General features: G+C 38.6%; 2 protein-coding genes across 2 annotated transcripts; one reads left to right on the forward strand and one right to left on the reverse strand.

The window, feature by feature from the left end:
- The first annotated feature begins 906 nt into the window (after positions 1 to 906).
- On the forward strand, positions 907 to 100,223 carry Atp13a5 (ATPase 13A5). Its single transcript, XM_042670324.1, has 30 exons — positions 907 to 966; positions 20,926 to 21,099; positions 22,184 to 22,330; positions 22,802 to 22,872; positions 22,966 to 23,046; positions 29,116 to 29,185; positions 33,520 to 33,654; positions 39,108 to 39,180; positions 40,901 to 41,029; positions 46,565 to 46,735; positions 50,103 to 50,260; positions 52,391 to 52,579; positions 55,797 to 55,858; positions 57,949 to 58,099; positions 60,100 to 60,186; positions 60,758 to 60,914; positions 64,090 to 64,207; positions 68,657 to 68,781; positions 69,507 to 69,670; positions 71,936 to 72,061; positions 74,042 to 74,121; positions 76,334 to 76,376; positions 78,779 to 78,888; positions 83,017 to 83,113; positions 84,981 to 85,053; positions 88,897 to 89,071; positions 91,791 to 91,993; positions 95,441 to 95,529; positions 97,892 to 97,972; positions 99,966 to 100,223. Exons 1-30 carry the CDS (start codon positions 907 to 909, stop codon positions 100,221 to 100,223), a joined length of 3,657 nt encoding a protein of 1,218 aa, XP_042526258.1.
- A 4,475-nt stretch (positions 100,224 to 104,698) lies between these two features.
- Plaat1 (phospholipase A and acyltransferase 1) lies at positions 104,699 to 111,941 on the reverse strand. Its single transcript, XM_042670154.1, has 3 exons — positions 111,803 to 111,941; positions 109,136 to 109,401; positions 104,699 to 104,797 (listed from the first exon to the last, which is right to left on the reverse strand). The coding sequence occupies exons 1-3, from the start codon at positions 111,939 to 111,941 to the stop codon at positions 104,699 to 104,701; spliced, it is 504 nt and encodes a 167-aa protein (XP_042526088.1).
- Positions 111,942 to 123,606: the final 11,665 nt, after the last annotated feature.

Genomic DNA, 123,606 nt, shown 5'->3' on the forward strand with positions numbered 1-123,606 from the left:
TCCTTCCCATCCCTTCCCATCCTCCCCCCCCCACCAAAGTTGTAAAGTTCGTTTTCGACATAATGACAATGCTCTTATTTTTCTAGCACCTCCTCCCACTGTATATTTGTTATTTGAAAACTTTTCATAAACTGTAAAGCAAAAATGAAAGAAATAAAATTATTATAGCTTACTTTTAAAAAGCATCTCTCTTCTTGATTAAACATTATGATTATGATTATGGTTATGATGATGACTACTTGTCTCTTACTGAGTATGGCAGGTATGACAGTTGGCCTTTTACAAATATCATCTTAAGTCCTAATATCAAGCGTATAATCATCATCGACATTTCACACACTAGAAACATCAATTTCAGTTTTCCTAAGTGGCTTTTCTAGGGTCATCAGTAAAGAGCAGGAATTAGAACTCAGGATTTTCTGATCCCAAAGATGCCTACATTTTCCCATCATGAGTCAAACTCCCTCCTTTCAATTCTCCTTGCTGCCTTTAATATTCTCATATGTAAATTCCATTTGGTAAAGGCTTTTGTCTTAGACTTTGAGCAAAGTGGATATTCTCATTCATTGACTGAGATTTTTATAGAGAGCCTGTGAAATTATTTATCTTTCTAGTTCAATAACTATTTTTCCCCCTCATCATTTTTAACTCACATCTAGCTCAGTAAATAAACAGTAGGAAGAAAAAAAACCAACACCCAGACATCAAACAGATAGATTAGCAGACCAATCCTGTGGTTGAGGAAAGGAATTTTTTTCTCTCTCTCCTTTGTTGGTCTAATAGGCAAGGTATGTGCCAACAGATTTTATAAGCACCTGAGAGCAGCAATGACAAGTACAGACTGAACTCTCAGAAGTCCAGGTGGCTTTGACATTTTCTTCAAGGACCCTAACCAGTCTGCTTTAGATGGACACGAACAATAAGGACCACCGGGCTTTGCTCAACCAAGGAGAGGAGAATGAATTGGTGAGTTCTCCTTTCTTTTTTATAGCTTTTTTTTCCTCCCAAAGTGCCCAAGGCTGTGATCAGGAGTTCTTTTTAACTACATTAAAGATAAACCACAACACTAGCAGTACTGGTTCTAGACTGAAAAGGTTTTGGTCTGGTAGAGCTCTCTGAAAGCTGCAAGGCACAATTGGAAAGTAGGAGGTTTACAAGGGCTGAGCCAGTTGTGCCTCTGGATATTAAGAGTTTTTGTCATCTGCACGTGTGATGAATCATGTGAAGCTTCCTAGACATGTTGCAGAGTGGCCTGGATACATCCCCACATGGTTATAATCGAGAAATGAGCCCCTTCTCATTTGTGTCACATAGGATTGGAAAAACAGGTGAAAATGGAAACAATTTGTTTTTTTTTTTTCTTTCTCCTGTTTCCTATGTCTGCCTGACCTGGGCTCAGAGTACCTTAGGCTGAATCAATGTTTTTTTTGCTAAACTCAGGAGGGGTTTTCAGCACCAAGTGTTGAAGAAGAAATTATGTACAGCTTGGTGGGTTTTTTTTAGCACATATTTTAAAAATCTCATGTTTATAACTTTTTTTCCCTACTATCTCTTCCACCAAATATGCACAAATCTTGAAAATGGATCATTATAAATGTGATAACTCTTCTATAGTATCTACTTGCTCCTTGGGAGTTTATATTTTATAATGTCATTGAATTTTCAGAACAAAGAAGGAAAGAATCCTACTTCATAGAAAAGAAATCAGACCAGGGAGGTTAAGTAACTTGCCAAGGTCATTAGGCAGCAGCAGACAGCCTGGGAATGCAGTCCATTTCTTGTCTCTCTATACTGTAACTGGTCCACACTACAATAGTGACCCTAGTTAGGCAATGAGAAAAGTAGAGAGAAAGGGAAAGGTAGAGTCGGGGGAGGGGGGGTCACTGATCCCACTGGGGGCAGAAAAGAACCTAGAGTATGGGTTTCATATTTCAGGAAGGTATTACTTTCCTGCATGGCCTCCCAGTTCCTTATAAGCTATGGGAAATCCATACCCACTTTGTTTCCACCTGATCTTATTTGTTAATCTAAAGAAAATAAGTGGCTCTGTCTACATCTGGGCTATCCAACAAGGAAGCCAGGGGCCATCTGTGGTTCTGGAGTACTTGAAAAGAAATAGATCCAAACCGAAAGGTGCTATACATGCCAGACTTTGAAGAATGTAACAAAAAGGCCCATAAATAATACTTAGATTAATTGCACACTGAAATGACAATATTGTGGATAAAGTGAGTTGAACAGAATTGATTAGAAACATTAATTCCTCCTGCTTCTTTTCCCTTCTTTAATGTGGTGCCAAGAAAATTTAGAATTGCAAATGTAGCCTTTATTTGTACATTATTGTACCCTGTGAGGCTTGTGAAGATGCTACAATGTTTTAACATCTTCAGACTAAAAGGATTTGAAGAATTAAAATCTACTCACCTGTGTTCACTGCTGAATGATTCTGTCCTGGGTCTGAAGTTTATGACCAAGTAGATGAGTGTTCATGAAAACCTTATGAGTCTTCATTTTTTCTAAAAGTTTATGATCAAGTAGATGAATGTTCATGAAAACCTTATGAGTCTTTATTTTTTCTAAAAGTTTATGACCAAGTAGATGTGTGTTCATGAAAACCTTATGAGTCTTTATTTTTTCTAGCTAGGTATTGTGTTTGATAGGTATTGAATGGATAGACCAGAAATTTTAATTCTCCCAGTCCCAGGACAAGTATGTGTATCAAAGAATTAAATAGTGGTGCCCGGTTTCTTTATTTCCTGTGTGTGATCAGACATTTCTAGAGATATCCACGGGAAACCCCTATTCAGAATTATGCAGTGTTGGCTTCACATTGACAGCGTGCTCTGGGGAAAGGAAGCTGGAGGAGGAATTCTTTTTCACAAATCTCACTCTCAGAGAGAGCAGAGAGTTTAATCTGACTCTAGGCCACAGGTAACCTGGTGGTTCAGATGGGCCTGGGGGCTCCCGCGTGCATAAACTAAAGAGGAAGCTGTGACTTAGTGCCAGACAATTGCTGTCCAGATAATCAACAATCCAATGCTGTTAGATTTACAGTGTTTTAGACGGAAAGCCAAACAATGTGAAGTTTTGTGTGAAATAACCTGATGATAATGCTTTGGAAGTGAATCCAAACAAAAAAGACTGAGCAGGTTAACAGAAGTGTTGGCATGGCTGAATACCATCACTGAGGGCCAACCAATTGCAGATACAGTCCCTCCGCACTTGGCTCTCCCTTTCCTGGGGGTTTATCATGGCCCACTCTGACTTGTACTTGTGTTAATCAGAACAATCCATTGTCATCGTATGAGAGGATTTGAGGTGAAAACTAGACAACTGTTGGAGCAAATAATACATTCTTTCAATCAAACACTCAGGAAGAACCTAACTGAACGGGGGCTGTCCTGTGAATTATTCAGGCTGTCATAGATTATTTTGCTGAGCTCAGCATGGATATATATCATCACATTAGTTTCAAAAGTTAAATTCTGTCTCATTTCTGTCTATAGTTCTCAGGCCCTAACTCCTCTGCCTTGTGGAAAAGCTAATGCTTGCTGTTCTGGGCAGGTGCTGGGTGTTTGACAGGCAGTTTCTCATTTCACCCACACTACAGCCTCAGGGGAGAAGAGACATCCTCACTCTCTCAATCTTCTTCCCACTCCCCAATTTCCTCACTATACCACAGAGCTAAATAGACCCCTTTTCCTTCACTTTTCTTTTTCCTAAAATTTTATCCTGCCTAAGAGCTTCCTTTGACCTTTCCAGTTGCAGTTTTCTTGTTTTGCTTTTTTTTCCCCCTTGAAGTTCACTCAGGATGCACAACAATCCTTCACACAGAGATCCTCGATGAGCCAAGAACCTTGAGACCTTCGTGCAATACAGGACTCGGTGGAATAGAGTTTGGCCTCATGGTGGCCTGGATTAGAATTTTGGCTCTATAAGGCCAAGTTATGGAATCCAAGTCATTTGTAAAATAGAGACACTACTTAAAAAGCTGTTCCCTATCACTTAAGGAAATGCTAGAAGAAATATCACATCCTAAATGTAAATGGTGGGGAGGTCACAACTGGGCCTCTCAGGTTTTGGAACATCAAGCTTGGAGGCAGCATGACAGTGTGCTGCTTTTCCCACATGTGTGGGGCCATGAGATCTGAGAGAGAGAGAGACAGACAGACAGACAGACAGACAGACAGACAGCGACAGAGACAGAGACAGAGGCAGAGACAGAGAAGAGAGGGAAGGAGGAAGAGAGAGAGAATATGCGATTTTTTTCCTGACTACTTTCCATGCAATATTCCATGTCCATAGCAAAAAGAAGTTCTCAATGAGCCAGTGAGAAGGGTGTATTATTTTATTATTGTTACCCTTCTGGGAGGAATAATCATCCTGTCTCTTCTCAGCTAGGCAGTCTGGAGGCATACATGCACCCCTTAGTCTCTGTTTCAGAATTCTCTGGCCATGTATATTTTCTCAAGATAGTGTTGATTCTGGCTCCTTTCTTAGTCACAAGTGATACTTTCTCATCTAGGCTTTACAGCCTAACTAGTCCCTTTCTGTTCCCTTCTGTGCAGACATTCACTGCCTGGGTGTCAAAAACCTAATGAGAGAGCTCCAGAAGGAAAAAATAGCTGCTTGGTATTGGAAGAGACAAAACAGATAAGAGAGCATTTCACATGGCAATTTTTTTTCTGCCAGTGGAGGAGTTCTGATATCTTAGACAGCAACCTGGACTTTACTGGAGACTAAACCATATGTTAGCTACATAGTTGTTTCTGGACCTTGCCCGCTGCCTCCTGACTTACCCTCCTGACTCAGAAGAGTCATGTATAAATTATGGAAAGTACTATGAAATATAAGGGGTTCATTCATATTTCATTTATTAAGTGCAAATGGATGATGCAGGCAAATTGTATTAGGTAAAACTGATGTGGAGCACATTTCCCCTTTCTTTGATTAAAACTTGGGGAATGATAATTGCTTGAACTCTACCATTACAAAAACAAATAACATGTAAAGAGTTGGTACAAAAAAGATCATAATATTGGAGTATCTTGATTATTTCATACAAGGTTGTGCATTCCTTAATTCTCATTATAGGACTCGCAGCTCAGTTTTACTCTCCCACAAACACTCAAAGGATGATTATTGAAAAGTGAAATGTTAAAATTTAAAAGCTTTCTCCTACATTCTGCCAACACTTAAATTAACATGTTGTATGAAGGTAAGCACGTCAATCTTCTACTGACACCTTGCTGTGAGGGGGAGATAATAATATAAGCAACATAATCAACATTAAAATTTCTCTCATGTAGATTGTTGGAGAGAACTTGGCAAGATGCATTATATAACATGCCTCACCGTTGACTTTTTGATTTAAATTATGATGAACATACAAGGTGAGAACATTGGCAACATGCTCTTATTAGCCATGCATGAAGTTGCAATTGAAACACTTGATTTCATCTTGGCTGGGTTTCAGACTGATATAGCTATAAAAAAAATCTCATCTTAGAATGTTTTAATAGAAGTCTGTTGGACAGAATTGAAGAAATAAAAATAGTTTGGCTATCATCTCTACTTTTTAGAGACTCTCTAGGAAGTTATATTTAATTTCTGAACCTGTATTTCCAGAGAAATGTCAAGAATTATAGCCTACTTGGAGGGAATTCTATGTATCACAATCCAGAACTGTTTTCAAGACATTGGCAGAAATTCCCAAGAGAGCAGTCATGGTGGTTGCCTTCCCAAAGTCGAGTGGCTGATGTGGGGTACTAAAAAGAGGCTCTTCCTTAGGGAAGAACTTCCCAACTACTATGGAGGAAGTCTTTTTTTTATTTTTATTTTTTGTGAACACATTGTACAGGGGGGCTACAATTACATGGGCAGGTTAATGCGTACATTTCTTATCAAGCATTGCAGCCTCCTCCTTTGTTTACCCTTCACATCCCTTCCCAGCCTCCCCCCCCCTCCACCCAATCCTCCCCGCCTCCCCCCCTACCTCCCCCCGCACCAACATTGTAAAGCTTGTTTTCGACATGACAACTTGTACTTCTCATTGTTGCACAGGTCCACCTGTATCCTTAAACGACTTGTTTTTCCCCATCTCCTCTACAAGTTATACTGACATCAAATATAGTGAAAGCAGGGGTTATATTGTGGGGGAGGGACATACAAAGCTACAAAGAGATAATCTTACAAATGCGTTAGAAACAAATGCATGAAAGGAAAAAAAAACATTAAAATACATATCTAAAGGTTCATTTTCCTAACATCACATTATCTGACCTTTTCTGCTTGACTCATACATATACTAGATATTGCAAATAAGGGAAACTATGGGACCTATGCTTCTTTGGGCCTGGCTTACTTCACTTAATATAATTTTTTCCAAGTTTTTCCATTTCCTAACAAATGGGGCAATGTCATTCTTTCTGATGGAGGCATAGAATTCCATTGTGTATATATACCACATTTTCTTGATCCATTCATCTACTGAGGGGCTTCTGGGCTGATTCCATATCTTAGCTATGGTAAATAATGCTGAAATAAACATAGTTGTGCTGGTAGCTTTAGTGTGGTCTTGTTTGTAAACATTTGGGTAAATGCCCAAAAGTGGGATTGCTGGGTCATAGGGGAGCTCTATGTGGAGTCTTTTGAGGAACCTTATGGAGGAAGTCTTAATACGACATCCTGCAAGTGAGTTTTGACTTTGATAACAAGATTAACTTGTCACATTGAGTATAAATGTAATGAGCATAGCTTCTATCATTATGTTATGTCATATAGCAAATGGGATTTCATAGGTGTAATCAGTGTTTCTCAGTTGAGCCAATTAAAAAAGACACTGGGTAAACCTCACTCAACCTTTTAAAGAGGATGTGCCTTTTCTGATGTATTTAACGCTCAAACAGGATTTAGAATGCAGTTGGGTTCATCACTCCACCGCTAAAACACATGCATATGTAAGAGGGGCTAAATGGTAGGAAAGTTCTTCTTGGCCCATTTGAAGATGGAAGGTACAGTGTGGCAAGGAACTTTGAGTTATCTCTAAGAATTGACAGAAGCTACCAGATGCTAGCCAATAAGGTAATAGAGGCCACAATTTTCAAAAAAAATACATGACTTAAATCATGCTTTAAAAATACAAACTTGAAAGAAAGAGGTTTCAGAGCTTCTGAAGGTATACACCCTTGATAACATCTTGAATTCAGTCTTGATAACTGGCGTGCTGAGAATCAGCTAAATGGATTCCCAATGCATATAAGATAATATTTTGTATTGTTTTAAGTTGCCAAGTTTGCTATATAGCAAAAGAAAACTCCTATTCTATCACATCAGACCAACAAGAGAGCATGCAGCCTGTCTTAATTAGATAATAGATATTCTTCTGCCCAAAATGGTATAGAGCTATTTTTCCTAGCAGAAAATTTGAACCAAATAATCTGTGAGGTCTGTTTCTGATCAGTGATGCTCTTATTCCTCAAATAGCCATTAAGAGCACATGCTACTTTGTCCCAAGGACTTTATATATGGTAAATTCTGGTTATAGAAACTGTCTTCGGTAATCAGCCTAGGTGTCAGAATACCTTGTTGCCCACACTTCCTGCTCTGTCATTATTTTCCCACCAAACAAGAGCCCTTCATGGGACTTTAGCTTGCAGGAAGACCACATGCAGGACAAGCTGACATTCTGAGCATTATGAGAGTGTTCTTAGCATAGAGTGACAGTGTGCTCATCTCTGCAGTAAGTACTAGGTTTGGAGTCACACTGCTGGCATCTAAAATATCTCTTCTGGAAAGCAAGCACAAGGGGGAAACATAACAGACTGAATTATCCAATAATTGTTTTGAATATCTCCAAGATTGGGTTCCTTCGACCTACAAATAATGAAAACTTAGAAACATAAGTAACAGTACTTATATAATAAAGTTGATTTTATAGGTTACCATGAGGATTAAATGACAACTAAGATAGTCCTCAAGAAAAATTTACATTGTTGTTCAACATAGAAAATGATCATGAAAGTTAAATGTAAGACATTTTTGCTCTAAAAAAAGAGTGATGTGTGACACCAGTGTTTGTTAGTGATTAGTGACAACCATTTAAATGGCCATGGATGGCAATACCAAGAACAGAAGGTTAAAGAATAATAACTATATGAATATGGTTCCTTAACTAGGGACAGTATTATCATACCACTAAAGAGAGGAACTTTCATGTATTGGCAGAAGAGATAAGAAAATAGAATATTAAGAATATTTTTTCATGTAATATGTAAAAAAATAAGGTTTATAATGTCAGTGTAGAGAAAACAAGGGGTAGATTATTAATAATGATAGAAACGTGGTGATGTGATTCTTGCTTTAATAAAAAGCAACCAACAACAAGATAACAAGGTAAAATAGGTTGAACATGGTAGTCCGTCACATCTGTAATTTCGGCTATGTAGGAAGCTAAGGCAGAAGGATGGTCTGAGGCCATCCCAGAAAAGGAAAAAACAAAAACCACCACCACTACTACCACCACTACTACTACCACTACTACCACCACTACCAAAAACTTGAGACCTTATCTGAAAAAATTACTAAAAGGAAAAAGGACTTGCTCAGTGGCTCAAGTGGTAGAGCACTTTGCCTAGAAGTGCCTAGGTTCCGAGTTCAAATCCCAGTACAAAACAAAATGCCTAACAAATCTTAGCATCATTGAATAAAGCTAAACTGTAAAATGAGATCTCCTTGGCCAGTGCCTAAAAGTTAAGGCCCACCCAGAAAAAGTTAACTTTCTATAAGATTATTGGAATGTTCCTAACCATGGAAACACCTAACATACCATTGCAAAGAAAAAACCCAAACAAGAGGAGCAGACAAATGAAGAGAAGAAGCCAGGGCCAGGGTGGAGTCAGGGGAGGGAAGTGACAGCGACGAATGCAGTAAAAATGTCAATGTGTATTATACAAAATTAAGAAAAGTGAGGTTTGAGGGATGGGCGAGACTGAGGGATGGGCGACATTGTTAGTCATAAACTACTTCATTGAATATCAACTTCTTTGTTCAACTACTTAAAGATCATTTTAAAAATATAAAAATGCTTTATACTGAAGAGAAAAAAAAGAGAAACCTGAACAACACAACAGAATTCAGACCACAATCACAACAGGCACAACTGTGTACAGAAGGCAATCGGTGTAGTTTGCATTACTTTCATTATGTTTTGGTTGAGTTAAAAAAAATGTGCAGCTTTGTGCTGTGGGATTACTGGATTGAGTGTTCTGAACTCTGGAACAGAAACACCCATTCCAAGGCATTTGGTTCACCCACTGATTCACTCATTTGCCTGTGTAGGGGGCACGCAATAGAACAGTTTAGGTGACTGAACCTAAGAACAGGAAGTGACAGGCACAAGATCACACTGCAGAAGCAGTAGAGGTAGCACACTGTCAATTCTGACCAGGAGATTCGAACAGGAAGTGACAGGCACAAGATCCTACTGCAGAAGCAGCAGCGGTAGCACACTGTCAATTCTGACCAGCAGATTCTTGGGCGACAGATAGAGCATATCCATACAGTGAATTATAATTCTTATTTCATCCGTGGGGCAAGGAGTGAGGTTAACCAACAGAGATGGTAAACCCAAACTTGTGTCCCCCACAAACTCTGCTTTCTAAGTTCAGATAGGCCCTGGGCTATCTTATGGAAGCTATGGGTAAAACCAAAAGGGCACATTCCAAAAGGTAGATAACAAGAAGAAAGACTGAGGTAGGTAATTTGGGTAACAGGGCCAGGATAGCAGGAATCACTGAGATGAGTAAATACAGGTACTCCTCCTGTCTTTTGACAAGATAACAGCAGAAGGTCAAATGCCCATGCGCACCGCCAGGGTTTTCTACTGGCACCATTTAAACACAAGTCAGATCTGCAGCCAATCACCCCACAGGGCTCTAGAGTTCCCAGGGTGTTTTGTTACAGTGCTTTCCCCTTGAATGGGGTATGCATGCATTGGTGTGAGTGTGCATACTTTGACATAAAGCTCCTGCTTTCAGCTAATCCTTGAATTAACCAGGCATTTATCCTAAAGCCCTTCTCTCCAGCTTCATACACTACAAAGGTGAGTGGTTTTCTTTTTGGTCTCCTACTTGATGTCAGTTTTGACAACTTGTGCCCTTTTGGGGAAAGTAAAAACTCCATTTAAGCCATTGGATCAATCACTTTGGGAAATAACATTTGTTCTCCATGTTGCCTGTGGTCAAATCATTTCACAATGAGTCCAATGAGATTAGCCACTATCAACTTACTGACATTTTGTTAAATTGTGTAGTACCCAAGATAATATGAACTCTTCACACATACTGAGTGTTCAAAATGTGCTATGTGCATTGGATGCATTCTCTCTCTCTCTCTGTCTCTCTCTCTCTGTCTCTCTCTGTCTCTCTATCTCTCTCTCTGTATTTCTGTTTGGTAGTGGATACTACATCCAGAACCTCACACTTTCTAGGCAAATGCTCTACCACTTGACATTTGACTTTCAGATAAGATCTCATGCTAACTTTCCCTAAGCTGGTTTTAAACTGTGATCCTCTTATATGTGCCTCTAGCAAAGCTGGACATATAGGCATGTACTACCGCACCTGGCCTATATGCATCATCTTATTCATTTCTCACAACACATTTAGAAGACAGTTATTGTCATTAGTGTTATTTAGGTAGGAAGAAGTTGAGGCATCAGAAGATGGCTGTCCCCAAAGTCCCATGTCCCAAAGTCATGTGTCTCATTAAAGGAGGCGGAAGTATGTTTCTAGCTTGGTTTTCGCATGTGGACATGTCCACAGCTTTTAGCTACAATGCAAAATGACTGCTATTGCATTTTATAACCAGCCACAGTGTTAAAACCAGCTGCTTAAAGCTGTTCTTTTTATGTGAAAAACATGGTCTGGTAAGTTTAAATCATGGATGATAGTGATTGAGCACAAAGCCTATGTGAAAGCTTCTGGAAGGCAAAAAAAAAAAAAAAAAAGGAAGTCTAATGAGCAGAGGTTATGGTGTTGGGCCTAGATAGGGAGCTCAGCTGTAATGTTAGACAACACTTCTGTGAAAAACATGTTGTATTTTATTGTCATTCCTAATTAACTTTCTCTCTCTGTACTTTGGACTTAGGCTGTGTTATTTCTGGCATCTGGAATTCAGATCCTAGCTCCGAACAAAAAAAAAGTGAAGGTTACAGTGCCGCTTAGAAAGAAAACTAAAGGGTCGATATGACATCTTCCGTGCTCTTCAGCTCTACTAATAGGTGGCAGATCTCAGTTCTTGGTCTGACAAACACAGCCTGTTTCCATTACCAACTCTGACCCAGAATATTTCACCCAAAAACTGCAATAGGCACCTTGCCTCTCCTTTGACTGAAACTATTATCACTGCTGGACTATCCTTTTCACTTAACACCTTACTTACCATGCCTCTCTGTAATCTTCACAGCTACGCTTCCAGCCCTGTGCTAGTAATATTTTCCTAAGGAGAGACAAGGAAACTGAGAGTTAGGGAAATTGAAGTGTGAGGTAGATGGATAGGAGGAGGTAAAAGTTATTTTAACCCAAAGAGCCATGTACACTGGGTTTGTCCTTATGACCTCATTCATTTCCCACTATCTGTACATTTTCAACATGCCTAGGTTCTATTTACTTTTCTCTTCTGATGAGACAAATTGTTGCTTCTCTCTCTTCGCCACCCTGAGTTCGTTAGTAGATTTGATTACAACTGATTACATTAGAGACCAATAATCATTAAAACATTAAAATTGAAATTAAATGGTCAGAATAGAAACATATGTGATACACTGAGAAAAAAAAGACCTGGCAATCTACATGAGAATTTTGCTAAAAGAATACAGAGTGGTGATGTTAAGCCCCAAATCTCAAATCCCATACTAGCCAGATACTTTGAGAAAAACTGAGATCCGATTTAGAAAGGAGTTTCAGCAATGTTTATGAGAACAATTTATCAAGGAAGTGAAAACATTGCTTCTATTCATCTTTGCTCAAGGAACCATACGTTTCACAAAATTGCTTTTTGATGTTTACAAGCTTCTTTGTCCCTTTATTTCTCTTGCTTCCTCTATGTTTTCAGCTGAATTCCTCTCTTGCCCTGCTCCCCTCTTTCTTTGGAACAGATAAGGGAAAATCATCTGCTGGCATTTTGATAATAAGGTATCCTCAGACCTGAGAACTGTCTTTTACAGAATCCTCTTTTCTTGTCTTGGTGGAGCTCTGTATTAGGGGTGCAATTTCACCACAGCTTTGGTGAGAGTTGCTTGTACAGATCACTCAAAAAAGGGTATGGCTACCAGCTCCCCAGGTCGCCAGACCTCCTGCTTCCACAGAAATCGCTTCTTTTACACTCTTCCACAAGAAATGTACTCATTACCTTACTTATGTAAGGTAATGTGCATCACCTTTACAATTAACTTAAATTAAAAAAAGAAAAAAGAAATCTCTTCTCTGGCCCTTCTCTATTTATTAACTTTGCAAAAAAGCTGTAATTTTTTCCTTTCCCAATCTAACTCTTTTAAGTAATTATTTTCCATATGATCATGTTCCAAATAAACTCACAAACAAAATTTATTATCATTCTAGCTGAGCCCAGTGTCTCATACCTGTAATCCTAGCTACCCATGAAGCTGAGTTCTGAGGATCATGGTTCACAGCTAACCCTGGCAGGAAATTAGGAAATTCCATGAGATTCTTATCTCTTATTAATCACCAAAAAGTGCGAAGTGGAGCTGTGGCTCAAATGGTGGAGAGGTAGTCTTGAACAAAAAGCTTAGAAACAGTGTCCAGGCCCTGTCCCATGACTGGCACTCACACACACACACACACACACACACACACACACACACACATTATTATTATTATTGTTCTGTTGAGGGACTTTTAGATTGTTACCAGTTGGAAGGCTTGATGAATACAGCTGATCTGAATATTCTTGTAAAAGAATATTCTTATACAAGAATACATTAGTTGTCATACCTTAGCAATAGAGTTTGATGAAATGTTTCTACCAATTCACACTTCCATCAACAACGTGTAACAACAGTTCTAGTTACTTTATGCTGTTATCATTACTGTATATAATCTGTATTTTTAAATTAGCCATTCTGTGATTATATCATTAAGCCACTGTGTGACTTCAGAGGAAATACTCAAATTTGGTTGTATCAGTACTTTGGCTTCATTTCTTCTTAGTTTTCTTGGCTATTTTAGGCTGTAACATTGCACCTTTATTTTGTATTTCCTTAATGATATGATACAAAAAATCTTTTTAGATAGTATAGACAATTTTGAAGTCCTCTTTTGAAAGATTCCTATTCAGAATTTTGTTTCTCTTTATTGTGTTTTAAATGAATCAATTTGTAGTATGTTTTCATTCATTCCAAATATGAATCCTTTTTCATATATAGAGATAATAGGGCTTAGAAATCAATGGATTTTCTCCAAAGATCTTTGAATAGAAAGAAACTTTTAATTTTAATGATGTCCAATACACATATGTATATTTCTATTTAAGAAATATCTACTTGAGCTGGGAACTGTGTATTAGACATGATTAAAATTAAAGGTTTCTTTCCAAATATGAACAAAAATGCTCAAGGACAACACCCAGGTCCTGACTGCAAGCCTCAGGACTGGCACAAAAGTAAAAAATAAAAAATAAACTGGGGCTGGGAAGGTGACTCAGTGGTAGATTGCTTGCCTTGCATGCATGAGGCCTTGGGTTTGATTCCTTATCACCACATAAGCAGGAAAAGCCATAAGTGGCACTGTGGCTCAAGTGGTAGAGCATTCACCTTGAGCTGAAGAGCTGAGAGACAGCACCCAGAGTTCAGACCCCACAACCACCACAACTACCACCACCACCACCACCAACAACAACAAAAAGCTAAAGAAGTTCATGAAATGTTCCTCTAGGATTTTTCAAATTATTTATTGTTTCATTTCATATGAAATTTTGAATTTGGTTTAACTTTCTGAATTTTCTTTGTTGCTCTTTTTTTTCTGTATTGTATATGGCTTATTTACCTAATGGCTGTGCTTTTGTAGTATGTCTTTATTTCTGGTGGTATGAGCTCACCACACTTCCTTTGTGAATTATTGTCTTGACTTTCCTAAGTTCTTTACATTTTTATACCAATTGTACAATCATTTAACTAATGGCCACACAAAATGTTTGATGAAACTTTAAATAAGATTGTAAGAGTCTATACAACATAATATGCTGCTACATTTATTTAGATCTTTACTATCTCTCACTAATAATACAAAGTTCTTACACATTTTTGTTAGGTTTATTACAAGGTAATTGAATGCTTTTTCTTGATAGTTTTAAAATTTTTATTTAATTGTCATATAGTTGTTAGCGTAAACAAATACAACTTATTTTCTATACCCACCTAGTATTCAGCAATGCTAATAAATTCATGTATGGATATTTAAAAATATATAACTGAATTATCCAAGCATAGAGAGTTTTACTTAATTTTTTTGCAGTTGTTAGAACTATTTTTTTCTTTTCTTTGACATTGCATGAATATTAGTGATGATCCTTGAGGATCTTACTTCACGTGGAGCTCAGAAGGAAAAATTTACTATTTCATCAGTAAATATGATCTTGGCTTTCCATCTAGACATGGTTTCCTGACTTATGTTTCTTTACAGTGCTAGAGATTGAACCTCAGACCCTAAACATGCTAGGAAGAAGACACCTCCCAGGATTCCTGAGACTGTTTAAAAAATCATGTAGTGGTATTGGATTGTACCTGTATTTTTCTAAATCTGTTGATATGCCCTTCTGAATTCCCCCCAAATATTAACACTGCAAAATGCTAGTTTCACATTATTATATCCCTAGAACAAATACCATTTTTGCAAAATGGATTACTCTTTTGTTATATCACTGCTTTGGTTAGATAAACGATTTCATCTGTATTTATAATAGATCATAGTCTATCATTTTCCTTTCTTACAACATGCCTGTTGGATTCAGGTACCTGAAAATACCTTTTTAACAAGTTAGGAATATCTTCTCATATCCTCTACTTGCAAGATGCAGGAATAAGAATGGTACTGCTCCAGCCTTAAATATTAGAAAGAATTCACAAGCAATCTGGACTTAAAGATTCCTTGCAGAAAAGATTTTTAAAATTTTCTTTTATTGTAAGATGCTATGTAGAGGGTTTACAGTTATATGAGTAAGGCAATGAGTTCATTTCTTGTCAAGCACTGTTACCCCTTGGTTTTTTGTTTTTGTTTCTTTTGCCAGTTCTAGAACTTAAGCCACACAGCTCTACTCCCCAATTTTTGGAGATAGAAGTCTTCTGGACTTTCCTACCTAGAATGATTTTGAACCACATTTCTCAGATCTTAGCCTCGTAAGTAGCTAGGATCACAGGCATGAGCCAACAGCATCTGGTCAGGAAGGATTTTTAATTAAAGTATCCTCTCTCCCTCTCCTTCTCCCCCTCTCTCCCACCCCTCTCCCCCTTTCTTTCTTTTTTCTTTTTTGGGTCCGGTCGTGGGGCCTGAACTCTGGGCCTGGACACTGTCCCTCAGCTCTTCAGCTCAAGGCTAGCACTTGAGCCACAGCGACACTTCCGGCTTTTTCTCCTTTCTGTTTATGTGGTGCTCAGGAATTGAACCCAGGGCCTCATGCATACAAGGCAAGTGTTCTACCACTGAGCCACCTTCCCAGCACCTTCCCCTTTCTTTCTCTCTCCCTTTCTCCTTCCCTAATTCCCTCCTCCCTTCCTTCCTTCCCTCCCTCCCTCCATCCCTCTCTCTCTCTTTCCCCCTCTGATTCTACCACCCCCCTCTTTCTTATTTGCAGATCATAGGATTGAACCCAGGGCTTAATGTGCACTATAAAAGCACTCTAACACAGAGCTACATCTTCTGCCCTTTATTTCTGTGTAAATTTCATTTTGAGATAGAGGTTCACTGAGTTCCCCACTTGAGAACTGAAACCAACTATATGTCTCAGATTGGCTTTGAACTAGTGATTGTCTTTCCCAGTCTCCCAGTTGGCTAAGATTGAATGTATGCTAACAACCACAAAACCATTTGGATTTATATTTATGAGTTCATCCATTTTCTACGTCTCCCAGAAGTGCCAATTTGGCTGTTGATTTTCTCTATTGTATGTCTGATTTCTATTTTATTCATTTCTGCACTCATCTTTAAAATTTCCTTCTTCATATATTATATAAGATTTAATTTGCAATTCTTTCCATGACTTCTTGAATTGGAAGAAGCTTGCTTTATTGATTTTAAACTTCCTTTTCTTTTTCTTCTATGCTTTTAAAACTATAGATGTCCCTTCACCATATCCCATGAGGTCTGACATCTTAGTTTTCATTTGCATTCAGTTCAAAATCTTCCCCAATGTCCCTGTAATTTCTTTCTTTATTTTTTTTTTTGTCAGTTGTGGGACTGGAACTCTGGGCCTGGACACTGCCCCTGAGTTCTTCAGCTCAAGGCTAACACTCTACCACTAGAGCCACGGTACCACTTCCAGTTTTCTGAGTGATTTATTGGAGATAAGAGTCTCATGGTCTTTCCTGCCTGGGCTGGCTTTGAACCGTGATCTTCAGATCTCAGCCTCCTGAGTAGTTGGAATTACAGGTGTGAGCCACCGGAGCCTGGCTTCCCCTGTAATTTCTTATTTGACTTTCACATGTTATTTAGAATGTGTTGCTAAACATTTGAGAAGTTATATTTTTTGTTAATTTCTAGTTTAATTGCAATGTATTTTGTCTGAGAATATGATCAATTTAGGCAACTATTTTATGACTACTTAAAAAAATTGAACTCTGGGGGCTGAGAAGGTGGCTCAGTGGTAGAATGCTTCTTGCCTTGCATGCCTGAGGCCCTGGGTTTGATTCCTCAGCACCACATAGCAAGAAGAAAAAGCCGGAAGTGGTGCTGTGGCTCAAGTGGTAGAGCGCTACCCTTGAGCTGGACAGTGCCCAGGCCCAGAGTTCAGGCCCCACGACTGGACCACCCCCCCCAAAAAAAAATTGAACTCTGTTACATGTATTTGGGGCTTGGATTTTTCTCTGGTGCTAAATAGTTCTTTCTCCTCTGGAGAGAACTCTTGTCCTTCAACCTCCTTTGACTCCCTTCTACACATGCTCTAGTGCTTTGCTCTTGTGCTGGAATTTTCTCTTGATATATGTTTACCTTGTGAGTCTTCTCTTGAGCAAGGACTCAATCCAATTTTTTTTTGTTTTCCTTTGCGCCTTCCTTCTTTCCCTCCTTCCCTCCCTTCCTCCCTTCCTTCCTTCTTTCCCTCTCTTTGATCAAAGATAGCACTTTACCACTTGAGCCACAGCTTCACTTTTGTTTTTTTGTGGTGGTTAATTGGAGTTAAGAGTCTCATGGACTTTTCTTCCTGATCTGGCTTTGGAATTGCAATCCTCAGATCTTAGCCTTCTGAGTAGCTAACATTAACAAGCATTACCTGCACCAGCAGCCAGCAATGCCCCTAGATGCTAGTTTATATTGGTTGAGTTGAATAGAGTTGATGTAATCTAAGTCAGTTTTTCTCTTCAGCCTTTAAATGCACAGGGAGAGGTAGCCATACCAAACTGTGCACCCATTCTGGTGACCTTTGCCAAGCCATTGCCTATGGCAGATCTCATTAGTGTATAAAAGTTTCCATCTGGTTCAGTGGAAGCAGCAAAAAAATTGAAATTTACAGTTATTGTCTATACACTTCTGTATTTGTTTACTTCACCATGTTATCTAAATGGTGTTGTTTGAAGTTCTGTATTTTTAATGATTTTTGTGTTTATTAGTTAGCAAGAGGGAGTGGATCAAAATCTCTAGTGCTGAGTGGATTTAAATTCTACTAATTTTACTTTATAAACTGTAAAGCTATATTTTGTGCACACAGAAATTTATACAATCATGCTTCCTTTCTATTAAGTTTACCTGTTAGCTTATGAAGTCTTTCCTTTTCTCTGATAGTTTCCCCTTAATATCCTTAAAGAAATGTGTTTTGTCTAATATTAATATAGCTGAATTTACTTTTCTTCCTCAGTGTTGCGTGGTACGTTCTTACCTTCTTTTAACTTTTCTGCTTCTTGATATTTAAAGTATGTATCTTGTAAACAACACAGTCTACCTTTATTTTCCAGCCCAGTCATTGTTGTGTTTCGGTATCAAGAACATTCACATTTAATGTAACTCTTGATACAGTTGGTTTAAATTTCCTGAGGTTGCTATTTGTGTATGTCAGTCATTCTGTGTATTCTTTTCTTCTTTTGTCATTGTAATACAGAAAGTTCCAGGTTTGTACATTCATGCCACACACGTGGATATGATCACTTAACAAAAGGCCCTTGTCTTCACAACCCCCTGAACCTTTGCTCACGTTCCATTCTCCCAATCATTTTGTTGTTATAGACTGCGCATAGATCCTTTGCTTTGCCTGGCATGCATTTTTTCATTAAGGTATATTTCCAAGTGAGGGATTATGGATTGAAAGATGAAATCATTTGTTTAATTCTCGGTACAGTTCAAATTCTTAAAAAACTATTTTAGTTTTTTTATGATATTAGAAGTATATGTCTGCAATGGTTTCATTGCAATCTTTCTGGAATTCTGAATTAATCTTTAGCTTAAAAAGCAACTATGTAGGAAGTAACAGAATTATGATTCCCAATGTCATTGTTGGGTATAAATAAACAGAAAAAAGAGGATGTGTTTAAGAATAAGCTCATTTCAGCTTAAAGCTGAACTACCTTTTCAAATTATTCTCCACATAACTGGGCTTTGGCAATAGCCCCCTAGAAAATAACCCCCAAAATGGGTGTTTATCATATAATATGTGAACTGGCATATATATTTTATATGGTTCTAAGAAAGCTATAATTCAGTAATGAAAATCAAGGTTTTTAGAAACTGAAGGAACGTGGGTAGAGAAAGTAGAAATTCAATTGAAAATATGCTTAAAATCAGAGTTAATGAATGTTTGTGTATTATAATTTAAACATTTTCATGAATAATCTTAAAAGAGTGCATCTAGGGGCTGGGAAGGTAGCTCAGAGGTAGAGCACTTGCCTTGCATGCATGAGGCCCTGAGTTCGATTCCTCAGCACCACATAAGCAGAAAAAGCCAGAAGTGGTGCTGTGGCTCAAGTGGTAGAGCGCTAGCCTTGAGCTGAGGGACAGCGCCCAGGCTCAGAGTTCAGGCCCCATGACCAGACCAAAAAAAAAAAAAAAAGAGAGTACATCTATAAATTTAATGAATTCTTTCTCCCACATGAGTTACCTTGTTTAGGAGCTCTCCACATTGTAATTACTTTAAAGAGCAAGTTTATGGACATGGTTTTATCTGAGCACAGCTAATTTGTAAGTTTCATATTTCTAATTAGTTTGTACAGATTAGTTCCTTCACAGTGAAATGAAGTACCTGAGATCACATAGCTAGAGATAGGCAGAACACTTATTATTGTCTTTAGAATAACTTTCAACAACTCTTACTATAATCATCTACCACTGAGTTATTAGAAAAATCAATGAAAGCAACATGTTCCCAAAATTAATAAGATGACAATGTTTCCAAAGAATCATGCCAAGAGATTTGTTCTATGATACCATGATCTGAACTGGTCTGAGCTCCAAAAGTTCTATGGAAATTCAGCTAAAACCAATTTTCTTACTATTACAAGTCTACTATCTTGGAATTCAGACTCATAGGAAAGAAGAACACAACCAAGTTCAGCAAAGCCTTAAATAGTAATACAATAAGCATCGTTCATTTTCAGTGTGTTAGTAGCTGTTATAAAAATATCTCAAGAAAGAAAGAAACACAGACCCGAAGGAAACAAAACTTAAATGAGGAGAAGTTGATTTGGGCTCAGGGGTTTTAGCCCATGGCTAACAGGCTCCATTGCTATTGAGTGTGACAAGGCAGAAATATGGCAGAAGGACTTGGCAAAGCAAAGCTACTCACTGAATGGAAGTCAGGGGAGGGAGAGAACGATGGGAGGAATGCCTTCAGTCAGAATTTACCAGTGACCCACTTCTTCCAATGAAGCCTCTCCTCTTAATAGCCTGTCAGCTAGGAACTCATCAGTGAATTAATCCATAGATAGGATTCATGTCTTCATGGTCCAGTCCCCTCTCAACAAGGCCACCAAGAACCAGCACCTCATATCCCAACCACAAGGATCAGCATCTCTTGGAACTTCAATTTTTACTTTTTAAAATTCATAAAGTGAACACGTATTGTAGAAGCTAGAAGTGAGAAATTGACTTTGAATAACCAAAACTATGTCTCACCTAAAACTGTATTCAAGTCTATTCAGTTTATGACAAATGTTGAGTAACCTACTACCTAGCTGCCTTTTGAAAGCCTTTCATGGACAGTCCCTTAAAACAGAGTATTTATTTACACTTCCAAATATTATTATAAAACAAATTTGAATGTGGCAAAAGCTGGAAGAATATGTAGATTATAACTGTCATAATTTTATCATCTTTCTCCAACAAACTCATATCAATGTTTTAAAATATACCTAAAGAAAACAAATCTGGGTCAAAACATGAGGCACTTTCAAAAAATATTTAAAAAATTATGAAAAATGAAAATAAAAATAAATAATAAAAAATCTGAGGTGATGCTTATGAATAAGTAGAAGCAAATAAATATGTCTTTTCTTTCTATTCCTGAGCAATGTTTTAAAATGATAGGGTAGTTCTTGCTTTTGTTCTCATTATCATTGTATATCAGCTGAGAGATTCAGTCAACCTGGCCTAATTGTCTGGCTCAGGATTTTTCTCACACAATGCCCCTATGTCTAAAGTTTGTGTCTTTTGAAATAAAATCATATATTCATATGAAACCTAAAAATAAATTGTTCTTCTATTTATTCTCTAGGAGGTGTTTGGTTACCATACCCAGAATCTCCGAAGAGCTCTGTGCCTGGTTACATCCATGCTGACCTGCGGCGTCCTTCAACTGGTGTTCTACTGGAGGCCTGAGTGGAGGGTGTGGAGCAACTGTGTCCCATGTACTTTGCAAGAAGCAGACACTGTCTTGTTGAGGACAACAGTATGTGCCTCCGTGTTATCTATTTCAGATGCCATGATCATCACAGACAAACAAGCATTGCATGTTCTCATTTATAGATGGGAGCGGAAAAAGTTAATATCATCAAGCCAAGGGGAAGGAAGGATAAAGAAGTATGGGCACAACAGTACAGTTGTACAAGAAATAAATTCAAATGTTCTATAGCACAGTAGGATAATATAGTTGACACACTTAATTGAATACCTCAGAATAGCTAATAGAGAAGATGTTGAATGTTCCCAACACGCAGATACAATAAATGAAGGAGGTGATTGGTAGGCCAATTACCATGGTATGATGATTATAGCGTGTATATATGTGCTAAAATATCACACTGTTCCCCCTAAAATATACAGTTTGTGAATGTCATATAGCAATAAAGGATAGATCTAAGAAAAGAAAGAAATGCCGTGATGATGTCTGAGGTCTAAATAGTGACTAGCCAATATTTCAAAAGGACATTGTTTTTCCTCCCTGTCAAGAGTTTTCCCAGACTGGAACAGGAGAAGAAACAGTGGTCTCTGCAATCTGGTGATCTTTCTGAACACAGCAATGAAAGACATTCTCTTCCCTTCAGCTCTGGGGAAATGTCTGGCATGGCAGGCTGACAGCAGTGGGTCATTACCTTAGGAGACTCTTCAGTAGCAGCTTGGACACTGTAACATTGGAATGATCATTCACTGTTTGAAAAAATACGTGTTTTAGAGGGTAATAGACATCTTAAACACCTAGATGTCATCTAAAAATTGAGAAAAAAAGACTTTTTCTAGACTAAAAATTATCCTACAAAGTACCTACTCCCTTTATGTTCTAACCTAGTGGCTTGCAAATCTTGTGCATACTGGGATCTTCTGGAGAGCTCCTTAATGCTTAGATTATTGGCTTCACCACCACAGTTTCTAATTCATTAGGACTGGGGTGAGGCTGATAATAAATACTGATACACTTCTTTAGAAACACAATTTTTTCCCAAGCTTTGGGAACTGCTGGTCTTGTGCATTGGGTTAATTGAGCAGCTTATTTAATAATATGTTTGAGAAATTCTGAGTGAGATTGTATTTCTTAGGATGAATTTCAAAGATATATGAGGAAGAAGGTGTTCTGTCTCTACTTAGCCACACTGAAGTTTCCCATAAGCAAGAACTCAAAAGAACCTCTGGTGGCAGACCGCCACTCTGTCATAAACCAAGCTGTAATGAAGCCAGAATTAAAAGTAAGTGGTTCTTTATTTTTGTCAGCTGTGTGGGGCTCGAACTCAAGGCCCAGGCACTGTTTCTGAGCTTTTTTTTTACTTAAGGCTAGTGCTCTACCACTTTGAGCCACAGCACCACTTCTGGTTTTCCAGTGGTTATTTGGAGATAAGAATGTCATGGACTTTCCTGCCCAGGATGGCTTTGAACCACAATTCTCAGATCTCAGCCTCCTTAGTAGCTAGGATTATAGGCATGAGCTGCCAGTGCCTGTCTGGTAAGTGACTTATTTTAGAACACAATGGTATGTTGTGTTTGTAGAAAAAAGGATAAAAATGTGTTTATTGATGAAAAGTTCTGACTGTCACACCGTTGGGCTGGGAATGGCAGCTATGTGTCAAAGAAAGTGAGATCCCATGGGGATCTTGAATAACTTTCCTTTCATGAGCTTCACCTCATAAATGACACTTGTCCCATCACATTTGTAATTACAGTTGCGATGTATCCAAGTGCAGAAAATCAGGTACGTTTGGGATTACTCGGAGAAGCGGTTTCGGAAAGTTGGGTAAGTATGACTTTTTCTTTCTGGCACATCAGGGGTATAGTACTGGCGTATTGAGTTTTATGAACTGAAGTTCCTGTTCCGGACACATCCTAGGTTGTTAGAGGACAGCAACTCCTGTTATGACATCCACCACACATTTGGATTGGGTCTGACCAGTGAGGAGCAAGAAGTCAGGTAGGATCTTTAGTGCTCCTGGGAGATGAACTCTGCAGGTAGGAAAATAAAGTCTTAAAAAGGCCATTTAATTACATTGTTGTCGAAATGCTTTACCAGCTTGATATCATTGGCTGGCATCAGGCAGATATTCTATATGCTTCTCTGAAGCAAACTTATTAAAAAGACTTCAAAGAGCAAAGCAATCAAGTAAAAATATGATCTTTTCTCTCAGGCATGTAGAGTACTTTTCTTTTATGTAGTTCTTCTCATTCTTTCTTCAAAAGATCTTGACTTGCCAGGCACTGGTGGATCACCCCTATAATCCTAGCTACTCAGGGCGGGGTGAGATCTGAGGATCACTGTTTGAAGCTGGCCTAGGTAGGGAAGTCCTTGAGATTCTTGTTTCCAATTAACCACAAAAAGTTGGAAGTGGAGCTCAAGTGATAAGAGTGCTGGCCTTGAGCACAAAAGCTCAGGGACTGAGCCAAGGCCCTAGAGTTCAAGCCTCAGGGGCAGCCCAAATAAAATGAAAAGTCTTGACTCACTCCATGAAATTAACTTTTTAGTTCTCCAGATCCTCTGGGAGCTAGAAAGAGAATTCAGATTGCATTTTTCCCTATGAACAAGCAACCCTAGAAATGAGGATTTGTTGTGTTGTTTATTGCTGTACCTGCAGCACCCAGAATAGTCCCTGACTAAGGATAGAATGTTTGTGGAGGAAATGAATGAATGAATGTGTCAGTGTTTGTCAACAACAGGCTTCTGATGTGCTAGGAAGTTTTCAAGGAACCAGTAATTTGAAGAGAAAGTAGTAGTCATTGTTTCAGAGACATTCACTGGCTAGTGAGATAAATACAATCGTAGTGATACCATCATGAAATGTGTACATACACACTGATTAAGACAAAGTTACAATGTATTATCTCACAGTGCAGGAGTTCCCTGCTTCCATCAAGTATTGTTTGAAATGGCCAATCTTGGTGAGTCTGAACAGGAATAATGCTAGTCTTCCCCAGAATCTTAATAATTCTCTTCACCTCTCAGCCATTTTCAGCTCCATAGCTTGCCTAGTGTTCTTTGTAGTAACCCAGAAACACTAATTCTCAAGTTAAGAAGAAATATGCTACCTAAAATAGTAGTTTGAGCTGCTGTTTTTATAATCTGATAGTAGCAGTGAGGAGTACTTTGAAGCAAAGTTCTGCATTTTAGCAAGTATTCCCCCATGATTCTTAAACAAACCAAGTCTAAAATTTTCTATATTGTTACAATGCCAGACAAGTATGAAAAATGAGTCAGGTATCTAGACCAGGACAAGACTTCAAATTGTCTTTGAAATGGTATCATTATATAAGATGTGAGATGACTGCTTAACACATTGAAATACAAAAGAGTTTTCAAAGTCATTAGAAACATATTGGTTTAATAACACTAAGTGCAGATATTTAAAGGATTGATTTCGAGCATTTATGAAATCACATTGATGGATATAGATAGATTTTGCGTAGGAAACCATTTCCACAGGAAAGATTTCCCATTAGTGTAGCTAGCTCACATTCGTTCTTATTTATCAAGTGCCAAGCTTTATCAAACATCATACATAATTAAATTTAAATCTGGTCCACACAATAAAGAACTTGACAATCTAATAAGCAAGACAGAGTAGAGTATCCCTAATATGAAAAATAGAGGAGATAATAATCTTATAAACATAGGCATATTTTGTTTTATAGGCATGTCTAAGGAGAAAAATTAGAATGTGGAACATTTTCTCTTTCATTTCTTAAGGTAAAACTGAGGACATTAAAAAAATTAAATATGATTGACTATGTAGCTTGCCAGTTTCCCAAATGAATTTAGACTGACTTGCATTAATAAACAAGATACTTAAAAAAATAAGAGTACCATGAAGAAGAAGGAAAAGAAGCATGTAAGAATCTCTAATGGTAAAAAAAACAAACAAAAAAACACAAAAAAAAACCCCTAAAATCTATAGGCATTCTAGCATTTGGGCACACAATGCACAGATCTACCTAGTTTTCACCTTTCAGTGGTAAAAGCATATCAAGATATCAGGACAGTTGATTTTACCTTGGAAAGAAATTGCCAGAAGCTATCAAGAAGAGAGCAAGTAAGTTGTCTGGTATGTTCTTTGTTCCAATTTTTTACCCAGATGAGCTGAATTTTACAGCCTCATACCTGTGTCAGACAAAGAGTTTGTAGACATTTGAGGTAATTCCTTTATTTATTTTTAATTTTTTAAATTGAGATTAAGTGATTACATAAATTTCACAGTATTGTGGGATACTTAGTTAAAGTTACGAACACATTTTAACCTTAACAAGGTGCATTGTCATTATCGTGGTCTATAAAACTTATGGACTCTACAAACTTTGACACTACAGCTATTTTTTCCAAATCAGGTGATGTGTACATTTCTTTCCTTTTGCTTAGTGTAAGCTGTTCCCTCTTTCTCTCTCATTCCTTCCCTTTATTTCTTGAGGAGGAGCCCTATAGGGGAAGAGGGGCAACTCTGATTCTCATTTAGCCAGGTTGTCTTCCTGTTAGGACAGTGTGAAACTATTATTCAGCCCACCTTCCATCTTCGTTTAGGCTTCTGAAAAATGCAAATGCAGGCCTGGTACAGGTTGGGTGGCTCACACCTGTAATCCTAGCTACTCAAGAGGCTGAAATCTGATGATCACAGTTCAAAGCCAGCCTAGGCAGGAAAGTCTGTGAGACTCTCATCTACAATTAAAACAACAACAACAATAAACCTACTCAAAAAAGCCGAAAGTGGGGGCTGGGAAGGTGGCTCAGTGGTGGAGCACTTGCCTTGCATGCATCAGGCCCTGGGTTCAATTCCTCAGCACCACATAAGCAGAAAAAGCCCAAAGTGGCACTGAAGCTTAAGTGGTAGAGCGCTAGCCTTGAGCTGAAGAGCTGAGGGACAACGCCCAGGCCCAGAGTTCAAGCCCCATGACCGACAAAAAAACAAAACAATACAAAAAAAATATAACTTTGTGGCAGCACACTGAGCAGGTACTCTGTCAACAGCACGATCTGTTTCAGTACAGCATTTACCCCATTGAATTAGCACACATATTTATTTACATGGATTAATTTTCTCCTCAAATTTCCTAGACTCTCTTTTTAATTAAGTTTTTTAACTGTGAAAATACTGTACAGAGGGGTTACAGTTACACGAGCAAGGTAATGAGTACATTTCTTACCCAGCATGGTGGCCTCCTCCTTTGTTTTCCCCCTACCATCCCTTCCCTCCCACCTCCTCAGCTAGTCCCCTCTTCCCTCCCTTCCCCCACACCTAAATTGTAAAGTTCATCGTTGCAATGGGTCAAATCTGTATCCCTATTTAAATGATTTGTTTTTTCCCTTCCCCTCCCCAAATTATACTAACATCAAATACAGTTAAAAGGCAGGAATGGAGCTCTTCCAATTATTTATCCAGCAAGTCAGGGCACAACATCAGACACAGAGTATGTTCATGAAATACTGTAATTAGTTAATGAATATCATTGTAACTTGTATCTAGACTACTTTTCCTGTCAAGGTTCAAAACCTACACACACACCTAAGAAAGCACATAGGTTGTGAAAAAGCAATTTACAGGGCAAGCTGAGGGTCCAATTCCCTTGGGCTCTCCCTGTTTGATATACTGATTTCTGATATTGCTATGAAGAGTGGAGCTCAGGAAGACTTGGATCCAGTGTTATAATTCTTGTTCCATTCCTGCCTTTAAAGAGAGTCTGGAAAATCTGAGGAGACAGGCAATTCGTATAAATGCATGTGCTAATTCAATGAGGTAAGTGCTGTTACTAAAACAGAAAGCAGTGCTGAAGGAGAGAAAAATAGAGTTAATTGTGCCAGAGGGAGTTAAACTTCCAAGACAGCTGCCATCTACTGGGAACTTGTCACATGATAATTACCAGGGTTAAATGCTAACATAGTTATTTCACTATCACATTGGAACTTTATTAGGTGTATTTTTTCAAGCCCATTTTACAAATGACACTCTCAAGATTCCCTCTTCATTTGGCTATTCATTCCAAAATTATACTTTTTTTCAAATATAAGCAAATGACATTGAATTACTGATTTTGTATTAATTAATTAATTGTTTAAATAATTTTTTTATTGTAAAAATACTGCACAGAGGGGTTACAATCACATGAGCAAGGTAATGAGTACATTTCTTATCAAGCATTGTTGCCTCCTCCTTTGTTTTTCCCCTACCATCCCTGCCCTCCCATCTCCACAACTACATTCCTCTCCACCCCCCAAGTTGTAAAGTTCATTTTTCAACATAGCATCTTGTACATCTCATTGTTGCAATGGATCAACCTATATCCCTATTTAAACAATTTGTTTTTTCCCTTCCACTCCCCAAATTATTTTTTCAATCCAACAGGTCAATTGATGAGTAATTTATACATCATGCCCTGTTTTTGGCTTTCAGAATCTATCACTGTCCTCTGAAAACTTAACAAAGGAGTCTGTTGTTTGTATACACATTAGCATGTTAAAAACATGTGGTAATTTTGAATGACCATACACATGTTGTAGAAAAATAATGTAGATTAAAAGAGATGAAGAGAATATAGATTGGTGATTGGGTAGCTTTTTCTTTTTCTTTCTTGCCATGGAGCTATAACCCTCCCTCCAGAGGAGCTATTTTCAATAGAGCTATTAGGGAAAGCCCACGCACAGAGGTGCTGAATGGAGCAACTGTGAAAGTCAAGTAAACATGTGGTTTCAGACAGAAAGGCCTAGATGAATGCAAACCTTATGTCTGACCCATTTCACAGATTTGGCTCTCAGTGACTGAACAGACATTTCCAAAGTGAAGAATGTGGGAAGATTGTCCAAAGCAGAAAAGAGAGAAACAAAGTTAGGGGTCCTGAGAAATTCTCACAATTGGCCAACAACTGTTTATTCATGAAATCTGGAGAGCATCCAAGCATCAGTGTGAAGTTTTGGACCTCAATGAAGTCACAGAACAACATGACTGTTTCTCACCTCTACCTCTTAACACCCTTGAGCCTTGGTGGTACCATAGTATGGAGTCAGAAGATCTTGATAGGAGGCCTCTCTGTTCCTTGCGATCAGTAATTTCCATTAAAAAGCCCTGGCTTAGACGTCAGATGAACAGTTCTCAGATATATCTTGGTGCTATATCAAAGTGGTACTTGGTGAGGCAGAGTTGTGAAGTGGAGCCACGGAGGACAGAGCAGGGACATTGACTCTGTCTTTTTCTAGCTCTGAGAACCTGAGACAGGTTTTCTTTAGGGTCCAAAATAATGAAATCTTGAAGGGATGATGCCATGATTACAGGAGTTAATCCCCTAAAAGCTTAAGTTTAGTTTCTAACACTGTCATCTCTGCTCTACAGTTATATTGTTATGATGAATATTAGATATGTCTACCTTTGAGGACATTGGCAAAATGGTGATATTAATCCTTTCCTTTTGAATAATATGAGGATCAAATGAGTCTTTTATAAGAATGTTGTAAATTATAAAATCTTCATTGTACAATGTGTAATAATACATACATATATTATACTTTGTGTGTATATGTTTACAAGATGAGACCATAGGCCTACCTCTAGCACACAATCAGTTCACATACTAAGCATCTGTCCTAGGTGCTGAAGATTCCAAGATACTACAGCAATGACCATTAGCATCCAGGGGAATCTGAATGCTTAACCCACCTAGCACATCACATTGTATCTTGTCTTTTTACTGGGTCTTAGAATGTGATCAGATTAGTTTAAAAATACTTCAGCATGCTTTCTAATTTTATTTTGACTCATTGGATTATACTAAGGTCAGTCATTTTTAAACCTAGAGGTAAAAAAAAATCAACCTTTCTCATCGTACATTGACTTTCCCTTTAAAAATATATTAGTAGTTCAGAGTGATGTCTCCGAAATCACTTGTACATTGCTGTTTAATTGAAGCTATCAAGTTACTAAAGGTCAGAGAAAAAGCTTGTGGTCAGTTTGGCCTGTACTCACTTACCCCTGAGCTTGTAAGTGTGACACTAATGGATAATAATTTCCCACAGAAGATTAGTGTGTGGGCCCAATGCCATTGAGGTTGAAATCCAGCCAATATGGAAGCTGCTTGTGAAACAGGTAAGTGTTTTCTTTTTGAGAAAAAAGTGTGCTCCTTACTTTTTACTTTCTAAACTCAGAGGAAGTAAGTGGCACATGGATATTCAAGGAGAATGAAATCTGTGTTTCATGCAATTTCTTTTTTCATGTTTATGTTTGATTATTATTTATTATTATTATCTTTAGTCATACAAAAGGGTTTCAATTCAATATGTCAGTTGGTGAATACACTGCATCTCGATCAGTGTTACCTCTTCCATCATTCCCTTCCATTTCTTCCAGCCCCATCTATCCCCTCAATTTAACTAGTTCCATTTTCACATTTATACATTGAATATGACGACTGCATTCATCCCTTTCTCTCTCTCTCTATCACTTTCTTTTTGTTTCTGCCAATGGCTTAGTCTTTACCTTGTCTGCTTATTGAGGTTTATTTTTAGTTTTACTTAATTTCAATGAATAAATATGTTTCATTTGAAAATTTTGAAGTGGTCCATTTCAGTCACCACTATTTAAGTTTCAAATCCATGTTATGATCTCTTCCCAGTGTAAGATATTCTTGTTCTTTTTTTGGTACGTTTTTTATTGTAAAAATACTGTACAGAGGGGTTACAGTTACATGAGCAAGGTAATGAGTACATTTCTTATTGAGCACTGTCTCCCTCCTCCTTTGTTTTCCCCCTACCATCCCTTCCCTCCCACCTCCACAACTATCCTTCCCCCCCCACGTCGAATTTGTAAAGTTTGTTTTCAACGTAGTGTCTTGTACATCTCATTGTTCAATGGGTCATCCTGTATCCTTATTTAAGCATTTTGTTTTTTCCCTTCCTCTCCACAAATTACAGAAGTGTATATACAAGATTTTTAAATTCACATTTTTATTTTTTTCTTTTTCTCTATGAAAGATGAAACAAATTTATTGTTTGTTTTGTTTTGTGCTGGTTCTGGGGCTTGACCTCAAGGCCTGGGTGCTGTGACTATGTTGTGTGTGTGTGTGTGTTGCTAAGAGCACTCTACCACTTGAGCCATAGCTTGACTTCTGACTTTTGGATAGTTAATTGGAGCTATGAGTCTCACAGACTTTCCTTCCCAGAATGGCTTCACTATCCTCAAATCCCAGTCTCTTGAGTAGCTAGGATTACAAGTGTGAGCCACTAGCACCTGACAACTTTATTGTTATAATACAAAACAAAACTTTTACTAGATGAATTTTTTTCTGAACTTCAAAAGGTTGTACAAGGGGGTTACAGTTTAATATGTCCATCGTAAGTGTCCAGTGGTTCTTGATCAGAGTCATTCCTTCCATCATTCTGCCCTTTTCTATCTACCCCTTTCCCCCAGACTCATTTTATATTTCCCACTTCCTTGATCATAAATGTACATTGAGCAGTCTGGCTGTATATGTCCTATTTTCCCTTTACCATTTGTATCTAATCCCTCTCATTAGCCCATCCCTTTAAGAATCCTGTTTTAGAATACTTTCTCATAGTGCTTTGTTTTCTTAAGTCTTGGGTGATGGTGATAAGGTGTTGGCTATGCCAGGCTACTGAAAGGAAAGAGCACAGACTGGGTGGCTTAAACAGCAAACATGATTTCTTATACTTTGTGAGGTGGGCACTGTCCCTGGTTTGTAGACCGTCATCCACTCATGGGTTCTCACATGGTGGAACAAAAGAGAACCCTCATCTCTTGATCTTCCTACAAGGAGACTGATCCCACCTTAGGACCCCAACTTCATGACCTTATATAAACTACCTATGTACTCCCCAAAAGCTCCATCTCCAAGTTCCATCAGAAGTTAGAGGTGTTAATATGTGAATTCTTTTTTAGGTGGTGGTGTATGTGGGGGCAAACAAATATTTAGCCATACTATGGGGCAATAGTATTACTTCTGTGAGTTCTCAGAATTTGAAATGCATTATTTTGGCGTTTTACGGATTATTTTATGCATTCCATTTTCTTGAGAGTGGCTTCTTTTGGTAACTGGTTTGCTTTTTCACAATTGAAGTTATTAATTTTTATATTGTCTGCTAAGCTTAAGTAGGACAATTTCCCCCCTTCCCATCTCCCCTTTTTTAACTTGTGCATGCTAGCTCCCTCTGATGGTTCTGTTTGCTTCCAGACTGGTCCTAGGGAGCTTGTTTAGAATAAGCTTACACTGGGAGTTTCAATCTTCGTCCCTCAGCAATTTGTCAGATTCAGACTCTGACAGCTTGCATGGGGCTTGGCCCACTTCATGGTTGTACCAAGAATTCAGCTCCCTCAACTCCCAGGTGGTGAGCCATTTCTGGTTATGACTTTTATCAACCCTCACTATGGAGTATCTCCTCATTTTTCACCATAGTTTCTGTTTCCTTCCCCTTTGGGGCGTATTTTCTGTTCCAACAGGCTCTATAATTGAGCTTTTAGCTATCATTATTTGTTTGTTTGTTTTTTTAATCCAGAACCTATTGGTTCTTATCCAGTGCTACATGTTTTTAGTCGATTTCTAATCCATGAAGATGGCCATTTTGTTTTGGAACTTGGGCTTTTTTAATACAAAAAAGTATCAGAATTTTTTTTATGTTTGTTTGATTTCAGAAAAAAATCCCAGAAAATCCAGAGTATTTATTTAGAGTAGTTTAAAATTTATAACAAGATGGAGCATCAGGTACAGAAATTCTTCATGTTTCCCTTTCCATACCCTGTATATATGAATAACCTCTCCAACTACTTTTAGCAAGCTACTTTTATAAAGTTCTTGTCTAACCATGTTTTTAAATTGCTGGAGAGTCTCCCAGGTACCAAGCTTGTCTATAGAGTGCTAGTATTTCCTGGCACCTGTTTGCTAGGCATTTAGTAAGAAAAAAAAAAGAAGTAAAATTATTCTACGTTTCATTTCAAAAGAATATTGATTAGAGGGATTAAATTAATTCTGAGGTGCTGTTTTTTCCTAGAAGTATTTAACCTATTTTCTATTGGATTTTTATAAACCCCAAATCATGTCATCATTAGTATATCATCTACAATTAGACTATTTTTTTACCAAGTAAATTCAAGAGCTATAATTTGTAAGGAGAGCAGTTGAGATAGAAATAATAAGAATCATTAACGAACAAAAGCTTCTTTTCTCTTTCTTTTTTGTGCCCTAGTAGAGGCTTGAACTTGGGCCAGGGCACTGTTCCCTAGCTAGCATTCTACCACTTGAGACATACATCCACTTCTGGCATTTTAGTGATTAATCGGACATAAGAGTCTCACAGGCTTTTTTGCGTAGGCTGGCTTTGAACCACAGTTTCAGATCTCAGTGTCCTGAATAGCTAGGATTATAGGTGTGAGCCACAAGCACAAAACCTTCCTTTAATGCACAGTATGTGTCTAAGAGTTTAAGAAACCCTTAGATTCAACTAACTTATTAGCCAGGAATTAGTTCATTTTGAGGTCAAAGTAGAATTTTATTTAATATATTAGGGCATTTTAGAAAGCAGAAGTAAGAAAATTACCACTAGTTTTATAGTATTTTATCTAATTTATAAAGTCATGAAGACACTTCTCCAAGAAAAGTCATTGTTATGTTCCAATGGGCTGTTTAATTTTCACTATGTTTGTATGTTTCTGTGCTCTCTCCGTGTTCAAAGGAAGGGCATGCAAACTCCACTGACTGGCAGAGGATCTTGCCACAATGTATTATATAAATTTTGTTAATTAAAAGCCACCAGAGTCTTTCATTCTTATTGGATAACTTCACTATGTCTGAATCATAAGATTACATGAAAAATAAACCTATAATAAAACTATTCAAAATCAAGGTTCACTTTAAAAAGACTGGATCATTTTTCTTCTCCGCTGTAGATAAACACGTTTAAGAACATAAAAATACTCTTAGATTTTGTGACTGGTGAAATATTTTTGGAAATCAAAAACTAATATAAATGATCATTTAGGAGTCTGACTTAAATACTTAAAGTAATTTTACTTTTATCCCATAACATCCTATATATTCATTGTTACACATCAGAGGTTTTTATATGTTGTTAAAAATAAATAAAAGTGAGCTGGGAAGGTGGCTCAATGGCAGAGCGCTTGCCTTGCATGCCTGAGGCCCTGGGTTCAATTCCCCAGCACCATATAAGCAAAAAGAAAAAAGCCAGAAGTGGTGCTATGGCTCAAGTGGTAGAGTGCTAGCCTTGAACTGAAGAGCTGAGGGACAGTGCCCAGGCCCAGAGTTCAGGCCCCACGACTGGACCCCCCCCCAAAAAAATATATAAATAAATAAATAAATAAATAAATAAGTAAAAGTTCTATGAAGAAACAATATCATCTTCATTGTTACCAAAGTCTGTATATGTGACTCATCTTATTTTTTGCACCTACAGGTTTTAAATCCATTCTACGTGTTCCAAGCCTTCACCTTGACTTTGTGGTTGTCTCAGGGCTATATAGAATACTCCGTGGCCATCATCATTTTGACCTTTATCTCCATTGTTTTAAGTGTGTATGATTTGCGACAGGTAAGACCTGAAATCCTATAAAATTTCCACTGAGAGCAAGTTGCTTTGCCAAACTTAAGTCATAAGAAAGCAAATGTGAGCTCTTTAGAGATCATAGAAATGTCAGATAGACTTAAACCTCTTTGAAAACTCTAATGTTAGCTGAAAGCTTCTTTGAATTTAGTTTCAGAAGTACCCTTAAGGCTGTGTCTATGAATCTTGGGAAAGGGTGAGTGTTGGAGAAGGATGCATAGTGTCAGTCATACTTTTGAAGAGAGAGGAGCGGGAGTCAACTATGCATGTCCATAAAGATACAAGATCCCATGATGTATTTCCCCTGACTTATGTACTTCATTCATTCTACATATACTTCATCTTAATGTTCCTGACAAACTTCAATCTTTCTCTTAAGATTCATTTATGATATCTCTTTCTTCATTTGGAATACAGGTGTACTTAAAAAAAATTAAACTCAGGACCTTGTGCATACTAGGCAAACTTTCTACCACTGAACTACCTCTCCAGACCCAAGTATGCCTTTCCTTAAGAAAACTCAAAAGAAATACAGATATCTCTGAGTGGAAGTGAAGGGAAGGGCTATAGAAAGCTTTGACTTTATAGGGCAGTAGTACAACAAGAGAATTATTTGAAAAGTCTGTACTTTGACCTATTAAGTGAAAATATTCAGGGTAACAACAAGAATCTGCATTTTTTGTATAGTTTCATAATCGTGACTGCTGGGTATTCTATAATAGTATGAAACATTGTTATAGAGAATAATAGTCAAATATCAACATCCTAGATACACATATTTATTTATTAATGCTATTATTACCTAAACATACTTTTGTGCTTCTTTTTATTACTCTTTTAGATGCAAATATTATGCAAGACTTTTTGAACACTTATTTTTAATTTAAATAGGATCTTACTGTGTACATTAAAATGTATACTTTACTATACCTGCTAGATGCATACATACATATATGTGTGTGTGTGTGTGTGTGTGTGTATGTAACAGGTAAGCGAATAAGTCTAAATCATATGAAAAATAATGGTATAAAATTCAAGCATATATCATAGTCTATTTAAGCATTCCCTCATTTATAGAAAAATAAGATTACTTTCCCCCAGTTTTTGCCAATGCAAATAATGCGAAATTAAACATAACTATGGCGTAGCCATCTGCTTATGCATTAATGTTTGTACTTTTAACATGACATCCAAAATCCAGACTGCTAGATCAAAGAACAGGTACAATTTGAATTTTAATAGACACTGCTAAAAAATTTCTTCCAAAGGAAATAATTCTATCAGCAGCACACAGTCTATCAATTTTCCCAGATTCTTAATAGCAATGAGTCTATGTACTGATACATTTTTTGAATTTTAATAAGTTTTTCAAAACAGCTGTTTCAATATCCACTTCCTTGATTGCTAATGAAAGTAGACACATTTTCAGTTTTTACATTTATCTTTTGTATTGATAGGTTCTTTATATCTGCCATACATGTGGACATTTTTATTTTTAGTCTACTATTTTCCCTTTGATTTTTGACTTTTGCCATACAATAAAAATTATGTCAAGTGAAATGTGATTCCTTTATGGATTTGGGCTTGCCTGTTTTGCATGGAGCCTGTTTTATCCAATTTATGATTTACTGAGTATTTAATTTATAATCCTTAATGAGCTTTAAACACTAAGATTCTATGTCTTACTAGAATCCATAAATTGTTTGCCAAAATTAGTGAGCAAGTAACATGAGAACCTCAGGTTTGTTGACAAGGCTGCAAAGGATTTCTTTCAAAAGAAGAAAAGGAATTAGTAGACAAACACTAATCTCATTAGCAGGTGGAATTTGTTTTGAAAGCTTCATGACTCAACATGTAAGACGTCTGGTAAAGCCATACAAAATGAGCTTGTTTCCTGAAACTTTATCTTTACAGTTTAAGTCGAAAGCCCTCAAGAATCAGTATTTTTTTTTCAGCACTTCATACTTTGCAACAGACCTCACATGCATAATACATCTGCCTATGTAACAAGTCATAAACTGAGAGCCATGTCATTGTTCTGTTCTCCTACCTTGGGAGGCAAAGGAAAGTAAAGGTCTTCTTCAGATCTACCCAATTACCAGGAGCTGTGGCCTTCAGCCTCAGGATTCCTAACTCCAAACCAAAGTACTACCCGTTCCCATGGAGCACATTCTCAAGCCATCCCACGGACTTCATTGTGACAGTAATATCTATCTGCAGAGAGGAGGTTGGCAGAAATGCAGGAAGGAGCCTTCATTGCCATCTCCAAATCAGTGTATTGAACTATACTAAATTCCATCATTTCACTGAATTAGACTTAGCTAAATAAACACAAGCTCTTTCTTTTTTCCAGTCCTGCAGCTTGGACTCAGGGACTGGGCATTGTCCCTGAGCTTCTTTTGCTCAAGGCTAGCACTTGAGCCACAGCACTACTTCTGGCTTTTTCTGTTTATGTGGTACTGAGAAATTGAACCCAGGGATTCATGCATGTTAGACAAGCATTCTACCACTAAGCCACATTCCTAGCCCAAACACAAGCTTTTGAAAATTATGATATGAAGAGCTGTTAGGATGTTTGCAGAACTGCAAGGAGGTATCTTCCTGCACATGCTACTCTAGGCCCAAATCATGCTGCATAGAACCTACCTACCTTACCTAAGTCAAGAAACTCCAGCTGCAGTCCCTTAGCTCAAAAGTTTCACTCTATTTCTGAGAGTGAGGTGTCGGGAAAAGGTGGGGTACTAAAACGATCACAGATAATGAGAGTTTCTGGCCCCCAGGGCTTTGTCTTCAGTCACAAGTGAAATGCCCTCCCTACTCATCTCTGGAGGACATCCATCCACAGCAAACACAAAGCCACTCAGCAACAGATGCCGAATAATAACAATATGCAAATTAATCTTGGAAACTGATCCTGATCCCACTGAAGAGGGACTAGAGAAACCAGAGGGGGCCTAATGAAAATCAGGCAACGAACTTTGCAATCATAGCAAGCCTCACAACACTTGCCTTTTCCTAGCTGGCTGGTTGTCATAGAAACCAATGCAATAGAGTTTCTGAGTACATCAGCTCTGAGGATGCTAACATTATCCTACTCCAGTGTAGTTGGGCGAAGTAAAAGCATTCAGTTCTATTAAATACATATGCGCAGAGAGCCGTCTACGTGATAGACTCTAAGGCTACATAGGTGACCACATGATCAATCTCTTTCTCCTGTGTCCTGCCAGCCTTGCAGGGGATTCTTGACAACAGGCAGTTCTCCTGTAATTTATCAGTACAGAAGCATAGGGAGCAGAACCATGCATTATTCTTGGGGTTGAGGGAACTTAGGGGATAGAGATGACATTAAAGCAGGGCTTTATGAGAAGGATGAGAAAGAGTCTGCTAGTAGAAAGCTGGGCTGAATATTCTAGGGAATAGTCCTCGCAATAACATAGCAGGCCATGCAGAATGCTAAGTCTGATAAACAAATCCAGCTTTACAGCATAATGAGGCTTGAGAATTACAGTCAAGGACTATTAACTCATCCTTCACCACTTCCAAATATGTTGATTATCATCCGCTTAAGCGAGGCTGAAGTTACGCTGGCATTGATTGAAAGAGTTACTGAACAAGAAAATAACTTGAAGAAATGTAGAAGGAAGGGTATTTATCTTCTTAAGGGAGGGAAAACCTATTTTCAAGCAGTGGGAGCATCAACAGAAAATGGTTGAGGGTCAGATGAGCCTGATTTTATCAGTCTCAATTCTTAAAAAGTGCATGATTGTGGGCAAGTTACTTTGACATTCCCAACCCCCAGTTTCTCTGGTTTTGCTTTGATATCACTGCCATTCTAAAATTATTTCCAAAGTTTTAAAAATTAAATAATAGTGCTGACAATAGTTTTCAGCACATAGGAGCTATTCGACATTTAAAATTATCATAAAAATAATTTAAGTCAATTCTATACCTTTTGTATTTTTTTATGAAGCCTTAAGGGTTTTAGATCAATCTCTGACATAAAATAAATCATTATCAAATCATTTTGGAGCTTGAAAGTAACTTGAAATTAATCCAATTTAATGTTATTGGTTTACAAAAGGAATGACCAACTTATATAAGGTGAAAAGTTCCATATACTGCACATGGCTGGCCAGCAGGTAAGCCAGACTTACAGTTCAGGAGTCCTAACTGACACTACTGTTTTCAACACAGATTTTCAGCTGGCTTGCTCTCTGTAACCCCTCATTTACATACACATCCCAGACAAACCTTAGGAAGCCACCTTAGAACATCGAATGTGTATTCATGAATACATATTCATTATATTCATTGTTAACCAACAGTAATATAACTTTTTCCACTGAACTGATCCAAGTTAGTCTAAGTTTTAGCTTTTCATGCAGAACTGAAGTAAATAATTAAAAAATTTCCTATAAATATTAACACTGAATCTCTTAGGGAATGTTGAATAAATGTAAGCAAAGCCAATCTTAACTCCATGATGACATTTGTAAGAATCAACATCAGAATAGAGCAAAATGACTTAGTACCTGAAAGGAAAACACATTATGGTTAGGTTCAGCTGTAGGAGAGTACTGTTGGCAATCTTTAAAACTTCTTTTTAGTAGCATCCAAGTCACTGACATCCAGTGTCTTCCTAAGCCACTGCCCTGCCCTGGCTGACCCAGGGTCACATTGACTCAGGGTGACAGTTGGCAGAAGTGTGTACATGAAATCTCTTAACAACTCCTTCCTGTCTCTGGATTCTCATAGGAGACAGTGTTCCATCTCTTTCTTGGTCCCGTTGTCTTTTCTGTTTTACAAAAGCACATATCAGTCAATTCCGTACCCAGCAAGTTTTGCCAGCTGATGTCTGTCATATGGTCTTTCCCAGTGTATACTTATACAGTGAATAATACATAGTGCTACATGATTTAACTTCTATAAAGTAGATACACTTTATCATCACCCTTTTCACAGGAGCCCAAAGGGCTTTAAACAGGTTAAGTCATAAATGGCAGCACTGGGATTCAAGACCTGGCAGCAACATTTCCTTCTGCAACTCTGCCAGCATGGACATGCATAGCTCTTCACAGGGGGTGGCTCAGCATAAACCTCTGTCAGCTCCTACAAGTGGGAGGCACTTACAGATTCAATGTAGCTTTGTGGCTTCCAGGCTGGGAAACAGGAGGAAAGTCATAATCTGTGCATTGCTATTTTTTCCCAGCCCACACACGTGCAGCCTCAGCCAGTGAAACCTTGGGCCCTTGGCTTAGGTCCTGAGGCAGAGTCTGTGCATTATTTTCCTAGGAGTAAAATAGTGTTCAACTAATGAATGTGATTGCTTCTGTATGTGGAGGGTCAGGTGGCTGGCTTTCTCACAAGTGGGCTTGGGAAGCGTTAGATCGTATGGTTCTCAAGACATGGACTTTCCGATGTCTCTGACTTTCCATTGGTAGCAATCAGTGAAGCTGCACAACCTCGTGGAGGATCACAACAAAGTCCAGGTTACGATCTTTGTAAAAGACAAAGGTAAGTGATGTCTTTTGCCTTCAGCATACTACTGTCTCATTTCTCCCAAGGTATTAATTAAGGAGAGTTAGTCTTTTTGTTATTGTTGTTTGTTTGTTTGGTACGAAAGCTTGTATTCAGGGCCTTGTGTTCTTATTTGCTTTTCGATCACAGTTGGTATGCTACCGCTTTGAGCCTTGCCTCCAGTTCTGGATTTTTGCTGGCTAATGGGAGATAAAATGTCTGGAGGTTTTATCTGCTCAACCTGGCTTTGAATGATGACTCTCAAATCTCAGCCTCCTGAGTAGCTAGAATATAGAAATATATATATATAGAATATATATAGAATATAGAAATGAGCCAGCACTGGCTGACTGAAGATTTTCTGATTGAGCATAGTACTGGGACTAGGGTGAGACAAACAAGTCATAAAATCTGAGGCAATAACATTCTGATACTAACCTTATAGCAATAGGGCCCTGCTAGTGACTACCTTGTTTCACTTCATACCCCAGGCCTCATGCTTGCCTGGCCTTCATCCCAGCCCAATGTCTGGATTACTGAAAATGTTCTCTACCATCCATATTTCATTTATTTCATTCATAAGACTATTATTGGGTAAGCTTTTTCCTTTGAAGGGAGAGAGTACTGGGGAAAAAACGAAGGACTTTGTGATTGCTAGGCAAGCACTCTAAACACTTAAGTCATACTCCAGACCTTTAGTTTTGTGTTTGAGATAGCGTCTCCATAACCTTTTCTGGGCTGGCCTCAATCCTTCTGCCTTTGCCCTGTGGGATTACAGACATGCACTACCATGTCTGACTTCGGGTAAGCAGATCACAAAGGCTCAATAGCTACGTGCCTATGGTCAGATAAAATAACATTTTTTGAAATGGAAACAAGAGATTTTTTCCCTTTGTTGCTGTTTTTGTTGTCTGCACCTTTTTTCTTGTTTGTAAGTTTATCTTATCTGTTTCTGGGTAAGTAAGGGGGACAGAAAGGATGGGATAGAGAGTGTACAAATTCAGCAGTAATACTCACTAGCCATCATGTTGAAAATGAGCTATACAACTTGTGGGTGGGAATGGGAGGGACAAACTGGGAGTGAGTGAAGGAGTGACACTGTTCAAAAAGAAATGTATTCATTACTTGACTTAACTCATGCTTACGTATGAGTTACGTACTTATGTAACCCCTCTGTACATCACCCTTACTATCTATCTATCTATCTATCTATCTATCTATCTATCTATCTATCTATCTATCTATCTGTCTGTCTGTCTGTCTGTCTGTCTGTCTGTCTGTCTGTCTGTCTGTCTGTCTATCTAACAATAAAATAGACAATTCAATGAAAACAACAACAACAACAGCAACAACAGTGCCCCCTCCAAGTCAACAGAAACTCTCTGGAAAATTTAAGAGACATATTATGCCATAGCATGTTAGGAACACAGATTAAGAGCAAGCAACACCTAACTGACACTTCTGTATTGACCAAGGCCCTCAAAGGCACTGACCAGGTACTAGGATCAAACTAAGATTTTGTGGCTGGTTATTCCTCTGCTATATCTGATGCATCAGCTCTTTAATCCCGATTCTCTTGGGATTTTCAGGTGAGTGGGCTAGGGCTGGAGCAGGCAAACAGGTAGACAACTTTCTGGCCAACAGGTTGATGAGAGTTCTTAGTCTTCTGAATTCTTCAGTAAATGTCAGTGAGTCATTGAAATTTCATTGTTCGTAGGTTTGCAGGAACTGGAATCTCGTCTCTTGGTTCCTGGAGATATTCTTATTCTTCCAGGGAAGTTTCAAATGCCATGTGATGCTATTCTTATTGATGGGAGCTGTGTAATGAATGAAGGCATGCTCACAGGTAGGCAGTTATCATTGAGCTTCCTCCTTCCTGCCTAACATGAAGTCAATTGTTATGAGGTGAGATCAACATATATTTTTCAACCTTTCACCAGGCCCCATGCTCAGATATCCAAGGACAGATGAGGGAAATGAATCCAGACTTTTCATTCAAATAGAGACATAATATATATAAGCAGGCGATGCATAATAAGAAGAATTAAACCACAATAAATACAGAACTGGAAGAACTCCTTACTCTCCTATGTGATTAATGAAAGAAGTTTGAACATGTTAGAGGGTGGCTTATATCCATACAAAAACAAAACACAACCTAAAAACTACCAATCTTCACAGTCAGAAGAATGTGGAGATGTCATCTAGCCCCATACCCAATGGATGAAAAACTACTCAGGCCTTGGTTCCTAACTCTTAGGAACAAAGACAGAATCAGAGTTCTGTCTGGTTTAGATTTGCACATCTATTGATCTCACTGGGAAGGAAATGGGGCTTCCAGTTTCAGCTCAAGTGGTCCTACTTCTCATTTGTAGTTTTTAAAAGTCTACTTGTATCTATCTAACGGGCAGGTACTATTTATAAAATATCCTTTAGCTTATAAAAACCACAAAATGCAGCATATAAAGGAGATTATGTAGCAACACAAAAATCAAAACTATTTATCTGCTTACAGGCCATTAAGTTTTTTCTGTTTCCAAGTGGTATAAACTTGGGGCTGGGAGGAGGAGGGAAGCACACAAAAAACTTCCATATAATGGACATTTATTATCTGCTTCTAAGTTGTTTGGCAGATGCAGAATTCACATTAAAAATAGGTCTCTTAATTTAAAAATGAGACTGGAAAATGTAGTAAACATAAATATGTTCGGTATAATTACAAAATACCTCTTTAATGCACTAGAATCTAACTTCCTTATAATGATTGCAATGAGGATTTGCATACTGATCATATCTTTTATCCAGCATGTTGCTATAGCAACCAACAGACAAACATCAGGCTCATGGAGCACTGTCTTCACTCAAGTGCTGCAGTGCCTCTCATCTCCCAGCAGATTGTCAGTGCGGAACAGTGGAATCACAGGCAGGCCAGGCAGAAAGGTCCCTACCTTAAGTCTTCTCTTGCTCTTCTCACAGACTGGGGCTACAGAACTTGCCTTGGTTTAAGGGAACTTAAAGAGTTCCAGAAAATTATAAATGCTGAAGCATGCTGCCATGCAACAAAATGTTCAAAATTAACCTCCATGACCATTACTGATAAGTGGCTTTTCCTAAAGTCCACTTCTGGAAACTGTCACCAGCACTAGCATGTATGAAGCCTAAGTACTGCAAAATGAAAGCCAATTTTGCAGACAGAGATGTAAATTAGTTTCCTCAAAATGGTTCAAGTTCCAGCATGCTCAGCGCACAGCAAGGTCTTCCTCTATATTTAAGAAAAGGACTGTGAACAATTCAGAAGATTAGAGTTAACTTCCTGGAACCAAAAAGGTAGTCCTGGGGCTGGGAAGGTGGCTCAGTGGTAGAGCGCTTGCCTTGCATGCTTGAGGCCCTGGTATCGATTCCTCAGCACCACATAAGCAGAAAAAAAAGCTGGAAGTGGCGCTGTGGCTCAAGTGGTAGAGTGCTAGCCTTGAGCTGAAGAGCTGAGGGACAGCGCCCAGGCCCAGAGTTCAGGCCCTATGACCGGACCCCCCCCAAAACAAAAAAACAAAAAGGTAATCCTTGGTGTTTGTTCACAAATATGACTCCGGTGTATATATGTGTGTGTCGGGGGTATACATAGATAAGCATTTGCCTATATAGTAAATTTTTATGTAGCAGTAAGTATAGAAATTACTAGCATTTCTATAGAAAGTTCTGTTTTATAAGTCATGTATAAGTTCACTTATGACATGAAACAAATTAGATGAACTGTTATTAAAACACCAATGTACAAATAAAAGAACTGGGGTGAAGAGAGACCAGGTTGCTTCGTGAGCAAAGGAAAAGTGAGACTAGAAAGTGTCATGGGCCCACAAACACAAAGGATCTAATAGGAGAGGAAGATGATTCTAAGGCTGCTGCCTTTCCCCTCCCTCCCTTCCCCTTTACTCTCTACCTAGTATCCCTACTCACAGTACCCACCAATGTAGGACTTCCTCCTTCCCATCTCCTCTGCCCAACCCTATCGCTGAAATTCAGTTATGTCAAAAGCTCAGGAGCCACAGCTCAATTCTGGTGTTTTTTTGGTGATTAATTTGGAGATAAAGAGTCTCACAAATGGTCCTCCCCAGGCTGGGTTCAGACCATGATCTTCAGATCTCAATCTCCTGAGTAGCTAGGATTATAGGTGTGAGCCACGAGCACCTGGCTTTATTTGTAGCACCTTTGCAAGTATTCACTATGCCATCCTTGGAGTATTCTGTTATTCCCATCAGTTAACAGCTCCTCAATGCTTTTGTGGCTTCCCTAGGAATGGGACATTGAGGAGGGGCTTATGCTGTAGTGTAGCTCTTCTTCCTGCTGTTTCTGCTCTACTCTGAAGCTGTAAAGCTGTGTGAGCCTGTCTCCCTGGAAAGAGAGTCAACCTGACTGCCACCTGCCCTCAGATTTTACATCCTCATGGAAGGAGAATGTAATGATATTTCAAAGTTTTCCCTTGGAGAAAATGAGAGCTAGGGAAGGGATGGTATGGTTCAAAAAGAAATGTACATATTACATGACATATGTAACTATAACTCCTCTGTACATCACCTCTACAATACCAATAAAACATATTTAAATTATTTTTCTCTTAGAGCAATAGCTAACTTTTCTTATTTCTTCATATGTATGAGACTTTGTACTAATATTTTTTAAGTGTTATCTCATTCAATCTGCAACTTTTTTAAAGTTAGTGAATCCCAACCCAGAGTTGATGAATAATTTGCTTTTGGCCACATAAAAAAGCAATGCATTTGAGATCTGGATTCACTTTGTTAATATGTTCATTCACTCACCTCACAAATGTTTATTAAGATACAATCTACTAGAGTTACTGTCCTGAGGAGGCAGAAGAGATTTTCTGCCCATGTGGAGCTAACATTTAGTGGAAAGAAGAGAAAATGACAATACACAAGTGGCAGAGATTTCCAACAATTATGTGGGTGTTTTGTTTTATTTTTGAGATAGGGTCTCACTATAAAGTCCAGGCTGGTCTGGAATATGATTCTCCTGTTTAAGCCTCCTGAGTGCTACATTTACAAACCTGAGCCACCACACCTCTCAAGAATTACATTTCATTTAGAAAAACAAAATATTAAGACCTGAACATTTTGTACCCAGAGAATAGCCTTATGACCACTGCCTCCTCATTCTCTTAGGGATAATTCTGGAGGAGAGAGTTGGCTTTCAGACTGCCACAATTCTCCTCCCCCTCCCTCTTCTCATTAAACTACAAATTTTCTGTGCAGGAAATATATAGCCAGCTGAGCTGGAATATAAAAATTCCCCTTGTCAAATTTTCCACATTCATACGCAGTCAGACAAGCTTATAATCAGCAGATAAGTCAGAGCTTCTACTCCCTTTCTGCCTTCTTTTTCTTGAAGAAGAAATGTAAATAAAGAGAACAGGACATTTCAAATACTGTCACCATGAAGATGCAGCTAGCTCCTTGGGGACAAGAGAGAGATTCTCCATCTGACAGCAGCAAGGGTCTTTTGGTCCCAAAAGCCAGCTCCACAGTTGACAGTGAGTGATGACAGTACTTTCCTCCAAAACAGCCTTACCTTCTTAAACCCCAGTCTTCTATAGGTAAATCCTTCCTTTGGGGGGCTCCCAAGTAGGCCTGAAGCATGAGATTTCTTCTGTAAACAGTAATAAAAATACTTGAAAACTATCTCTGTGTAACAACATTTAATTTGACTGTGGTCTTTGGGACATAATCTCCAGATGATTTTCATTTGTGATTAATCAACATCTGTCTATTGCCATTTTTCATTGCCTGTGTGCAGAAATGTTCATTTATATCGTACTAGCCAAAGTGTAGACTGTAAACTAATATCTTTGATACAAAGGTAGAATAAGTTTTCTGTATCTACCTAATTCCTAAAGCAACGTGGTATGATGATTCAGAGATTTGTCAAAAGGTTCTACCCCTGTTTTACAAAGTCATTTAAAATTTAGTTGGTAAGCCCATACAAGTGAGTATCATAACTGTTTTAGAGAAAATGGTACAGAGATAATGCTTGGCTAAAAGGAATTTCCTGAGCAATATTCAAAAATACTAATAAAAATTTTATAGCTTCTTGCACCTTATATTGTGAAAAATATACTATGGTAGGAAACTAGTGTTGAAAAAACAATAGTAGAAAGACCTTAGTAATTGCTTTTATTTAATTCATCTGTGCAGTTATGCAAAAATATGTATTTTATACCTACTCTATACCACTAAGGAAAATGATAAGTATGAAAAGTTACATATGTCAAAGTCCCTGTCATCAGTTATTATCTAGAAATATAACTCTATAAATCTATAACCATTATCAACATAGTATAATTTCAGAATTAGAAAGGTGATAAAAATATCTCTCTAATTGAACATTTTGTAGGAAAGTGATGGAATTTTAAATTCATTCAAGTGCTTTTTAAATCTGTGAGCCAGGAAGTGTTATTAACATTTTTATTTTGTCTGTGAAATTTATCTTTTCTGTACACTTAGCCAATTTTCTTTGTACCTTGCATATTCTGTCTTACAGACATCAGGGAAAGGAAGAGAACTGATAGTAGCAGGAAAGGAGTCAGTAAAGGGAAGTACAGGAGCCCTGGTTTACTGGAATTGACTATCTAAAAAGAGTTTGGGCTCAAGTATAGTACGGGATGGGGGAAAGATGAGGGGAAATGATGGACCAAGAGTCATTGAACAAAATGCATTGTACTTATAACCTGACTTGTAGAATTGAAAACCCCTTTGTACAAGTACTTACTTAAAAAATAATGAAAAGAGTTGGGGATTTATTTAATAATGGTGAAAAAGGGAAAAGCCTAAGAATTTTCAGCAAAAGAATAGAATAATGAAGGGGAGAATGGACAGGATTCACCTAGTAATTCACCTCCTATTTTCTAGCCAGGATTTCTTGTCTATATGAGGACAGGGTTTCTGTGTGTTTTGTTTGTTTATCATGCTCTCATCACCCAATATAATTCCTAGTACAGAATGAACACTTGGAATGGATGAATGTATAAGGAGGTGAATGCAAGGCAAATAACAATGAGTAGTCATGTTATTCCCAGATCTTTTACTGTCTGTAATATAGTAGGCTCACTCAATGCTTGGGAGCTGACATCTTTAAATGACTCCACGCCATTCAGGTTAAGGATAGCAAAGATAAACAGATCTAAGACAAATATTTGAAATAGAAAAGAGTCTACCTATGCTTGCATTACCAGCATCCTTAACCATCATCTGACTCAGGGGATAGACATTCAGAATGTTGTATAATTTCTTAAAAATGGTAAGTAAGAATTGCAAATAACTCTCGGAGTTTACCCAGAATCAACAGAAACAAATGCAATCTTCTTTAGGAGAAAGTATACCTGTGACAAAGACACCATTGTCCCACACGGACAACACCATGCCTTGGAAATCGCACAGTCTGGAGGACTACCGGAAACACGTGCTTTTCTGTGGAACAGAGGTGATTCAGGTCAGGCCCTCTGGTCAGGGCCCAGTCAGAGCTGTTGTACTACAGACAGGTTAGTGGGTTCTATTTTTGTAAACTGAAGTCATGTTTAGTGGCAAGCAGAAGTGGATTAGGGAAATTTTGTTTAGGAGTTTACAACTTGCCACCTTCTCTTTTCTAACCAGCCATACTCTTTTCTAACCAGACCTTTTTATTCCAAGTTTCCACCATTTGACCTGAATAGTTTATTAGTTTAGATCTTGGATGTGATGAGATGAATGCTAGGTACAGATGATAGAAATGTTCTGAAAGACAAAACTAGGCGCATAGCTTGGCTTGTGTCCATAGGCTTGTTGTATTGCTTTGATGTATTGCTTGATGCTTGCTTTGAGTCATGATTGCCTCCGTGTTTGCTTTGAATGATTTTAAAAAAAGTCAACCAAACTGATCGAGGACCTTTCCCTTTCAAAAGCTTGCATGGTAGACTGAGTATCAAACTCCCAGCTGTATAACACCTCCAGGTTGCTATGTAGACACAAAAGTCATTTATCTAAATGGAAACTCACCCTCCTGTCTTGCCTCTGTTCACAGTATAACTGTCTAGACTCTTAATAGCATCTTTAACTCCTCACTTTATCTCAGACCAAATAAGCACACATGGTTCATTGGCTGTGTGCAGCATTTGATTGATGCCTTCTAGTGGTACCTTTTTAGTCCTGGTCCCTGCACTTCCTCTCAGTGGTTCCTAATTTGTATAGGCTTTCATCATTTCATGTCTTGAATATTACAACAAAACATTGTTTTTTGGACAATTTCAACATTTGTCCTAACCATTTTCTAAACTGTTCCTCAACCTGTCACCAAAGTCACACTTTCAAAACCTAGCTTGGAATAGCTCACACCTACTATACCCAAACCCTTTCCATAGATAGCAGCAATTGTTTAGTCTTTTATATAGCATTTCACTACGAAGGATTTCTATGGCTTGGTCCCAACCTGGTGTTCTTATTCCTGACTTGTTCCTGCTATTTCACATAGTCACAGACTTAAAACACAATGTGCCCTTCTATGTCACCATGTTTTATCTTGGCCTGTTATTCAATTGTCCTAACAGATTTTTTTCATTAAAAACATAACCCTTTTTGGTTTTGCATTAAAACCAGTTGGTAGATTTTAGACTCTCAAGCTATTATCTTATTCTGCAAAGACAAAAGGTCATGTTTAAGAAGACCAAGTGTCCTTCACATAGTAGGAATAAAATGAACTTTATGCTTACAATTCTGACTCATACCTAGAGTATTTAGTGCTCAATCATTGCAGCCAATAATTCAGGTATTTACTAGGTGGTATGAACTGAGGGCTTAATAAATAATGTGTAATATATGCTAAAGAGATTATACTTTGTTTCTGGAGACAGATGGACTTATAGCTAAGTAAAACATGGGTGATGATAGATGTCATATTACCAAGTGTTACATGGATTCCAAGTAATGAAATAATTGTTTTGGATAAGAAGTATGGAAGTAATATCCTGGAAACACTTATTTGGTGATGTGGCATGTTAAACCAAGCTTGATGGGATGGCAAGGGTTTACTGAAAGACATAAAGCTGGAAGAATTTTCTTCATCTTTCCCTATTTGGATCCCTATTTGTATCTTGTCTTATTGCTATAGCTAGGCATTCGAATATTAAAATGAAGAGAAGTGGAGAGAGTGGGCATCCTTGTCTCATGCCTGACTTTAGAGGAAATGGCTCTAGTTTTTCACCATTAAGTATAATGCTGACTGAAGGTTTGTCATATATAGCCTTTATTATATTGAGTAATGTTCTATGGATTCCTAATTTTTCCAGAGCCTTCATCACAAAGGGGTGTTGGATCTTGTCAAATGCTTTTTCTGCATCTATTGAAATAACCGTGTGGTTCTTTTCCTTGCTCTTGTTGATGTGGTGAATTATACTAATTGATTTGAATATATTGAACCAGCTTTGCATCCCTGAAATGAATCCTGTTTGATTGTGGTATATGATTGTTTGGATGAATTGCTGAAGTTGATTGACCAAAAATTTTGTTGAGAAGTTTTGCATCAATGTTCATCAAAGAAATGGATCTATAGTTCTCTTCTTTGATGAGTCTCTGCCTGGTTTTGGGATGAGAGTTATGAATGGCTTCATAGAAAGAGTTCAGTAGTAAGCTTTCTCTTTCAATTTCATAGAAGAGTTGGAGGAGTATGGGTGTGAGTTCTGCTTTGAAGGCCTTGTAGAATTCTGCTGTAAATCCATCTGGTTCTGGGCTTTTCTTAGATGGGAGGTCTCTTATTGTTGTTTCTATTTCAATGCTTGATATGGGTCTGTTAAGTTGGTGTAACTCATTTTGGTTTAGTTTTGGCATGTCGATATTTGCTAGGAAATTGTCCATTTCTTCCAGATTCTCAAATTTATTAGCATAAAGGTTTGAGAAGTATTCCCTTATAATGTTCTGACATATTTATAAGGTACCATGTGATTTTTTTTGTTGCTTTGTATGTCCCTCCCCCACAGTATAACCCCTGTTTTCACTGTATTTGATGTTGGTATAATTTGAGGAGGGGATACAGGTTGACCTATTGCAACAATGAGATGTACAAGATGCTATGTTGAAAAACAAACTTTACAATTTAGGTGGAAGGTGGGAGGGAGTGTAGTTGAGGAGGTGGGAGGGAAGAGATGGTAGGAGAAAAACAAAGGGGGAGGCAACAGTGCTTGATAAGAAATGTACTCATTACCTTGTTCATATAACTGTAACCCCTCTGTACAATAGTTTCACAAAACTTTTTTTTTAAGCTGGAAGAATAGGCTAATTGTGTTTACAAAATACAAAAGAAGGAAGTACAAGCATCTATGGGAACCAGTGAATAGTTATGAGATCAGTCCAGTAAGGAAGAAGTAGATTAGATAAAAAAAGATCCTTGAATATTGTACTTGGAAGTCTGAACTTCTAAGAAAATGGGAAAGATTTTGGAGCACAAAACATATACAGAAGCCTTACACACACACACACACACACACACACACACACACACACACACACACACACTTAAGAACTTACCCTGCAAAATGCTTTTTTCTTAATTTGCAATTATTCTTATCTTTCTGTTTTCAAGATATATCTGCTTTATATTCTTCTTCTCTTGGTATCTCGTTTCTTCAACTTCCTAGTCTAATTTTTCTCAGCCCATGGGTGGATGAGATATTGCCCACAAGGCACTGACCCAAGGAACAAGAAGAACTAAACAGAGTGAGGGATGTTGATTGTTCCCAAAAACTTACAACAGAGAAGGCAAATATAATAGGTCAGAACAATTCTATTTCATTCAGTCCACACTCCAATAGCCCACCCACTTTGGACTTGGAGAAAAATTAGATTAAAAGATTTTACTTGTCTGTGATCATCTTCATGTAGGTTATAACACAGCAAAAGGAGACTTGGTAAGATCCATCCTGTATCCTCGGCCTCTGAACTTCAAACTATACAGCGATGCCTTCAAGTTCATGGTGTTCCTGGCTTGCCTCGGTGTTGTGGCCTTTTTCTATGGCCTAGGTATATACATGTACCATGAAGTAAGTAATGGTGGTAAGGCTTTTTTTATGCAGCTTTCTCAAGAGTTTGACTTAACTCAGGAGGGTTAGGTAAGAATGCCCCTTAATCTTACTTTTTCTGTTAATCAAGGCTGTCTAAAAGCTTTCTTAGAAAGTAAAAATATTCTAGTTGTACACTGTCCAATATGGTAGCACTTAGCCATGCATCATTATTAAGACATGAACATTTAATTGTATTTCATTTTAATTCATTTAAGTTCAACAGCTGTACGGGTTAGTGGCAAATCAATCATCTTGGATTGAGCACTTGTGCATACAGTTCATTGGCTGTTTCCATCATTTGATTTGGAGTGAAGGGTACACAAGCTCATATAATCTTAGAGGAAATATGTTTTTCTCAAGTCTAGTTAAGTCGAGGAAGACATAGTCCATCAGATCAGAGTATAGGAAAGGTGTTCTAATTTGAGTGAGGGAGACTCAAAGAAACATACAATGGTCTTCAAAACCCATCAGCAATTAATAGAGGAGTCCAACAAGATAAGAAGAGATCAGATTGAAGAGGATAGTGAATAACAAGTCTGGTCTGAATTCTTTCCTAAAGTACTTAAAAATGTCCCAGGTAATCCCCAACACATTATGCCATCTGTACCTTGTTCATGCTTTCTATTTGGAATCTGAAATGAAATATATGCTTACTTTTACAGCACTGCTACCATACCCTGATGTTAGAGGGTGTTGGGTTCATGTGGATGAAGCCTCTCTCTTCACTGGTAGGGTGGCCAGTGGAGAGATGGGCTGTTACTCTGACCTCTGAGGTTTGTTCTAGTCCTGAAAGTCTGCTTCTGTACCATATAGTTTCTATCTCAGCCCTGCTGAGATCATAATAGTGTGCATTGGTTAGAAAGAAGAGGAAATAGTAAATAAAGCATCCAAGTCTAGTTATGAGCCCAGGCATGTGTGGCCTAATCACAGTGTCTATACTGAAGGCAAGTGAGGAGAGAGGGAGACAGAAAGAGAGAGGAACAGAGAGAAAGAGAGAGAGAGATTATTGGTAGACAAAAACCTAATCATAAGAATTTCTAGGCAATGCTCTTTCTAAAACTGAGCCCCTGAAGAGTCATTTTAATCCGAAATAAGCCTCCTTTCCCTCTTGTGGACAAGGGATGGCAAGGGAAGCAAGTGTATTTTGTCACTAGTAAAGAATGAAACAGAGCCTGGGAGGAAGTAGGCAGAATGACAAGGCTACTGGGCCAGAATGTGAGGCTGTGTGCTTCCTTTGGGGAGTAGAAACAAGGAGGAGAAGGGCAGAATTGGAACCTTGGCATGGTGAAGGAATGACAGCTTCTTTGGTAGAACACAGGGTCTAATGTATACCAAGGGGCAAGCTGAGTTCCCAACTTCATCTCTTGTGGTTCAGAACCTCTGGCCCTGTTGGCTGCCTCTGGTGCGGTATTAGACAAGGATAAATCGTCAGGGTCAAAACTCTGTGTGTATGGTAGGAACAAGCAGTCATTGTGAAGACTAATTAAATCATGTCGCTGGCTGAATGCTGCAGTGGCAGCAAACGAACTTTAATATTGACTTCCGTATAGCTAATAACATGCTGAGGTCTTGGCAGAGTCTTGGCTCTCATTTCTTTCAGTCTGGGTATTGAGTGCCTCTTCTACACCAGACCCTGTGTGGGGATCAGGCTTGGAAACTAGTGATAAATGGAAGGAATTCAAAGATGAATGAGTGCTTAGCTCATCATCCTTTAGCCGTTGTACTAAGGAGTTGGCAGGCTGGTGTGTGGGAGGGAGATTTTAGACGCTATCAGTTAAGCTGCTAAATGAAATACTATCACCTAAGTCTATCCCTCCTGTCTTAAGCTCAGAACGTACATGGAAGAGTGGTGAATAGAGAGAGAAATGGATTCAGAAAGAGGCAGGAAGACTCCTTGGAATAGGTGTTTGAGACCTTCAATTGGCTGTGGGAGGCAAGATTTTTTTTTAAACCAGCTTCAAATATCTTCTTATGGGAGCCAGGAGAATATTCAGGCATGTTTGAGCTCGGGTCTCTTCTAGGCCTTCTATAGTGTCATGAGGCAGTGGTCAGGAAAGTGCCAGGCTATGATGCTGGATCGGTATGTTTCCATGTCCCTCTTCTCTCCAGATTCCTCCAAGAGATACGGCAACCATGGCCCTGATCCTCCTCACGGTGACGGTCCCTCCTGTGCTCCCAGCTGCCCTGACCATAGGCATTGTGTATGCCCAGAAGAGACTGAAGAAACAGAAAATCTTCTGTATCTCTCCACAGAGAATCAACATGTGTGGGCAAATTAACCTCGTGTGCTTTGACAAAGTAGGTTCTGAACTTTGCAAGTTGATGAGTGATAATTCTGAGGCATAGGAGATCTGGAAAGGACCTCAGAGAGAGAGTTTGGTCTAGCATGGTAATTAACAGATGAGAACATGTGTTGAGCTAGTCTGACATTGCATTCTGGATGGCTACCTTGTTGACTTGAAAGGTGACATTCAACTATCCCATCAGGAATTCTGTCTTATAGTATTTTCTATGCTTTATTTGGGTTTAAAGCAATTTCTTGCTCTAATACATTTTATGATGGATTGTCCTTTTCAGGCACAAATTAAGGAACATTTGTTGTCCCAGAAGTGCTTTGGCTAGAGCTTAAGTGAGCATTTCTTCTCTCCTCTTCGGCTTCTTATAAGGAAAGGGAGGGAGTAAACAATGACTAGTACTTGTATCTTCTCCTTTTCACTCTAAGCCAAGGGCCTAGAGAAATGACAGGAGAGAGTATGTGGCTCGTAGGAAGAGCCACTTCTCAAGCAGGTCCAGAGACTCCCCTCACATGATTCTTCTGTGGGAATCTAGAGGAATTTGAGTACCAGTCATTTGCCATTCAGAGCCTGCCCTCAGCATGACCAGGCCTGATGTAATGGTTGTAGTACAGTTGGTCTGGGTTGGTCCCTCCCAGTCTTCAGTTCTCTTGTTCTTGACTAATGGATGAAGGTTTTGGTTATTTTTAAGTAAACCCTAATTGATAAAGATCCAGTGTAGATAGAGTTCCAGGAACGGGACCTTCCTAGCTATTGAGAGGCTCCTTGTCTAGCTGAGGATGCAGGGAAAATGGGAGTGTACACAGCTCTTGGGTAGTTGCTGTGGGTGAAATGTTGCCTCTGAGCTGCAGTGTCCATTGTCAGGATCACCCTGACTCAGAGGAAGTGGCCCATGTTTGGTCCAGAGCTGTGAGAGGTATGCGGCATTTGGGGACAGATGATCCCAGGTGTGCTGGAAAGTGGATTGTTTGGTTGGAATGCCACCAGAAGTCTAAAATGGCAAATGAAGAATTAAGGACTTTTCAGGAAGAAGAATGGGTGTGCTTACCATTTTTTTAAAAAAGAAGATTAGTGGCTAGTAACTGCCTACCCTACTTTTCTTGAAGATAGTTTCCTTCGTGTAACCCAGTTTAGTTTTTTTTAATATATGTATTATTGTAAAGATACTATACAGAGGGGTTACAGTTACATGAAGAAGGTAATGAGTCCATTTCCTATCCAGCATTGTTACCCCCTCCCCGGTTTAGTTTTAAACTTACTATAAAGGCCAGACTAGCCTTGAACTCACTGTGTAGTTGGACTGGGCTGAAACTCTCCATCTTCCAGTACCAGCCTCCAAAGGGATCACATTGATGCTTTACACACAAACCTGGCCCCTAGTGACATTTTTCCAAGTGTTGTTATTTTATTGGAGGGAATTAGTAAGAAAGGTTGGAAGAGAGATATGGCAGAGAACAGGCTTCACATTCTAAAATTCAGTCAAAGTGATGTGATAAAAGTGCTCCACAATTACTTAAATTCTCCTCTAGTATTATTTTAATTTAGAAGCGATCTATCACAAGGCTTCCCAGTATATTTTCCACATATATTTCTATTTTTAATTGATTTTTTTAGAAATTCTAAAAGATAAATTCTCTCTATTTACTCAGTTCATCCCAAGTCTGGGCTTGTATTTATGCTAAGAGGTTTTCTTTTTCTATCTTATTTTCTTTAGAACTACAACGATAATTTAGTTTTCTTTCTATTTATGGTTAGTTTGATTGTATAAGGGTCATTTTCACACATAGAAAAATAGCATAATCTCATCTCTGTTCTGCTGTAGTATTATCTCTCTTTTCATGTTCAAAATATTGATGCTTTAAAATGTAATCTCATCATCAGGAAAACACTTCAGTAAGAATTAAGTTGGTAACTCTTTTTGAAATAGAACAACCCATGGGGATTTGGAAGATAAATGTGCAGGTTGGGGCGCTTATAGAATACAGGAAGGAAATGAAGCTGATAGCTTTCTAAAAAACAGTTGTTCAGAGAATAACACACAGGTATATTAGCACTTTTTTGTAATGTTGAAATGAATTAATGAAATGGGTTCCTTAGTTCTTTAATTCAGAAGGCAGTTTCCTTAATTCTTTCATTCAGAATAGTCTTTGCCTTGCAGGATTTACTTAATATACTTGGTGAAAGCTTCTGCCTCTCCAACCCACAGGCCACTGTCCACTTGGACTGGTCATCTCATTTCTCCCTGTTTCTACTCTCTCTGCTCAGTTATAAGAAGGGAAAACACAGTAAACATTGCACCATAAAATAGTATTCTATTATGGTGTGCTGTAATGATAAAGGTTGTTACTTGATAGGAAACTAGAAATTTCAAGGTCATATACAGAGATGACCTATGATGAAAATCCATGTCAGGGACCTGGGTGGAGGGCAGTCAGTGCTGAAGCAGGATTGTTCACAGTGTTGGGAATATCCTTTCTGCCTTAGTGCTGAAGCAGCTGTGACCACTTACTCCAGGTGTTGGAAAGGCATAATGCTTCTCCTACTGAAGTAAGATGCTAGGATCTGCAATGAGTGAATGAATTGTTTAATTCCTAATTGAACAATGAGGAGGAAATTAACAATGCTGTGATAGATAGTACCCAGTACTTTGCTTTCTCTGGTCATTAACTGACACTTTCCCTTAACACAGCAAAGCCACTCTCCCAAGCATCTAACAATAAAATCCACTCATAGACATTAATTGATATTTATTATTAGCCTTTGTCTCTCTCCATAATCCCAAAGGCCTTTCATCAGCATTTTGTTAGCAATCTGGACAGTTACCATAGCATCCATAGTTATAGAAAAGTACGATGGAAAATTGTGAAGTAATGAAAGAAATGAAATGAAATCTAAACTCTGCTCAAGAGAGCTATCAGGTACTAAACAGAGTTGATTCTTGTTGGATTTCCACATATTGGGTCTCCCCTTTTAATAACAATAATGAGCTTGACAATCAACAAAACCCAAATAAAGCACTTGCATGTTCTTGTCATAACTAGAATCACCTGATTAATGACCTTGGTCTTTGGAGAATTATGTGTCAGCAGATTTAAAATTTGATTCTTACAATTGAGGGATTTGGACAGGTGGATCGACTGTAATTTCTTAGAAGCTTGGGTCTTATGTAAATCATGACATAAAAGCCTCAAGGTTAACACCAATTCTGTTTTTTTATTCAGACAGGCACTCTTACAGAAGATGGGCTGGACCTCTGGGGGACTGTTCCCGCTGCTGACAGCTGGTAGGCCCCATAAGCAAAGATGGGAGATGGGGCAGGAGGGTGGCCTTACTTTAATCCATCCTTACACAGTGGAGGAATGAAAGGTCACGTCGCATATGTGTAGTATTTGGCTGAAACCAGCTCCCAGTTTTTCTAGGATGTTTAATTAAATGAGTTCTACGTTCTGGAGCAGACAGGAAAAGTAGACGCTGAAACATCACATGAAAAAATGGAGTACAACGAACTGGGTAATTAAGGAAGCACATGAATAAAACTGAGGAGAAAAGAGTGAAATTAGTACCATGTTTAACTAAAGATTACAAAGCCTTCTTAGTACAGGAAAGGTCGGGGGACCCAGAAAAAAGAGCCCCATTTCTTCCTTCATGGAATGCAGTCAAGTGGGGAAAAGGAATTCAGATGTTCTTCCCTTCAGCAGACAAGCCAGTCTGTTAAAATTTTTTTTATGAACGCAGAGAGTCAGACTAGGGAAGAAGCAATAAAGAGCACTTGATATAATACACAGTCTTGATGCTTTTATTGTAACATGGCAAGTAAAGGTAGAAGTTTATTTTGAAATTTAGTGGATCAATGAAAACCACCTGAAAAAGATAGCACTTGAGATTGGTTTTGAAGGGTGCCTAAGTAGAAATTTTACAGACATGGGTGATAAGCTGACCCTAGGGAGAGGAGCAGATAGTCATATACATACCTACCCCAGAACAGAGCTAGAGAAGGAAATGAGGACCCTCCCCAGGAAATGTCCCCTTTCAGGAGAGCTAAGCTTTGCCTTTGCAGTTTGAGTGTGATGGCCCCTGCTCTTGAGCAAGGATACCTGATTTGGGCTGAGGCCAGCTGTCAGTCAGAGAAGTCACACAGAGACTCCCCAAGATTTCAACAGCACCAGATGCAGCACAGTCATGAGACACAGGTGTATGGGCAGGATGATGTTGTAGAAGATGTCCTAGGCTGAAGACAAGGCTCTATCTCTACTCATGTGTGTGTCTGTTCCTAGATACTCAGTTGTCCCAACCAGTCCTTTGTCCAAACAAGCAGGGCCATTATAGGCCACAGCACTGAAAGAGGATGTTTGCAGCTTCTATTCCTCTATCAGTCTGTGAGCGTCTAGTGTTCTAAAGCTTTGGGGGAAGTAGAAGCAACTGGACTAATCATTGTTCAGCTGTAAGGTGGGACAAAGGAAAGTAAACTGAGTCAGGCTATTCTATCAAGGAGGAAGTTGGGTATTAGAAGCACGATGTCTGGGCTGGGAGTTTTAGGGCATGGTGATTAACTCCAAAGAGATGATTAGTGGAATACTTCCTGGGAGCCACCAGGCAATCTTCTTTCCTACCCTCGCCACTTCATGAATCTGGAGATTTTCTTCCTTAGGCAGATGGCTTTTTTTTGGTCAGTGGTGGGGTGGGGCTTGAACTCAGCCTGGGTGCTGTACCTCAGCTCTTCAGCTCAAGGTTAGCACTCTACCACTTGAGCCACAGCGCCACTTCCAGTTTTCTAAGTGGTTTATTGGAAATAGGAGTATAAAGGCCTTTCCTGACCAGGCTGGCCTTGAACTGCTATCCTCAGATATCAGCCTTCTGAGTACCTAGGATTATCGGCATGAGCCATCGGTGCCCGGCTCAGATGGCTTTTTACAGGGAACTTCGCAGCCTTCATAGGTCTAGTTCTTCACTGTGTAGGTTGTCTACAAGTTACATTCCACGTCTCTAAGATTGTATCTGATCCCTCTGAAATTATAGTAAGAAAGGAAATTCATATCAATGTCCAAGAAAGGTTGTAGAAAGATCACTTGCAGGCTTTATACTCTGGCTGAAAAATGAAGCAAGCAAGGGAGCAGGGGATCAAGGACAGGGATATTCCTGGACAAGTAAAGAAATTTGGTCTGGATCTAGAATCAGGGCATAAAGGACATTAGTAGAAGCAGCAACTGTAAGATGAGGTGGAACTGCAGCCGGTTAGAGTCTGAACTTAGTCATCCAAAGCCTGAGGAGCCACTGAAGGGTTTTGAAAGTAGAGCTAATGAGTGAGGTATTACCTTAGAAAGATTTGAGGGACAGAGTACACAAACAATTCCATTGAAGTGTCTCCCTCACCAGTTTCCAGGAGGTTCATAGCTTTGCGTCGGGCAAAGCTTTACCATGGGGACCTCTATGTGCAGCCATGGCCAGCTGCCACTCTCTGATCCTTCTGGATGGGACCATCCAAGGAGACCCTCTGGACCTCAAAATGTTCGAAGGCACTGCTTGGGTAAGGCCGTCGCTTATTTCAGTTGAATGAGCAGAATTTGAAGAAGCCGTTACTGGAAGAGCTAAAGATTTTGGAACTTTAGTTAAAATACAGAGAAGATTCATGCATAGGATATTCATTAATAACAACAACAATAACAACAACAATAATAGTACAGTTCAAGTATTCTCCAAACACTCTTGGAGAGGCAGAGCCATCTGTGGCTATCAAAGCACTTGAAATGGGATAGTGCGATGGATGAGCTGAATTATTAGTTAATTTTATTTACATTGAAATAGCCACACTGGATGGTGTCTACTCTATTGTGTAGCACAGATATCCACACCAAACGGGAAGACCCATTTGGGCTGAGTATGATACTGTCCAGCTGTGTTGGGGAGGAAACCATCTCTGTGGTATGAACCCAGAACCAGAATTCTGACTCTTCATCTGCACATCTGGGATAATCATACTGCATTCATAGACTCCAGAGAACACTAAGACCATGAGACCAAACAGGTTTAGCACTATGAAGTGCCAAGCAAGTAGAAAGCATTCATTAATTAGATACTTAATTACTTTCCGCTGCCTTCCCAAAACAGAATTCTAAAGCCACTTGTAATGACACATAAAATACAGGACAGCATTTATTTATGTATACATTTACTTACTGGTAATTTTTGAGACAGTGTCTTGCTCTGTAACCCAAGCTAGTCTTAAACTGTAGAGCCTCCTGCTGGCTAGGGCAGCATTTAAATATCGTTATAAAAGAATGAAAATAAATAATTTCAGGGATGTAAAGCCCATAACATGATGGTGGAGAGTAAGAAATTTTTTTTCTACTGGTGGTAAAATTTATTAAGGGGAAAACCTGGTAGGAAGGGAAATTTCTGAAATCAATAAATTTAAATGTGTACCTGCTATGAAGAAATTTTTGACACAAGACAAGGTAGTAACCAGTGTTGTGGATCTCAGTGGAAAAGAATGAGTATATTTACTATGCAGAATGTCCTTACATGTATCATTAGAAATTGATGTCTTGCAGTCCTGTTACTACATATGACCTTGAGCTGAAGGGTCCCTCTTTTCTATTAGGAGAGTCAACCTACAACCTACCTATACAAGTGATGTAGACGTTGGGGTCCACTTTGGGAACATAAATCTTTCTTATTTGTTCTGTAAGAATGTCTGACAGAGCAGCTGTGTCCACCGAAACAAAGCATAAAATGCAAAATTTGCTCACTTTATTTGTGGAGTCAGAAACAATCGAGTTTTCTTTGCTAGGAATCTTCCATTAAACATAGTGGAGAAGGGAAAATGTTCTCATAGATTATTTATAATTTCAGCTCTGGAAAAGGTGAGAGAATATTTTCCAGAAGAAATTGAGATGTGAGAAAGGATGATTCTTCCAAGTGAGGGTGGAGACTAGATACTCTGCTCTGATTATCTTCCCTCTTCATTGTGTATATATGATTTCCTTTCCCATGTTTTAATATTGGCTAACATTGGTTTATAGGCGGTATTGACTCCTACCATTGTAATATCCAGAGAATAATATAAATGATTTCAAATATGCTTTTTATTTGCTAGCAGCTAACTTACTCTCTAGCTAACTAACTTAACAGTGGCATAAATACCTCAAAAGGATATAGTCTCATACTGATCTGAGAACAGAACTCTGACTCATCTGAGAACTGTTGTGCTCCACAAAATTTGGAGACTACATTTCCACTTAATCCACTGATCAGCAGCTAGCACTTTTTCAATCAATTACTACATGGAATGACTGTATTTATAGTGTGTTTGTCTTTCTGACATTCTAATATATATAATATAATATATACACTATAAATCAACACAATAGAAATTTGACAATGGTGACATCCAGTTGATTGTCTTGGAAGAGAAAATTGTGAAAGGGGTATTGAAAAGATTAAAGTGTGATAAAATATATATATGAAAACCCTTTTCTTGCTTCTTTTTCTCCAAGGAATCTTATAAATGTTTTCATTTTGTAACAGAAAATGGAAGATAATAATATGGACTTGTACAAATTCGGCATGTCAAATTCAAACCCAACAATAAGACCAGGACCAAAAGCCAGTCAGGTCTGATTTGCTTCTCTGAATCATACCATTTATTCCCTTTAAAATTGGCAGAATTTCTTTGGCTTTCACACATTTGATGTTTCTATTACTCAGTTGTATCTTAATGAATTCCACATTGACTTGGCCATTCTTCCAGGCTTGAATTCATCCATTAGTTTACTCAGCACTCATTCAGCAAGATGTGCTGAGCTCTGGGAGGGAGAAGCGCCGAGATGGTAGGAAATCAATACAGGTGCAAATAAGTGAAATACAATGTGCCAAGTGCTCTAGGACAGGCTAGGGGAAAGAGCAGTAGGAGTCAGTGGTGGGAGGGAAAACTGCTCCTGGGAGAGAGAAGTGAGTCAGAGGAGGTGAGCTCGGGTTGGAAGGTGATTAGGATTTCTCTAGGAAGCCAAGGGAGAGTTATCTTGCAGCAGATCAAACAGGAGCCAGAAAAATATGAGTCTTGTGAAAAACATATTACCTCACACTGTGCCTGGGCTCCTTGCCCAGCAAACCAGTTTTACGGGTGTGCATCTGCTACGCAGCACTTCGAGTCTTCCTGAGCTCCCTTTCCTTGATGCCCTTGCAGAGTCCCGTGGAAGCCATCACCATCTTGCGCCAGTTTCCATTTTCCTCCAGCCTGCAGAGGATGTCTGTGATCACTCAGCTGGCTGGGGAGGGACATTTCCATGTCTACATGAAAGGTGCCCCAGAGATGGTGGCCAGGTTCTGCAGACCTGAATCAGGTACTGGCACCTTTTCTCTCTCTCAAGAGATAAAAACAAAAATCTCGAATGGTCAAAGATAAAGCAGACACCAACATCATCAATCATCACCCCGTCACAAAACAGCAAGAACGAATGGCAATCAATGAAGGTGGAGCAAAAGCCATTTCGGGGTAGAGAGAAAGGGGGTCAGAGGATCTTTTGAAGCAGAGGGGAAATTTTTAGGGTAGAGAGAAAGAGAGGAAGAATTGGACCATAGTCCAGAGAGACCACCAAAGTGGGGCTGTCTGCAGAGAGCTGTGGAGCACATTTCGCAGGAAACTAGGGAGGAGGATGCTAAGCCCTCAGAGGAAACCAATGATGGAGTGTGTGGCTCTAGTTCTACTGTCAGGAATTCTCTCTCATCTCTAGGAAGAGCTAGAAGGCTCCGCTATGATGGGCTCAGACAGATCAGAGGAAGGAGAAGGTGAAGAGATATAGCTTTTAGGGGGAAAAAGTAATTAGAGTGAATTAGATGGTATTAGAAGACAGCAATTAATCATTGTTACAGCAATTTCATCTTTCTAGACCAGACTATAAGATGATTTACATCATTGTTTTTGTCTTACACACATCACCTTCTATGTGACAGCCAGATTTGTAAGAATCCTGTTGCATTCAAATGAGTTCATTTGGATAAATTTGGCCTTTTGGGCTCTGATTTTCATCTGCATTCTCCTCATGATTGTTGGTGGCCATCGGCTTGTACACAAATGCTAGATTTTGTGACGGTTTGCTCTTCACTTTTCTCCGTATGTGGAGATTTTTTTAAATTATGTTTTCATTGTCTTTAAGTAGCTCTACCAAGGAGCTTCTCTTCAGCAAATCAGTTCATAAGTATAATGCACCTTGATCAATGTCACCCCTTTTATTATTCTCTTTAATCTCTCTCAAACCACGCCCTCCCCTCGGTTGTCTGACTGCATTCTCTCCTCTCCTCTACTCTTTATTCCTTTATGCCTCTCCTCCTGGCTTTCCCAATCCCCGCTCCCCATACATACATACACCTTTTCAAGTGTCAGTTTCTTGGAGGGCTGTGAGTTAGTTTTTTGAAGGACTTACACCATTTGAATTCTCACTTGCAAATACCATACTTCAGTTAATACATTTGTGTGCACTTGCATACAACCCTGTATGTGTTTACTTGTACATCTATACATTAGTTCTAGCTTCCACATATGAGAGAGCATGTGTGTCCTTTGTCTCTCTGGGTCTGACTTACTTCACTTAGCATTTGTCTTTGTGACAATTCTGGGGTTTTAACTCAGGGCCTGAGCATTGTTCCCTAGCTTTATCACTCAAGGTTAGTTTTCTAACCTTGTTTTTTAACCTAGTTTTCTAACTACAGCTCCAATTCCAGCTTCATGGTGGTTAATTTGAAATGAGAATCTCAAGGACTACTGCCTAGCTGGATTTGAACAACGATTCTCAGATCTCAGCCTCTTGAGTGCCTAGGATTATAGGCGTGAGCCACCAGCATCAAGTGATATTTAAAAAGAAAAACTTTAAAAATCTCCGCCCCACTTGGGCAAAGGGGGGAATGCAGAAAAGGAGGGAAGAAGGGTAAATGAATACAGTCATGATATTCATCATACACTTTGTGGAAAATGAAGTATGCAACTTGTGGGCAGGTATGTGAAGGAGAAACGGGGCAAATGAAGGAAGGAATGATGTCCAAAGGAGGAATGTATACATTGGCTGAGTTGTGAAATGGTAACCCTTCTGTATAACACAATAATAATAATAATAAATCCTCCCCCTCTTTTTGACTTTGGGTTCCCTTGTATTTCCCATGACCTCCCTTTTCCCAGACCACATCTGTACTTGGCTTTGCTCTGCTTTGTTTTCAGCTGTGCAGGCAGAGTGAGCATCTTCATGACTCTAAGCTTGACAGTGTCTGCTGCCCCAGCTCTACCAGGAAGTGCTGGGCCTTTCATCTGCTACTCTTCCCTGGGGACCACGATTTCAATGCTTCCTCCAATCCTGACCACCTTTCACATAGGCGAATTCTAGCTTCCATGATTCCATAACTCCATGAGAGAAATGAAGGGTGGCCTCTTCCTTGAAAGTAAATCCCCATCACTAGAAATATTTCAAAATGACAGAAATTGTACGGCTAAGTGGCAACATAAGGATCTATAATCTTTTCATTTTTGTATGAGAAACTGAAATGCAGAAGAGAAACAACATGGCCAAGCTAGAAAGCTAGTTAGGAGCAGAGTGCAGAACAGAACTCAGTTTTTTTTTCTCCCTGGGCTGCTATACTTCTCACTGTGGTCCATTTTCTCCACATGGACAGCTTATAATATATGAATGTAGTCACCATGACAACACACGAACATATGTGGGCATCATGTTATCTGTCATCTAAAGCAGGAGTTGAAAAATTTCTGTAAAGTACCAGTTACATATTTTAAGCTTTGTTGTCCATACCATATTCAAATCTATTACTCAACTCTACCACTGTCTTTCCCAAATAGCCACAGGCAATAAACAGAGGCACGGGTATGTTCAAATGAATCCTTATTTACAAGAAATAAACTTGGCTTGTGTACCATACTTTATCAACTCCTGATTTAGAAGATGAGCTGTTTTTCTTATTTAAGATCTGACCTAACTGAGCCCAGTCAAAATGGACACTTAATTTGCCTTAGTCAGCTGCTATAATAAAATACTGATTGTCTTAAACACAGGAGATTTACTTCTTATAGTTCTTAAAATTCTTCTCTAAGATCAATCAATATGGGCTATCACAGTTCCTAGTTATGGCTGTCTTTCTGACTTGAAGATAGTAGCCTTTTTGCTCTATCTTCACACGGTTCAGGAAGGTCATCTCTTGTGTCTTCTTGTATCATAATTCCACTCATGATCTCAAAGTCTCCATGTCCAGATACAGTCATTTTAGGAGTTAGTCTTTAATGTATGAATTTTGAATTTAATGTATGAATTTTGGCAATTATTTCCCTCAGAGCAATTAGAATGCGCTGATGAAGTTGTTTGTGGTTTGGGGTTGTTGTTAAAAGTATTTATTCTACTAAAGCACTTTTATGAACAAGGGAAAGTTAAAACAAGGCTCAGTGACAGCCTTCTGCAGTTGCTGAACAGCCGGCAGCCTTGAGCACCACCGTTCACTTACTCCTTCCCTCTTTCCTGACAGTGCCCAAGAATTTCCCCCAGGAGCTGAGGAACTACACAGTGCAAGGCTTCCGTGTCATTGCCCTTGCCCATAGAGCCCTGAAGACAGGAAGGCTTTCAGAAGTGGAGAACTTAGAAAGGTAAGAAATCAGAAACTCATACTGGAGCAGGCTCTGTGTGCATGAAGTGAAGGAGTCTTGGAGGTAGGTAGGTGGACAGTGCACATCACCAGGAGGCTTCTTTTGAGAACCAATCTCACCTGGCAGTTGGAGGCTAGAGAAAATTTGTTCAAGTCACGGTGCTGGTTAGGGAAAGAACCAATGGAAGGTGAGATTTCTGACTCCCAGATACCATGTGTTGCCTTTGCTCTGGATCACACTATGCTGTCCACCTTGGTCTCTGCTGTCATCCCATTACAAATAAGCAACTCTCCTTACATCCATGAGTATTATGTGATTTATTTGGGTATTTCACATACATGTAGGTATCTCTCTGGGGCTAAGAGAAGGAAGTAGTTGAAAATGTAAAAGATTTTCAGAATCCTTTAGACTTGGGTTTATTTTCCGGGCTCACAACTATATCCCCCTTAGATCTAGGGAGACATTGAGCACAAACTCAATGGTATGTAAGACATACCATTCAATATTCTGAATTGTATTAAGGAGAAATTGTCCTCAGTAAAGGATAATCTATATATTAATTTTCTTCCAGTATTCTTCAGATTTGAAAGATTATTTAAAAAATTATATGACAATGAAGTAGAGAAAAACAGAAAAATTGAATCAATATTTATATATTATTATTTATATTTGATTTATGTTGATGATAGAGACACTACCCTTATTTATAAACAATTGGCTCCTCCAGATAAGATACAGAGATCTGTAGTTCAATATTATTAAATGTAAGATAATCACAAATCTTTCTCCTTATTCTGTGCCTGGTTCATCATTTGAAAACTGTGGAGTTAGATGATTTCCAAGCAACCTTCCTGTCATGACATTAGTCTTTGATATGCAATCACAAAGCTCATTTTAAAATACACACAGATTCAGTATTCTAGGCTTTGGTTGTTATTGAACAAGCAAAGTCCCAAACACATGGGATTTTGTAATTTATTAAGCACAGATTTGAATAGTAAATGTTAAGGTCCTGTGTGAAGAAAAGATTTACATAGCTAGTAATAGAGCATAGGAATCAACCCTGCCACATAGCTATGAGGTTCTGTTCTCATGTTAGAACTAATAGTAAAATAGATATTATTAAAATAAGAAAATGATCAAATATGCTAGATTTCCAACTATCACCCTTTTCTTTCAGATGACACAAGGAGCACATCATGTATGCTATTTAGTTTCTATTTTCAAACAGTAGAGACAAGAGTTTTGAAGTGTATTATTCTGAAATCATATTTAACAAAGTTTTCCAATCAGGAGCAGAAAACACATCTTTAAAATTAGAGTGACAAAGAGAGAATTAAAAGAGTTTATTGAGATTCTTAGGCCAAAAAAAATCACTCTAGAGTAAAACATAAAAGAAATATTTCATCAAATGTCAACCCCTTCCATTGGTCTAGTAAATTTCGCCCTTAGGGTGTATTAGATGTTCAAGGAAGTTGTGGGTTCATTCAGAAGTGATTAAAATAAACTTCTTGTCCTTAAGAATTTTATATCAATCAGGGGAAATAGGTAATAAAGAAAATCTATAAAGCATTAGGTAATTGTCAAGTCTTAAATGGTTTTAGTGGGAAAATGACGGAAGGCAGGATTGTGGAGAGAGATTTGAGCAGGGATCTGAGTGAAAGGAGAGAGCAAGATACACAGCCCTTGGAGACAGAGCTGTGCCTGGAACAGTAACCTGCTTGCCCATGCCATCATGCCACTGTTAGACTGGCAGTGTGGTGGAGTGTCAAAGTGACAAAATGCCCCAAGCAGGGAATGAAAGAGTTGTAAAACAGAAATAAAAACCTTTGTCTATTTTTTATTTCATTGCCTGAGCTTCTGGTGTCACATCTAAGAAAATCATTGCCAAAATTGTTTTTCCTTGTATGTGGAAGATTTAGCTTATATACTTGTAAGTAAATATGTTGACTGAGTGCAAGTATATACAAAAACATTAACAGAACTATGGTAGCTTCAAGGGAGAGCTCAATAGTGTAATTCCTTAAGAAGGCAAAGGCCAAGTTCCCTAAAATAAAACACCAGAAAGTGAGTACTCAAAAGGGGTGTGATGGAGTTGAGGGGAAAAAGGTGGACAGATGAGGAGCAGAAGAGGAGGAGAATGTAGTTAAGAATCAAATGTTACAAAATTAAGAAGAGGGAAGGAAGGGTTGATGGGGGAGGATGGGGGGGGATGTGGAAAGGGGTGACATTGATCAGCATCAATTACTTCACGAACTGCTTTGTTAATGTCAACTCTTTTGTATAACTACTTAAATATAATTTTTAAAACCCTATGTTTCTTCTAGGAGGTTCACAGTTTCCAGTTTATGTTTAAGTGTTTTCCATTTCCAACTGGTAATCAGAAATCTTTCCCTTTTACATATGTTGTATCTTTTGTATATGAACACTAAACTATAAAACTTTTCTGCAGAGCAAAAGAAACAATCAACAGACTAAGGCAACAAACCTATGGGATGGGAGAAAATATTTGCAAGCCATGTGTATGATAAGTAATTAATATTAGATGAGTAATATGATTAAATAGCAAAAGAATAAAAAGTCTGATTTAAAGTGGGCAGAAATGCTCAATTTCTCTAGCCATAAAAGAAATGCAAATAAAAACAACATTGAGAATCCACCTCACCCCAGTTACAACAGATGCTGGAGGGGATGTGGCCAAAAGGGAAGCCTACTGCATTGTTGTAAACTTGTTCAACCACTTTGGAAAGCAGTATGGAGGTTCCTCAAAACTCCACATAGAGCTCCCCTATGACCAGCAATCCCACTTTTAGGCATTTACCCAAATGATCACAAACAAAGCCATACTAAGGTACCAGCACAACTATGTTTATCTCAGCATTATTTGCCATAGCTAAGGTATAGAACCAACCCAGATGCCCCTCAGTAGATGAATGGATCAAGAAAATGTGATATATATATATGTACACAATGGAATTCTATGCCTCCATCAGAAAGAATGACATTGCCTCATTTGTTAGGAAATGGAAAGACTTGGAAAAAATTATATTAAGTGAAGTAAGGAAGTAAGTCAGGCCCAAAGAAACATAGGTCTCATGGTTTCCCTTATTTGCAATAACTAGTATAAGTTGAGAACAAACAAAAAAGCTCCAAAGCTATGTACATATGACCATATAAGATGATGTTAAGTGAAATGAACCCCAAGATAGGGACACAACTTGTTCTTTCTTTCTTGCTATTGTTTTTAATGTATCTAAAATGTACTATGTGATTTTTTGTTTCTCTTATATGTTCTTCCCCCATGGTATAACCCCTGTTTTCACTGTATTTGATGTCGGTGCCCTGCATCTTGTATTTTTTCTAATTTGGGGAGGGGAAGGGAAATAACAAAATGCTGGAACAAGGATACAGGTTGACTTATTGTAACAATGAGATGTATAAGACACTATGTAGAAAACAAACTTGACAATTTGGGGGGAGGGAGAAGTTTGGGAAGTAGGGAGGGCAGGGATGGGAGGGGGAAAACAAAGGAGGAGGTAACAGTGCTCGATAGGAAATGTATTCATTACCTTACTCATGTAACTTTAACCCCTCTGTACACTATTTTTACAATAAAAAACATTAAAAAATAAAATAAAATGGAGAAGGACCTGCATAGACCTTCTCCATATAAGATAGCTTTGCTCATCATGAGTACAATGCAAATCAAAACCACAACAAGTTCACCCATGATGATTAAAGTGTTGGTGAGAAAATAGAGGAATGTAAAATAGTGCAGCTGCTCTAGAAAATTGTGTGGTTAGTCTTCAGGTGGTTAAATAGTTAACCATATAATCCAGCTATCTCATAATCCCATGTCCAGCAATACAACCGAAAGAATTGGAATCAAGGTTTCAATGAGGTGTTTACTATACTTCTATGTTCTTTACAGCTTTATTCATGATGGCAAAGAAAGGGAGATGACCTTAATATCCATCAATGGATGAATAGCTCAAGAAACTGTAGTATATACATGAAATGAAATATTATTTAGACTTAAAAAGTGAGAAAATCCTCTGTATACCACCTTGACAATTAAAACATAAAAAAAGTAAGAAAATCTTTCTATTGGAGACAATATGGACAAACCTGAGAACATCAGGCTAAGTGAAATAAACCAGTGGAAAGAGGAAAAAGTACTACACAATCCCATTTATATGAAAATGTCTCAAGTAATCAAGCTCTTAGAAGTAGAGTATAAAATGGTGATTATCAAGAACTAGTGGAGGAAGGAAATGGGAAGTTGTTCAATGGAAATGAAGTTTGGAAATAAAGAAAGAAAAATAATTGAGCTGTTTCCATAGGTTGGCTTTTGGGAATAATTTTACAATGGACATAGAAGAGATAAGCAAATCAACCCTTGAGACTAAGTAATTATGCTTTAATATTGATTTTCTCCTGAATCCAAAGGGAGAAAGTGGAGTCCGAGTTAACATTTCTGGGACTTCTCATTATGGAGAATCGTTTGAAAAAGGAAACCAAACCGGTCTTAAAGGAGCTGAGTGAGGCCCACATCAGGACCATAATGGTTACAGGTTTGTTTCTAGAGGCCTGACAAGCCAACTTTATCCTGGGCATAATGTGCTGAACGCGTCACTGCAACTGAGCCAGAAAAGAAGATACTCTGCTGTCGAATTTGTTCCTTGTGGTCAGCAGCCCTGTGTAACTGGTCCAGGAGCTCTGCAGGCAGGGTCCATATCTCATTCTCTCTGTATAATGTCCATTCCTCTTTGTGAGAAACTGCAGAGTATCAGGAGGCTCATGGTGAATGTTTAAACATGAGGACAGATGATGTGCTGTCATAGAAAGTCCCAATAAGACTTCTATGTGAAGGATGTGAGCTCTGATTGATGGTCCCCTGGGCATAAAAGCCAGGCATGATGTATGTGTTCTGCAAACCCAAGCATGGCCTGTCTCTAAGTGTTCCAGATTTCAAGGATGGCCTTATGCTATCAGACTGGAGAATTTGATTATGTTTACTACTAAGCACTATCTGTTTCCTAAAGACTAGTCAGTCAGTTGTGAAGAGTTTACACGCACATTCACTGTGGGCTGGAAACAAGGCTAAGTATTGCGAAGTTAGTGTATACCCACTAAGGCATTTTGGGGTGGGGGGAAGAGAAGATAAACGGTTATAAAACAAACCAGGGAGCAATAAATATCCCAAAAGATCATAAAGAAAGGTGGTAAGGAGGCAACTCAGTACTGGTTGTTGCTAGATTTGTATCTAAAACAAGGCCAAAATTTCTTTGTATCTCAGGTGACAATCTTCAAACAGCCATTACTGTTGCAAAGAATTCCGAAATGATTCCTCCAGGCAGTCAAGTCATCATTGTGGAAGCCAATGAGCCAGAAGAGCTTGTTCCTGCAGCTGTGTCTTGGCAGCTGGTAGAGAACCAAGAGACTGGACCTGGGAAGAAGAATGTGAGCAAATATAGAAGCCCCTTTTTCTAGGCCTGCACTGGTGGCATATGGCCCTGGTACAGCACAGCTGGTTCAGCTGTAGAAGTCATTGCAGTAATAATTCTCACATCTGTCCAGAGGGCTATAGTTTGCAAAGCATCTCTGAACACAGCTCAGTCCTGGATGTGTAGTGCAGTTGCTGTCATCCAATCTTCTGAATGCAGGCTTTACCAAACAACTCAGAATCCCTGGAGTGGAAGAGATGTTATCATCCCCTTTTTCCAGAGGTTCCCATGTGTTGTTATGTCTGATTTATACCTATGTAATTACTATTTGATCTTTACAAAACCCTATGCAGTTAGGCTAATTGTTCAGAGTACATACAAGAAAATAGAATCAAGTCCAAGCACTGGTGGCTCACACCTGTAATCTTAGCTACTCAGGAGGCTGAGATCTGAAAATTGTGGTTCAAAGCCAGCCCAGGCAGGAAAGTCCATGAGACTGTTATCTCCAATTAACCACCAGAAAACTGGAAGTGGTGCTGGGGCTCAAAGTGGTAGATAGCTTGCCTTGGGCAAAATTGCTCAGGGACAGCACCTAGGCCCTAAGTTCAAGCTCCACAACCAACAAAAAAAGGAAAGTAAAGAAAATAGAATCACATAAACTGATGAGATGTACAGCAGAAACCAGACTCAGGTCTGTGTCCTACCAAAAATTCATGGGCATTTTGTTTACACTGTGTCTTTGACAGAACACTGACAGGTGGTGGGTGTCTTTAGCCAGCAGTCATCCTGTGCACTTAGAACAGAGAGCTCCTTCATATGAAGAGAATGGCCAGAGTTTGACATCCCATCACTAAATGTAGCACTGATGCTTTTGTGTGACTTCAAAGAGAGAGGCCTCCTGGTGAGGAATTACAGAAATGCTCCCTTGCTTCAGGCTGAGCAGCCTTTCAGATTGTGGAGTGTAGAGTAGACATTTGTGCACCACACCAACTGCACAACTGTACAAAATGGCCCTGCCCCTTCAACCACATAGGATGTAAATGATGATAGCTCTCTCTATCCCTCCCTCTCTCTCCTTTCATCCTTCTGCTGCTATTTTCCTTGTGCGCTCACTTGCTTCTCCATCAATATGTGTTGCCTGGCTTTTAGACCTCAGACTCAGAACTCAGGAATTTAACAAACTAACGAACAGCCCTCACCTCACTCAGGGGTTTAATATGTTTGGTGAAATTTAGGTTATCATTGGAGGAAGTTACTTCACGGTCTTAGGTTTCTTCCTCCTCTCTGGCTTTCTATACTTCCACTTCCTACCTTCCTAGTACAAGTAAAAGATACTCCTGTCCTTATGTCCAGTAGAGTGCCTTATTAAATGCCCTTTCTTAGTTGTTTTGCAGTATGTATCATGTGTATGCCACCATACCTGGACGACAGATTGAGATGGAGCCTTGCTAATTTTTTGGTCCAGGCTGGTTATGAATCACAATTCTCCAGATCTCTTCTTCTAGATTAGCTAGAATTCCCGGGCATGAACCACCATACCTGGTCTTGATTTTTCTCTAAAGAAGGGAATATTCTCATCTCCTATAGTACTTGAATTCAGAGTCCTACAAAAATGTAAGGCTCTCTGAGAAGTGTTGCATGAAAAACCATTAACTGGTCAGGTGTGGAGGCTATGCATACACTGACATCATCAGAATCTTCCTTTGCAGCTAGAAGCTAAGTGGGCCTGGAACACAGAAAAAGGGAACACTGACACGTGGCAGGAATGGGGGAGGGGGTTAGGAGCAGGAATAGCAATGATGCAGAAGAAGATCTGGGCAACATCATCTTCATTCAGGGTCACCTGCTTCAATAGGGTCGTAACAAAAGATAGGGATCAAGTGCTGAAAGGACCTAGACATTTGGAAAAGGAGTCAGCTACTTTCCAGTGAAGAAACTGAACAAATGAATGTAAGAGATCTCCGCAAACCTAAGGCTGTGTGAGGAGAGGGATGAAGTAGAAATATGCTTCCTGCTCTTTCTTGTAATTTATTCCTAGTTGGTAAGGATTTATCTCCTAGGAAAGGACCCATGAGGTCTAAGTATCATGCATTCATATAATATGGGGTGCGTTTTGAGAATGCTCTTCCTGGAGAACAAAGCTCCAAGCCAAGTAACACATTCTGTATTTGCTGCCCTTCACTTTGCAATGAGAAATGAACACATTTTCCTCCAGGACAACACAGGAAAGCAGAGACAGTCCTTGATAGCTAATGTAGAAATAATTCTTTCTCGAGTTTAGGAAACCTACATTCCTCTTGGAAACAGTTCCATACCTGAAGGAGAAAGAGGGAGCTATTACCATTTTGCAATGAGTGGGAAGACCTATCAGGTGCTTTTTCAGCATTTCTACAGCTTGCTTCTCAAAGTAAGTACTCGAGAAGGGAAGTGTTTTGTTTTGCTCTTCAAATTAGTGAGGCACGGAGAGGAAGAGAACAATGAAGATGATGTTCAGCTGAGACTGTGTTAGTTAGGAAGCATACCTAAAAAGTCACTGCTCGCTTGCAAGATACCTTTGGTAGAATGGTAGACTGAATTCCCGGCTCATGTCGAACTTGTTATATCTTCTTGAGAAAATCTCTGAGTCCTAATGTAGAGATCCTTTGCTACTTTGCCTTGGATACCAGAAGGTATGCAAAGTGAGTCAGACTACTGTACTTAGCATATGTAGATAAGCAAATTATGGGTTGGGGAGGTAGTGCAGTAGTAAAGCACTTACGCACAAGGTCCTGAGTTTGATCCCCAACACAACCAAATGTAAATAAAAAATTATAAAGGAAAAAAGAAGTCACTGCTCACACAGAAAGCTCCTGATTCTACCTATACTAACCTGGCTCAGTGCATACTCAGGGCCACCCTTCAGAATTTGTGTTCTGATCCAGCTTCTCACCCCTGTTTTCAATCAGTCTCGGCTGCCCTCCCTCATTCCCTCTCCACTTTGGAGAACTTCCAGATCATTCCAAAAGTATTTCCTGTTTTATGGGTCAGCCTCTTTGAAAGCCACCAGCTCATGTCAGCCTGATCTCCATTCCCCTCCTGTCTGGATTCTTAAATTACAGCACGGGGAAACAAAGGCCCTGTGGTTTATTTTCAACCTCATTTGTTATCTTGTCCTCTGTGTGTCCTAGTTTAAAATAGTGCTGTGCAGGGTTGTGCTGTCAATGTGGAAAAGATAAATGGAGCAAAAGCTGAGGACAGCAACTATTTTTTAGCAAGGCCTGAAAAAAATTGGTCAACTTGCCAGTCAGGGACCAACAAATCTAGACTTGAAAGGCTTATAGCAAGCTCTTTTTTTTTTTTCCTCCAGATGGGAAGTTGAGACTCAGATAGGCTAAGTCATTTTCCTGAGGCTTGCACAGCTAATATCAGAATCTATTTCTCAACTTCTCGTCTATCACTATTTTCCTTAAAAAAATTTAAGCTCAATTTTATTGTTATTGTAAGGGTAATATACAGAGGAGTTAAACAGTTGAATAGTTTCACCTCTTTCCTCCTTTTCTCCCAGTTTTTCCCCCAACTCCCTCCCCCATTTTTAACATAGTGTCTAGTGGGTAACCCTATGCATTTGTTCACCATTTGTTCCACCTTTTCTGGGATCCCTCTTACCCCACCTCCAAAACAGATATAAGACAAAAGTTACAGAAATCAAAAACAGTGACAAAGGAGAAGAAAAAACAAGAAACATAGAACCTCCTGTTTCTATTTCTTGGATCTCATTTAGATAAACATCATTTTATATGATGATATGCCCATAGCTACAATTGAACCTTTGTGATCACCTCTGAAGAGTATCTCTCCTTTGGTCTCATTGTGTGAATGTCTAGAGTCCTGTATGATTTATCATATCCAAATATACTTTTTTGCCTTTTACCATTCAATGTGTTTACTTGTATATTTATAGGTACTTTTTAGTTATAACAAATGAGGGAAAACATGCAACTTATGTCTCTTTGGGTCTGGCTTACTTCACTTAATATAACTTTTTTCCTATGGTTATTTTCTCTGCCTTGCTGGAACTGTGGAGACAGACAGTAAGTAATAAAAAGAGCTGAATTTCCTTAAGTATTTTTATCCCTATGTGCTGCTTCTTAGTTATTATTATTAATTAGAGGTCACCCCAGCTAGAAAAAATGGTCTGCAAAAATGTAATAGAGTTGTGATAGAAGGCTTAAAGTGAAATTTTTATATTAAAGCATTAAATTCCTTTATTCCCCTTCCTGACATCAGCTCTAATGACATACCTCCTAGTGCTATATTAAATCAGAGACCAGGAATGGGTTTTCAGGATTTTTATTTTTAAAATGTTCTTGGGTACCAATCATATGGCAATGGTTATTTTTCTCTTTAGATTCTGGTAAATGGAACTATTTTTGCAAGAATGTCTCCTGGGCAGAAATCAAGCCTTGTTGAAGAATTTCAGAAATTAAAGTAGGTGGTATAGCATGAAAGAAAAAATGTATCTGTTATCTATTGCTGTGTAACAAATTCTTCCAGTCCTTAGAGGCTTAGAACATTATCTATCACTTTTATGTAACTGTAGGTTATGACTCCAGGTATGGCTCAGTTAAAGTCTGGGTCTCAAAGGATGCAATCAGGTGTTGGCCAGGATGTAATCATTTCAAGGCTTTGGCTTTACCACCAGAATCACTCTTATGTTGCTGGATAGATTTACCTCTTTGTGGACCCTGGAACTAAGAACCTCCATCTTTCCTTGATGGTTGGAAGAAGCCACTCTTAGTTCTTTGAGACATGACCCATTTCACAAAGAGAACTTGCATAATGTCACTATTGGCTTACATGAGGTTAAGCAAAAAAGAAATATAGAGACAGAGACTGACAGAGAGAACGGACACAGAGAAGTATTTAGAGAGACAGAGACACAAAGAAAGAGACCCAGAGAGGTGGACATTGTTGCTTTCTATATCCTAATCTCAGAAGTGACATCCCATCAGTTTTCCTGTCTTCTCTTCATTCAAGGCAAATCATCAGGTCCAACCCACACTCAAGAGAGTGGATTTCACACTGTTAATAAATTGCAGGATGCCACAGACCACTGAGGGTCATTTTAAAGCTGCCTACACTGCTGTAGCATCCATTTGGTACTCAAAGAGCATCTTGTAGAAGATCTCCTGCTTAAATGTGAAGGAAAGAAATGATGGGAAAGAGTTCTATAGTTTAGCATGGAAAAATTGGGAGTGTGTAGGAGTGACTACTAGGATGACTCATTAGATGATAGGTGAGCAATTTCTAGCCTTCTTGGCAAGAAGTGAAGTGGCATCTCTGTAATCGCGGTGTCCTTTCTTATCTCACTCAAAAACATAGATGACCAAGTTACATCAGAGAGAAACAGTTTTTTTTGTTTAGACTAGATCAGCTTTTTGCCTTCTGTGAGTTTTACGGTTTCTGGACTGCAATTTAAAACAACAACAACAACAGAGAGTAGTGAAACTCTGGATGATTGCTTATGAGTACTAGGACAAATTGGGAGAGTCAAATACAACGTAATAGCTCCCATAATGCTTTCCCACTGGGAGAATGACCAGTATCTAAAGTGACCTGTTCATTCACATGTCTCAAATACCTGAGAAATTTTTGTCCCTAAAGCAAAATTAACTCAGGAAAGCACATGCTATCTGAGAGTAAGCTGTCATCTCAATTTCTCCATCTTCCTCTTCCTGGTTTTATCATCTATGTTGTGCATAAGGCTGTGCAGATTCTTTTTCTGAAATCAGGGAATGCCAGAAGAGGCAAGGGCATTAGAGTGATACAGAGATCAGATACATGCATTACGTATGAAGGATGGAAGCCACTCTCAGCTCATATGGGCACTGTGATGACATACGTGTGCATATGCTTATAGGGTGATTTCCATCCAACATTATCCCAATACCAAATCCAGCCCAATATTTCAGCCCAATATCAGACTGAACCATATGCATTTGACCAATCTGATCTACAAAAGAGTCTTTGTTTTTGGCCCAACCAGCAGTAAGAACCTGATATTTATCCCTTAGTTGATTTCATTGTTTTATCAGATTTGGGGAAAATGTCACCGAATTCTTTATTGTATTATAACCAATCAATTCTAGTAATAATAGAAAGCACCTGAAATTCCTTTTCTGACAGCAGCTCTAAGTTTTACTCCTCTACATATAAAATGCTAGCACATCTGACTGCTTTGGATGGAGGCATATTATTTCATTGTCACTCTGAGCTGCAGTAGGAGTATGGGTACTTGCCTCTAGTTTTGTCTTCTAAATTATATCTCCAATGTTTCTCATTGAAATTTATGACCTCTAAACCCTCATCAGCAACCAGAATTCAGCCAGGTTAGGGGATGAGCTCTGTAGTAGGCTGTGTGAAAGAGGACACGTTCTGATGTGTGTGATCACTGTTTTGGCTGTTGACCTTGGCAATATCACTACCGTTTCAGTGTGATTGATCGAAACAATTTAAATAATGCAATGGCCTTTCCTCCTATGGGACTATGTTTGTCCAAGTAATTTGCCTTCAGCATGATCTCATGTATGTTCAGCATACACTTACACACACATACACACATTACCTATGAGTTAGTTGTGATAGAAATGATGCGAAGGTATTGCCATGCCATTCATTTTCCCTATCTTTTCCCCTGCAGTTATTATGTGGGCATGTGTGGAGATGGAGCCAATGACTGTGGGGTGAGTAGAAATAACTTCTGCTGTCATAGATAGCTCATCACTGCCCCCTTGAATACTCCCAAATTCTCTGAGTCAGTCTCTTCATCCTCCTTCCAGCAAACATTTCTTCATTTTGTTGTGTATGTGTTCACCTCTATCTGACTATGAGTGAGGGGTGGAGGGAGATAGAATGAGGTGAATCACTCAGCTGCTTTCTGGAAACTCCTGGAACAACAAAGAGGTGCTACTCAGACTCCCACATTTCAGACCTAGTAGAGACTTTACAACATTACCTGGTTTAAATAGTTTGTGTTACCAATAATAAAATGAAAGTATATACCTGATAAAGTCTTAGTGAAGGAAAAGAGGGTTTTTTTTGTTTTTGTTTTTGTCTTTAGGTACTAGTCTTGGGGCTTGAACTCAGGGCCTGGGCATTCATTGTTCCTGAGCTTTTTTGCTCAAGGCTCAGAGTTCCACAGCTCTACTTCTGGCTTCTTGGTGGTTAATTAGAGGTAAGAATCTCACAGACTTTCCTGCCCAGAGCAGGCTTTGAACTGTGATTCTCAGATCTCAGCTTCCTGAGTAGCTAAGATTATAGGTGTGAGCCACTGAAGCCAGGCTAAGTGAAGGAAAAGTTTAAAATGGATTACAGTTTTGAATTACATGTAAATTTTACTTATTTCCATCAAACTTCCCCTCTGAGGTTCATATTTAACTTTAGCTTCACCAAAAGCACTCACTGAAATCTTGACTGAACTATTTTGCCATTACATACTATAACAAATCCTATGCCCAGTGATTCTCAGATTATTTCTCATACATGACAGAAGGGAAGTATGTGTTTCATATTGTGAGTTTTAAAGATGTTGTTGAAACAAGAGTTTATCTTGAGGATTACATATATAAAGGAATTTTTAGTAGCTAATTGTGTGATACTGCATGAAGATGGTGGGTATATGTAACTCAGTGGTAGAGCACTTGCCTACCTTGGGAGAGGGGTGACCCACAATATTAAAAATGAAATTAAAGAAAAACAAAGAACAAAAGGATGCTGGCAGCTCACATGGGTAATCCTAGCTACTCAGGAGGCTGAGATGTGATGATGGAAGTTTGAAGCCAACCCTTGCAGTAAAGTGCATAAGACTTTTATCTCCAATAGCCTACTTGGAAAAAGCCAAGAGTAGCTCTGTGGGTCAAATGGTAGAATGCTAGCCTTGAGCAAAAGAAGCTCAAGTTCTAGGACCAGTGACGAAGAAGGAGGAGGAGGAGGGAGGAGGAGGAAGGGGAGGAAGGAGGAGAGGAGGATTGCTTTGTAGCCCCAAAGCAAATTAAATATTTTAAGATCTAGATATTTTACTTTCTTACATATTTGCTCCAAAGTTCAGTGAAAATTTTTGGTCATACTTGATTTATTAGAAGTTCACTTTTGCCTTATTCTTCATGAGTAGAAACTAGATCTTAGTCTGTTGTTGAAAAGTAGAATAAATATCAATTCTTAATAATTATGTAGAGTTCAAAATAAAACAAAGAGAACAAATGCGAAAAAGAAGTCTCTGTTCCCCCAAGAGTTCATAGAACTCTTGATAGAAGAAATAAGTATACATGAAAACAACCTCTAACATATGGTATATGACTTTACATTACCTAGCAGAGCTACAAAACACTTAGGGGGAAAAGAGGAAGGAGGAAATATTTGAATATTTATTGAACTTGTATCTAGTATATATCATCTGTGGTACTAGGTACTTTTGTATTCTACAGAACTTTATAAATACAAATCTCATTTCATGCTCACACATTTCTTATAGGATTAGGAGCCCTTTAGCCTGATTATTGACCAGTCTTTTTCTGCGTTCTCAGTCTTGTCAAGAAACATTAGTTCTTACTGCTGTGGGACAACACAGTTCAGCATAAGTGGAACCCAGTCTCTCATCCACTGATTTTGCTGTGTGCCTCCTACTTTATCCTAACACTTAAGTGGTTGGCTGGTCCAGGTAGAGTAGAAGGTGGGAATTAAGCTCTTTTCCCTCATTTTTCATGGCCTTCTAAGTGTAAGAGCTGAGATGGTGAAGGTCCCCAGCCAAAGTCCATCTGAATTCTGTCACTTTTAAAAGGCTTTTGAAGGAGTACTTCTATTTCCTTATGACATCTTCTTTCCACACAGAAAATGGGGCTGCCTGATGCATGTGCATGCATGCACATACACATATGTGCAAACATGATTCACTGTTTAATTGCTGTCTCTTTAATTGGTAACTTTGTGGGTCAGGAATGGCAAGAGATACCAGGTTAAGCGTAACTAGAGACCCAGAAAATAAAGATTTCCAGGTACAACTCAATGATGTGATGGACAGTGTATTAGTATTTGAGTAGTCAGAATCTGGAGTGAGCCATCATGAGTTGACATGGATCAATCATTCCAGGCTCTGAAAATGGCTCATGCAGGCATCTCGCTGTCAGAGCAAGAAGCATCAGTGGCATCCCCTTTCACCTCAAAAATAGCCAACATTGAGTGTGTGCCTCACCTGATCAGGTAAGCGCCACTTCCCCTCCCCTTTCCCCTTGGGGCCAGCAGGCTCATCATCTGGCTGAGGAGACAGACAGACTTCTACTATAACTTAAAGTCATAAATGCCATGATAGAGATGTGGGCAAAAATGCTGATAGAGCACTAAATTGAGGTACAATTAGCGCTGTTTGAAAATGCTAAGTTACACACACACACACACACACACACACACACACACACACACACACACACACACACACACACACGATCTTTTACTGACTGACCCTTAAAAATAGGTGGGTTTGTCATGTGGACATTTGATATTTAAAACCTGTTTGCATTTCTTCTCTGTTTCTTTACTTCATATACTGGATACTTGCTGGAATATGTCTCCCAGCTATTTTGGATGAGTTAGAAAGCCAAAAGGGGACAATACTAGTTTATCCAAATGCTGTTGTATGGTTCTAAAATGGAAGTTTATGAATATTCAAAATGTTGACATAAAAGATAGTAAGATTGGTTAGGCAACGGAAGGAAGGAAGAGCAGTTCATTTTCCCTGTTTATTTTCTCCAACACTCTACCTTTATTTCTGATCTGATCTTTATTTATATCTTAAATGAAATTACAAATGAAACAGTAGGTTTTGTACTGTTGTTCATAAATCTGTTTCTCATTGTCTACTAAGCACTTGGGGGTGACTTCCAGACATCTATGTAGTCAGTGTTCTGGAAGTCATCACCAAATTTTGAGGTTTATCCCCAAATGACAACCTTGCAACTCTCTAGCATGTCCGTTGGTCCATCAGGACCAACCACTTACTTACTTTAAGGAAAATGTCCAACCTGAAATTTCATGACTTCAGACACGGCAGCTTTACACATTTCCATGGACTCTGTACCCATGTTTTTCTCCAACCTAACACATCCTTACATCTTCTATCTTCAGAATAGCACCTCTTACCAACTCCACAGACCCTGATTTTTTTTTGGGGGGGGGGTCAGTTGTAGGGCTTGAACTCTGGAGTTGGACGCTGTGCCTCAGCTCTCCAGCTCAAGGCAAGCGCTCTACCGCTTGAGCCACAGCACCACTTCCGTTTTTCTAGTGGTTTATTGGCGATAAGAGTCTCATGGACTGTCTTGCCTGGGCCGATTTTGAATTGTGATCCTCAGATTTCAGCCTCCTGAGTAGTTAGGATTAGAGGCATGAGCCTCCGGTGCCAGGTGCCACAGGCCCTGATTTTCAGGAAAATTTGGTCCTTTAAATCAAGCATGGATATTCAGAAGCTCAAAGTAATTTTGACTTATCACATGTGTTGTCTCACAGCAGTAAGGACTAATGTTTCTTGACAAGACTGAGAACACAGAGTGCACAAAGAGGCTAATACTTTACTGATTTGTCATTGCCGAACCTCTCTAAGATTTTGGCTACATTCCTGTTGGCTTAACCTTGGCTTAATACAATGATAGCATCAATAATGTGATACCCATCATGAATATAAATCATGTTGTTCTCTGTGTCAAAGAATAGTGCAGTCTTTATTGAATGAGTTAAATTCTAGTATGTGTGTATACGTGTGTATGCAGATCCATACAAGACAAAGAATTTTATACCTGTTGTATGATGAGATGTACCTCATGAAAATGAACCTACGTAAATGAACATCCAGACAATACAGTAAACATTCCAGTTGAGTTTCAGAACTCAAACCATGAAGAAAATTTCCATGGGTCTGGAAAGATAAATAGGATTGGTGTAAACAGAACGCAGGAGTGAATTCTAGGTGGGGAGAGGGGAAAGCTACTTATTTACAAACAGGGTGGCAGTTTCAGATTGTGGCATGGAAGCCAGCTAGCCCAGCTGGCAGGGATCTTTCTTAGATGGGAGCCATGTGGGTTAAGATGGAGAGCATGTGTGAATTAGCTCTTGTAGCGAGCCTGACCTCCTGGATAGTGATACAAGGAGGCTACCTCACCCATCTAAAATGCGTTGGTACTTGAACTTCAGATGCTGTTCTTCATGCATGTAGCTCAATTAATTTCTGAATGCCAAATGCTGTTTAGAATACAAGTCATGATGTAAAATGTCTCTGGTGGCAGATGGTAGAGGAAGACTTCAGGGTAGAAATTGTTTGCTTTTATACTTCACAGCTTCATAAGAATTAGATATGATTCAGCTCTGTTAAGCTCATTTTACCTTTTATGATCCTTGACAGTTCTTATTCCTGAGAAAGTGCACTGGGGTGGGGGAGGAGTAGGGAGATGGGTGTAAGCGATAATGTGTTTTTAGATGCGTACATCCACATTTGCATTTTTCATTTTTATCCTTTGATACATGATTCACTGATTTTTATAGTTCAGGTTATTTAGGATAAGAACTGTATCTTATTCATTATTTTTTTTTTAGCAATCATAATGCCCTATCACTAAGCTGGGCACATCACATTAGAAGGATATTTAGCTAATATGTGAATAAACGCATGAGCTACTTAAAATTCATAATCATTAAGAGCTGAGTAATTGTAGAGTCCCATGCAAACATTCCTTATTGTGTACATAATTTTTTTTAATTTCAGTTTCTTTTGAATCTGGGTGTTTTCATTTTTCTGGAATTATGTATAATTGCAGAATAAGGCTAGAATCATAATATTTATGTCAGACTTGGGAAAACAATCCAGGCTTCTTTTCAGCTTTTTTAAAATTTTTTTCCTGCTCAGTTCTGTGTCAGAAACAAATGGTAGCACCTCACCGCCTCATGGAAAACATCTGCCTGAGCATCCCAGTCTATTTCTTAACCTTCACCTTCTCATCTTGCCTGAGGCAAAGTGGTTAATAGTTTGTCTTTTAAGGCTTTTCGTTTCATGTCTCTATTTGGTTAAGAAAAGTCCTGGAGCAGAACGAGTGTCCATGTCACCTGCTGGAAATTAAAAACAGGACGGACGCGGTCTCTCCCATGAGGATTTGTTCCTCTCTGAGCAGAAGAGACTGCAGAACCATCAGGTGTTGCTTCTTCACATTGCCGTCTCTTGGTCTGCTATGATCCATCCTGCGGCAGAGCTCAGTTGAAGGATAACAGCTCAAATAGAATTTTTTTTAAAAAAGAGGAATATCTACTTTCTGAGCTGTGGTTTTTGTTTTTGTTTTTTTTACAGCAGCCTGGATCTTTTGATCTCTACCCCAGCTTAGATGACTGCCCCAGGTTCTTCCTGAAATATCAAAATCAGCAAACCTGTCTATCTCAAATATTAATCACATCCATGCCACTTAAAATTTGAAAGCTCCCATTCTTTAGCTTTATGCATCTAAGAGCCTCTAGAACTCACAATTTCCCAGAAAGCAGAGGTTGTTAAGATATAAGACGTCATAATCAAGTCAACATTTGGCAATTTGCACCTTATCATAATGTTGCAGTGTGTTTATAATATATGGTGATCTTATTTCATGGAAATTACTGCTTGATACATTTTATATTCTTTGTGATTCCCAGTGTAGCTGGTATCTCCTAAGACCTAAATAAAAGTGAGTCAAGAATCAGTGGGGATGTAATGATGAAAGTATGGCATACATAGAGGAGAATTCCAGTGATATAACCCTTTTGAACAACTAACTTATAGTTTAACAAAATAAATACTAGGAAGCTGTAGCATGTTTTTTGGTAGGGGGAGGGATTTCCAAAGGAAGGCAGATGAATGGAGAGAGAAAAGGTAGACAATTACAACCATAATAGTCAATGTACATATGTGAAAATAAACACAAAGTCATTTGAGGGGATAGGTGGGGTTAAAGAATCAAGAATGGAAGTAATGATTAAGGACAGTATGAATGAATGAATGAAAGAGTAACTGACAGAATGAATCAGTGACTTGGTAAATAAGAGAGTATGAATCAGTAATAAGTCAATGCATTTGAATAGGGTATTAAAATCAAGCTGTTTTATGTACTCATTACCTGACAGGAAATGAAAAACTCTCTTTACAACATCTTAATAATAACAAAAAATTATATTTAACAATATCAAACTGTTTTTAAATATAAATTACACATAAACTATGTACATTTTTTGAAATATAGACTTCATAATTTTTAATGTATACAACTAAATTATATGATTTATTTTAGTATATGTGACTAACTTTTTATAATTTATTTTGAACAGAGAGGGCCGAGCTGCTCTGGTTTCGTCCTTCGGAATCTTTAAGTATTTGACCATGTATGGCATAATACAGGGTGTTGGAATTTTACTGCTTTACTGGGTATGAATCAAAATCATTTCTTTTACAACCTTGGTTTTTTCTTTAGGGGTATGCCCCCCCTCCCCGCCACAGAAGATTCGGTGTTTTATAAATAAATAACATTTCCCAAAATGGTGCCTACAAACTTAGGAACCTGGTAAAATGGTACATGAAATATGGAACTAGAAATAAGTAGATGTGGATCAGTTTTCTAGGGTGTTGGGATTTTTGCCCTCTTTGAGTTCCTTTTTCTTTGAGTATGAAGAGATCATCAGAGCATCCTAAATATAACTCAGCAGGAAGTAGATCAGTCTTCATCTGTGAAATAATTTTGGCAAAGGACTAAGAAGAGATTTAAAAAAGAGAGAAGTTTTTGGATTCAATTTTAAATCATTGTAATTCTGCAAATCTTCCATACTGGAGCTTTGCTCACAAACCTATCCAAAACTTATAGAGTGAGCAAAGACTTAGCAGTTCTTTGGCACTGAAAAGAGATGCTTAAATTATGAATCTATTAAGAATTAGAACTTTATAAAGATTGGAAGTAATTTTCATTAGTCCAAGCATAGCCTTCTCTACAGTGAAATGTTTCAATAGGGTCAGAGAACTGTAGGGAAAAAGGTATTTCACTGCTTTTGGTGGGGATAGGGGAGGGGGTAAGGGAAGGTGAAAAGATGCACGAGAGGACCACAGATTAGAGCATCCTGTGGATTATCACCTAAGGCCATACACAGGGGGCTATAAAGAGGCCAGGTGAGGAGAAATAAGATCTAGACTGAGTCAGGTAACCTGGATTCAAGTGCTGCATCCGTCCAAGACCAATATTAGGTCTTTCCCTTAGCCAATACCTACCCCCTGCCTCTGGGAAGCCGAACTGGTGGATTGCTACTATCTCCTCCAGAGTGGTAGGGAAGCTGATCTTAGAATGAAAACTAAAACTATGTTGAAAATTTCTCCCTATTCTGTCTCTTTCTGCATATACATAATTTTACCACTTTTATGGGAAAAGAAGAAGAGAGGATAGGAGAAATAAAAGAGATAAAGTTGGGATAGGCCTTGCAGTTTTCCATAAAAGTTGAAGCAGAACTTAAGTGTTCAGGAATATGGGTAGAACCTAGTTTAGAGCTCGGTCAGTGGATATGAGCTAATAAAGGTAGCTAGATTCAAAAGATGTTATAGAAGATGACTTCCTTTTAAGAGTAGTGATTTGACATTTATGCCTAAATACTTCAAGTCTATAAGTGTGAGCTTGAAAGTTAAGTTCTGTGTCTATTCAGTTATTTACAAAGTTGGCAATGAGCTTGATTAGGGAAGGCTCCTTGTTCATTTTGTGAACATTAACTGGTTCCCAGAAAGCTCTGCTGCAGACCCAACCCATGGATAAGGATGGAGAACAACTCTATTTAAATAAACTGAGGCCTTGAGTTTAAATTTTAAGCCTAAAGTTCCTGAGAGAATGTTTAGGCCTCAATATCTTATATTGAGAACTCAACAGCCCAAGTTGCAATGACAACTATCAGATTAATCTGACTGATAGAAAGATGGTACCAGTCTGACTGACTCATTGATGATATGAAACACAGTAAATTCTGGGATATACTGACCCAGTCTCATTCCTTCCAGTGAGATGGATCATGGTTTCCAACCTAAGCAAGTCTAGTTAATCTATATAAATTATCTCTAGTTAATCACAGAAAAATCCAGAAGTGGTGCTGTGGCTCAAGTGGTTGAGTGCCAACCTTGAGCAATAAAAGAGTCCACATCAGTGCCCAGGCCCAGAGTTCTAAGCCCCAGGACTGGCAAAAAAAAAAAAAAAGAAAAATGATGTTGGGAATAATAAATATGCAGATAGAAACCACATTTAACATTTATTTTTTTTCTTTTATAGCAACTACAAATCTTTGGGAATTATCAGTATCTCGTGCAAGATATGGTTATTACTTTGATGGTCTGTCTGACAAGTAAGCATTTTAGCAAATCAAACCTTCCGGGTCATACTTGTGTGTGAGATTCTAGAAATACACAAATAGAACTTGATAGCCTATGATTTTTTTGAAAGTAATACTTGTGGAAGTGAGTTGAGCTTAGATTAGTGGTAACATATCCCAATAACAGAAACGTTATTGACATAGTCTGAATCCTTTGTAGTTTGTCTTGTATATAGAAAAGTGAAAAATCTAAAAAGGATTTTTTAACCCAAAAGCCACTTCCCATTACTCAGCTATGCCTCACATTGACATGAAACTAGATTTCTGCTAAGTCTTTGACATGTGAGAACAAATGCTAACGTTTTCTTATAGTTGAATTTTCTCAAAAGCAAGGTGTGGCTTAGAGCAGCTATTGTTCATTTCCTTCCTTTGAGATGACACTGATAAAGCATTTCTGATCAAGGAACTCAGAGTCTGATACTAACTTTTAATAAGTGAAAAAGGTGTCTACCTCAAGGGAGAGCACAGAAAATGAATGGTGCTGTCACCTCCTTTTCTTTGTTCAACAGCAGGAGGTTAGGAAAAAATAACAGAATAGCAGACAATGCAAGAAATTAATAACCTTGGAATTTCATGTAGCATCTTAAAATACTGATATTGAAATCATTTATTATAGCAACCCAATGACAAAACTTAGCAGTATCTGAGTGATCAGTAATATCAATTTTGGTTATTAGAACTGAAATGTCTATTCATAGCCCATTAAATACTTTTCTACATATATGAATGTTTACATGGCTGGATAATCTTGAATAAATGATATTTCTTCCATAATGTTGGATATTTTAAAGCAATTTTCATGATTTGTTGGTGACAGTGCTAAAAAGAAAAAGGAACCCCAGGAGGTTCCAAAACCTAAGCTAGTAGACAGAAGCTTGGAGGCAAAGTCCATGGCCCAAACATCAAGGCCATGACCCTCTTCCATCTCTCCTAATCTCTGAACTTTCATAAATAATTTAAGACATTAAAATTTTCCTCATAAGAAGTGTCTTCATAGTGTTCTGAGGATCAGGTACAATGATACTCCTGTAGAAAACTTCATAGCCTAGAGCTTAGTAAACACTCACAATGAATAGAATGACCTCATGCTGTACCTGTCCCCTCTCTACTGTTAGAAGACTAGGTAACTCAGTGAGCACTAGAGAAGAATCAGAATGGAATGGATTCAGGTAGGATAGCATTATTAGAAAACATGGCACACTGGCCTAGTGTTGCTTCTGAATTGGTATGTGACTTCGAGCAAGTTATTCTGAGCTTTTGCACACTTGGTTAGGATAACAAGTTCTGGAGTTGATCCCCATGAGGGTGGGGCTACTTCAGTCTTTTCCTAGAGATGAAATTCAGGGCCTCATGCTTCACAATTGTGCTTCCAGGTTATTTGCTATTAGTTTATTTCTCCAATAGGGTTTCTCACTTTTGTCTGCACTGACCTCAGCTAGCAATCTTCTTACTTCTACCTCCCAAGTAGGTGGGATCACAGGGGTGTGCCACTACACCTGGATCCCACAGCTTCTTTATGAAGTCTGCAAACCACATTCCATCATGGCTAGTGGGATGCAGAGAGAACTCCAAGCACTGAAGCCAGTGGTTTCTATGATCTAGGTGCTTGGTTACTCTTTATCCCTGTCCTCAGTCCACCTTGTGCGCCCCTTCTTTGTGTGCTCAATACTACCCAGAGTTAAACCAAACATCACAGGATGATGTTTCTTCAGATACCAGCCACAAGTTTGGGGGTCTGTATGCCACCTGGAGCATATAAATCGGTGGTTATAAATGTAGAGGTTCCCACTCCCCTTGGTTTCAATGAGTGCTGCAGCAATTCACAAAACTAGGGAAATGCTAGACTTACTATTGCAATTTTAGTTATAGCAAGAGTATACAAGTCAGAAAACAGTCAAAAAGAGACACATACAAGGTAAAGTCTTAAAAGAATCCCAAAGGAGACTTTCCTTTTCTTTTCCTTGTAGAGTCAGGAAGACTTTCCTTTACAGGGTCTGTGACAATGTGCAGAGTATCATAAACCAGAGAAGCTCATTGGAGTTTCAAAGTTTAGAGTTATTGAGATCTTATTGTGTAAGCGTGAGTGACTAAATCATGGGCTACAAGTTTGTACCCCATCCCTAGCCCTCCACTATTGGAAGTCAGGCTGTATATAGCTCAAATGTTCCAAATACAAATCACACAGTTTCTCTTTGGGGCATACCCAAGCCATTCTTGTGACATTCATAGATTCTCTCAGATCCACCATCAGTCAGCTTATTAGTGTGAATTGTCAGGGACCCTTATGAAAAAGGATGTATCTCAAGGAGTGGAGGAAAAGACCCTCCAAATTCTATAGTACACAGTTTCTCTGTATTGTTTTCTGGAAATTTTGAGGGGAAAATGATCTATCTTTTCTGTCCATGCACACTCTACCCCTCTCCCAACCTCTAGCCCAGCACCCTGGTGCGACAACAGTAATATTACTGGATCCGTAAGTCTGAGCTACCATAAAGCTTCAGAAAGAATGAGTTGGAAGGGCCTTTATGTATCACCTGAAACATTGCAACATTCTTATCCTACCCATGAAGACTAGAAATCAGAGTTTACGTGAGTAAACTAGAGTTTACCCTTAGAACATACATTGGCAAAACAGAAGACCAACTTTTGAGCTTTGTTATCCTGAAATAGATACCATTTCCCTAGCCCTCTGCCCCTACAGGTATGAACATAAACCTAAGTATATACATTCTAATTTTTTCTTTGCAACAAAGAAACCATGAAAAGGTAGAGGTGACACATATAAGGACAAGGACTGAAACATATCTATAATACAGATCTCTTAGTACAGCTTTTAATTCCTCACATCTCCATGTCTTTCCTGTTATGTCTTAAGAACTTGAGTACATTTTACTTCCTAGGGCTTATTAGGATATGTAGTGTTTAAGTAAGATGTAGTCATCTTTTTAAAAATTATATATCATTTTTAATTTCTCATTATTTCTAATGCTTTTAATTTATCAAAAAAATCCTAAGATAAAAATGCAATGTATGCTTCCCCACCATCCCCAAACTGAAGGCTGAATTAAGGGTCTCTTGAGTCACAGCTTTGGCTCTTTAGAGTTTTGTATTAACATTTCCCAGGTTGGCTTTGGAATCCTATTACCTCTGCTTCCTAAGTGGTTAGGATTACAGATGTGTGCCAATAAACTTGGCCTAATAACGTCTTAACACTATTATCAAGAAGTAAGATTGTTTAGGGTTTTTTTTTTCTTCCCAGCGGGATGGGTTGTAGTGGTGCTGTAGCTGTAGTGTTCCTGTTGATTTAGAAAGGAGCAGAACACCCTTCTAGCACTGACCCCAGTGACTGGCACATTGAAGTGCTTAGAGCATAATGGTGGAATGGTGAAAAGTGAGGGCTTGTAGGCTCTTACTCCTCTCATTCCAGTTCTTCACTTTTCCATCATCAATGAGAGGTAATATTAATGGGTCTTCACCCACGTGGAAGCCCATCTCCCTCTTTTAAATACCATCTCTGCTTAATCTGGTTACAGGAAAAAGATTAGCACCACATGATCTGGTAAAAATATTAGTCTAAGAACTTTCTAGCCTATTACTTTTTGCTCTGAAGATGAAATCAAATCATGGACGAGATCAATGCTCCTAGTAATACCCATTACTATAGGCAAAATACACAATTAGCTAATGTGTTCATGTAAACATAAACATAGGCTTTATGTTTATGCCAACTGAATCCTAACACAAGGTCCATGGCAATATGCACTTATATCATTTATGTAATAAAGTTGTAAAGGGAAAACTGCACTTACCTTTCAGTGAGCTGGACTCATGCCTACCCGAAGCTGGCACCGTATCGTCCAGCAGGACAACTTCTTTCTCCTCCCCTGTTGCTCTCCATCTTTTTGAATACTTGTTTCACTGGCATTGTGCAAGTGTGTGCTTTTCTCTCTGTGAAGCAACAGCCTTGGTATTGTGAGGTCTACCGATACAGGTGAGTTCATCTTCTTCGTTTTAAGTATATCGCCCGGGGCTGGGGAGGTGGCTCAGTGGTAGTGTTTGCTTTGCATGCATGAGGCCCTGGGTTCAATTCCCCAGCACCACATAAGCAAAAACAAAAAAGCCGGAAGTGGCGCTGTGGCTCAAGTGGTAGAGCGCTAGCCTTGAGCTAAAAGAGCTGAGGGACAGCGCCCAAGCCCAGAGTTCAGGCCCCACGACTGGACCAAAAAAAAAAAAAAAAGTATATCGCCCAACTTGGCCTGAGGACATATCTTAATATTTTGAGTTTAAAAAGTTATGTCACCAGGTTATGAAACATAAATTATGAGTTAATAGGAGAAGTTCCTGAACTAGACAATGATACAAAAAATAGGCACAATGTAGGTAAATGGGTATGGCTGTGTTCCAATAAAACTTTATTTATAAAATCAGGTGGTGAGTTGGACTTAGCATGGGAACCATAGTTTGTTAGGACTTGATACAGACATAAAAGAGATACTTGCCTAAATTGTTTTGTAGTTTTCAAGTGACTGTCAAAATACTAGTTGATGGCATGACAGCTCTGATTCCATTGAAACATTCTACATATGACAAGTCTCTTCAACTCCCTAGGCTTTAATTTCTTCAAACATAAAGGTAGATTACCAAGCTCCTTTTTCCCTCAGGAAGATTTCTTCACTACAAAAGAAAATACTCTTTTTAAATGGGGCATGTACAAATTCCCCTCTCTCCACTGGAATCTAAAGTCCTTGGAGCCACCAAACTCAGTGAAACACAGACTGAAAACTACAAAATGATGTTTAAGACTCTCATTTAGACTCCAGTTCAACAAGTATCATTGGGAACAAATAATTCCATTCATTTTCAAAACCACATTTGTCTCTAAATTTGACTACCTAAACTCTGAGAAGTCAAATTCTGATTGAAAATAGAAAAAAAATACGGGTATAGCTAAAGCAAAACAAGAAACTCACTTCGCTCTTATTAATGAGCTGCACCAAACCAGCCCTCAACCTTCTTTTTAGTGAAATGAACCAGGTACTCTTTGGTGTTAAACATCAGATCATCTGGCCTACCTATCCATCTTTTTGTAAAAATGTGACTACAGATTGTTTCATTATTTTATTTAGAAAACATTACCTAAATGTTTACTATTTGCAAACCACATTTCTGGGCTCCAATGAGTTCAGAATAATAAAAATTAAATCTAGTAAGCATGTTCTTACTTATAATCCCAACACGTGGAAGGCTGAATGGGACAGGAAGATCATTAGTTCAAGACCAGCCTGGGCTACATAGTGAAACCCTATTAAAAATTATTTTCACTGTTAGAAAATGAATTGTATTATAAAATGTTGTAACAGTAATTTAAATGTTTCAAGCTAAACAAAAAAGCTAAAGGAAACTAGTTTTAGATTTCATTGTTTGAAAAGGGAAAATAAAAAGAATATAGAAGATATATCAATAAGGGCTGGGAAAGCCCAAATCTTAAGAAAAAAAATTTATGAGTACATATAATATGACCCAACTGTGCCTAGTAACAATGCTGTGTTATAAATTTGAGTAAAACAAAAAATAATCCCAGCGAGGCACCTGTGGCTCACACCTGTAATCCAAGCTACTCAGGAGGCTGAGTTCTGAGGATCATGGTTCAAAGCCAGCCCCAGGCAGGAAAAGTCCATGAGACTCTTATCTCCAGTAAACCACCAGAAAACCAGAAGTGGTGCTATGGCTCAAGTGGTAGAGCCCTGGAGTTCAAGCCCCACAACCGACAAAAAAAAAAAAAGACAGAAAACAAAATAATGTCAGAAGAAAATTTCCATATTAAAGCAACTCACATCCCATAGCTGAGAAACAAATATATATCAGCAAAATAATTACAAAATTATGCGCGGAATGCACTAACAAAGGCCAGAATAGAGTGAAGTAGATTCATTTCCCAGTAAAAGTAATTTCAGATATAGCGAGATCTGAAGGATAAACTTCACTTTGATTAGAAAGAACAGCATGCTTGACCCAATGCTTGAAATGGTGGTACTTGAGGAACAGGAGAACAATTCTGTTACTAGTGTAAGGTGTGTGTGTGTGTGTGTGTGTGTGTGTGTGTGTGTGTGTGTGTGTATTGGGGGGGGAAGAGGATGACAAAAGATAAAGCCAGAAAGGTAGATTGGGTCTGGAGTGGGAATGTCTTCTAGGTCAATCTGGTAAGTTTGAACTTGATTTAGTACCAAAACACCACCATAGACACCTCATGATCAACAAAGTGTCATGTCCAGATTTTTAGGAAGATTCCTTGACTGTATGAGGAGAGAGGATTAGAGTAAGAACACTCAAACTCAGGACACAAGTCAGGAGGGTTACACAAGTGCATGAAAAAGAATACATCCATGTGCATATACACAGACAGGTACACATACACATTCAATTCATGTGGTACAGTCACTCTGAACTAAAACAGTCCCAGAAAACTGCCATTCAAGCTTTCAAAGACAGATTTCTTATCCGAAATGAAGTGCCAGCCAAAGAACAATCTTGGCTTCTGAATTTTATTTCTTCTTTTTCACTTCAAGAAATGAACAAAAGATGTTTTGGTAGTTACCAGTTGGAAAAGATTGAAAACTAGAGTCCCATGGTAGTGATTACACTTTTTTTTTTTAACTTAATGGGTGAAAAGAGAATAGAAGGTCCCATAAATGCTGGTGATTGTTTTGTAGTGAGTGCTTTCGGGCCAACCAAAGTAATTTCTCAACCAATGGGAGTGTGGAAAGAAACTGGACTGGAAATGCAACTCTGGTTCCTGGTTCCGTTGTCAGTTTTGAGAGTACCACCCTGTGGCCCATAATCACCTTCAACTGCATCACGGTGGCATTTATCTTTTCTAAGGGAAAGCCATTTCGAAAACCCATCTATTCAAACTGTAAGTATGTGAAAGTTACTTTGGCATTCTGAATATTTTTCTGTTTCTCCACCCTCCCTAGAGTTGCAACTCTGTGCTGTAGGTAGAAGCACTTGGAGTTACTCGTGATTGATTGTTACATATAATGTGCCCAGGTAAGGGAGCCCATGGGCAGAAGCTCATTCATTCCCATGTAAGGACAGACACCAATAGTGTCTTTGTCCTATCCTGTGAATCTTCAGGATTCTTTTTTTTTTTTTACCCAAACATAGATGTCAAGGTGATTTATAAAAGGTTTTAACCAATTCAAATACAAGGTGGTCTTTGGACAGCTTTTTAACAGTGGAAAAGTTACCTTAAACATTTCATGCTTCTTTTTCCTCTTCTGTATAACTAGAACCCCATCCTAAGGGTGAGAACTATATTGATCCCTACCTGCCTTCCTCCTCTCTTTCCTTTATTTCTCTCACTCTTTGCCCTCTCTCTCTTTCTTGTTCTTCCTGTTTTTAGTATATATATATTATTGTTATTATAAGGTGATATACAGAGGAGTTATAGTTACGTAAGTCAGGTAAATGAGTACATTTCTTTTTGAACAATGTCACCCCTTCCCTTGCTCTCTCCCAGTTTTCCCTCCCATTCCCACCCACAAATTATAGAGTTCATTTTCAGCATAGTGTATAGTCATTTCTGCATCTGTTCACCATTTTTTCAACTCTTCTGTACCTCCCTTTCCTTCCCCAAACAGATAATCTTACTAACAAGACAAAAGGTAAAGAAAGAGAAAAACAGCAACAAAGAAAAAAGCCTTATTTCAATTTCTTAGAGTTCATTTCAATAAATATTCTTTTATATGATCATATGCACATAGCTATTGATCATATGCACAAAGCTATTGATAGCTTTGTGATCCTCCCTCTCTCTCTCTTCTGTCAAATTGGGATTTGAACCAAGAGCCTTATATTCTTGCTTAACTTCTTGGCTCAAGACATGGTACTCTATCGCTGGAGCCATACCTTCACTTCAGGCTCTTAGCTAGCTAGTTGAAAATGAAGGGCTCTTGGATTTGTCTGCCTATGCAGACTTCAAACTACTATCCTCGAATCTCAACCTCCTGAGTAGCTAGCATTACAAGCATCCAGCTTAAAGGAAGCATTTCATATAAAATGTCTAGCACAGTACATTGGAAGGGTCTAGTATTTATGCTGGATACTCCAAAATTCTAAAATACTTCCCCAGTACTAACAGGATCTTAGGATCTGATCACCAGGAGGGTCAAGTCACTTTTCTTCTCTTCCCCCTTCCTTCTCTCTGCCTCACACCCCTCTCAAGAAGGCTGACACCTCTTCTCAGAGGTGCTACATCAAGTTATGATGAGAGAGTGCAGTGTCAATGAGCACAGAGGGTAAAATAGAACTCTGCTCACTTCAAAAATAGTGGCTGCTGTGTGTAAGGTCCTCCCTGGGAAGGTCAAGCAGAGCCTCCCTCCTCTTGGCTAAGTCTCTGCCCAGTACCTGCATCACCTAGCTAACTGGCACACCTGGAGGCAGTCCCCTGCCCCATCCCTCCCTGAGGTCACATCCACATCAGGTGTGACTACACCTTCTCCCGCCCCCTGGTCTTGGTAAGTTCTGGCCTGGCTGTGGTTCAACTCTTTCCCGCCTCCTCTTCCCCCCCTCCCCCCATTGCGTGGGTTTCCAACTTGACCAGAGGTAGCCTACAGCTACCTTTCCCCTGTTCTCTCTTTCCTCCGCTGCCGATTTAATTTACCTAACACTGTGGAGCAGTGGTTGCTTCCAGTTTCTAATGGGAACTGATACAGAACTGAGGGAAAGGAGTGGACCGCCAATTCTGGAATTTTTAAATACAACTTATGAGGGTTGTAGAATCATTTATTTCGCAGAAACGTTTGGTTAAATGATAATCTTATCTCAAACAGCTCTAAAGCACTATTTTATAAAGTGTCCTGTTAATATCTTTGACTGTCATTGGAGTTCAGACCTGATGCTTTATCAGTCTAGATGCTTTATTCTCTCATATCAATACAATGAAATTAATCCATTAATACATTAAGGAAACTTCTTTTTTCACATACAGTTTAAATACTTAATAATGTGTTATAAGAGGAAAGAAAATATAGACTTATAAGTTGATCATGTCCTATCAGACATTGACTGTGGAGTTTTATATCAATGGCTATCATTTGATCTAGGATGTACTAAGTTAAAATTAAGCTCACCAAGAGGTAATTGAGCCTTTGCAGTGATTTTTGGCACCCACATATCCTGGGAACTTTGTCTCTCCAAAGTAATGGGGCAGCTCATTTGTAGTAACTAAAATATGGCTAGAATATTCTTAGCAGAGGATCACAATAGCTCAATAGCTATGTACATATGACCATATAAAATGATGCTTATCAAAATGAACTCCAAGAAATGGAAACAAGAGGGTGTGTGTGTGTGTGTGTGTGTGTGTGTGTGTGTGTGTGTGTACTGTTTGCAGTTCTTTTTTTCTTTCTTTTTTTCCTATGGTTTATTCCCTGTTGCCACTGTTTTGTTTTAATTTCAGGGTACCCTTTGTTTTGTATATACATTTATCTGATTTGGGAAAGAGAAGGGGAATCACAGAAATGGTGGGACAGAGGGTGAACCAATGCAACAGTGATACTAGACACTATCTTGCAAATGAACCTCACTGTTCAAAAAGAAATGTATTTATTACCTTACTTATGTAACTGTAACCCTTCTGTACATCACCTTTCCCTTTACCTGAATACACAGTCACTTTTACACAGCCACAGCTTGGATGATAAGCAATATATAACACATGGAATAAACTTAATAGGAGATTGAGGCGTCCTTGGTAGTACTTGGACTGGACTCCTTATGTAGAGAAAAATGGGAAAATGTGCTTAAGACAGGAAGAATATTATCTATATAAGACAATTTGTGAGCAAGGGCAAAAATGTGGAATACTGGACATTTGGAGAGCAGTTTAGAAAGGCTACCTGGCCAGATTATAGAAGATCCTTAACTGTTACAGCTCTGTGTACTTCATTTACCTTGCAATGGAGAAGGAGATGCTCCAGGATGACTGACAGCTCATCCCATATAAACAACCCACTCACTCGAGGGCAAAGATGATGTGTCAGGGTCTCTCTGTTGGCCATGCAGATGGGCTGGGCATAGCAAGGTATACAAGCACCAGGGATCCTGGGTGGAGATTACTTCTTTATTTAGGTTTCCTGTAATAAATAGAGTCTAGCCCCAGACTCATGAGAAAGATTTTCAATATATCACCTTTCGTCTTACAAGAATTTGAACATATTTGAAAACATATGAGGATATATCAACACATCTGAAGATGTATCTAGTATTTGCCCAACAGAGATAATTGATTCTGCAATGTGTGCCCAATTACAGGAAACATTCTTTCAGCATCTAAAAATAATGTTTGATGTTTCTGCAGATACATTTTCATTCTTGTTGACATCTGCCTTTGGCATGACGATTTTCATTCTGTTTTCTGACAGTGAAGATCTATACCAAAAATTGGAGGTAAGTGCTACTTATTTGAATGTGTGGTAAGATTCACATGTATCACACTTATACTGCAATTTGAAAGTCAATTGTTTCTGTATTCTCTCTGACCACTAGATATTGTGGATTTCTATTTACTAAAAGAAAAACCATCTGACATTTCTTATCTCACAGGTTTTCATGTTATTAGTGTTGTCCTTGGGCACATTTATCTTGTTCAAACCTGAAATATTTGCATATTTTATTCAGTCACATTCTACCAGTACTATGTATTAATACAATTTATTCTCCAAATTTAATTTTAAACATTTAATAGATATTTTTAATGCTAAAAGGGAAACAGAATGCAAGCGCATGGGCCAATAATGCTTTGTTCAGACATACTTAACATTTGAATGTTGCACATGGTCCATGTGCAGTTTTTTGTGAATGGACATCATTCGATCCAGGTTCTACTGAGTTAAAGATAAATTCATTAACAAGTTCTGAATCTATTTTTTGGACCTAATATTGTGAGAGGTATAAGAGAAAGGGAAGGTTAACCACTGAATTTCAGGCTATATTTGTGCATGGAAGATGAACCATTCTTCAGTGACATTGTGTCCTGGCCTCCTGATGCCATCTACGCTTGGGGAACTCTTGCCATGATTTTGGATTTGACTGTCATCATGAGAGGCTTCATGGAGTAATAGAACTTGACTAAGGTCCAAGCTGGATTTTGCCAAGTGAGACACAGACTTGCTTCTGATCAGGAAATAACTTTTTGCCTAAATACAAGTAGAAAGTATTAAAAGGACTTCTTTTGTCTCAGAAATGCAAAGAACGTAGGGTAGTCAGGATGAAAACGCAAGTCTTGCTTTACAGAGGGTTTAGAAGAGTGTCTACCACTGAGGGAGTCTGAGGAACAAGAAGAAAGAATAAAGGAAGGATTAAGTGGGCCAGGGTAGCCTGTGAGGTTTACATTTCATGCCAAAGCAAGTCAGTGGAGACTATTCAGAAAGGTGTGTAAGACAGATTGACTGTAGGATGGCCAGGGGCCTGTAGAAAGGCAGAGAGGCCTCAAAGGGAGAAACTAGAATCATTCGTTCAAAACATCATGAGCTCTAGACTTTGCTCAGTATCAGGATAACAAACATAAGATGAAGTCATTGCTCTCAAATTGTTCAGAAGCTAAGAAAGAAGACTTATGTGTAAGTAAATCACTCTAAATCAAGTGCTTTCCAGACCAAGAGCTGGAGAGGAGCCTACCTGCAACAGGTTGGTGGGAGATCCGACTGGGCCCCTGCCAGGGCCAGGATATACTCTTGGATCCTACCCATCTTCCCCCAGACCCTTCTACCCAATGTGCTATAGTCCATAACCTTGATCAGTCTGCCCCTACTGAGAAAACAAATGACCAAACATAACACATATCAGTTTATTGATTAGAATTTAGTGGTTATAATCCTTAAGGGAGCCCCACTCCTAGGCCTCTGTGGGTCAGAAATTGGAGATGTAGGCTACCCTTTCACTATGGACATAACCATAGAAAATTAGGGCTCTCACAGCTAATAAATAAGGATATCTGGTGGTCACTTCGTGAACCATGCATCTTTGAAAGGTGTTGTTTAAACTCCTTGCAAAAATACAGATGGCTTTTTTTCATAAAGCCATTGAATTCAGGATCAGGAATATTATTTGCTCAAAACATTTTTCACTCATTCTCAGTCAAAGTAAATTTGCTCTTCTGCCCTAACTTTACTTTTACTATAATTTAACTGATAAATGAACTCCAGGTGGATTTTTCTTTGGGAGAATCAGAAGCAAGATAATTAGTAGATGAATGGTTTAATCTTATACCAGCTTCCCTGCATCTCAGATGAAAGTGAGTCAGGCTGTCCTCCATCATACCACTGTCCCCTGAGGTGAGCTTGCTAGATAGATGCTATCAAGCCAGGGAGGGCACAGCCCAGTGAGTCAGGTTCTGGCTCTGCCCTTGATTATTGGCTTTGAGTCAGTGTTGGGCGTCACTGACCTTCCATCTAATCAGCTGGAAACGAGAGAAAGTAATGCTAACCCTCCAAGCTCAGTTATTGCAAGTACGTAAGACAATGTAAGATGGTGACTATGTGCTTTTTAAAGTAGAAGATATGCAATATCTAATGATTGCATTTCTTTTTTTAAAAATTTTTTGTGAACATACTGTACAGAGGGGTTACAATTACATGGGCAGGATAATGAGTACATTTCTTATCAAGCATTGCAGCCTCCTCCTTTGTTTACCCTTCACGTCCCTTCCCAGCCTCCCCCCCCCCCACCAAAGTTGTAAAGTTCGTTTTCAACATGACAACTTGTACTTCTCATTGTTGCAACGGGTAATGATTGCATTTCTTTTTCAAAGTTCATCCCCACCATAACTTCATGGAGAGTTTCCATTTTGGTGGCATCCCTGACCCACTTCTGCGTGGCCTTCTTTGTAGAGGTAAATTCTGTATATTGTTCTGACTATTTTCCTGGGCAAAATATTTTTTCTAGGGGAAAACAAATATTCATTTGTTTGTCAACAAATGAAGGGTGTGACATTTCCAACAGATACTCCGTTTAAGAGAACTACTTTGATTTTTACATATGGTAGTTACTAAAGTATTTTGTTTTTTAAGTATACATGTTCTCTTTGGACAAGGATTCAAAACATTTTGGAGGCTATTGAGAAATGGTCCTGGTGTCTTTTTGCCACAGAAAACAAACCACTGAGTTGGTTCTCATTGGGCCTCACATGAAACCATTTTGTTAAGACTTCTCTAATGTTCCCAATAGTTTAGAAAAGGCAAGGCCAGGTGATCTTGTGGCTCTAAAATTCAATGAGACCTTTTAGAGTGAAAATCAAGCTTAGGAGGCCTTCCTTAATCAAGAGAGAAGGGACAAAGAATACCACTGTCCATTCTCATCAATCTCAGCCCTTGTAGAGCATCCCTTCTAGCACTTCTCTTCTACTCAGTGTCAGCAAATTATCCACTCAGCAAAAGGTTCAGATGCAGGTTTTAAAAGAGAAAGATAAAAAAAATCATGCAATGAATTTTACCTTGCATAAAGGGATCAACCATATGTAGATGTTATCTACCTATCTATCTGTCCATCTATATATATAAATAGGTATACATCTCTATATCTATAGATATATTTAAAGGTGCAATTAGTATAACATTTCTCAAAGCTTTTAGTATAGGAATTCAATTTTGAGACTATATTTTTAAAACATAACCTAAAAGGAGACTGAAAGAAATCTACATGTATTTTCAGCATATTATTACTTACCATGGCAAAATGTAAAATTTAAACATTGTATTTAAATACTTATATAGCAATTATATAGAATTAAAGCTAATTATTAAGATGATTGTGGCTATATTCTTATTGCAATAAAACAAAAATGTAAGAATTATAGTTACATAAAAATTATGTATAGCAGAAAATTTAGTGGAGTACAAATTTGGACTAATTCTATTATCTTTTTGGTAGTACTAGGACTGAATTCAGGGCTTCACATTTGTAAGATATACACTCTGCTACCTATACCAAAGCACAGTCATTTGCCTTCAGTTTGCTTTTTACAGAGTCTCACTGCTTTTGAGCAGGCTAGCCTCAGTCTGCCATCCTTCTACCTCTACCATCCTCCTTCCTCTACTTCTTGAGTAGAGGACTACAGGCAAGTGCCACCATGCCTGGCTCCTATTATAAATGTGTAAAAATTGCATGATCATGTGAACAAAGAGAAAAGAGAACTCAAAAAATATAAAACAAAAATTATCACATTGCTGGAGTTCATTCATTCATTCAACAAGCATTAATAATTGGTACCTTATATGGGGCACATGGCAAATAGCACAAGTGATAAATCTTTTTTTTTCTTTTCCCTCTTTCCTTTTATTTTATTTTCTCTTTCATTTTCTCTCCTTCCTTCCTTCCTTCCTTCCTCCTTTCTTTCCTTTTTCTTTCTTCCCCCCCATCCCCAGTCTTGGGGCTTGAACTCAGGACTTGTTGCTGAGCTTCTTTTGCTCAAGGGTAGCACTTAGCCAGAGTGCCACTTCCTACTTTTTTCTGTTAATGTGGTTCTGAGGAATTGAGCCTAGGGCTTCATGCATGCTGGGCAAACACTCTACCAGTAAGCCACATTCCCAGACCAAATTTTCTTTTCTTGATATTTAGTAGATTATTGTATATCATTTTATCAGTTACTCAAAAAATTCTAGATAAGCCACTAGCTAGGATATGACCAAGAAGTCAGTATAGACAAAAGGCTGTAAGCTTTCAGCAGATCTCTCAGCTACAGCTTTTGAAGGGAAGAAATGGGGAGATGTAGCTGAGTTTGCAGCAATGGTGAATCTCGGAGTAGCCTGATGAGGCAGGCCACGTTGAGCCACCTGGTAGCTAGAACACTTGCACAATGCTTTGCTTTTCCCCACTTGATTTTCCAGGATGCTGTCCTTCAAAATCGAGAGCTCTGGCTGTTGATCAAGAAAGAATTTGGATTCTACTCTAAAAGTCAATATAGGATCTGGCAAAGAAAGTTGGCAGCTGACCCTACCTGGCCTCCCACCAACAGGACATATTCAGATGATGGCAAAAATGGGCTCTATATCAACAGAGGCTATGAAGACCCTGAACAGGCTCCCGAAGGGAAAGTCAAATTGAGAGGGCAAACCACAGAGCAGCATTTTTGGACCAGGCTGTGATCCGAATTGTCATTATGCATGTGTAACAGTGACATCTTCCCATTGCATGTGGAAAGGTGAAAATAGTATGTGTGTCTTTATATTGCTCTCTCCATCCCAGCATTCTAAGTGCAATTTCTCAACATTCTGACCTTACATTTATCTTTGATCACATCCTTTACTATCCAGAAAAATGCATTCTTGGATTATCATTTTTAATAATAATAATGAACTGCATTTATACTGTGTTGTTTCAGGATACCTGTCATAGTAATGAAATTAGAGGCATGGACCTTAATAAGAGAAAGGAAAGTAAAACAAACATTTGATCTTTGGAAGTTATACACTTATTACAAGCTTACTTAAGTCTTACATTCACTTGAGACGCATGTTTATGTTTGCATTTTTTTCCAAGGTCACTAAATTCCTTTTTTCTTCTTTTTTTTCATATGGTTTTAATAGAGAAATATGAAGTAGCTTCAGAAAATTCAACCCTAACTGTATAGTGAAGCAGAGTTGTGTGGAAATGGGGAATTGCAGAGGTTTGTGGTAATTAAATATGATCTTGGCATGGGCAAAGCTAGTACCTAAGCAAACCATCAAAATCTGGCAATTCCCAAAATATACTGTCTGGGGGTCAGTTACCTAGAAGGTCCTAAGTATACTATAAAAATAATAAACTTTAAATGTGCTTTGTACTTTAAAAAGCATCACACCTTTATTTCTTGTTTATTTCCAACTCATGAAAACTTTCAGTTCTATTCCAAAAATCTGCCCAAACACAACCTTGCTTGTCTTTTAAAAAAGAGGAAAACAGAAAAAAATCCTAAGCAGCTAAGAACTAGTGGATCATGCTTATAATCTAGCTCCTCAGGAAGCTAAAGTCTACAAGATCTCAGTTCAACGCCATCCATTGCAGAAAAAGTTTCCTAGATTCTAACACCAGAATAAACAGCAAGAAAGCAGGCCTGGAGACATTGTTCAAGTGGTATAGTGTCATTATAGCAAGTTCAAAACCCTGTACTGCCAAACAAAAAGAGTTCCTAGAGAAGGAACCCATAATGTTTATAACTACAACATGGCAATTCTCATGTTTTAAGACAGACTTGTATCTCAACATTGTATTTTCATCGTAATTATCTGAATCACCTTATATGCACATTAAAGACCAGACAAAGGTCCATTATTTATGAATAAATTCTGCACACTATAGCTTTACTATGTATTACCTCTGTTGTGAAGTTGAGAGGAAATTCATTTGGGTGAACATTTAAAATTACCTTGCGATTTCCAAAAAGCCTAGGAGACTAGTCAATTCCATGATTATCAAATATGTGCCTATCTATGAGGAGTGGATTCTGTGTAAGATAGCTTTTAATTGATTGTTCTGAAGTCTTCAGAATGGAAAAATGTTTTCAGTATTTTAGTAATTGAGGTCATAAACATTATAAGTTTATTCTATGAAAACAAACCCTCTTACATTTTGTTGGCCTTTTAACCTTTTCTTGTGTTCATAGCTCTTTCAAAATGTGCCTAATTTAGTGGCTCCTGATAACAAGATAAAAAGGCTTTAGAAAGATATTTTCAGAGGCTGGGAAGGTGGCTCAGTGGTAGAGTGCTTGCCTTGCATCCATGGGGCCCTGGGTTCGATTCCTCAGCATCACATAAGCAGAAAAAGTGGCGCTGTAGCTCAAGTGGTAGAGCGCTATTCTTGAGCTGAAGAGGTGAGGGATAGAGCCCAGGCCCAGAGTTCAGGTCCCAAGACCGACCAAAAAAAAAAAGGATATTTTCAGCTTATGATTAAAAATGTTTATCACTCTTTTTTTAGTTTTTTAATTTAATTTTACTTTTTATTGTGAAAATACTGTACAGAGGGGTTACAATTTTAAAAATGTTTATCACTCTTAAAAGTATGGTAGCCAGATTTCCTTGAGCTGACATTTGCATCCACTAGTTTGACTTTTAAAGTGAAAAAGATTCAAGTGATACAATGATATTTAAATTGCATAAGGTATTTAAAAATCCCTTATTCAATGAAGGCTTGGCCTTTATTAATTCCAGTTTTACCAACAATTTATCAGCTATCTGGTGGGTGATAGGTCTTTATTTCACATTTATTTTGGGGAACATGATAAAGATGAGCTTCATGACTGATTGCTAAAAGGAAGGTTTCAAAATGTTGGAAAAACATTTTGATAACAAAGTACCTGACAAGACAGGTGCCAGTGGCTCACACCTGTAATCTTACTTAGGAGGCTGAGATCCTAGAATCATGGTTCAAAGCCAACCCAGGTAGAAAAGTCCATGAGCCTATTATCTCCAAGTAACTAACAGAAAACTGGAAGAGACACTGTGGCTAAACGTCATACAGTGATAGAGTTGAATGATAACGCTCAGGAACAGTACCAAGGCTCTGTGTTCAAGCCTCATAACTGACAAAAATTAAATAACAATTTAAAGAACACCTGGCAAATGGGCAGTCTGGGGCTGCACTACCGCCTGAGTGGTTGTTTCTATGGAGAACTGATGACTAAGTTTGTGAGCTCAGATTTTTTCAGGGTAAAAACCACTGATGCTTAAACACAATTGCTATGAGAAAATGAATCCAAGAGTCCAAAAGTGCAAATCTGATACTACCCAGTACAATAAGGACTGCTTTCTGGAGTGGAGACATCCAGAATTTTCTAGAAGCTTCTGACTAAAGGTTCCAAGTTCCAGTTACTCTCCCTGGCCAGTGCTCTACCTCTGCCAAAGCCAAGTCTCTTGCTCTGGGTTAAGAGTTACGCTCTGTAGACATCTTTAATCAAAAACAAACAAAAAAGCCAAGCTACTTCTAGTTTTAACTTAATCTGACAATTCTAGAAAACTGTTCATTAGTTGATTACTTGGGATTAGAACATAAAAAATCCCACAAAGATCCGAATTTGGAATGAAAGTGAAAGGATACTTTTAAACTTCATACCTCCACAGAAGATGGGTTTGGGAAGAAGATGGTCTGGGGGTTATCTAGAGACAGAGTTAGTGTCATAAGAAAGGAAGGTGTTGGTTAAGGAGAAAGGAGGGAAGAGAAATGAAAGCTTTGCAGACTGGCATAGGAACCCTTCTATTATTATTGTTTTGATTTTTGGTGTAGGAGCTGGGGTTTGAATTCATGGTCTGGGTGCTGTCCCTTTGCTTTTTCAAAACTCAAGGCTAGTGCTCTATCACTTTAGCCACAGCTCCACTTCTAGCCTTTTTGCTGGTTAATTGGAGATAAGAGTCTCACTGACTTTTCTGCCTGGCTTTAAACTATAATCTTCAGATCTCAGTCTTGTGAGTAGCTAAGATTACAGGTGAGAGCCACCAGCACTGGGCTATTACTGTTATTCTTAACCCTGCAATTTAGCTTGTTGAGTATTTATAGCCCTGGAATAAAAGTCTAAATTAGCTTAATAGGCCTAAGACATGTATGTGTTGAGTTTTATAGTTGGTAATTTTTTTTTACCATATTCTAGTTCACTCATCTCACTGTCAGCCACCACTACCACCACCATGCACACTCCTACCCCATTGACAGGAATGTTGTATGTTGTTCCAGGGAGGATGCCAGGCTGGATGTGTGGTGTATGGAGTGAAGTTACAAAATCCAATCGAGCCTTAACCTAGTGACCTGCATCCTACCTTGCTTTATCTGCTGCCACCAAGGAATCTACTGCAGTGGTATTTAAAAGTAGTTTGATTACAGGCTCCTGCCTGGAAATCCCAGCTAAGGTGCTGGGATATGAAGATTATGGTTTAAAGCCAGCCTGGGCAGGAAAGTCTGTGAAACTCTTGTTTCCAATTAATCACCCACCCCCAAATCCAGAAATGGAGCTGTAGCTCAGGGACAGTGTTCCAGGCCCTGAGTTCAAGTCCCAATTTTTGGCACACATAAAGAAAAACTGTAAAATAGTGTCTTCCACCCTCTTCCTGCCTTCTAGCACATAAACAGGCGCAGAAAAGTTAAGGGTATATTCTCAAATGGTTTTGCCATTCAGAGTTCTTTAAGCTGCCTACCCCAAATACTTAATTTCTTAGTTTCATATTGTACAAGAAAAGGCATATGAATTTAATGTCAACCGTAACAATTTGGGCTCTTAACATTCCTTTCAAAACCATATAATTGGTTCTCTATCTCTCCAGCAAAATAGCTATCCTTAGAGAAAAGGAAAACAGCATTTATAGTTAAAGAAAATATGCTATTGGTTTTGTTAAGATCCTTTGCAGGCTCACTTGGAAGGCTACTACTTTTTGTTTAAGCTGCCATAGATTTTAAGAAAAATCTATGCTAGGAGGAGAAGAATATACTTCATTGGCTCAATGAGAAGATAATGTCAGTAAGTAATTTATTAAGGAACTGGCTATCCATCATCAAAATTTGGAACAATGCTGAGGAACTGAAAATAAGTACTCATCCCAGGAAATCTTTTACTCTTTCTTGTGTATTCTTTCAGTTCCAATATCTCTTCAGTAATTTGTTAATAGAATTTTGTTCGTCTCATTGGAAACAAGCCCAGAGAGGAGAAGGCACCAACAGCAGCTGTCACTAGTCCAAGGATACTTTTTGCTCGGTTGGCCTGAAAGAAAGCAAGAAATAGAAAATGCATCTTTTAGCTAAAGATATGTCAATGTCCCAAGTAAAGTTCTATTAGGATTTTTCACACTGAAGGCCTGTTTTAATGTACAATGAACATGCCAAGGCAAAATTCTGTATGAAGATGAAGAAATAAAACTACAAGCTTTATAATTAGGCCAAAGATATTAGATGAACCCATATAGTTATACAGTCCCTATACATGGAGAACACTGACAGGAAATAAACTGATTGTGATCACAATGCCTGTTGCTACCGTGGTGCACAGGTGAGGAAGGAAGTGCTACTGCCGTTCTGCAAAACATGGAAGGTAGTAAGTGATGCCAACCAGGATGTTTAGGGATAAGTTCTGTGGCCACATGTGCTCATGTGCACATTTCCTGACTAAACGAGTTCTATTAGTCAAACAGATCAGTGCTGTGAACTGAGCTAAGAACCTACAAGCTTCCTTTTTTTTTTTTTTGTTGATTGTGGGGCCTGAACTCTGGGCCTGGGCGCTGTCCCTCAGCTCTTCAGCTCAAGGCTAGCGCTCTACCACTTGAGCCACAGCACCACCTCCGGCTTTTTCTGCTTGTGTGGTGCTGAGGAATTGAACCCAGAGCCTCATGGATACAAGGCAAGCACTGTACCACTGAGCTACCTTCCCAGCCCCAGGCTCTTATTTTGTTAGATATAATTTCTGTTCTGATAAACACACTTCAAGAAAAGTCAATAATAATATTAACTATCATGTCAAATTAATTTCTCATACAGACAAAATAAGCCACTCTCAAGCTCAATTGTCCATAAAGGAGTCCAGACACTGCCAAATTTAAGGGTATTAATCATCATCATGAGGGACTAATGAATATGCATGGTTTCCCTGGCACTTGACTAATACTGCCTTCTATCCACATGCATCCGAAGGCAATTTTAGGACCGAAAGGTCACATTTGGAATCACATATTCTTAGAATGACATTTACTGTCTGAGAATTAAGAATCAAGGTCTTCAAGCAAAGTAAAACATTTTTGCTAGATGACAGAAGACTAGTCTAACAGCCAGAAAGCTGACCCTGGTCATATTTGTTTTTTTTTTTTATTTTTTATTGTAAAAATACCCTACAGAGGGGTTACAATTACATGGGCAAAGTAATGAGTACATTTCTTATCAAGCATTGTTGCCTCCTCCTTTGTTTCCCCTTCCCATCCCTTCCCATTCTCCGCCAACCCCCACCAAGTTTTGTAAAGTCGTTTTTTAACATAATGACTTGTACATCTCATTGTTGCAATGGGTCCACCTGTATCCTTATTTAAACAGTTTATTTTTGCCCTTCCCCTCCACAAATTATACCAACATCAAATACAATAAAAGCAGGGGTTATACCATGGGGGAGGGACATACAAAGCAACAAAGAAATCATCTTATAAATATGACCCTGGTCATATTTGAGCACAGTCTCTGACCAGCCCACAGGATTCCACCACTGAGCTTACCAACAACACAGTGCTGCCTTCCTCATTTCTGTTTCCTCATGGGGAATAGACAATTACTCATTTTTCTAGAAGACAACACTCCATCTAGGACCATCTGACCCATAGATTTTAACACCTCAGGATGTTCTTCGTGAACTAACATGCACCAAAGCATTTATTTTGTGGCTTACTTAGAATAATAAAATTGTCAGTTTGACTCCGCCTGCCTTAGTGAGCCTTTCTATTTGTGGGCCACTGAACAGTCTCACTCTGCGATCTGCGCATGCGCAGTGAAACACAATGTGTTTCTAGAGTGACTGCACACAGATACTGTTTGGCAGGCTTCCAAATGACTGCAGGGGTTAGCCAGCGTCTCTTTCCTGAACAGTGACACCCCTGTGCACTGAGTGTATTTGTGTTGGCTTGCATGGGCTTACTAAAGGTCGTGCCCATCTTTTTCAGATATACTTTTAAGAAAAGTACAGAAACAAGCTAAAAAGGAATGAGTGGTTTCCTGGGATCTGAGGCAAAAGGAAGGTGAATATTTAAAGGTAGAGCACAGAAGATATTGAGGGTGGAAGAGGCTATGCTTATAGGGTGAAGAGGAATACTTTCTTTTTCATGGAACATAAATATTGATATAAATGTGGAAAGAAGATGGGTTCCAAATTAGAGTCAAAGCCGATAGATGCAATCTTTGAACTTTCTTAGAATTTAATTGCTATTTATTTTAGTGACACTGCAGTTTGAAGATGAGCCCTGCACTTGCTAGGCAGGCACTCTACATACCACGTCAGTTATTATCATTTTTACTCAGGCTGGCCTGGATAGTGATTGTCATACTTATGGGATTGTCATACGTGAAATTACAGGTTTGTGCTCAGCTCAGCTTTTTTGTTGAGCTGAGGTCTTGCTAACTTTTTGCCTAGGCTGTCCTCCAACAGCAGTTCTTCTGATCTCCTTCTTGCTGAGTAGCTGAGATTAGAAGGATAAACCACCATACCTGGACAATTTAACTGCATTTTACTTTATCGAGGTATGATTAATGTTTCAAAAAGCTAGATAAACCTATAAGTAATACCACATACTTATTCATTACCCCCAAAAGTTTCCTCCTATTACCTTTGTTGAGTTCTATTCTTGATGTTGATGTTTTCATTTTATTTTGTTTTATTTGTTTACTGGTAAGAGGATCTAATCTAAGATCTACTCTCTTGACAAAAATTTAAGTATAAAACAGTAATGTTAATTGCAGGTACTATGTTGTACACTAGATCTCCATATGAATTCATGTTGTGTAACTAAAATTTATACTCTTTGACCAATGGCTCCCCCATATGCAAAAATATTTAGCCAATAAACAAAAACTACTTGTGAATTTAGAGAACAGTTTTGTCATTAGTGAAGAAGCATGGAGCCCATTTCCTAACATTCCACCCATTTCCAATGCAAAGGTGAGGATGAGTTTGTGAGCAGCTTGTTTTCTAGCTCACATTTCTTATTATATGTGAATAGAAATTCATTGTGTTAATCTATTTCCTAATGTGAATGAATTTCCAATTAAATTATTTCCTAATGAAAATAAAAATAAACATAAATATACCATTCCATTATGTTCTATTTCCTACTTTTGCAAGCTTTTTCTTTTTTTTCTTGGTCAAGTCGTAGGGCTTGAACTCAGGGCCTGGGTACTATCCCTGAGTCTCTTTGTGCTCAAGGCTAGCAATCTACCCCTAGAGCCACAGCTCTACTTCCAGTTTTTGAGTGGTTAATTGAAGATAAGGGTTTCACAGGGACTTTTCTTCTCTGGCTGGCTTCGAACCAACCACAATCCTCAGATCTCAGCCACCTCAGTACCTGGGATTACAGGCATGAGCCACCAGTGCTTAGCTCTTTTGCCAGCTTTTTTCATGAGAGGACTCACATCTCATTTCTGAGGAGTAGGTGTAACTGATCTACCACCCCAACATATAGGAAGCCTTGGATACATTTTGAGTTGTCAGTATATTCATAGATTCCTATGCTATTATTGAGTTTTTAGCCTCCTTTAAAAACAACCTTCCAGAGTTGAATAACTATGAAGTTATTTTAGTATTTGATTTTAAAATGAAGTTTCATAATGTATTTGGAGAAAGAAGGTTTTCTCTAATAATTTTACATATTCATTGTCTCATTGACTCGATAAACCTCTGCATTAAGTCATCAGTGATGGAACTTGGTTGGGATATAGATAGGGAAAGAATAACTGACATAAGCCCAGGTCACTGGGAATTAATGTAGTAATACTACAAAACAGTGGTAGAAACTTACAAGACTCTAAGATATTTCAAAGTCAACCCCTTAAAAAGCATCCAAAATTCAATGAACAAGGATCTATACCAAAGCACAATATATGACTGAAAATTATCATGGCAAGGAAGTAGAAAATATTTGCAAACCCACACAGATGCATCATCAGTTAGCCTCTCCTCCTGATTGGAAAAGAATCTACAAAGGGCTATTGATATTTTCAGCAAATGAACTCTTACTCCAAGATCAGCATCCTTTTTGGCACATTCTTTGCAGTGTCTGCGGCGAAAGTACTAATTGGAACTTGTGTATGGTAGAGTAATGAGGAAACTTTTCAAAGAGCAGAAGACAATGATTGACAGACAGCTATGGACTTGATTTTACTTCAAGTCTCTAACACTCATTCTGTTTAGCCACTAACTTGCTCTTTAATCTTGGGAAACTCAACTTCTTGTATTTTTCAGTGTTTTGTTGCTCTTTTCATTTAAGAACTGGGAACTTTACGATACCAAATAACTAATGATAGCAAATAACTTTTTCTACAAGTAAGAAACTTGTGTCTCCTAAAGAAAACTTACTTGCTCTGAAACTCCTTCTCCATACCGAAGCAAAGTCACCAAATGCTCACAGTTGTTGGACAGGAAGTTATATGCCACCTCTTGTCCAATAACAAACTCTGACCTTTGAATGACTTCATCCACAGGGAGAGGGGGTAAGATGTCATCGTATTTATTGTTTATTCTGTATGTGTCATTTCCCACAACATCTTTCAAGAGCTGCATCTTCACCAGGGCCTTCGTGTGGAATACAGACTTGGCACTAGTAAATGAGGAAGGCATGCCATCTGTAAGGAGAAGTCTGGTTAATAAGGGACAGAGACTCCAATATCATCCAAAGAACTAGCTCTGCTCCTCGGATACCATCAAATAACAGTCTTATCAGGTATAATTACTCATTCTGTAAATGCATTAGTAATACTATAAGAATGAGAATACAGGACACAAAAACCTTTCTAAAAATTTATGACTTTCTCATTGATCAAATTAAATGAGAATATTCTAAGTTCCCTATTCATTAACATTATAGAGGTCCTTGTGTTTCTAATGCAGTATGGATATTATTGTTTACCTTTTCTGTTTGAATCCTCCAAAATCAACATTTCAGGGCTTAGTAGGAGGGTCACCTTAGTACCTAAGCTGCACTCATTCTAAACACTTCACACACTTCTTTCAACTAGATTTCAGTATGTGAAACAAGTTCCTGTGCTGAATTTGCATGGTAGTCCAGTCCTTTGGCGGTTAAATTGGGGTCTTGTTTTTCTAATTTACATATGGGTCCCTTGTGTATCACATCTTTGTCAGCATCTGTTGTTGTGTTGTTTTCTTCATAACTGATATTAGTTAGGACTAATGTGAGTTTGAATTTCAATGCTGTTTCAATTTGCATTTCCTTCATGTATTTATTTGACATTTGAATTTGTTCTTTTCAAAATTGTCCAACTGATTTGGCCATTTATACATCACTACTTTTTGTTTTGTTTGTGCTGGTCCTGTAGCTTGAACTCAGGGCTTGAGTGCTGTCTCTGAGATTTTTGTTCAAGAGTAGCTCTGTACCAGTTGAATCACAGTTCCACTTCTGGCTTTAAGAGTTTCATGGACTTTCACGCAGGGGGGCTAGCTTTGAACTGTGATTCTCAGATCTCAGCCTCCTGAGTAGCTAGGCTTACAGGCGTGATACACTGGATCTGGCTTTTTTTTTTTTGAGATGTTCACACATTCTAGCTATTAATATTTTGTCAGAATAATAGTTGGCACAGATTGTATCCCCTTCTGTAGACTGTCTCTTCACTCTAGTTAATACTGTATTTTATGTTAAGGAATTTTAAAATTGAATACAACCATGTTTGTCAATTCTTGCTCTTATTTACTAAGTGATTGTAGTTCTTTTCACAAAGTCATTATTTATGCCTTTATCTTCAAGTTTTTTCCCTGTGTTTCTTGAAGTAGTTTCAAAGTTGCATATAGTGAATTAAGATCTTTGATCCATTTGGGGTTGATTTTTTTTTTTACAAAACAGGGTAAGAATTAGTGATCTACTTTTAGTGCTCTATATGTGGATATCCATCTTTCCAGACACCATTTGTTGAAGAAACTGTCTTTTCTCCAAAGTATCTTTTTTCCATCCATCAGATCTCTTTAGCTGTATACATTTTTTTTCTGGATCATCTAGTCTCTTCCATTGGTCTATATGTTTGTGTTTGTGCCAGCACTGTATTGTCTTGTTACTAAGTATAATTTGAAATCCAGTATTATGACATCTCTAGCATTGTTTTGCTCAGGAAAGCTTTGGTTATACAGGGTCTTTAATGCTTTAGTATAAATTTTAAAATGGGTTTTATTTTCTACTTCTGCAAAGAATGGAATTTAAATTTTGATGTGGTTAGAACTGTATCTGGAGATTGCTTTTAGTATTAGCAATGTTCACATTAATTGTACAAGTTCATGAATAGATCTTGCTTTTCTCATCCATTTTAAGTTTTTCTATACTCGTAATAGTTTTCTGATCACTTCATCTACCATCCCCATCTCCTGTCTTCTGCACTTCTCATCCCAATGATGTATTTTCTTAAATACCACTAATCTCCCTTTTAACATCTAACTTCCATAATTTCTTCTTGTTCTCTCTACTATATTATTGTCCCACCATGCAGGGAGATACCTATATGTTCTCTTGTGCCTACAAGAGCTTTCGGCACATTTTATGCCATCATCAATAGTTATTCAAATTAAATGTATTTCTATGTGATCTATAAGAACATAAAAACCGAATGGCATTTGTGGCACATATCTTCCCCACCTGGTTATTATTATTATTATTATTACTATTATTATTATTATTTGCCAGTTCTGGGGCTTGAGCTCAGGGCCTGGGCACTGTCCCTGAGCTTCTTTGCTCAAGGCTAACACTCTACCACTTGAGCCACAGCGCTACTTCTGGCTTCATGCATGCTAAGCAAGCACTCTACCACTAAACCACATTCCCAGCCTATCGTGAGTTTTGTTTAATGTACTGATCACCATAAATTGATCTACATGATTCCTTCAATGACATTTTGGTCTTAAACATAGATTAGCTTCATTTTTCTGCTTTCCACATTTTATTTTGTTTTGATTTTATTCCTCATTCCTTATTACAAGAAATTCCTTATTACAAAAGCTCCCAGAAGCTGAGTAAACAAACTTTACCTATAGGTGCTATGTTGATAACATAACCATCACCCAAGTACAAAGCCCAGTGCTGATAGCCAGGACGGAACACTTCAATCAAGTCCCCTGGATGGGGGTTGCCTGGGTAGGTCAAACTGAAGCAATCATTAAATGCCATCTGCAATGACAAATACAAAGATGGTCTAGCTGATACAAATGGCTAGAAGTTCCAGCTTAAGCCCTGTTTATAATACATCCCTTATGAAACCTTTAGACCCATTTCATTGTCTTTTTCTTTGAATGATTCCAACTCAATGTGTGTGTGCCAATAGGCAAGTTAATTCTCTCTTTGAATCCACAAACTCTCAGTCAATATAATTTCATTCTAAATTTAAAAAATATGTATTATAATGCCCTATTTAAATAAAAATGATTAATAAAAGGAAACAATACTCTGTTTTACTATGTATATGCTCTGAAAGAAATTATAAAGTGTCTATATGCTTGTACTTTAACATGAAAAAGTCAGAATTCGAGCATAAGATCAGAAATTCTTCAGCCATTTATCTGCAGTATAGTAAAATCAACGAGTAGTTAGGTATAAATGTTAATATTCTATGAACATTAAAGTTTGGGAGATACACCTTATACTTCAAAAATATTCTGTTACTTAATTTACACAGATTTCATGTTCATATGAATGTCTAGTCAGATATTCAGCCATAATAAAGGGTACACAATATGGCTTATTTGCTCAAAAATTGTGCTGTATATTGTAGCATGTCTAGGCACTCTAGCTTCTACCAACAAAAATCAGTGCACTTTTTTTTGCCATTACAATAATCACAAATGCCACACCGCAGATTTCAGCATTCCCCTCACTGCTTCATGTCCTTTCTGACTCCTTAGTTATTGATTTCAGTCACAGGGTAAGGTGGTCAACAGCAGAAGCAGGGCCACATGCAAGGCTAACAAGATCATTATGTTGATGAATATGCCTGAAAATCTAAGTTGGTAAGATTTTCTTTCTCTTCTAAATTAATACTTCTGAGAAAGGTAATGTAAACCTCACCAATTGGTTTTTTTTAAATAAAGTTTGCAATTTCTATGTGTGGAAGTAGAGTAATGCAGCAAGAGAAAGTCATGTGTATCTAACCACAACCTAAAGGGAGATGTAATGCTGGACACAAGTTGAATCTAAGTGACAATAGGGTACGCCTCTTCATCCCACTCTAATGCAGATATAGAGGCTCATTTACAAAATAAATTCAAGTGCCAGCAAAGGAAACTCTCCAATCATCTAAATTATGATTACAACAGCACAGGCTAATGACCTGTGAATACAGCCTTGCACTTTTCAGACACTCTAAAAATCCTTTTTACAACAATTAATATTGGAATGGTGTTTCCAAGTATAACATCTGTTGAAAACTTCAATCATCACACTGTCACGTAAGCTGTCCATCTGTTGAAAAATAACTATTTAAGACAACTTTGTAGAAACATTAAGTCTAACCACCCTCTCAAATATGTTTGAGTCTTATTAATATGGCAGTTCACAATCTGCCCACATGGGTTCTATCTGGAAAAATAGATAGCATGCCCCTACATAAACAAACACATTCCTAATGAATAGGAGTCAGTGAGCATGCACAGCTGCATGCTAAAATTCAAGAATTATTACAGCCAAGATTATAATAACCACCATTTAAACAGGAAATACTTTGAAATATAATTTTCAAATGCTCTTTCTCAATTAAGCCTATTTAAGTATCTTCATTACTAGTTGAGTTTGTTATCACATATGACAGGCAAAAAACTACATATTCTATACCAACTTTTGGAAAAATATCCAATAAGATCCTCTAGTCATAGAACTAGTAGTGCATGATGTGAAGTTTAGGCAGGCTGAGATCCCACCTGCTCCTTCCTCCAATGCCGTTGACTCTGGGATCCCAATACTTACAGGAATGAAGTTTGAATAATACCTCTCTGGTCCCAGTCCCAACCCTTTTATTTTTAGGTAAAGGAGACAGATTTTTGACTGGCAAAGGGCATATGCCATTTTAAATAAGAATTTTGACAACCGATGTTAGAGTAGCTGAAAATCTATAGGCTAGAAAAGAAAAATCCCACCACTATCAACAGATCTCCACTTAAATCTCATACATTATACAAAAAGAGTAAAACTATAAAACAGAAGAAAAAGTAGTAATTTCTCTAAAGACAAAGGGTTCTTTAGATTTGATATCAAAACTACAATGGAGGGCTAGGAGTGGTGACTTACACCTTTAATTCTAGCTACTGAGGTGAGGGTGGACAGGATCAATGGACAATATTCAGTAAATCCCTTATCTCTATCAAGAAAAGATGGGCATGCACCTGTCATTCAGCAATTTGGGAGTCATAAATAACAGGACTGCAGTCCAGAGCAGTCTTGGTGTAAACATGAGAACATAACTAATGTAAAAATGGCTTAGGGCATGGCACAAGGGGTAAACATGTCTGCCTATCAAGTGAGAGGCCCTATGTTCAAATAGCAGTATCACCAGGATACTGAAAAATTGACAAAAAAAAAATTGACACACAGGAAAACCTGACAAATGGAACATCTTCCAAATTTAAAAAAAAGAAAAAAGAAAAAGAAACTTCAGCTGAGTGCCAAAGACTCACACCTGTACTCCTAAGCACTCAGGAGTATGAATCATGGCTTGAAACCAGTCCAGGCAGATGACACTCTTTAGTTTCAATTAACCAGGAAAATGTGGAGGCATGCTTCAAATCATAGAGTGCTAGCCTTGAGAGAAAAAAAAAAGTGAAAGTTTAAGGCCCTGTAATGACACTCTTAAAAAAAAAATTTCACTATAAAACTAGAATAACTAATTAGAACAGTTTTTGTATTAACTCTCAAGACAATAGAAAAGCAAACGTTATAGCACGTCGACAAAAAAGACATTTCTCCAAAGAAGATATCCAGCTGTCAAACCAGCAGACAGACTTCAGCTTCCTGAGACAGAAGTAGACGGGCTACTTCCTGTCCCACAGCTTTCCAACGCCATTTGGATCCTTTCCCATCCAGCCGCGCTTTCCACGCACGGGGGTGCTACAGTGACCCATCTCCACAAGGCCCTGGGGTTGCACACTGTCTCATCTCCGGGCTCTTTAGGGGCTGCACAGATCCTTGGGCCACACCTGAACTGTACCAGCTCGGGGGTCGAATCTTGGTCAAAGCAACCCTCCTCAGCTACAGCACCCAGCTCTGTTCTAGACCTCTCCGGGTTCGAGCAGGGTGCTGGGTTGGGAGTAACGGCCATGCAGATATGAGTGGTTAGTAACGGAAGGATTAAGCAGAACTTTCTGCATTTTTCCAGCACAAGTTCATCCGTGCCGAGGGAGGGTCACCAAGCCCGGCCGGCGGCTCCGAGGTCTGAGATGCCACCCGTCACCTTGCAGGCCCCGCCGCGTTCCTGGCCAGCACGGCGGGCGCAAGGCCTCCAGAGCCTCCCCAAGCAGCCCGGACAGCCGCCACCTCACAGCTGCACCCCTGGAGTTAGCAGTTCTGCCCCTCCCCCCGCCCCGGGGACTCAGTTTCCCCCAGCAGTTAACCATCAGACGGCGGCTCTCTGACCCCGTCCACTCGCCCTCGGTGACCTCTGTGACGTCGGGTTGACGCACGGACGTTCGGCCTCCCTCTCAGGCTGAGGGCCCCGCGGCCTTCCCGCACTGGGCCGCGGCTGCCCAAGACACGGCTCCTCGCTGGTCTCGCAGCAGCAGCTGGGGCCATCTCGCTAACGGACAGCCGACATCGGAGTCGTCCATCAACACCAAGCCTCCGTGACTCCACACCACCGACCCAAGATGTCCTCCGACCGCGGGCCCTCAGCTCAAGCGGCGGTTGTGCAGGCAATAGGCTCCACCCCAGGGTGGGGCGTGGTCAACGGAGCCCCGCCCCCACTGGGGTGTCATCGCCAGGCTCCTCCCCTAAGCTCGAGACAGCATACAAGACTCCGCCCACAGCAGGCGGGGCCCACCTTTCCCCGCCCATTTGTGGGTGGCCTCAGCAGGACCCTGCCCATTGTGGGCGTGGCCTTCCAGGTTCTTACCGGGCTAGGGTTTGGTTTCCTGGTGGGGGGTAGTCTCCAGGTTCCACCCCCTGGCCTAATGAAGTCTTTATGCTCTGTCCCAGGACAAGGTCTCCAGGACCCTGGCCCACAACTCTAGGAGCTCCACCCCTCTCAAGGGCAGTTTCACCTTAGGGCATCAGAGGCACATCAACAGAAGCCCTGCCACTAACTAGCACAAACTCAAAGCTCAAAGCACAACCTCAGCATCGTACCTAAACAATTATATTCCTCCTTGCCACTCATATCCTTCTGCAACAAACTTCTAAGTTGACAGAAACTGAGCTGTAGTTATGAAGATGACCCATCGTATTGAACCCAGAGATATTTCAGTCTGCACATTAGCAATACAGATTATAGCCCGTGGTCCACACAAATAACTTCCCTGCACCCCAAGGAAGCTTTTCCATCAGCCAAGGGTGGCAGTAGTGGCCTTAAAATTATGGAACAGGTAAAACTGATCAAGATTCATTGTACTAACAAACTGACATGTTGAATTAAACCCCATCTGTACAACTAAAGATTAAAAATATTTAAACCTTCATGCCTTCCAGATACACACACACACACACACACACATTTGTATGCCTCCCTGACCCAAAATCTGGGGCAAATGAATATACACACAAGATACCTCCCTCTGGGCCGTTCCCTGTCACCAATATCAAATTCATAACTGGAGGAAGGAGGGATGTGCCTTCCCCTAGAACTCCAGTGTTAGCTTCCCCCAGTGAGACATTTACCTTACTAGAGATTGTTTGGGATCTCCCTTAAAGCACCCGGAAACAATTATGGTTCTAGACAGAACGGAACAAATCTCTTATCCAGCTTGACTTTCAATTCAATTTCAACTTGAATTTCAGCTCAAATTTCAATTGAGTTATCACAGAAGGAAATGGCTCATGATTTTAAACAGGAGAGTTTTTGTGAGCATTTATAAAACCATCCCGCTTATGAGCTAAATTTATTATGTTTGCCAGGTTAATCTGTTTTCTCTAATCGGACACTTAATCATCCAGTCTCCTCCCTGCATTATGGATTCATGAACGAGAACTAAGGAGAGTTGCTCAGTCAGAGCAAAGATGATAAATGAGCTTTTCATTTGGGGGGTATTTGTGATTAAATGCTTCATAATAGAATTAAAACGACATAAATCTTGTAATTTTGCTTCTAGATCCCTGCCAGGTATAGATAAAATGCATTCAGTTAGCAGCAAATCTAATTTGATGACTGAATGGAATTTATGGAAATAGAGAAACCTTTGCATGCAGTAGAGCCTCAGCCTTTCTTCATATCTACAGATGGGAGAGATGGCTGATCACCCTGTGGTACTCTGCAGATGAATGCCACAGTATGACATTTCCATTCAGAAAGGAGGAGGCATGGGCAGTAATAGGCAAAGTGTGTCCCAATCTCAGCCTGTAATCCTGAGATCTCCAGGGCTGTGCATGGTATGCAGTTGAAACAGATGTAAGATTAGAACTCAATAACCAGTTCCTGATATTGTGTCTACAATGCAAGTGAAGTACTGTGTGGGCAGCACTGACAGGGGCTGCTTCATTGAGTTCTCAAGGTTGAAGCATATTGAAATTGCTATAACAGAGATAATTTAGTCATGTTTGTTGTTAAATAAATGAAAGCTACATTTTAGCAAAGCTCTGAGAGAGAACAAGTAATTATTGGCAAAACGCTTTTATCCGGTTGCTGTCACTTGATCCTCACAACAAATCTATGACATTCAGGTCCTGGCAGTTGCAAGAGACCTGGCATATGGTGCTGGTGGTCAGGTTCTCCTAGGGTAAAACTGAAGTCACCAGCCTTCCTCTGCCAAACTGCCTGCTTCACTAGACAGAATAGGCCTTTGTTTATCTGTTTATTTCTTTGTCCTTACAATTTAATCAAGTGTTCATGTGTGCCATGAATATGCTCTACTGCTGGTTCTACATTCCCAGCCCCCAAACCTTTGTTTATGCATTAAACTAATATAATAAGTTAATAATCACTTATTTTATACTTCAAAATATTTACAAAAGATTTTTAATATTTTCACCACAAAGAAATAAATTGATAGTGATAGATAAACATACTCACTTTTTATGCAATCTGTATTGAAATCTTATGCTGTACTCTATAAATGTGTACAATTACTTGTCAATGAAAAACAAAACCAAAGAAAAAAAGAAAACAATGAGCAGAGGTAAATGTAAACTCAAATAGCTCTGTAAAGTTAAAATAAATAACCACTGTCTGTATATGCTTTAAAAAATATACACACATGCATGCACACACATACACAATAAAAGACCTACACATATATGAGTTAAATGTTAAAGTGGTTTTTATGAAGACTTGCAGCTTACAAAGATATATTCTGAGATAATACAGAGATTGTTAGCTATAGGAACATAATGAGTCGACAGTCATTCAAACAGCTCAAACCAAAAAAAAAAAAAAAAAAAATCAAACGCCTGAAAGTAGAATCCTTTTCTTTAATTTGAATGTTGGAGTGACCTGTCTTCTCAGACTTGTTTTTGGTCAGGCCTGCCACTCACTCCACATCGTTCATGCTTGGTTCATAGGATTGGAACTAGAAATTTGTTCTCTTGTAGAGTCCTCAAGCGGCACACATCTAACTTCATTATTTCTCCATGACTACTGCTTCCCATTGGCTAAATTTATTAGAAATGACTAAGATTGGCGAATTACTCTCAACAAAGTTTCTGGGGCAGTCAAGTAGGTAGATGGAGACAATGATTTAAAGAAATCCAGGGCAGAAGCACAGAGATCAATCAACATTTGGCAAAAGAAGTACAGAGGTATACCATCTCTGCAAGTGGCCTACATTCTGTCCTGGAAAAAGACAAAATGACAACGAAGAAGCCTCAGATGGCGAGACAAGAGTGTTAGGTTCTAATTTCAGGTCCAGCACTCAGTAGCAGTATGACATTGGGTACAGTCTCCTTCTGGACTGCTGAACATATGCGTGTTCAAAATGGGAAAAGTATTACTCTTCCATCTTTACAGATTTTCAAAGGTCTTTTTAGATATATAAAAGCTTAATATACAGAGAAGAATAAATTTACCCAATAATTATATACTTCAGATATAGCCATTCCTGGGGCTTGAACTCAGAGCTTGGGTATCTGAGCCTCTTTGTGCTCAAGGATAGTGCACTACCACTTGAGCCACAGCCCCTCTTCCAGCTTTTTTCTGTGTAGTTTATTGGAGACAAGACTCACAGACTTTCTTGCCTGGATGTCTTTGAACTGCAACTTCAGATCTCAGCCTCCTGAGTAGCTAGTATTACAGGCATGAGCCATCAGCAAACCAGATTTTTTTATTATAACATTTATATAAGTATGTCACTTATAAGTTACCATTGACAATGTAGTAAGACCTTATTGTGTTTTATTGATCTGAATATAAAAGCATATTACTAAAGGTAGACTACAGATATCAATGATTGCAGAGTCTTTGCCCTATGGGGGAAAAACATACAATTCATTCATTGTAATACATAATTCTAAGTGATTCTCTATAAAATGCTAAATGTCTACAGAAAATCTTAAAGCATAAGTGTTTACAAGACTCTTGGTAACAAGCAAAGTAATAGTAAATGTGCTTTAGCACTGAAATTCATGTATCCATGGAAACCTGTGAAGTTCAGTAAGTGTACTCACAGCCCGAAGTATTTATCAAAGGGTTGAGGAGGTGATCAGCGGGTTACTACGCTGTGAAAAGCTAACAGATTGCTGGGACCTACTCCACACAGGCGTGGAGCAGGTGGCTCTTCTCTGCTAAATGCAATTATGTGGGGGGAGGGGTGTTTCAGAGATTTCACACATTGCTAGAAAACCCATGCTTATTTGTATGTGTTGATATCTTGGAATACAGGGCCCTCCACTCAGTTTTTTAAATTAGAGATGCTTGTCAAAACAAAAACATCATTTCCTTTTCCCCACACATCTTTAGTTATGTTCTAAGCCTCTCCAGGTTTTCTATGGCTGCTGGGGGAAAATACCACAAGTTTTATCAAAGTCATTCCTAGGAATTTAAATATGTGTCTTTCAATGTTTCCTAAGGTATGATTTCTTTCAAAAGAGGAAATGAGGGTAAAATTACTTACAGATATCTAAAGGATCAATAATCTAATAAAGAAATAGTGGCATTTGTGAAGGTATAATTCCTTCTCCTGTTTATTGACAGGGTCCTCCTGAGTACTGGATTGTAGATTGTGCTACCATGCTCCACATTCTCTGATTCTTAAAAATAATGTGTATTATCTTACTTGGTTCTTACATTAATCATCCGTACTTTGATCCCATGTGCCTTTCCCCAGGCTCTTCCTGCCCTGTTTCTGTTTCCTAGCTGCCATGAGGTGAACAGCTCTGTTTCACCATGTCCTGCCATGATGTTCCCTCTCACCACAGAAGCAATGGCACCAGCCGAGGATGGACTGAAATCTATGAACCATAAGCCAAAACAGATCTAACTTCTCTCAGGTATTTGTCACAGCCCCAATAAAATTTCACCTGTTCAGAGTTTTATTTTTATATGTTTACTGAAGTATTTAAAATTATGTACGACGTTTGCATTGCCTTTCTATCAAACAACAGTTCTTCAGTGAAACAATCTACAGATCTCAAAAAAGATCTGCTTTTTGTCTTACTGTTTGGTAAAACACTTGGTTGCCATACTTTTCACAATAATAAGGAGATTAGTCCAACAATTGTTTTTTTTTTTATCTAGACTGCTTTAAATTTTCCATCTCTTTGTGTGCCAGGTTTCTCTTTTACTCCCATGCAATTCTCTCTGGCACAATATCACTCAGAAAATCAGCCTCTTTGCTGTGTGAAAGGCACTGAGGCAGAGCCTATGAAGCCCAGTGGTCAATTACACAAGCCCCAACTTCCCACCCCCAAAGGACTCCCAGTGTATAAGTAAAGCATACTAGAATGCTAGACAAGGCCCTCAGAAGGAATAACTGTTCTGTGTGAATTGAGCTCAGTCATTTCCCCGTGTAATGGGAAAATAGTTGAGGCTGTTTTATATTCTTATCATCATGTGTACTTTTTGCCTGTGTCATAAGATCCATACTCATTAATGGACTGGATGGCTTTTATCAATTATTTTTGCTTCTGGGCTTTGATTTTATTTTCAAGCTGCTTTATACTGCTTAAGTTTATTGTTTATGTTGTTTTGTTTTGTTTTTGCCATAGGTTGCAACTCTACCTGACACTGGCTGACTCCTGGTAAAAATAAAGCTTCTCATTTATGTATGAAGCCTAGATGTTCATGCAATGTCTGGGACATAACAGGTATCTGACAAACAGCTGTTAAATGAATGATTCAGTAACTGAACGACATCAAGTTCTTTGTTTTGCTGCCATTTCCTTGACCTTCTCTTTGAGGCAAGATGGCTGTTGAAATTCCCACCATCATGTCTTTACACAACCATTTTTACAAGTAGAGCCTTCCCAGAGAGATAAATGTCTCTCCTAAATTTGTCTAGCTGATTTTTTTTTTTTTTACATTTTATTGACTTCAACTATGTCAAAAATCGACCCTGTTTTCAAGAGAGGCTAGGAAAAATATATTTTCCTACTTTTGGAGAGGGAGACATTCAAGAAAGAAAAGTAAGATGTGGAAGGTAGAATTGGTTAATAAATATATAAGTAAATACCTTGGGTGGTATGCAAAAAAAATACATAAATGTATTGTTGGAATTCAGTAGATTTAGTTCAACAAAATAAACACCAGGAAACAGGCACTTGAAGGGCGTAAGCTGGGGCTCAGGGGAGGGGGGTAGACAAATGAAGAGAAGAAGAAGAATGCAGTCAAAAAAATCGATATATACCTTACAAAACATGAGAGAGGTGAGAGGAGGAGTGAGTTTGGAGGAATAGGCGAGGATGTTAAAAGGGGTGACACTGATCCACACACATTGTATTCATAAACTGCTTTGTTGAATTGCAACACCTTTGTACAACTTAAAGATAATAAATTATTTTTTAATATATAAAAAAAATATGGAAAAAAGAAAAGGGAGAAGAAAACTACATGTAACAAAAATGTCATGACTAGATTGGTCACTTGGCTAATTAGAGATTTGGTAACCCATATGATCCAGGTACTCACTCAGTAGAAACAGTTTTCATACTATAATGCTCATACCTTTTTCTACCTTTGCATCTCAAAAATATAGCCATTTATATGTTTTTTCTTTCCAATTTAATAACTTTTATTAAATGAAAATCATTTCAAGTGATTATGTGGAAATATTGCTTACACAAGTCTACAATTTGAGCTGATTGATAGAAAGGTATAGCAAGAAGAAAGAACTCAGTAGGCAGATGAAGAAAACAAAGGCCTGGATTCCTCAGGATGGGACAAAGTTCCACTAGAGAGAGACACAGATGCTCTGCGGATAAGGGCAGGATTGGGGGTAGGAAGAGCAAGGGTAAGAACCAGAGATGATCCTTTCCGACTCTTTTCAGATCCTCCCCACGTTTTACAAAGGCGCAAAGACTAGATTTTTGGGTAACAGTAGATAAATAACACTGGTAAATAAAACATTGGTAAATATAAAACATTGGCTCATAGCAACTCATTTTTCTTTTTGAAAACTCTGGCTCCTGCTGTTATCCAAGTTCTAGAACAGTCTAGAAAACATAGTAGGCTTTAGAGAGCCTCAATAAACTCCCAACTTTTTGTTTTCCATGAACTATGACTAAATTAATATGTCAAACAATGTAAAGATTTGTTCCCCAGACTTGTCATGTGAGATGTCAGCCTAGAAAATAACCCTAGGACCAAAGAAGAGGAAGAATAACTCCCTCCTTACCTTTGAATCTCAAGATTCTATGTCTTTTACTTCCAATTCTCTGGCATAAAAGGAAACAACAGTTCATAATCTCAGTCCTAGAATCAGAGGGTATGGACATTTGAGGCTCAATATACAGATCCCTGCCCTGCCATCTGTCAGACAAGCCCTGGATTATGTGAGCGCACACTCTAAAACTCTATTATTCTTGTCTATTACTACTGAAAGCAAAAAGAAAGCTTTTCATGTTTAGGATACGTAAGGCAGTAACTCAAAAATTGAATGACATTTGAATGCCCAGTCCCTTCCAATATCTTTTGCAAAAAAAAAAAAAAAAAAGCACAATGAGAAACAGGTGAATTAGAGCTAATTAAGATCACCAGTTGCTGTGAAATCTTTGATTAAATGTGGCATCTGGGATGAGGACATAAGCCTATTGTCCTCCCATTCGCATCAAGCATGTCTCACTATCAGACTGGGGCAGGCTGGCCAATCTATTAGAAAATGACTTTTGGTTCTGTTCATTGCTGAAAAAGAGAAGAGAAATTGGGCATGAAACACCTTGCTCTTGAGACGACTTGACTCTCAATGGAATTCTTGAACTTGTTACAGATGGCCTTTTGACCAAGCTGAACCCTGAAAAGTAAAAAAAATAATCCATGGACTGCTGTGTGGTGGTGGCAGGTGACTTATCCTCCTGTTCCTCAGTCAACTCATCTCCTATGCAGACCTACCTCCATTGATAACTAAGAAGAGTCAACAGAAATAACAAATGGTAAGTAGGATTCGCTATTTTTATTGCCACATAGGGGAAACAAGTATTTTCTAAGTAAAATGGAGCTGCGAATCCCATTAGTAAGAAATTCTAACAATATTTATTTCAAAAGTTCTTAAATACA

The sequence above is a fragment of the Dipodomys spectabilis genome, unplaced genomic scaffold (genome assembly GCF_019054845.1).
Source record: "Dipodomys spectabilis isolate Male_0828 unplaced genomic scaffold, ASM1905484v1 ptg000017l, whole genome shotgun sequence".
Lineage (NCBI taxonomy): Eukaryota > Metazoa > Chordata > Mammalia > Rodentia > Heteromyidae > Dipodomys > Dipodomys spectabilis.

What these genes read in the sequence shown, in the direction of transcription:
- Atp13a5 (XM_042670324.1), top strand. Translation starts at nt 907, where the DNA reads ATGGACACGAACAATAAGGACCACCGGGCTTTGCTCAACCAAGGAGAG. An exon ending in AGTGAGGAGCAAGAAGTCAG is followed by an intron (nt 23,047 to 29,115) that starts GTAGGATCTTTA and finishes AATTTCCCACAG; the next exon opens with AAGATTAGTGTGTGGGCCCA. An exon ending in CAGGACCAAAAGCCAGTCAG is followed by an intron (nt 60,187 to 60,757) that starts GTCTGATTTGCT and finishes ATGCCCTTGCAG; the next exon opens with AGTCCCGTGGAAGCCATCAC.
- Plaat1 (XM_042670154.1), bottom strand. Translation starts at nt 111,941, where the DNA reads ATGGCATTTAATGATTGCTTCAGTTTGACCTACCCAGGCAACCCCCAT. An exon ending in TATCAACATAGCACCTATAG is followed by an intron (nt 109,402 to 111,802) that starts GTAAAGTTTGTT and finishes TTCTCCTTACAG; the next exon opens with ATGGCATGCCTTCCTCATTT. An exon ending in GAGAAGGAGTTTCAGAGCAA is followed by an intron (nt 104,798 to 109,135) that starts GTAAGTTTTCTT and finishes GCTTTCTTTCAG; the next exon opens with GCCAACCGAGCAAAAAGTAT.